Genomic DNA, 141227 nt, shown 5'->3' with positions numbered 1-141227 from the left:
TCTTTCTCTTTATCTCTAATCTCAAAAAATGCTAATGTTAGTGCGGATTCGTTGGCACGCCAATCGCGTACCTCTCTGCATTCTGTTTTGTTTGTAAACAATTTTCCTCCACATTGGCTCTTTTTTTTGGCTCAACATCAATGGCACATTACATTCACCTCTAAAGACTTGAACCACAAAATAAATGCAATGGTTGATCAAGTACAACCCTGGAACACTAGGCGGATCCACATTGGCTCTTATGAGCTGATCTTTTATTGTTGTCAAAAAAAAAAAAATACCTCCCTCTGATTACAAGTGAACAATTTGCTGCGATAAGCTAGTTTCTTTTTTCCACAATTTCGGCGGTCAAACTATATGACGACACGACCCGGGTAAAAGAAACAAGAGATATTTGGCGAAATGATACATTTTTCAAACATAATTAGGAAACACATACATTCACTATTTATAATTGGGAAAAAACAAATTCACCACTGTTCAGCTATTTCCACATCCATTTTTGCCATTAAGGATTCTACTTAATTACATCATATGCCATTGTTTCCCATTTTCTTCCTTTTCTTGATTTTTCAAATATTTGTTAATATTATTTTTTTTTAGAAAACTTTTTAAATACAAAAATCTATGTTTTTTTTCATTACAATTTAGTATGAATTTTAATTAATAATTTTCAAATAAATTATATAAATATTTTGTATCCGTACACATTTTTAAGTGTACAGATGTTTATACACCTTATTAAGTGTACAGATGTCTGTACACCTTAATAATGTGTACAGATGTAATTTTTACAAAACCATTGGAGTACATACATCTGAAAACCTAAGAATTAAAAAAATTACAAATTTTAGATCCGTATACCTAATTAAGTGTACAATGTCTGTACACATTATTATGTGTACGGATGAAATTTGTTTAATTCTTAGGGTTTCAAATGTTTGTACATATGCTTGTACTGCAATGTTTTTATACAAATTACATCTGTAAAGTTAATAATGTGTACAGACATCTGTACTCATAATAATGTGTATAGACATATGTACACATACTAAGATGTACGTATACAAAAGATTTATATAATATATTTAAAAATTATTAAATAAAATTCATATCATATTGTAAAGAAAAAAAATGTATTTTTTGTATCTAAGAAGTTTTCTAAAAATAGATTATATTAACAATTATTTGAATAATTATGATTGGAGGAAAAAAAAGTTTTATTTCTTACCTACACACATACCCATTTTTGTAATTTTCTCACCAAAACTATACCCTACCATTTCTCCCTATCTCACAAACTCTCTATTACACAATACCCTATTTTTCTAATTTTAAATAGTGAATGTATTAGTTTTTCAATTAAGTTTAAAAAATGTACTAATTTGCTAACAAACCCAAGAAACAAACCTACTATTATACCACATTTGGGCCATTGCCATTTTACCTTGAGTGATGCCATGAAGATTTTAGGAAATAATCAAATAATAGGCAAAAAATAATATCATGACTATTTTATTAAGTGGATAACGATACTATTGTCATCCTTACATATCAATATATTGTTCTCTTTACAACATCGATAATAAAACTCAGAGGCGGGAAAAAGGAGCCAAGAAAGGATAATCCGTGTAACCAACGACTGGATCTTGAGTGTAAAACGTCTTCCGATTATATTTATTCAACTTTCCATCAATCTTGAACCGCGAAACCAAATCCGGGTTTGCAATAAACAGCCTGCCATATGAAACCAAATCCGCAGCACCTTGTTGAATAGCTTGCATGCCTAGTTCCTTGTTGAATCCTCCACTAGACATAAAGGTTCCATTGTAAGCCGTTCGTAAGCTCTTCATTAGCTTAGCTTCTTCCTCATCACTGCCTTGCCTTCCAGACTCAGTTTGGCCGTATGCGTGGTAGCGAGGTTGTGTTACATGAAGGTAAGCGAGCTTCGAGCCATTAGCAACTTGTAACTTATTGAGCAAATCAACAACGGCTAGCCCGAGGGATAACGGGTCAGAATCAGTTGCGTCCATGTGGTCTATTGCCGGAGATACCCTCACGGCAACTTTACTAGCTCCTATGGCTGAAACCACACCTTCCACTACTTCTTGTAAGAATCTACAACGGTTTGCAATGGAGCCTCCGTATTGGTCAGTACGGTCATTGATCCCATCTTTCAAAAATTGATCAATGAGGTAACCATGCGCCCCGTGGATCTCAATCCCATCGAAACCAGCTCGGATCGCATTAAGAGCAGAGCGGCTATAATCCTCTACCACTTGAGGTATCTCGGAAGCTTCTAATGCTCGGGGTTTCGGGTATTTCCCGTGTGACCCATCAGGCAAAAGAACTCGCCACCTTTCGGAGATGGGTGTGTTTGTTGACGATATTGGCGACCCTCCATTAACTTGATACACTGTACAAAACCTCAAAATGTTATAATTACCCTATTCCTTAAAAAATTAGGAGTGGTTAATGACGTATGAACCTGGATGAGAAGCACGTCCAACATGCCATAACTGACAGAAGATGAAACCTCCCTTAGCGTGAACTGCTTCCACAACTTGCTTCCATGCCTTTACTTGTTCATCCGAATAGATTCCAGGCACATGTGGGAACCTAAAAAAATTATTTGTATCAGTTTTGTTCATTACAACAACATTACAAGGTTCATTCCTTGCAACATTATATATACCCGTTATTGTTTTAGGAGATACGAAGAAAACATTTGCTTTGAATATGTCCATATATAAATATAACATGATTCTTTTTATTTGCTTTTTCTTTATATGTGGCTGATAGATAAAAAAATCTCCATTCTTATCACGCCACACAACTATTGGTGGGTCCTGTCACCCACACATAAACTTGTATTGACATGACAAAATAACTCAAGAGCACACGTTTCTTTTATAGTGGAAAAAATGATAAATCACATCCTTTAAAAGTGAGACAAGCAAAAGTCACTAAAAAGAAAAAAACTTTTAAACACCATAATTCATTAGTCATATATATTAAAGATCATAGAGTTCTAATTCAAAACCAGATCCTTTAATGTAGAATCTCTAACCAAATAAACAACCTCTATTTAACAGAAGAAAACTCATATAAACACAGTAGTACTGATAATAGTTGTTTTTACGTTGTTCTTTTCTGTATATTTTAGAATTCTAATATTACTAATATGATAAAACAAAACAAATACAAAAAATAACACATATAAATAATATGCGTTGATTTAATATTATAATAATAGTCAGATTGTTTTCCAAACTACAAAATAAACTATGTTATTGAACAGTACAGGTAGTTCACGTCATCTCATAGCTACTTGAGGTCATCTCATCGCTGACGGTACATAAGTTTTGGTCTTAAAATTAAGGAATCCTAAAATTAATAAGGAAAAAGGAAAGATTGAAAAAGACGAGCTTACCCTGCAGATCCGGGAGAGACCATAGTGCCTTCGGTGATGAGAAAGCCGCCGGGGGTGGTGCGTTGAGCATAATACTCCGCCAACGCCGCATTCGGAACTCCGTTCAACGCCCTGCACCGCGTCATCGGCGCCAGAACCACTCTGAAAACGCAAACGCAATCGTGTGATGAGATTACAACAAAACACTTAAAAAAGACCATCAAATGATCAATTCAGCTGAACTCACCGATGAGAGAGATCGAATCTTCCCATCTTGTAAGAAGAGAAAAGAGTCTCGTTGGAGTTCCCTTGTGCCGCCGTCATATCTCCGCCGTTCTGGGAGAAGAAGAGATCATCAATAAGGATTACAATTTTTTTTTAAAAACAAAATCAGATCTGAGAAATCAACGGTCAACAAAAAAAAACATTGATTGGTAGTTGGATCTTCATTACACAATACGGACAAAAACACAAAACTAAAACAAAGTCTCTTAAGGAGTTTACCGTTTTGTGTTGTTTATTTGGAAATTGAAAATTTGGAGTGGATGATGGATGATGTATTGTTGTGTGTGGGACGACGTGGGAATTGCTAAATTTTATACCCAAAAAAAAAGTTGTGTGGTTGATGGATGGACCGGGGGAGGAACGTTCTACGCATCTTTTGGACCGAACCGACCATTACTTTCACGTGCTTATTTATTTTTATGATAAATTGGTCCGCGTGAGATATTTATTTGTTCCTATATTTGCTTCGTGAAATTAAAATATCAGTCCCATTGGTGGATATGTAGGGGGAAAAAATCTAAAAAATAGGCATCTACTTTTTTACAGATGTTAAGTGAGGATTATTAGTTTAAGATTTGAATTGAGTTTTGAAAATTTTAAATATTATGTAGAATCGGTTGTTATTAGATCAAGATTTTGTTTAACTCTGTTAAAGTTTAGTGTTTAATAGTTTGTGATTTGTAAAAAATCATTTAATATCTTAACAAATTTGGGTTATTAGATTCAGACTATTATAAAGTCATTAAAAGTTTTATGTTATTCAATTAAAACAAAAGAATCTAGGATTGTTAATGAGTTCAATTATTAGGTTATTGATTCATGATTTTAGACAATTTCTTTACAAAATAAAGTCATGGAAAGTATCATAAAAATACAGGGATTGTTTGGAGGACTTTCCAAAATTTTATAAAACTAATCAACAAAACTCTCTAGCAATCTTTAACAATCTTTCACTTATTCACTTTTAATGATTTTGTTGAACTCTTCAAAAAATCTTCATAAATTAGAATCCAATACCACCCGGGTCGCCGCTATAAACCAACCCATACTTATCCTGTTCTCAGCATTCCAACCCAAACTTTCGGACTCTTCATAAAACAACACAAACTTTATCTATTCTTTACATAATGACATGTACTTTTAAAAACATTAATAATCATACACCTTTAATCAAGACAAAGATTGCGGTTAATAAACCTGATTAAACCACTAAATCACGTTTTCTGTTCCATGTTTGACTTGAATCAACTAAAACTAACCATACGGCGTCATTTAGTTAGCACAAACAGATTAAAGACAATATGTGCAACAAAAATTACAAACCGATTTTGAGTAAAAATTAGGGTTCTTCGAATTTCGAAGAGTAGAGATGACGACCACTTCGTTGGTTGTATATGAGAGTGATCCAGATGATCCCTATTCCAATGGAAGTGATGAAGATTCTGATGGTCTCGAAGAAGTCTCTGAATGTGATGGAGACGATGAGGATAATGACGTCGAGAGTGGAGATAGTGGAGCCATGAATGGTAGCGATGAGTCTAGAGAGAATGGTAGCGATGAGGCTGGAGATGACGACGAAGATGGTGAAGCCATAAGGTAAGGCGACGCAAGGTAAAGCGAAAGAGAGATGAGTTTGAAGATGAAGAAGACAATGAGGAAAAAACGGAAAGGAACGAGAAGAAGAAGAAAAAAAAGGATGAAGATGAAGACGACATAGTTGAAAGGTTTGAGTTTGAAATAGAGGAATCTGAAGCAAACTGGTTTAATGAATTTAGGATTAATCGGAATACCATCCCAGAGAGTTCAGATGAAGAGGAAGATCCTGTAGTTATTAGAGATAGGAAAATTAGGATGGGAACTAATGATAAGTTAGCTATTGGAAGAACATTTTTTACTGGATTTGAGTTTAAAGAGGTTGTGTTACATCATGCTTTGAGGTCAAGAGAAAACATTAAACAAGACAGATGGGGGAAGGACAAAATCAGGTTTAGTTGTGCTCAGGATAAAGAGTGTGAATGGAAAGTCTATTGTGCATTTGATAAGGCTCAACAATTGTGGGTTTTGAAGACTAAGTGTGGATATCATAGATGCATTCCTAATGGGAAATGTAAGCTGTTTAAGAGTTCTGTGATTGGAAAGCTTTTCATGGATAAACTGAGGATGCAACTTAAGTACATGCCTCTTGATATTCGAAGGAACATTAAGGAGCAATGGAACATATTGAGTTCTATAGGACAAGTGCAGAGAGGAAGACTTCTAGTTTTGAAGTGGCTGCAAGAAGAATATGCTCAACATTTTGCTCACCTTAGAGGATATGCGGCTGAAATCATAGATTCAAATCCAAGATCCACTGTCATAGTTGATACAATCCCTAATGTTGATGTTGAGGTCATTAAAGATGTTTTTAACCGTTTTTATGTGTGTCTTGGAGCAATGAAAAAAGGTTTCTACTATTGTCGGCCTATCATTGGAATTAATGGAACTTTTTTGAAACAAGCCGTGAAAGGTTGCCTATTGACTACTATTGCTCATGATGCCAACAATCATATATACCCTATTGCATGAGCAGCTGTACAAACTGAAAATACTGATAATTGGATGTGGTTTCTGAAACTACTCAAGGATGATTTGAATCTAAAGGATGGGACAGATTATGTCATCATATCAGATCGTTCTAAAGTAAGTGTTCTTTTTAGTCTAATTGTTTAATATGTCTTGCATCATTCTTATTTGCTTATGTTTATTTTCTGTAATTTTGTAGGGAATCATAAGTTCTGTTAAGAGTGAGTTGTCGAATGCTGAGCACAGAATGTGTGTGAAACATATTGTGGATAACTTGAAGACTAGGCATGGTAATAAATACTTGCTTAAAGAACGTGTTTAGCACTTAGCTTGGAGTTACAACCATGCACAGTTTCAAGCAAACTTGAACAAGCTTAGAGCTTATGATTTGTCCTTGTATGATGATGTGATGAAGGAGGATCCAAAGAGTTGTTCAAGAGCTTATTATAGGATTGGTAGTAGTTGTGAGGATGTGGACAACAATGCAACAGAGCCTTTTAACTCCACAATTGTCAAGGCAAGAGCAAAGGCATTAGTTCCAATGTTGGAAACTATAAGAAGGCAGACAATGAGAAGAATTACAAAGAGAAATCTGAAAATAACAAAATGGAAAAAGAAGTTGTCAGAATATGCTACAAAGATTCTAGAGGGAGAGATAGAACATGCTATGCTATGTGAAATCACAAAAGGAACACATGGTCGATTTGATTTTTTTTGGATGGAAACTCACATTGTGTGAACTTATCAACAGGTAAATGGTAGTGTTCATGCTGCAAGTGGCAAATTACAGGGATTCCATGTGAACATGCTTATGCAGCAATCTTAGATGTTGATAAGGATGTTAATGATTTTGTATTCCCATTATTCAGTACTGAGATATGGAAAGAAGTGTATGATAAAGGTCTTGCTCCAGTTAGAGGTCCACGGTATTGGATGACTAAAAACTACATTTTGATAACCAAACCTCCAGATCCAGATCTTCCTCGGAGAAAGAAGGGACAGAAAAATTATTATGATCGGATTAAAAGGAAGAATGAGTCGCCCAAAAAGAAGAAGAAGAAGAAGAAGGCCCCAAAAAAGCATAAGGGAAACAAGGATGGAAAAGAAGATGGGACAATTAAACTCGGAAGGCAAGGGCGAATCATGCATTGTAGTAAGTGTGGTGAAGCTGGACACAATTCAGCTGGATGTGTTAAATTTCCAAAAGAAAAAAAGAGTAAGAAGAGTGTGACAAGTAAAAAGAGTGAGACAAGTATAGAGAGTAAGATGAATAATAAGAGTAAAAAACTTGATGAGGCTGGTCCTTCTACATTTCAAGCACCAGAGACCATCACACTCTCACAAGGACCAGAAACACTCACACAAGGAAGCACTATCTAGTTTGTCATGGCGCAGGTTTAGGAAGAAAGGGTTATGAGATGTAGTTGCAGGTTTTTGTTTGGTTTTGGGGGTTTCGTTGTAGATTTTTGTTTAGTTTCAGGTTTTTATTTGGTTTTGGGGGTTTAGTTGCAGGTTTTTGTTTGGTTTTGGAGGTTTAGTTGCAGGTTTTTGTTTGGTTTCAGGTTTTTGTTTGGTTTTGGGGGTTTAGTTGCAAGTTTCTGTTTGGTTTGAGGTTTATGTTTGGTTTTGGGGACCTAGTTGCAGGTTTTTTTTTGGTTTCAGGTTTTTGTTTGGTTTTGGGGTTGTGTTGCAGACTTGCAGGTTTTTGTTTTGTCAATTAATAACAGTTTCAGATTTATGTAGGCAGTTTCAGATTTATGTTTAGTTGGCTGGATGCTATTTTATCAGTTTAATGGTTACTTGCAATTTCAGATTTATGTTCATAGTTTTATGCCAATTAACACACGCTCATCAGTAACACATAACGTACAAAACAAAATCACATAATCGGAACAACAAAAAACATAACACCACAATCATTTCACTCTTCCCCATTGTCATAATCAACAACAAGAGGAGCTTCTCGATTAACTGAACAGTTTGACACTGAAGAATAGCTCATGATTTCTGAAATTAATATGTCAATTTTGAGAGAACACAAAATCCCCAAATCGATTTTGTTTATTATGTTTAGTCTCTAAACGACGTCGTATGGTTAGTATTGGTAGAGTCAAGTCAAACGTGGAACAATAAACACGATTTAGTGATTTAATCAGGTTTATTAATCGCAATCTTTGTCTTGATTAGAGGTGTATGATTATTAATATTTTTTAAAGTACATGTCGTTATGTAAAGAATAGAGAAAGTTTGTGTTGTTTTATGAAGAGTCCGAAAGTTTGGGTTGGAATATTGAGAACGAGATAAGTAAGGGTTGGAATATAACGATGACCCAATACTACCCACTAAATATTTTAATTTATTTATTAAAAAATACATCTTATTTAAATATATTTTATCTTGTTGGTAGACTGAAACATGAAACTTTTTTTTCTTTGAAACATGAAACTTAACAACCATTATGAAATTATTGATAGTGTGAAATTTTAATCCTACATGTGTAAACCATATTTAAATCATTACACAACAATTAGACAATTGGGTATATGTACTAGATAACACAATTTTAGAGAAAAATTAAGGAACTACCATTTGACCAAATAGTTCCCAAATTATACAGTACATTTGCCTTCATCTTCTCCATAATACCCTCTCTTTGTTTTTTAGTCCAAGGATACAACAACTCTCTTAACTCTCATTCTTGTCCATCTTCATCTCTTACTTTTTTACCACCATCACTTCCTCTCTCCTCATTCTCCAACTGCTCTTGATTCTCCACCTTCTTTATCTCTCTGATGTTATCAACAATAGTGTCAGAGACCTCGGTCTTTGAGCCATACCGTCTCACTCTCGGATCATCACCCTTGAGATCTCGGTACCAAGGGAACTTGAAACTAATCTTTCTTGTGTGTGGTGTGAATGTATGAATGAATGATGCAAAGTCAAACAAACATAAGCAATGATGATCAGATGGTATGCAAGAGGTTTCAATACTTTTATGCAGTTGTAGTATAAGAGATGTCAATTCATAAAGTGTGTGATGTGTATGCAATCAAGATGTAAACATTGATTCAAGTTAAGCCAAATATAAATGTTGTTTGAAACTAACAATCCTAATGACAGAAATGTAAATGCAGAAAGTAAAATGCTTAGAACAGAAACTGAATGCAAAAGAAACAATTGTAAACAATGATGAATCTAAATTAAACAAGAGCAATAACTAGATATGAGTAATGAAACAAAACAGTAAAGATGCAGAATGTAAACTGAAATGAAACAGAAAGTAAATAAAACAACCCAAAGGTGCCCGATTAAGCACTCGACTGTGTGTGTGGTCGAGTGGTTGGATACAAAGAACAAATGCAATATTGACAACTTAAAACAGAAACAAATGCAATAAAACAAGATAAGATGCGGTAATAAACAATCAGATAACAAAGTAGGCTTCCAGAGATGGATTCATGGGATGGTTGATAACTCTTTAATTTACATGTTTTTAGCATCCTTTTTTGTCCATATTTTGCATTGTTCATAACCTTAACTTAGCATTTTTAGGTCATTAACTGTAGGAATTCACTTTTAGACCATTTATGGTGTTGCATTTTTGCATTTGCATGTTTTGGATGAAAACAAGTGCTAAAGAGCCTAAAATGGGGGAAAACAAGGACAAACTCGAACATGTACCCGAAGGAGCCATCGAGCTGGAAGAACAAGTCCAAACCCCAACACGATCGAGGAGGATCCAAGAGCATGAAGAGCAACCCGAAGATCCACCCGAGGAGTAACCCGACTTCATCCTCGTGTACCCCATCGAGTAGACCATCAGGCAGGTCTGGGAAGCTAGGTCAAAAGGGTTTCCATATATAAACCCCCTCCTCTCCTAGCTTGAAAACGAGCATGCCGCAGACCCTCAAACCAGAGAGCGAGAGCTTCTGTGAGAGAACTGAGCGACTCAAACACTTTTCCTTTTGTTTTTACATTTTCTTTCATAATTTTTATCGTTTTTCTTAGATTTCTATCTTGTACTCTTTCTACTTTACTCTACCGTTTAATACAATGCAATTTTCATTCTTATTCGTTGTTATGTTTCTTGTTATTATGTCTGAGTAGTGTAGTAAAGTTTCTAGGGATGGGATAGATGATTTTATGTTCTTGATCGGTTAGGATGCCTTAGTTTGGTTGTAAATGTTTGATAGATTTCCTTCTAGGTTGGTGTTCTTAATGCTGTCAACAGACCGAGAGGTTGATATTAGACCTAGGGTGTTTTACCATCGAGCGGTGTAGATGAGATGCTTGAATCAGCCAATGCTAGAGGTTCACTCGCTCTGAGTAAGAGATTAGATGAGTTAGGGTTTACTGACAATAATGAATCGATCTTAATGCCTGCTTGGTCATGTTTCTCCAACGAGAGTTGGCTAGGGAAGTGATCAAGGTTGATTGTTGCTAGTGAGAGAGTGTGGTGACAAAGTTTTAGAGATTCATTGTCTAGGAAATAATTGCTTGAGGCATGTAAGGCATCTGTACTGGTCAAGAATACTTAGGATTCAATTACCCCATCCTTAGAAGCTTTCGTAATTTAATTGTTTGCATTTTCTTTCATTACTCGACCACTTACCCGATCAGGTACACGATAACCTATATCGAGTAATACCTCGAGCTGTTCATATCCTAATTGCTTACTCGATCACCCCACATGATCATGTACTCGATTGCTTGCATCGAGTGCTTAGGTCGTGTGGTTTCTTTGTTTATATTCTTGTCTTTCATTTATTCTAGGACTGTTAGATCAAAACCCTATCTGCTTGGCTTGACTTGTAACGTTCTGATCATATCCTTCCTGCTAGCAATAGACAACCATTTGGATTGATACCCTGGGTGAAAACTGAGAGGGTAGCTGAGAGAGAAGTTGAGGAAGAGGATCAACGAGCAGAGGAGGAGAACCAAGAGAGAGAGGAGGAGCAGAGAGAGAGAACACGCCAAGCCTCGCGAAGGCTAAAGCAAAATGAGGTGGAGACTCCAGAAAGACTCTTCAAGATCTTCCGGAAGATGAGCTTTGTCGGTATCCGATACCCTCACCGTGAGACCATGAAGCAGTTAGGCATCGCTAGAGATGTTGAGTTCTTGTTCGACATGTGCCACCTGGGCCAAATGATGCGATCCCACCTTGAAGCCTATGAGGAGGAGACAGTCCACTTTCTCTCGGCCTTGAAGCTGCACTACTTTGAGGACCACCCGACCCTACTACCCGATGGGGGGATCAGGTTCATCACCTTCTCCGTGAGGAACAAGGAGTACCGGCTCAGTTTCAAAGAGATGGAGACGCTGTATGGCTTCAAAGCTGGCAGTGGAGAAGGAATGGAGGTTAGCAAGAAAGAGATGAGGTCCGTATGGAGAACAATAGGAGACAAGATCCCCTACAAGTCCACAAGCTCGAAATCCGCTCAAATAAGGAGCTCCGTTTTGAGGTATTTTCACAAGTCCCTCGCATGCACTCTTTTTGCTAGAAAAGAGACTGGGAATGTGAACGATCACGAGCTTCAATTGATAGATATTGCATTGTGTGGAGTTTTGGACAATGCTAGGGATGGTACACCACTAGTTGGAGATATTGCGGATACTAGTATGTTGTTTGTACTGCTCGGTCAGTTCCTCTACCTCAAGTCATGGGCGATTAAGAGAAGAGAAGGAGGCGGAGAGATCTCCATTGGAGGACTGATTACACCGATCTTGGTGGCATGCGATGTGCCCTTGAAGGGAATTGTGCACGAACCAAGATGGCTGGATGCGGGTTACCTCGTGCTGGCGAGATTTTTGGCCCATGAGAGGCCTAATGATATGATGCTTTTCAAGTTCATCCATCCAACCGCTGGAGCCGCCCAAATGATCCTACCTAACATCATATGCACCAAGGTTTGGCTGGGAGACAACATCGATTTTGCACCACCTTTGGAGGAGCTGTACAATCCAGAGGAGGAGTCCGAAGCTGAGAAGAGAGAGGAGACCAGGCAGAGACAGGGAGATAGCTCGGAAGATTTCGATTTTGAGGAGTATGTATGCTCTCAAAAGCAACCGGTTGGAGTGAGGGAAGCCCACAAGAGGATCAGATGGTTGGAGAGGATGAACAAGTTTTTGGTGAAGAAGGTGAAAGATCTCACCGGTTCGGTGAAGACTATGGGAGGTCAGATCAAGGAGCTGCAAGACAAGGAAAGTTGTGCCTCAGCTCCTACCTCGGCACAAGCGCCAACTTGGATGGGGAGAAGCGGACCGCTAGGAGGAACTCGAGGACTACCACCTCCAGAACCTTACAGAGCATCATCATACGAGCCTCAAGTTGAGGAGAACATCACCCGACCTGAAGCATCGTGGAGAAGACATTCAGATGCTTATCCGACGCCTAACCAGATGGGATACATGATGAAGTACCCGATGCACCCATCGAGCACCCAATCGGGTGATTACTCAGGTATTTTCCCTCTGCCTTACCAGATGCCATTCACGATGCCGTACACGATGCACCCTGCGAGTGAATACACGGGTGATCATTCTGGACCTCTTCCGCCGTACCCGTCGTACTACCTGATACCCTACCCGATGAGCTACGTGATCCCACCCTCGATCAACACCTCAGATGCTGGTCCGAGTAAGTCGTCTGTGCGTATTTCCGAGCTCTCTGACGAGCAAACACCGGCACCTGCTGAAGCCGGAGACGACCCTGGCTACACGTTGGCGAGTTTGGAGGCTGCTGCAACCTCCTTCTTCACCAACCCATAAAGTACCACTTTCATCCGACCCCTATATATAACATTGCATTTAGTTTAATTCATTTTGTGTGATTCTTGGACTCTTTTTCCAACTTTTATTTACACAGAGACTGTGTAATTTAAGTTTGGGGTAGGGTCCTAGAATGTATTTATCATTGTGTTTTATTTTATTATTTTTCTTATTTCAAATTTTTGCATGCTATTTTTATCCATTTGAAGCTGCATCTATGTGTATCGAAAAACCCAAAAAAAAAAATTAAAAAAAAAAAAGAGTGTTCATGTAGTTGCATTTACATATTAGGATTGAGTCTAGTTTGTTTCATATAGGATTGTTGCATATGCATCTTAGGGGACAATGATTAAAACTACCTTGTTTAAAATCAAACCTTAGGATTGAAGCTGTAGCCCTTAGTCAAAGTTCATTGTTGCTAGATCAATCTTTGGAAAAAAATGAAAAATCTTTGCTTAGAACCTTGTGTCTTTTGAATGCTTCCTCCATTTGTTTAACATTAGAACATCTCTATATTATTGGATTTAATTTGAACTTTAATTGTCTTTCTTATGGAACTTGAATACTTGCTCATGGTAACTCTAAACTCGGGTTAGCACTCCATTTTTCCAATCTTTTTCGTTTAACCTGATTGCTTGTCCTACCCATGAACCCAAACCTTTCTTTCAAACCTTGTTGTGAATTGTTGAGTGAGGCCTTTTTTTATTATGCTATAGGTTGTGAAACCTTGAGAGTATTAAGAACGACAAAGGACTGCCTCTCGATTTAGCTAAGTTAGGATTTGAACTAGCTAATAGATTCGGTTTTGAAAGATAGGTGGTTAGTATGTTTATTTGGGGTTGGGTTATGGAATAATAATAATAATAATAATAAAAGTCTCTAAGGATAGAATCAATTAGCTCTAAGTCTCTAAGTAAAAAAAAAAAAAAAGGAAAAATCTTGCTATAGTCTCCTAGAAAGAAAGAATAATATACATTATTCTAGCAAAAAAAAAAAGAGAGAGAGTTGGAAGTTTAAAGTTTAAACCTTAGGGAGTAAAAAAAAAAAAGAGTTAAAATTAAGGATGTGGGTAGTTTAATTCTAGGGGATTTGATAAAATTAAAAAAAAAAAAAAGTGAATGAGAAAAGGGTAGAACATCAAGAGTTAAGTTTTGTATGCCCAAATTGTTCTCAATCGTAGATAGTTTTTACAACTGTCTAGCATTCCTTCTTTGAGAGAAAACCACCCAAAGAATTTGTTTGAAACCACCTTACTAAAAAGCCTTACCCTTGAAACCGATTGAGCTTGATTCACCTTCCATTTGCAAGAATTCGCCAAACACTTAATTGAATGTGAAAGAGATGTTCTCTATCTTTAGTTGGAGGTTGAACTAGATCGATGCATGGTAATAAGCATAGAAAAATATTTGTAAGTATGTTGATTGATCTTAGCACCATTAAACTATCTTTAAGGACTATAGCTTGAATTCTTCGCTTAGCATATAAAGGTTATGAGTCCCCACTTTCAAACCGCACCCTCTTACTTCCTTGCTAGAAGACTAGCAAGATTTAAGTTTGGAAGTCTGATAACTCTCTAATTTACATGTTTTTAGCATCCTTTTTTGTCCATATTTTGCATTTTTCATAACCTTAACTTATCATTTTTAGGCCATTAACTGTAAGAATTCACTTTTAGACCATTTAGGGTGTTGCATTTTTGCATTTGCATGTTTTGGATGAAAACAGGTGCTAAAGAGCCTAAAATGGGGAAAAACAAGGTCAAACTCGAACATGTACCCGAAGGAGCCATCGAGCTGGAAGAACAAGTCCGAACCCCAACACGATCGAGGAGGATCCAAGAGCATGAAGAACAACCAGAAGATCCACCCGAGGAGTAACCCGACTTCATCCTCGTGTACCTCATCGAGTAGACCATCAGGCAGGTCTAGGAAGCTAGGTCAAAAGGGTTTCCATATATAAACCCCCTCCTCTCCTAGCTCGAAAACGAGCACGCCGCAGACCCTCAAATCAGAGAGCGAGAGCTTCTGTGAGAGAACTGAGCGACTCAAACACTTTTCCTTTTGTTTTTACATTTTCTTTCATAGTTTTTATCGTTTTTCTTAGATTTCTATCTTGTACTCTTTCTACTTTACTCTAATGTTTAATATAATGCAATTTTCATTCTTATTCGTTGTTATGTTTCTTGTTATTATGTCTGAGTAGTGTAGTAAAGTTTCTATGGATGTGATAGATGATTTTGTGTTCTTGATCGGTTAGGATGCCTTAGTTTGATTGTAAATGTTTGATAGATTTCCTTCTAGGTTGGTGTTCTTAATGTTTTCAACAGACCGAGAGGTTGAGATTAGACCTAGGGTGCTTTACCACCGAGAGGTGTAGAAGAGATACTTGAATCAGCTAATGCTAGAGGTTCACTCGCTCTGAGTAAGAGATTAGATGAGTTAGGGTTTACTAACAATAATGAATCGATCTTAATGCCTGTTTGGTCATGTTTCTCCAACTAGAGTTGAGTAGGGAAAGTGATCAAGGTTGATTGTTGCTAGTGTAAGAGTGTGGTGACAAAGTTTTAGAGATTCATTGTCTAGAAAATAATTGCTTGAGGCCTGTAAGGCATCTGTACTGGTCAAGAATACTTAGGATTCAATTACCCCATCCTTAGAAGCTTTCGTAATTTAATTGTTTGCATTTTCTTTCATTACTCGACCACTTTCCCGAGCAGGTACACGATAACCTGTATCGAGTAATACCTCGAGCTGTTCATATCCTAATTGCTTACTCGATCACCGCATACGATCCTGTACTTGATTGCTTGCATCGAGTGCTTAGGTCGTGTGGTTTCTTTGTTTATATTCTTGTCTTTCATTTATTCTAGGATTGTTAGATCAAAACCCTATCTGCTTGGCTTGACTTGTAATGTTCTGATCATATCCTTCCTGCTAGCCATAGACAACCATTTGGATTGATAACCCTTTGTACTATAACTGCATAGGGAATTGATACTCTTGGTGAAAACTTGTCTATCAATGGTGTTCAAGCTGTGGCTATCTAAACTGGTTAACAAACCTCAATCAAACATGAGCTATCTCTAGACAATGATCTTAATAACTCACTAATCCACTCTCATGCGAAAAGTGATCAAGTTGAAGTAACATCCTAACCCAACTCTCATTGGTGAAACCATACTAAACATGCATTAAGAACCAGACCATTACTGGTCAAAAATCACCTTATACAACCAATCTCTTGGGATAAGCATGATAATCTCCAGTATTAGCTTTATCTAACAACCTAAACATTGGTATGATGCAAGGAATCTTAAGATCTATTCTTACCCTCTCAGATATAAGAACAGCTTAGAGCACATCTAACCCAGAAGAGATATATTATCAAACAAGCTTAACCAATCTAAACAACCACAGCCCTAAACCAGCCTAATCCATCTCCAGAATCCTAACTCACTACTCAGATGAACAGAACATGATGATGATGAACATAAACCCAGAAAATGATGAAACTAACATGATAAGATAGATGAGATGATGAACTACAACTTATTATAAAGAAACAAACTCATATTATAAATACCCAGACAGTTATGAGACTTACAAGGTATGAAAATCTGAAGAAAAATAAGAACAAAAGTAGTAATTGATGTAAACAAAAGCTAAAACCCCAAAAGGGGTAAAAACTAGATTTTTTTTTTGTGGCTACAGATATTTTTCTGACCTAAAGAGGCTTATCGGCGGCCATGGGGTACATTAGATATATATAGGACAAGATGGAAGCCCTAAAATAGCTAGCTGACAAAATAGAGAGGCGGCTCGATGTGCTCGACCACAAGTGGTCGAGTGGCTATGGTCGAGTCCTTGCTTCCTCTGTTTCTCACTGGTTAAGTCCTTCAGCAGCAAACGGTCGAGTGTCTCAGGGTGTGATGGTCGAGTGGCCTCTAAACCTTGGTTTCCAGCTTGTTTCAGCTTCTATCTACTTCACTGGTTGCACTCTACTCCTCTTAAGCTCCATTTCCATACTCCTTGAGTCCACATCACTTGTTTAAACAAGAAACAATGCAAATGCAATGCAAATCCTACTCTAATACACAAACAGACCTTAAACTACATGAAAGTGATGAAACTATCTAGCAAACCATGCAAAAGATGTAAATAAACAAATGTTAAACATGGTAAAATATATGCATATCAGAACTACTCATCCCCTCATAGGAACTAATCATCCGCTCAGAGGAACTAATCATCCATTTAGGAATACTAATCTTCTCCTCTGCTACTCTCGGGGTCGCAATCTCTCAAGCCTGCGGTGCGCCAGGCAAATTAATCATCCCCTCAGCAGATTTAATCATCTCCCCATGAGAACTAATCATCTCTCCCACGAGAACTAATCATCTCCAGATGAGCAAACAAGTCTTAACAGTTATAAGCATCATGGTTTACGTAAATCATCTCAATGTCTTACCAACCACCATATTCCCTCACTGAAATATCAACACAACCATGACCACTCTTCAGGTCAACCTCTTAACATCCCAACTACTCTGGGTGTTTACACATGCTTTATCTCTAAATGGAAAAGTTCTAATTTTTCATAAAACTTTCTTATTTCCAGAACCGCATAATCATTAGACTCCAACACAAACCAAAAATTCATAAGAACTTATCATCTTATTAAATCCTCCCCCACCAGCATTGTCAGAAAATTTGCAATATGGTAAATTGGGCCTGAGCAACCTGCTGCCACACTCACAACACCAGTTGAACAGACACCCACACTAGCCACACTTTCATACCCACTCTTAACCTGCATGAAATTCCTGCCTTGCTATTCCGAGATACTGAAACCACTCCGATAAAGTAGTTCCCAACTTAACTTCTCGAACACCGTTCTCGGATGACCTTATCCGAACAATTTCTTTCTTACTTGTCTCTTCTAGATCAAATATCTCAACAACTCCTCTGTGAATATTCTTAGCACTTAACGCATCTAAACGATCTAGACAAGTCTATAACCATTATAGAGATGATCGCACCAGGATTCCTAATCCTCACATAGGATCCGCGAGAAATGACCTCACCGGAACCCCATAATTCTGACCAGACAACCGGTGTAGAAATCGCTCTTTACAAAAACTCCTACAAGTACACCAAACCCCACTTCATCTAGTTACTAAATCGCACAACAAACCAGTCCTAGCGACCAAGTACTAAGAGAGGTGGGCTGGAATAATTGATTTCGTCCAGCCACAGAAAACATTTCCCCATGAATACTCCAATTCACAAACAACTTCTCCAGTGTCGATCGACACCTCCATCTAGTGCTTATACCCATCGCACCACCTGCGATCCAACACACATGGTGTCGATCGACACTTTCCTAGTCTCGGTCGACATTGATGCCCACGACATCTCCTCATTCAAACTTTTCACATCCAAACCTAACTCCAGCCGTTCTCCAGCTATCCAAAACCACAACAATATGCTGGTGTTGACCGACACCACCTTGATGTCGCTCGACACCCCAACCTTACCATAAAATAGTCTATGCCTGACCGCAATAAAAACAATTGACTAAATCACAAACCAACCATTCATTTTACAAACCCACCGTTCGATATGGATTTTGTAGCACCACGAAGCTCTCCACCAAATTTCAGCCAAAACGGATTTCGTTTCATCCTCCAAATGTTGCCTCAAAGTTGCCATCCTGGACTAGTCTATATTGTCTGTATGTGAGTGTTGGGTCCACCGAATCATCTGTTCTCTTCACCTCCCTAACATCGAGAGATCCCTAAATCTCTCTTCTCTTCTTTAGGGCAGGAAAAATATTGGGGAAAGGAACCCCTCACATGAAGAGAATGTTCTATTCTTATAGAGTAAGTTTAGAGTTTCTCTAAAACTGCTAAACCACATTGAATCTGAGATTAAATGAAACTGTAATCTTTAAACTGTTTGGTGTCGAGCGACATCTCCTTAGTGCCGACTGACACCCAGCTTCAAAACTGGTACTTGGTTCACGCAATTTACAAATACTCACATGGAAGTATATTTTTTTGGGTGAAAGATAAGATACTGGTTGTGGATGCTTAATGTCAATATTATAATTTGTCGAGATAAAAGAAAATTACTATGTGTTATGAAGACTATCTTTAACAAATGGTACATTGGTAAAGGGAGAAAAGTCCCGTCACCTAGATTCGAGTAGCATTGGCCACGGGGATTCGAAATTTGGGCCTAGAAAGACTTTAGGTTCACTACTAAAGAAAAGGAGAAAAAAAAAAAAGGCTATTTTTAACAAATGATAGATTGCTCGTTTATTTTATGTGCATTTAACATTTTCTTGCTTATGAAATTTTTATTTGTGTCTACTTTTTGTGTGTCTTCATTGATTTTGTAATTGTGTTAGCATTTGTTTCTTGAATTTAGATTAAAAGGATATATTGACCATTTTCGAACCTATAATTATAAACAAATTATTTGTTTAGTTGGTTATAATTTTGTTTTTGAATTGAAGTGTATTATAATTACTAAATTTTCAATTATGTCTAAATTACTCTTATCTTCCGTAAGTTAATAAAACACTTCAATTATTGCTGCACTCGATTCAAGCCATGCCTCGTGAACATGATAAGGTTTACCAGACCTATTATCGTAAGAAGAAGAAAGTTAACATTGAAGAGGAAAACAAGTCTTTCTCGTCACCTCCCAGTCAACCAAGGCTAAGGAAGAAACTCAGAACAAAGGAGAGGGTCTGACTTAAAAGAGTCAGAGTCAAAAGACTTGTTTTCCTTAAGAGGGTTCGAAGGTGAAGAGAAGTCTATTTAAGTGAGGAAGCTCACGCCTTTTTCCTTTTATGCTTTTTTGTTACTTTGTGTGGTGAACAAGCCTGCGAGCTTGAGGAGGTGATCGCTATGAGATCTACCTGAGTTTCATTGTATAACCAATATCTACTTGACAATCGTTACTTGCTTGTTCCCTGTTAAGCGATTTTTAATCTAAAAGCAATTATGGTTTTCCTTTGCCTCTATTTCTTATTTCTGGGTTTGAGTGAGTTTTTGGTTAACTTAAACCTTAACATTGGTGCGGTAAAACTGGGTTGATCTTGTGTTTTATGATGAATCGTGACGGTTCGGAGTTGTGTGAGGATGATTCTATTTGTTCCGATGAGATCCAGACACATCTGAAGTTTTTACAGGGTGGGTTTAAGCGTTTTTACAAGGTGGAAACGGAGACGAACTTGCTTCGATGGAAGAGGTGTTACGCTTAGTGGTGAAGACGTTGTCCTGTTGGGAGATTCACACCGGCAAACAAGTGGAGGACAAGAGCGCCTCTGGTTCGCCGTTTCCGGTGCCTCTTTCCAGTGCATCGATGTCCTTAGAGCCTGGGGGTCTTGGGTTACCTTTGGAAACTCGAGCGAGCTTGCTTGAGAAGATTACGATGCCGATCTTCACGGGGTCGCTCGCTTATGCTTGGATCTTTCATGTTGAGCGTTTCTTCCGTTTGGGTCGTTATGGTGATGCCGCAAAATTGGATTTGGTCTCTCTGAGTTTGGCTGGTGACGTCTTGAAATGGTTCAACTGGGAGGTGACGAGAGCGGAGTTTCAGTCCTGGGATGAGTTCAAACAGCGTCTGTTGATTCGATTTGGGGTAACAAACTTATTGCCATCCGCCAGGTTGGGATTGTGGCGGAGTATGTGACAGAGTTTCAGGATCTCTCTGCTCAATTTGCTGGCTTGGATGATACACATTTGGAGAAATTTTTTTACAATGGGCTGAAACATGAGATGAAGGAGGTTAATAAGATGAAAGAGTCTAAGGGTGTACCTAATTATATTGCGGCGGTTGAGTCTAGCTTTTTTTGTCGTATGATGCGTACCGATGGTGTCCTTGCTACATCACTGAGAAAACCAATCTCATAACTAATTCGTCGTGTGATATTTCGCTTTAAAATCTTTTGCCTTAAAAAGACCACACGACGGCTGCAAGTGCACATCTAATAGATAATAATATTTAAGGATCGATTCCACAAAGAAAGAGTTGTTGTTTGGAGAATTCGTCGGAAGAGAAGTAAGGCTAGGGCTCAATAAAATGGGGGTATTGGTTGTCACGGTCGTAGTAAGAAAATAAACGTAAATAAAAGCAAGTAAAATAAATAAGAAAAGCGTTGGGCATCAAGGAAAATCGCAGGGGATCGATGATCTATCTATCTAGGAAAGTTTAGGGTTAGTTTGTTTATCTAAGACTTGGACTATATAACACAAATGAACCATTATGTTATAGATCACAAGCTAACCGTCTAAGATCCCTATGCTCCGTTACTCAACTGTCGCAGGCAACGATGCATAGATCAAAGCACTTAAAACAGGTTCGGTTCTAATCCATGAAGTTCCATAGGTAAGTGGTATGTGCTTCCTATGACACGAAACACATCTAAGCTGGGTCAAGCACATATGCAAGTTTTTGGCGACGCACACACACTTTAGATCATAGTTAGTTCATGAGGCTAACTTAAAGCATTAAACAAAAACTTAGAATTAAAGTATAGAATAAACAGAATTTAAATCTAACAAATCTTAAAAATTGCCACCTAAACTAAGATCATCTCCCCGCTTTGATTATCCCTTTAAACCCAACTAGAAAACTACTCTAGCATGTTTAAGGAAATTTTCAAAGCAAGGTTTAATAAACACTAAAACATAAAAGAATAAATAGAGAAAAGGGTTTTAGATATTACTTCAATGATTGTAAAACAAAGTGTATGATCTTCTTCCTTTAGAAATAAAGAACAAAGCTTCACAAAGAGGAACGAGAGAGGGCTCTGGTTGTTGGCTGCTCCTCTGGTCATGATCTCTTGGCTGCTCCAATTTGTGCACACTAAACCCTAGGGCTTAGATGAGTATTTATAGGGTTTTGAAGGCTTAGGATTTTGTAAAGGTATAAATTTCTTTTCTTGATGATTGCAGGACAAGGGGCGGCGTAGGAAGGTTCTGGAACGTGGTGAAGGCTTGGACTGGGCCGCCGTGATGGTTGATGCTCAGGCCTTCAATATAAGCCCATCGGCTGGATGCTTCTCCTTACGTCGGTTTATAACATGTCTTAGTAAATCGGGCATATCTTCCTTATAAATGAACATATTGACTTGATTCCACTTCGAGGAGAAATATGACTCTTTCGGATTTCCATATACACTAAGCTCGTCAAAATGTGAGTTCTGAAAGTTCTTCAAAAGTGTCACGTAATGTAAAGCTCTGGATATGCCCTGAAACGTATTTTCCTTGTCTTTTGGTCATTTTTGCTATAAAATCTGTAAAACCTTCTTGAAACCTGAAATAATTGATAATAGACATTAAAGCCTTGAAATCATGTCAAACTCTTCCTAAATGCATACTAAAACTATAGCTAAAATAAAAAAAAAAATAATGATGTTATCAACTCCCCCAGACTTAGACTTTGTTTGTTCTCAAGCAAAAAATCAAAGTAAATCATCGAAAAGAGGTTTTGGAAATCACGGGAATTCACTTATCTTCAGGGATATTGTCTTTGCACTCTTCTTCGCCTTGACATTAGGAACTTCCATTTGTAATCGTCCATGAGAATCATCAACGCTCCTTGATCCAACAATTCTTCGGAGTTACCGGAATCTCCATTGTCATCTCTTTACATAAATTTAAGCAATAATAATAAGTGAAATCTTACCAAGGGAAGATCGATCAAATGCTTGTCGACTCTCTTCAAGCCAAGACTTTCTTCGTATGATTCCTTTCCTCTCCCTTTTCTCACTTCCCAGGAATCTATTTCTCCCTAATTTTCAAGGCTATCATTTTATTTTATTTACAGATCCCTTGCTCTTTTTCATTTTTTTTTATTGGACATGCTTCCATGAAATCCAAAGTATGCACGGGTTTACGCGACATCACTTGGCTCACTTCTTTGCTACCTATATCCTTATTCTTTTCTTCTCCTTTTTTTTTGTTTCTTTTCTATTCTTTTTTTTAAGAGTTTCGAAGGGAAGAGAGAGGGGAACATACTTTTTGAAGAAGTGCAATGTCTTGTGTGGCTTGAATGTAGAGTTCTAGTCCAATGTATACCAATTTCCAGGGCTTGATAATTAAGTTCGGTTTAGGTCCTATAAAATTTAGAGACAACGTTAGATCATCCAAATATCCATCAAATAGAGATTTGGGGATTGTTGAGTCAGCTCACAGTCTTTCCAAACTTCGGTTCTGTTGTCAAGCATAATCAAGAGTCATAAGAGTGTTAATCCAAATCAAATAAACCATTAGAATAAGATCATAATCCCCTAGTAGCTTTGACTCAATAAAAAAAATGTGACTTGATAAAAATGTCAACATTATTGATGTAAAAAGTGGAAAAATGTCTCAAGTCAACAAAATAGAAAGTAGCATTAGTATAGGATGGAACATCCTTCCCCCCAGACTTAAATCACACCGTCCTGGGTGGGAAAAAAAGAAAGAGTTGAGAATTAAAAATCATAAGGAAGAGTGTAGGGTTTAAGAACAATGTCACCTTGATGGAATGATGTTTGTCGACTCTAAACATTTTCAGGTTGCGTAAAAATCGTCTAGAGGTCGGCTGTAGAAATGAAATGTGGTGACTAACCGTTTATACTTCCTTTGGTTGCTTGGCATCCAATATGAACTAGGCTAAGATCATTCAAATTGTGTTTGATATATCTCTAAATGTATCCTCCTTGAAACAAAAACCTAAAACCATCGATAATAATGATAAAATAAAAATAACAAAAACATACCTAAATTATAGAATGGTGATGGTTGGTGGTGAGGATGGTGGTGGTTTGGAGTTGTCTTGCGGTACACGGATGAATGGTCACAGGCAATAGCAGCTGGTACGTTTATGGTATGTGGTACATAGGACATGGTATTGGCTACGAATGGTATGGCTGTTGGGGACTCTCGGCATCGATCACATGAGGATTGTGATTTATTTGTCGCCTTCGCCGTGCTTCAGTCACATTGGAGGTGGTCGGTCAGTAGGTAGTACTTGTCAATAGTCATAGTGTGTTGCCAATCCATGGACCTTTTTCTTCCTTCTCTTTTTGGCTTTTCTATTTTCTATTTTTTTGTGTTTTTTTTTTATATTTAAAAATCTGTAACTAAAATGTAAAAATATAAAAAATAAAAGAAAATAAATCCTAAAAATATAAACTTACTAGACATGGATTGCCTCCCAAGCAGCGCGCATGTTTAACATCGTTGGCTAGACGTTAGCTTGGTTTCTCAAGCAGGGTGAGGAGAGTCAGTTGTCCTTAGACAAGCTCTCTTGGATCTTTCTCTAATGTATGCATCAGGTGGTTCTCTAGCATAATCTTTTTATGAAAGGTTTAGATTCATAAAAAATGTCTTTATTGATGTTGGTGAGAGTCATTCTCCGGTTAGGCCAGTCCATGACGGCTCCAGCTGTGGCTAGGAATGCTCCTCCAAGGATAAGTGGTGTAAACCTCCCTTTCTCGGCATTGATGACTTGAAAATCGGTTGGAACATTGCAAATTCCGACTCTCACATGAATGTCTTGGACCATTCCTTCGGGAACTGTGAATGAGGAATTAGCGAGTCCTATGCGTATGTCCGAAGGTTGTAAGTGTCTCAAGCCAATCTTCGTAGCAGCATCGGTTGACATGATGTTGATACATGAACCAGAATCACATAATGCATCTTTAAATTCAACTCCATTTATAAAACAAGTGATGAGGAATCGGCTAGGGCTCTCCACGTTGTGTTGTGTATAAAATGGTCGTGGGTAGTGTAACACTTGATCATATAGCTCCGTCATCTATTTCCTTGACTCACAACTTTCAAGAAAGAACCGGTCAATGTGATAAATAGAACAAGCTTTTGCAAAAGTGGTACCATGTGGTAGTCTCCCAACTGCTCGGTTGAAATCGCCTAGATCTCTAATGCTTATCATGCGTGGGTACCAACAGTTGTTCAAGAGGGTGAGACCTCATGGTTAATGTTGAAACCGTGTTCCCTTGAATAGCTCATATTCTTCTTCATAAATCTCCCCTTCTTCAAGTTCTTGCAAAGGCTGGACTCCTTTGAAGGTTGTGATGGTGTTACAAGCGACATGGGGAATTGATTCTTTTTCTCCTTGTTGAGAGGTCTCATGTGTGTTGAGGTTGAAAGTTTCGGCCTCCATGGAACCTTGTAGCTTGTTTTCCACGAAATCCTCTTGTGTATTTGTAAAAGAAAATTTTCCTTTCTCTAAAAGGAAACATGAATGTTTTCCTTTTTCGTCAAAGGTTTTATTTTCTTATCCTTCCTCCTCGTCGGGTTGAGTTTCTTCTTCCTTGTGTCCAGCAACACGTGAGGTTAGATCCTCAATCTTAGCAGCAAGATCTTGGTTCTTCTCCTTTATTTTGGATTCAATCTCCTTAAGCATCTTGTGGCTCTCCTTTGCGAACGAGAACTCATTCGATATAAGTTTTTCAAAACTTTTTTGTTGAAAGCCGAGACCAAACATCTTCCTCTCGCCTTCATAGGCTCTGTTATCAAGCTTCTGCACACGCCTACTTGTGTCTAAATCCTTGTTGAACAAAACTCCATACTTGGACTCATGGTCCTTTGTTAAATCTAAACCTTCATTCGCCAAGTCTCTAATGTTTATAGCAATGTCTTGAGCACTCTTGAGATATCTCTCTTGTTCTTCTTCAAGACAATGGAGCTTCTTCTCCATGGCTTCAGTATCTTTAGATCTTTGCTCCTCTATGCTTCTAAATTTAAGAGTTATGTCATCCATTTTTCCCGAAAGATCAGACTCGGCTTTGTCAAGCTTCTCATGTAGCATTTTACCTCGGTAGAAAGCTTCTTGGTGTTGAAATTGTTGAAAATTGTTGTTTTCAAGAGTTTCTTCATTAGGGATCCGAAATGTCATGCAACAGTAGAAGTCTTTGAGCTCTTCTTCTCCATCTTTTTTAGTAGATGATAGATCATATGACTCATCATTCTCTATTGGCAAATCTTCATAATGGTTCTCCTTGGCATTTTCTTCAAAATAAGCATCTCCTTCATCGGTTTGGTAGTATTCTTCTCTAGTCCACTCCTTGGAATTGTTAGAATCGGTTGGATACTCATGTGAGGCTGCATGTTCTTCTTCAGCATCTGTAGGTTGAAATAATTGATCATCACTCCAATTATTGTACTCGCCGGATTTATTGAACAAGGCCTTCAATTTTCCACTCTAGGCGGTTCTCGATGGTGTAACCCATAATGATAATCTTCGTCCTATCATCATCAATATACTCCATGTTGTTTAAGAACTGATTGTTGACAACATTGATTTGTTCCTCCAAGCGTGTGACGTCCTTGGAGATAATCTCGAGTTTAGCTCCAAACTCAATACTCATCTTATCCAATTTAGCATTTAGAACTTTATCAGCCTCCTCTTGACTTGATATAAGTTCTTCCATCATCTTCATAAGCTTTTTTTCAGTGTAAAAGCTCCTTGAAGTGATTGGTTTTCGAGTATCATATAAAACATTTTCATTGACATCAACATTCATGGCATCTTGCGAATCAAGGTACTGGTCCGTTGCAAAGCATGGAACGTCCTTGTGGTACTACATGTATGAGTGGGCAGCTGGGTAGTAAGCTGGTCCTGTGAGTGTTCGGCCTTCAGATGGTCGAGTAAAAGGGTGGCGACATGGGTGCCTAAAGGTTGGTACATCGGCTGGTCGTGAGTGACCAAGTCATGGACCTTGTAGCGAGTGAACTTGTGGACCGGATGGGTCTCCGTCGAGGTTATTCCTCAAGGTCTCCTGAAACGAGTGAAAATCAAAAATAAAACTTAAAAATTAAGGTGTCCTAGACATTACTCTAGTTCCTAGACTCTTGTAAACAACAATCTCTCCCCAAAAATGGCGCCAAAAAGTTTGTGATGCATGTGATATTTTGCTTCAAAATCTTTTACCTTAAACATACCACACGACGGCTACAAGTGCACAGCTAATCGGTAGTAGTATTTGAGGATCAATCCCACAGAAAGAGAGTTGTTGTTTAGAGAATCTGTCGGAACATATGTGGCTAGGACTCAATAAAATGGGGGTTTTGGTTGTCACGGTCGTAGTAAGCAAATAAACGTAAATAAATAAGAAAAGCGTTGGGCATCAAGGAAAACCGCAGGGGATCGATGATCTATCTATCTAGGAAAGTTTAGGGTTAGTTTGTTTATCTAAGACTCGGACTATGAAACACGAATGAACCATTAACTTATAGATCACAAGCTAACCGTCTAAGATCACTATGCTCCGTTATTCAACTGTCACAGGCAACGACGCATAGATCAAAGCACTTAAAATAGGTTCAATTCTAATCCATGAAGTTTCATAGGTAAGTGGTATGTGCTTCCTATGACACGACACACATCTAAGCTAGGTCAAGCACATATGCAAGTTTTTGGCGACGCACACACACTTTAGATCATAGTTAGTACATGAGGCTAATGATATATCATGGTTTTTGTGGTTTTTAGCCATGATATAAGTATGATTTTTGAGTTTTTTTATTTGTTTTCTAGGTTATTTTTGAGTCTTTATAGGTTTAGGTACTCATTGGCACGGATGGAATACAAAAGAGCTAAAAAGGGTGATCTGGAGCATAATCAAAGCATTAAGACTGATCAACGAAGGTGGGAGACGAGTTCAAGAGTATGCATCGACCGATGCAACCAAAGCATCAATCGATGCAGTCCCTAAAAGCCAAATCGGAAGTTTTAGAAGATTTACAAAATTTGCCCAAGTTTCCCTTATTTGCAATTAAGGCCCAAAACGTGTTTTAGAGTATATTTAGGATTTTTATAGTCATTGTTAGGACGGAAGTTTGATTCTAGCAAGTTATTTTCTGCAACCTTTTTTACAGAAGAGATATTGAGAGCTTTGGAGAGATAGATCTGATTTCATCTATAGAAAGAAGATTCTTAAACTCCCTTCTTACTTCTTAATATCTATTGCTTATTATTCAGAAAAGATGTTTTGTTCTTCATTGAATAAGTCTGAGTAGTTTGCTTGTTAGGTTCAGAGTTTTTTATAGGGTTTTTTGGTTTATTAGATCTGTTATTTTTAGGGTTCATTATCTTCTGTGATCTTCATCTTAGGTTGTTCTTCATATTAATTCTTGATTGATCACCTAGAATTAATAACTTAGGAAAATAAATTGATATGAGAATATAATTGATTTTCCTGATAAAACCTTTTGATGAGCAAAATTACTTTCTGCAAAGAGATTTGATTTAGTGATTTTGTGAACAATCTAAACTTGTTTTTAAAGCTGATTTATTACCTAGAATTTTGCAAAGAGATTTGGATTTTCTGGTTTTAAATTTAGATAATATTTGCAGTGAGAACTGATTTATTTTACATAAGAGTTTAGAGTTCTAGATCTGATTTTCAATTGCTTGAACCCTATTAAATTATTGATTTAATATTCTGTAATTTCCTGAGAAATTCTCTAGGCCTACCTTTTTAGTTCCCTGAATTTACAACACTTTTTACTTCTGTTTATGCATTGTTTTTAAATTAATATTTTGATTTAGCATAATTAAAAGATTAATAAGTCTATTGTGTGATCTAGAGTCTCTGTGGATTCGACCCCTAGAGTATTACAACTACAAGGCTGTTAGTACCATTAGGGTATTACAATTTGAGCATATCAGCTAACTTAAAGCATTACGCAAATACTTAGAATTAAAGTATAGAATAAACAGAATTTAAATCTAACAAACCTTAAAAATTGTCACCTAAACTAAGATCATCTCCCTGCTTTGATTATCCCTTTAAACCCAACTAGAAAACTACTCTAGCATGTTTAAGGGGATCATCAAAGCAAGGTTTAATAAACTCATAATCATAAAAGAATAAATAAAAAAAAGGGTTTCAGATATTATTTCAATGATTGTAAAACCATGTGTAGGATCTTCTTCCTTTAAAAACAAAGAATAAAGAAAATAGAATATAAAAGATTTTGTGAACTTCAAAGCTTCAAAGAGAGGAACGAGAGAGGGCTCTGGTCGTTGGCTGCTCCTCTGGTCATGATCTCTTGGCTGCTCCAATTTGTGCACACTAAACCCTAGGGCTTAGATGAGTATTTATATGATTTTGAAGGCTTAGGGTTTTTTAAAGGTATAAACGTCTTTTCTTGATGAGTGCAGGACAAGGGGCTGCATAGGAGGGTTCTGGAACGTGGTGAAGGCTTGGACTGCGCCGCCGTGATGGTTGCTGGTCAGGCCTTCAATAAAAGCCCATCGGCTGGATGTTTTTCCTTACGTCGATTTATAACTCGTCTCGGTAAATCGGGCATATCTTCCTTATGAGTGAACGGATTGACTTGATTACATTTCGAGGAGAAATATGACTCTTTCAGCTTTTCATAGACACCAAGATCGTCAAAATGTGAGTTCTAGAAATTCTTCAAAAGTGTCTCGAACTGTAAAGCTCTAGATCTGTCCTGAAACGTATTTTCCTTATCTTCTGGTCATTTTTCCTATAAAACCTGTAAAACCTTATTGAAATCTAAAATACTTGATAATAGACATGAATGCCTTAAAATCATGTCAAACTCTTCCGAAATGCATACTAAAACTATAGCCAAAATGAGTTAAATAATGATGTTATCACTCCTCCTCCTGTGGGAGTTTCTCACTATCAGGTGGTGACTCGATCTCCAAAGTTTAGTCGAAAATAGAGACCTCACCCGCGTATTCACCATAATGATGTTGAATTGGATGCTATTCGCAGTCAAGGTTGTGTTTTAAGTGTAAAAGTAAGTACTATTGTGGCCATGTGTGTCCACAGAGGGAGTTGCGTGTTCTCACGGTGGTCAATGGTTATGAATTGGAGGTTCTCGATGAGAATATGGTGGAATGTGCGGAGGAGGCACCGGCAGAGGCAACTCTGATGGTGTGTCAACCTAACTCAGGACATTATCTTTCAATTCCTTTGTTGGTTTACACTCACCATGCACTACGAAGCTGGTTGGATTGGTGGGAAAGCACAAGGTCATTTTCATGATTGATTGTGGCGCTTCTCACAACTTTATCACTCCAACAGTGGCTGCCAAGCTCAAGTTAAAAATCACTCCTAACACGGGTTTGGATGTGTTGTTAGGCAATGGCGTCACTGTCCAAGTCACGAGTGTGTGCCCGACAAATTTCCTATTCCAGTCATCGATTAGTTGCTCGATGAGCTCCATGGTTCAACGATCTATTCTAAGTTGGATTTACGCTTTGGTTATCATCAAATCACGATGAAGCCTTAGGATATTGAGAAAACGACATTTCACACATTGGAGAGCCATTATGAGTTTCTTGTCATGCCCTTTGGTCTCACAAATGCTCCTGCCACCTTTCAGACCCTCTTGAACAAAGTGTTTAAACCCTATTTGCAGAAGTTTGTTTTGGTGTTTTTTGATGATATCCTGGTGTTCAGCAACAATATATCAACTCATGTAGAGCATTTACGGCTGGTATTGCAGTTGTTGGATGAGCACAGCCTCTTTGCTAACATGAAGAAATGTTCATTTGGGGTTCATCAGGTTGAATACCTTGGACATTTCATTTCTTCTGCAGCGGTTGCTACAGATCCAGCCAAGATAGATGCAATGCGTCTCTGGCCTTCTCCGGTGAATGTCAAGCAGCTGCGAGGGTTTTTGGGACACAAGGGTTATTATCGTTGGTTTATTCAGGGTTATGGCATTATTGTCAAGCCACTAACCGATCTACTTCGCAAGAATCAATTCTCTTGGTCTAACGAGGCTCAAAATGCATTCATACGGTTGAAGGATGCCATGATTTTCGGTCATGTGCTAGGTCTCCCTAATTTTACTAAGAAATTTACAGTGGAAACTGATGCGTCTGGCGTGGGTGTGGGAGCCGTGCTTATGCAGGAGCAGCGTCCCCTAGCCTATTTCAGTCATGGGCTATCTCCAAGGGAACAACTCAAGCCAGCTTATGAACGAGATTTAATGGCTATTGTTTGGGCAGTGTTGAAATGGAAACATTATTTCATTGGGCGTCATTTTGCAGTGCACACAGACCATCGCAGTTTGAAATATTTGTTGGAGCAGAAGGAAGTCAGCTTCGAATATCAACGGTGGTTAACCAAGTTGTTGGGTTTTGACATGGATATCATCTATAAACCATGAGTGGAGAATAAGGTTGCGGATGGGTTGTCAAGAATGCACCAGTCACTGATACTTGCTTCCTCCTCTAACGTATTTGCTTTAACAGTTCCTGGCGTGTTGCAAATGGAGGATATTTACAAGGAGATTGATTCTGATGTTACGGTACAAACCTTGCTCGCCAAGGTTACAAACCTTGCTCGCCAAGGTTACAAACCTTGCTCGCCAAGGTTTGTGCTCACCCTGAGAAGTTTGCTAACTATCTGTTGAAAGAGGGTCGCCTTTGGTATAAACACAGGCTGCTTCTTCCTAAGAATTTTGTGTTTATACCTCTCATCCTCCAAGGATGTCACGACAGTAAAGTGGGTGGTCATGGTGGTATCGTCAAGACCAAAAAACGTATTTCGGCGTTGTTTCATTGGGAGGGTCTACATCAGACTTTGCAAAAGTACGTGGCTAAATGTTTTATTTGCCAAACCCACAAAGCTTCGACACTCTCTCCCGCTGATCTTGTTCAGCCTTTTCATGTTCCTGCTCTTGTCTGGGAGGATCTTTCTCTTGACTTTGTGGAAGGGCTTCCTAAATCGGGAGGGTAGAATGCAATTCTTGTGGTGGTTGATCGTTTTAGCAAGTTTGCCCACTTCCTGGGTTTATCACATCCATTCACTGCTGCTGAGGTTGCTAAGAGGGTTACGATCCCTTGCCGAGGCTAACAAGGTCAGCTGCTTTAAGCTTATTTAGCGGCTTCTCCCAGGTAAAGGTTCTTTGTCAGTTAACTGGATCCAACGAGAACTTCTTCGCTCTGCTTCCTTCTGGTCAGTCAGTGCTACTACTAGCTATGGTAGTTGGATGTGGAAGAGACCAAGCAAAGGTTTTCTCATCAGTAGAGGTTAAAAGTGGACTGCAGACCTTCTTTTTGCATGATCATTGGTCTGTGTTGGGGCGATTATATGATGTTTTAGGCCATCGTGGGTTTATTGCTCTTTGTATTCCTTCGTCAGCTTCCGTAGCTGAAGTATTGTCTACTCACCGCAGGCGTCGTCATAGGGAAGCTTTGTTATATCATGTTGAAGATGAGCTTGACAAACTCCGTGGCCGGGAACATTTTCTCGAGGTAGATGTCGCTCTGTGGCGCCAAGTAAATACTGAGTTTCGACCTTGTTTCTCCTCTTTGGATACATGGATGCAGCTACGTCACGGTAAGCCACAGGTTACCTGGTCTAGGGCTATCTGGTTCTCCGATTTTGTCCCAAAGTTCTCGTTCATGCTCTGGCTTGCTGCAAGGAACAGACTCACAACGGGTGCTCGTATGATTGAGTAGAATAGAGGGGTAAATCCATCCTGTGGGTTTTGCCAAGCTCCACTGGAAACGCTGGAACATCTCTTCTTTGGTTGTGTTGACACTTCTTGGAATAGGTCGGCGTTAACCTGCAACCTCTTTCAGCGCCATTCTACGAATAGTTTTCACATATACTATCTCAACTCTCTGTTTCAACGTTCCAAGGGACTACATGCTATCTTCTTCGGCTCGTTTTCCAGGTTGTTGTCCACACCATCTGGTGCGAGCGGAACAAGCGGCGTCATGGAGAGCAACCACGCACTATGACTCAGCTCACTCAGGTTATAGACCGCCTAATCCGCAATATGGTCTCCTCCGTCCAGCGGCGTTGTCCTGACAAGCTAAGGGATGGGTTACATATTTGGTTCCAATCACGATAGCAACTTTCTGAACTTTCACATGTTCTAATTTTTTTCAAATATCTTTCATTACAAGGACACAACTATTGTACAAAGGTTTTTTTGATTTGAATATAATTTCACATTCATTCAAAAAACAAGTAGAAACATCCTAAGAACAATATATATCTTCCTGATTAAAAACGAAGACACTGCCTAAACTAGTCAGAAGAGAGGTTCAGACAGCAAACTTGGCTCGAAAGACCAGTGAACAAACTTATAACAGCAAGAATTTAATAAACAGTATTGAGCCCGCTAGAAATGGATGCATCTCAAAGCATAGAGGAATTTAGAGGACGATACCGATTGATGAAATTGTAGGGCTAAAAACATCATTTTTGCTTCGGAGATAAGTATGAACCTGCTCCGGTTTCCAAATCAACCAAAGCAGCTCCTAGGTCGGTACCTTAAAAAAAGTCCTTAATGCATTGGTAAAATAATATCTGCAACAAGTTACAACAACACCAAACAGAGAAAGAGTTTTGGTTCATGTAAGTTATTATTATTAATAGGTGGTAGTAAACTAGTAAATACCATAGGAGTAGAGGCTTTTGTCTTATAAACCTCTTCCTCGAAGTTTGACATTTTCATATTGACATGAATAACTTTGCCATTTAACTCCCGGGAACAGAGTAGCTAGTGTGAATGCTTTTAGTTTCCTGAGATATGTTCGAGTCGCGACTTCGTTTCGTAATTGAAGTAAAAGAAGAAAATTTTGAACAGCCCAAAAAGAGGAAATATCTCTTCTTCTCTCTTGTTGTAATAAAAGCCCAACAACTTCTGAAATTCAAAATTTAGAGGAAAACGAAACCAAACTTTTTAACATGGATCTGTCATTGAACAACAAGTATTGAAAAGGGAAGACGATTCAAGACCTGGCCTCATGTTTTCTGTCTTTCTCTCTCAGACTACTTGTAGCGTTTTTAGGTTTTGTTTTGTTCAACGTAGGGCGGGCGCTTAAGCGAATCGAACCGGATACGTATATTTATTCAGTTTTGGTTTAAATTCGAACCCTTTCTTTTAATGATCTGCTTTACAATGGTAAAAAACGTAAAAAAGATTCGATACTGTTTTAGTAAGCTCCGAGGAGATATACAGTAAATTAAAATGATTTTGGTGATTTATATAGTTTATCTTTTAAAAAATAAATATTAAAATCCCTTTTATTTTATTCTTATATAGATAAATATGAGAATTTTAGTTAAATAATTATATTTGAAGAGTTACAAAAATTCTTAAAGACAAAAAGAAATGGGAAAATACATAATACACAACTTAATAGATAATATTAATAAATTGTGATATTTCACGGAAGAATGATAACTTTTATAATAGTAAATCGAAAAATCTAAAAAAATCCAAACCGACAGTTTCTTCATCTTTTTCTTTCTTACCTAAACCCTCATTTACTAAACAAAATCATGATTTTAATTAGATATAGTACGTCTAGTTAGTTGTATTAGAGGTTAATATATTAAATTACCGAAAAGTGATAATTCTCAAAGCTATAAATCGAAATACCAAAAGTCTGATATTTGAAAGCATCGAAAAAAAATTGCTACAATCAAATCAACTCTTAATTAAAAAGGTAAAAAACAGAAAAACGAAAAATATAATCAAATAATTAATCAGTTGTGAACTATATTATAATTTTGGAGTTAACAAGATTTATTATTAGAAGAATCAAAGGAGAAGAGATGAGTATATGGATTTTAGAGAGAATCTTATAGAAATAGTAAGACTTCTCGCTACACGTTTTACTCTTCTACATAATTAAAAATGTTAATAGTGGTTTTTAACCCGATGGGTGGGACCCATAAAAAATAAGAAACCCAAAGATCTGATTTTTATGTTAAATTTTCACTGGCTTAAAATGGTTTAGGTACCCGAATTGGATAGTCTCATTCGATTTATCTTATTAGGTTATGGATACCCACGAGACTTAAAAAAAAAAAATCACATGTGATAAACGATGTCGTTTTTCTTCTTTTAGTCAACAATTAACCCTAAAACTAAAATCCCAAAGTGGCAAAATCAATTTCTCTCTGTCAGCCACCATCCTCACCGGAGCCACCATTCCGTCTTCTCTTCCTTCTCCCCAGATTTGAGATTTCAATGTTCTCAGTGCTCTCTCACAAAAGATTCTTTGTCGACCCAACCCAGATTTAGGCCCTGAATGGAAGCATATAATTTGTGGTATTGGCAAAAAAAATATGAATAACGCACACAATCACCATTCACCATTATTATTCAGTTGTTTGCGTTTTTCCATAAAGTAAAAAATGATTCATTTGCGTTTTTCCAACGAGTGTAATAACTCATGGACCGCGTTTGGTTTTTGATCCTTCAATTATGCAGCGGGTTGTTTTAAAAAACGCACCTGAATAAACAAAATATTTATTTATGTTTATTTTAACTTATGATTTGAAAATAACTAATCAACATTCTATATATCAACAAATTTCTCTGTGTTAAATTTGTTTTAATTTAAAATTTTGTTAAATGATTTCATAAATTTTTTGTTTTAAGTAAATTTGGATATTGAAGATTCAAAATAATTTTTTATTAACACAAAGAATATTATAATTTACAATTATTTTAATTATCTATATTTTTACTAGTTTATTCATATAACTATTTTAATAACTTTATTCATATAATTATTTTAATAACAACAATATCTATACATATATATAATTTTATTGTGAACCGCAGTTATTTTTTTCACCAATCAAACATTATTTTGTACCGATTATTTTGGAATAACCGCACTTGTCCCGCAAATACATTTGTCCCGCACGTACCGCAGTTGAACCGTACCGCACTAACAAATTTTTTGTCCTGCACCATTAAAACCGCGGTTACCATTCGGACCCTTAGAGATTCATTCAGTAAGAAACTGAAACTCTCTCGCCCTTTAAATCTCATTTGCTTTCTTCGCATCTTCTCTTGTGTGTGTGTGTGTGTTTTTTGTTTGGGCTTCTTCTTCACCTGTACTTTGCATCTTCTCAGTGCTCTTTTTATGTTTTTGCTTCCTTGATCTCTGATTGTTTCTCTCTGTCTCTTTCGAACAGATTTGCTCGTGAATACATCTGGTTCGATTTGCCTGTGAACCAACTAGTAGATCGATACCTTCACCGTCAAACTTGATGCCCTTGGAGAAGGAACATACGGTGTCGTTGTTTTTGTTTTTGTTTTGAATGAGAAAAATATTGTTGTTGTTTTTGTGACTTTTTTTTTGGTTTTGATATTTATATATGTTAACAAGACTCTTAAATATATTTGTATACTTTATCTATATGATATAAGATTATATATTTTTGAAATTTGTCACAGATATATTAAATAAACAAAATACATAATAGAAATTTGGTACCAAAAATCGAAAGACGCTAAAATCATAATGTAAAATGCAAAATACATCACATAAGACAAAAAAATTTGGGTACCCACGGATTTACCCATAAAACTAAAAACCCATTCGGTTTACTCACAAAACTTAAAACACATTTGGAGTTTTAGGAATTCGGGCTTTTTCTGGGTGGGTTTTTTTGGATTCAGGCCGGACTGGGTTTTTTTACTTACCACAACATCCCTATACATAACTCATATTTATAATGGGAGGAGATATAGACAAGTATAAAGAGGTTAGTGACGAGTGGTGATCAAGTATTACATGCATTGCAATAGGGGAGACACTTGTTGTTATGGATTGCATGAGGAGAAACACTTGTTGTGATGGATACTCACACTTAGTTTATAACACTCCCTCTTGAGTATTTATCACCAGTGTGAGTTACACACTGCCTCATTAAAAACCTCATCATGGAAAAGCCTAGTGGGATAAAAATCATGACAATGGAAAAAGAGTATAGTAGTGTAAACTCTCCTTCGAAAAAACTTAACAAATCTCGTAGATGCTGCATTTCAATACTATGAATATGTTTTCTGAACGTTGAAGTAGGAAGTGCCTTTGTAAATAGATCTGTTGCATTGTCACTTGAGCGGATATATTGGATATCAACTTCCTTCTTTTCTTCGAGTTCTTGAGTGTAGGAGAAAAATCTTGGAGGTATATGCTTTATTCTATCACTCTTGATGTAACCTTCTTTGATTTGGGCAACACAAGCAGCATTTTCTTCGAATAATGTTGTTGGCTCTTTCCTGGTGACTATTCCACTAGATTCTTGTATGTGGTTAGTCATTGATCTGATCCATACACATTCCCTCGACGCTTCATGAAGAGCAATTATTTCTGCATGATTTGAGGAAGTGGCGACCAAATTCTGTTTCTGTGAGCGCCACGAGATTGCAATTCCTCCAATTGTGAAAACATATCAAGTTTGGGATCGGGATTTTAAAACTAACTAGACCAACCAAAGAGTTTCTAGGATATAATAATCCCGAGTCAATCGTATTGAAGATAACGAAATATATGTTTTATCCCACTCCAATATCTACAGATAGGGGATGAGTTGTATCTTGCAAATAGATTAGTAGCAAATGCAATATCTGGTCTAGTGCAATTTGCAAGATACGTGAGTCTACCGATAGCACTCATATAAAGTACTTAAGGACCAAGTATTTTCTCGTTATTTTCACAAGGTTTGAATGGATCATTATCGACATTAAAAGATCTATTGACCATTGGAGTACTCAAAGAATTCGCTTTATCCATATTAAAGCGCTTTAAAATCTTTTTCGTATACACAAATATTCCATCTTGGAATGCTCTATTTGGAGCCCGAGACAAAATTTTGTCTTTCCAAGATCTTTCATTTCAAACTCTTCTTTCATATGAATACTTGCATCATCAATCTTCTCTTGAATTCCAGTTATATTTATATCATCAACATATACATCAATGATCACAAATCCCGATGAAGATTTTTAATAAAGATGCATGGACATATTTCACTATTAACATACCTTTTCTTTACTAGGTATTCGCTTAAGCGATTATACCACATACGTCCAGATTGTTTTAATTCGTAAAGTTATCGCTGTAATTTGATCGCACAAATTTTCTTAGACTTAGAGTCTAATGCCTCAAGAATCTTAAATCATTATGGGATTTTCATGTATACATCATTATCCAATGATCTATATAAAAATGTTGTCACTACATTCATAAGGTACATTTCTAAATTCTTAGAAGTCGTTAGACTCATTAAGTACTTGAATGTAATTGCATCTATGACTGGAGAATATATTTCTTCATAATCAACTTCAAAGTACCTGAATGAAATTGCATCCATGACTGGAGAATATATTTCTTCATAATCAACTTCAGGTCTTTGAGAAAAACCTTGTGCAACAAGTCGTGCTTTATATCGTGTGATTTCATCTTTCTCATTTTTTTTGCACAAATACATTTCTTTTATTGAGGGAGAGTAACTCAAGTTGCATAGCTTTTTTCATTTCTCCCAATCAGACTTATGTTGGCATTCTAAAACAGATCTTGGATTTGGATATCTTTTTCATAATCGGTCTTTTTAGATACAGAAAAGAGAATATTTTATTATCATCATCGATTTTATTTTTATATTATAATATTTCATTTTTGACATAGTTAATAGAAATCTCATATGTAGGTTTTCAATGATTATATATATTTTTTTGGATTAATGATTATGTAAATAGTAAAATAATATTACCAAAATTTGACCCAAAAAAACGGGAAAATTCAGTTGTCAAAAAAAAAAAAAAAAAAAGGGAAAATCCCATTAAAAATAAAAATAAAAAAATGGTTCGTGCACTTTGAGCAGAGGAGATGGTTACACACATTGCATCGGTTGGCGCGAAAATCGGCAATAAACCCTAATTTATCCCAGACCGACGCTTCTTCTTCCTCTTCCACACCTAAACCCCACACCACATAAACCCTTTTCCTCTAGAATTTGATTTCCATGACGATTCTTCGATCTCGTAAAATCCCTTCGGCCTCAGCCAAGCCACTCCCTAAAGAATCGGACATCGAGCCCTCCACTCCTTGTCGTACACAAGAGCCCGATGTTCACCGTTCGCCGGATGAGATCGCTCCCAAATCGGGTCCTACTGTTGAACCCACTCACACAACCCGGAGGCGTAGTCTTCGTCTTGCACACCAATGCGACGACGTCGGCGATGACTGTGTCACTGAGAAAGGGGTTAGTGTTTCAGTTTGTGGCGAGAGCATGCCCAATAATATAGATGTTAAGTTTTTGAGTTTGCGGTCAGGGAAGAAAGTTGCTAAGAGGGGAATTGAAGAACATGGTATTGAAACAATTGAATCTAGGAGATTTGATTTCGAAACCCAATTTGATGCATTGGAGAGTGGGGTCAGTAAACGCAAGAGGGTTTGTGTTGATTTGGTTGAAGATAATATTGTGAGAAAGGAATCAGAGAATAGTGGGATTTCTGGAGATTGTGGAGTGGTTAATGTAGATTTCAAACTGGATTCACAGTCTGGAAGAATGGTTAATGAGGAGATGGGATATACTAGTGGTAATGACTCTTTACCGGAGGATTGTGCTGAAGAAAATGAGAGCAAGAACAAAGGAAAGGCTGTATTGGAAGATTCCTCTGGATTAAATGATGTGCAGGTGATTTGTGTTGAGAGTTACGACATGCCAAGTAGCTCTATGGGTACTAGGAGAAGATATACTCGGGAGGAGAAGGGAAAGGGTATTCAGGTGGAGACTGTCTCTTCTCCAATCACGGTTGAGGTTGTCGAAGTTGTTGAAGAAGAAATGGAGATTGAGAATGAGAATCCCCCTGATGCCTCTGTACCAGAATTGTCTGCGACGACGGTTAATGCAGAACCAACGCAGAATCATAACAGTAATGAAACTGGAAACGGTTCAAGAAGTCGGCACTTTCGCGACATTGCCAGGAGAAATGCTTCCAGATTTGCTCATTTTGATGCTCGAATGGAGGAAGAAGAGGACTTGTCAGATAGAGAGGGTGAACAACAGGTCGAAGATTGGCCTGGCCCTTTCTCTACTGCCATGAAAATAATTAAGGACCGGGAAGAAAACACGACTTCGTATTTTGGTATTGGTGTCTCCAACAAAGAAAGATCTTCACCAACTATTTGGGTTCCTAGAATAAACTGTACTTCTGCCCCTCGAAAAGCTCCATCTCTGCAAGAGCTATCTTTGCAAATTCTTGTCAAGAATGCTGATGCCATCGTTTCGCTTGACTATGTTCCGGACGCACTAAGGGTTAAACTTTGTCAATCGCTATGTGATTCTAGGCGAATGGACGTACACTTTCTTGATCTTCTTGTCCGTGGATCTCCAACAGAAATTTGTGTTCCAGATTGCTCATGGCTGACCGAGGAACAATTCACTGAATGTTTTAAGAACTGTGACACCAGCAGTTTGATGGTAACTTACTCTTACAGTTTTATTTTTACTTTACTACAGCATCATATGTTGCATTTAGGTGAATGTATATATATTTTTATTCTGTCAGGACAGCATTTTCTGCATCATTTTATTCTTGTAGGTAATTGGCTTTTATTGGATATTGAACCGTACGTGAGGTTCGCTGACCGTTACTGGAAAATGATTATACTGAACGGAATGAATCATGAATTATCCTATGATAAACATCTGGTCATACTTGAGATAAAGTTCTTAGCTCGCAAGATAAGCTTTTAGGTGTACATTGTAACTAAAGTCCACATTTCCCCTTTCTGAAACAGGTTCTTCAACTCGACCAATGTGGACGTTGTATGCCAGATTATGTACTACACCTCACCTTAGCAAGGTCACCAAAACAGTTGCCAGTGCTATCTTCTTTATCCTTAAGTGGTGCATGCCGGCTCTCCGATGTGGGGCTAGAGGCACTTGTTTCTGCTGCTCCTGCGATTACATCTATTAATCTCAGCCAATGCTCTCTTCTAACATCATCTAGCATTGATATGTTATCTTATTCGTTGGGGTCAGTTTTAAGGGAATTGTATATCAACGAGTGCCAAAACATTGATATGAAGCTTATTCTACCAGCATTAAAAAAGTTCGAGAAGTTGGAAATATTGTCCCTTGCGGATCTTCCTTCAGTCAAGGGTCAGTTCTTGAAGGAGTTTGTTACTGCTAGAGGACAAACCCTGAAGCAGCTAATTTTGACCAACTCTGGGTATGCCTATTGAATTTCCTTGTTTCACCCCTTTTGATCCGGTCACTATTTTCTTATTTGACTTTGGTGCAGGAAATTATCTGATTCTTCTATTAAAATCATCTCTGAAAAATGTCCCAATTTAACCGTGCTTGACCTGGCTAACGTATGTAAGTTGACGGATTCTTCTCTGGGCTACCTTGCAAATGGCTGTCAAGCTCTGGAGAAATTGATTTTTTGTCGCAACTCTTTTAGGCAAGTCTCTATACCCATATGTATTCATGGTTACTGGAAAGTTACTATCTCATTTAAATGGTCATGCCAATATTGGTAAAACCACACAAGGTTGATCCATGATTTTCTTATTTTCCGTTATGTGTGAGAAACTTATGGTGCTACTTAGTTAAATGACTCTGCCACAATGTTGATGTGAAATCACTACACATAGTCATGTTCTTGTGAACTGTGATGGTTGTGTTGAATGTCAAAGTTAACAAACGCTTCATATGTCTCTCTATAGTGATGAAGCTGTAGCTGCATTTGTAGAAACTGCAGGCCATTGTCTGGAGGAGCTATCACTAAACAATGTTAAGAAGGTAAATGGATCTCTTTCCCACTTTGCCATCAATCCACAGAGTCATGCTCAAGTCAGACACTAACACATTTGTTTTATGTTCAGGTTGGCCACAACACGGCCCTAGCAATTGCCAAACATTCAGAAAAGTTGCAGATTTTGGATGTATCCTGGTGCCGAGATATGTCAGACGATTTATTAGGCTACATCGTCGATAACTGTTCATCTCTGAAAGTGTTGAAGGTCTTTGGATGCACTCAGGTAAAAAATTGAAAACCCAAGATCCCATCCTCCCCTTTCCAAAGAAACAGACAAACCCTGAATAAGAAACCTGTTTTATCTCTTTTGCAGGTGACGGATGTATTCGTTAAAGGTCACTCAAATCCTACGGTGAAGATCTTAGGTTTGAAGATGGTTCCCTTCTTGGGTCACCTTACAAAGAACTTTGCTGATTACTGAAAGAAACTCAATATCTCCCTCTGCTTTGTTTGGTTTTAGAGAAGAGCAGAGACAGTCTACTAAATTGTCCAAACATGTGTTTTTGGTTGATACCTAATCTAGTATTTATTAAATTGACAAGATCGAAAATCCAAGTTTACTTCTATTTTTGAGTTCGAATGAATTTAGAGGTTAAAATGTTTTGATATTGAATTAAAACAATATTGAATGCAAATCATATTGGTTTGGCTTTTGGATCAATCATTTGACTCATTCCGGTTGGTTTAGAATAAACTATTCATCTTGGGTTCTGATGAACTATGCAATTCTCCGAAGTCCATGGCGTTTTTGGTTGTTTGAGGTATGAATCCAAAACCATATACTGTATATACTTTTTCGCAAAGCACGCATATTTTGTACATGGAAACTAAAGATTGATTGATACACACACTTCACACACTTCACTATACTTTACATAACAGTCTTAAGACATTTCACTATACTTTTACATAACAAACAAATGCAATAACAAGTGAGCCAGCCATTAATCACTCTTCTGTGTCTTGATTCTTCTCTCCCATTCTCAAAAACAAAAACAATCGAGGAAAGGCAGAGAGAACCAAGATTGTTGCTTGTGTGTTATCTTGTGTACTGGAGCAAGTATGTATCATCTAATGATTCAAGTTTACCAGTTTCGACGATCTGGTCCAATAACGCAACATATGCGTCAGGTCAGGATATCAATTATCAAATTTTAGAGTAATGAATTTGAGGTTTTTACCTCGAAACCGGTCTTCTGGTATAACTCCTGAGCAACTGAATTGGTTTTATGTACATGAACATACACTTGTTCAACTCCTGCAACCAATAAAATCCACACATGGTTTTAGATCCTTGTCTACAAATGTTCAAGTTAATTTAACGGCTTCGATACAATCATTACAAGGACGGCCTTTCTCTTTTCCATCAATATTATTTACCACTCAATCTGGCTGACTCGACGGCGAAACGTAACATGTTACAAGCAATGCCCTGGCGGCGAGCTGATTTCGCAACACATAGATTAGCAATATAACCATACCTATTTGATCCTTCCCGGTTTATGCTACAGAACAATTGAGACTTGACCTTTTCCTGCACATAATGTAACTTTTTATTAGGAGTCTTTCGACACACACACACCCAAGACAAGAAATTGAATCCCAAACATTTAAAGAAAATTATACCCCAGGAAAAGTCTCTCCCTGCAAGAAAAACCGAATGCTCAAATCAAGCGTCCCAACAACACTTTTGATTACTGAACGTTTAATATTCTTCTCTTCCTTCTTTACCTGAAGAATACAATACAACAACCAACTCTCAATTTCTCAAACTCGTTCCATTCTCAGTTCTAGTTTTCACTATTAAGTGCAAACAGTAGAATAATACCGCAACAATACAGGAACATGTTTGCCCGTGCATCCCTTTACATCTTCTTTTTATAGCATTAAACTCCTGAAACGTAAGAAAAAGACAGTAATTGGGGATATCATCATTACTTTGAAGAAAGCTTCCTCCACTCCAGTTAAGGAAAGAGCTAAAAAATAAAACTGATATCAGCTTCTTCTACCTGCTCTGCAAATTTCCTTTTGTAGTTATCAATATATCTGTGTTTTTACAAAAAGATCACAACAATTAATCAGATATACCAATCATCTCCTTTCAACCTAAACTATTCAATACTACTTCCTACAGCATCATTCAGTCGCATCCTAGGCTCTAAAAGACTACTACTATCAACACTATAGCCAATACAGATCATTTCTTTGTTTGCTTAACAACTAAGATTACTCCTAACTCTGATTCTTAAAATGGCTAAGCTAACCTTTCACTGGAACGATCTTCCCAATGGCTCTCTGCACGAAGCCAAGCTGCAGTCTAACTCGAACCAAACACACAAAAATCAATATAAGAAGAAGAAGAAGAAGAAGAAGAAACCATAAACGAAACTGACTGACTCTGAGGTAAAGACCTTACCCAATACTCTTCATCAAGCATGGCCTCTCTTGCAACGAATTTACCAAATTCAAATCTATCTTCATGGCCAAACTCTGGCTCAGCAGGCTGCAAACGATCGAATCTCAAACCATCAGGTCTTAATTGATCAACTTGAGGAGGTGGTTTTGATATCTTCACAGATAGCTCTTCCTTCTTAGACGTATCAGAAGATCTCGAATTGATCGTTGTTAATTTCCAAAGAGGGATGGAAGCTCTACGAAATCTCTGCCGGAAAATTCGAGATCGACCGTGCGTGACTCGAAGCAGCTCAGTCCGATGAATCGAAATCGTCGACATCGATCGCCGCCGTACCCAGAAGCAACTTTGACCTGAGAATGTCGTTAACCCACCGGAAGAGAGAAGAAAAGAGAGTCAAAATGGATAAAAAAAAAAAAAAAAAAAAGACAGATAACGATTAAGGGCAAGATCGTCATTTTAACATGTAGACAAGTTGCCGCGTTTGTATCGAACGGTCGTAATTGTGTGGCGTGGCTAATTGGAAAGGCGTAGATTGATTTGACAATTGTCATCTTCTTTTTTCCTCCACATACACAACAGTATTAGGAAAAAACAGCTCCATAGTGAATTAGAAAAATAAACTAAAACGTTGCCGACGTCTCATTATTTGCAACTTTCAATCCATTTTCCATACATGAGGTCCAATTCTTTTGTAGGTTTTGACTGTGAACCCTATATTATTGCGGTATAAATATATCGCTGTAAAATAAATGTATTGTTAGGTTCAGTATATCGTTTTAAATAGATTAGTCAAAAATAAAATAATTTTTGTTGACTAAAATCATATCTGAAACCCACCAAACCCGCATATATTTAAACTCAATCCAATTCGTTTCGACTATATTTTAAAGAATAAACATTTAATATGAGGACAAAAACTGTAGCGTCAATTTTTTATATATATATATAAAGAATATATAGTTACTCTATAGTCTGTAGGCTGCAGTATATTAATATCATTCAACAAAGACTACGAATACAAACATACGATGTTCTATACGACTATACAGAATAACACACGAGTACGTACCAAATAATATTACAGTATATATGATCAAGGTTAAGGACTTACTCCAAAACCTAAAGCTTCGAGAACTTCAACTGGATCAAGTTCATCAATATCCCTTTCTTCAACCTTAGCCCAATCAATATACTTATCCACTGGGTCTACCTCATCCCTTGTGACCGAAGACGATAAGTTGGTTTCACGAGGAAATGTTTCTTGAGGTTGGTTCTCCCTTGATTCTTGTAATGCATTGAGCTGGGCTTCAACAACTTCAAGAGTATTGTATGGAGGATATGAATTGTACGTAGGGTGTGGAACAGGTGCTGGTATTGATGGTGGTGTCGTTGAGAAAAGAAATACATTGTTGAAAGTGTCCTGAAAAAAAAAATTTATCGTAACAATAATACGAATATGTGATTTAATTGATAACGTATATTTAAGATATGGTCATCAATATTGTTTACCTGATGAAGAGAATCAACTGTTGATGGTACCGTGGGCGATATAAAAGTTTTTTTTTTTTGGTTTAAATGTGAAGATTTCATTCCAATAGAGATTACATAGTTTATATACCGATTACAAAAAACCTATTATCACAGGAACTAGAGGCAAAAAAGAACAATTAAAATTACAAAGGATGAGAAATACGACTAAAGTAAACTTCAAGGAGAGAGGGAGAGTGCAAATCGGACCCTGGGAAAGACAGGAGGCGGTCCCGGATTGTGCGGTCGACAGAGAGGCGGAGTGTAACGGCGGAGGATTGAGACGCTGAGAAGATCCTCGCATTCCTCTCCTTCCAGAGATGGTAGACCACCGTTTGGAAGAGAAGTTTGACGATTGCAGTGGCTTTGACGGTGTGCGGCTGACTGTGAGTGAGGATCCAAGCTGAGGACGCTAGAAGAGCGGTTGGAGGACTGGGAAAGAGTTTCGCAGCGAAGAACCCCCAGAGCTCTGAGGAGAAAGGACAAGTGAAGAAAAGGTGGTCATGGGTTTCTGTACCATTCGAGCAGAGAACACAGGCAGTGGGGACACTCATTCCCCAACCTCTGAGTCTATCTCTCGTAGGCAGCCGATTTAAAAGTGTCAACCAGGTAATAAAGGAGAACCGGGGCACATTTTGTGTAAATCATACCACGTCAGCCCAAGGGACTACAGGAGAGTGGAGCCTTAGTTGTTCCCAGGTTTCTTTGGAGGAGAAGGTGGGACGGTAGTCACCTGCAGCATTACGCCAGAGGTAGGAGTCTCGGCCATTGCAATCATTTGGTGCAGGAGTTTCAGTAAGGGCAACCAATAAGGCCTGAGAGTTTTCTGATCGAGCTGCCGGTAAAGCCCAATTTCCATCTCTCGAAGCATCTAGAAGTTGCATTGCCATATGGATCATGAATGACACAACCATCATTGAGGTGAAGCTGTTGTTGCGCATCCATCCACTGTGGCTCTATAGTCATATATGGATTGATAAAACCTTGAGCCATGTTGTAAATCTGACCGTCGTTGAACTGTAGATTTCCTTGAGTTGGATACATCGATGGCTCGTACATTGAGAATGTGTTGCTTGTGTTTTGAGTAAATTCACTCAATGGAAGACAAGCCATGTTGTTAATGTGACCGTCGTTGAACTGTAGATATCCTTGAGTTGGATACATCGATGGCTGGTACATTGAAAATGTGTTGCTTGTGTTTTGATGAGTAAATTCACTCAATGAAAGACAAGCCATACCGTCGTCGTTGATATTTTGTGGAATGATGATAGACGGTTGTTGTGAATAGTTCATTGTGAATGGATTTGTTTCTCCCTCGGGAAAATGGTATGACATTAATGGTAATAACCATTGCTCTTGTGCATATGAAAATGGTTGTTGTGATATAGAAGTTGATGTCGCAACATAGTCGTTGTGTTGACTAGGTAAAGTTGGAGTCGTACTTGCCTTACAATATTGTGTCTCAAACATATTGCGTTGACTTTTTGCAAAAGCCTTTTGCATTTTTTGTGCTTTGCGTCGACATCTCTGTAAACGTCGATCGTTCTACAACATACATCAAATTTTTTAAAAAAACTTTTATCACACATGCTTACCATCACATATATATGTCTAAATTAAGGGCAATTAAAAAATAATAATAAGTTTACCTCAATAAGCCTGTAGAGTGATCCTTCGACTTCTTTTTCTTTCTTTGGTTTTGGTTTAACAGCTCCCACACATCTAGGCTTTCTACTTAATATTATATATCAATATGTTCATACTCTCGTAAGTATAATTAGGTTTTTTTTAAAAATAACATGAATAGCTTTGGAAAGAAACTCTCATATGAATACAGTTTTTTCTCTTACATTTTCACTTGTGGGCGAGATATCGATGAGTTTAATGAAGCACATGTTTTAATGTCACGAGCACTTTTAAAACCTGTAGAAGCAAGATAAAAAGATAAGACACTATTTCTTTATGTATACATTATTTGTCTGAATATATATATATATATATATATATAATTAATTAATTTAAAATATAGGAAAATAAAAAGACACATCAACAAAAATAATCCAAATTCAAAATTTAGTAATGATGAACATAAGAATTTTTTTATATGCCATAACAATTTTTTATGTGATATCGAGAAATATAAATTAAAAAGAGCGGCACAAGATAAGTTTAGTGTAATGTTATATTATAAACACTACTCTTTTTAATTATTAACTAAGTAAGGACCCACTTAAATATGAGAACATATATAGAAATAAATATAAATACTTACTTCTGATATTTAAATTCTCAATAATAATCCAAATAAAGCAAACAACATGCTCAGTGAAGTCGAGAATCTGATATGATCATGGGAAGTGGGAAGCAGCAACAACAATATAAGAAGATGCATTGCACAATCCAATTGATTCCAACGCAAAGTGTAATCTTTAGCATTCAAAAATGGATTGATTGGGTATGATTGAAGGTGTGGATATAGAGAGCATTCAAATATCCATCTTTGATGTTAAACCCAAGAGATTATTTTTAGAATACGCTATGCCATATCATCTCGATTTAAAAACTAGATTTGGTTAGACAAATTCATATATCTACCTAACTTGTATTAAAGATCCAACGATTAGACATTTCTTTACGTTTATTGCATGAACGTCCATCAAACTAGTGATTACTGAATCGTATAACTGACATGAAACTACCCACAAGTAATTGTGCTTTCAGCATCTCTGTAAAACAAAATCTTATGGATATTCTTATGTTTCGGTTGTGAACACCATAGTGCTTGTGCATTCCCATGTTTGCCTTCTGATGATATTGTCAAGATCTCGTCCTTGTTCGCGCAATGTTTGTTCTCCTCAAGCATGCCCATCACGAAGAGTACCTGAATGTAACCAAAAAAAGAAAAGTTACACTAACAATTTATTAGATCGAGTGACTAGTTTGAAAAAAACCCACATAAGACCTACACTTAAGGATTGGTTATAGATAATCTGAATGGGTGATAATGGCCTCTACTCTGTCCAGCGATGCCTCTAAACGCCCGGAGCTCATATTGAACAACGGTTCCTCAGTACCAAGGGCCCTGTTTCATTCATCAGCTAAGCATTGTGACCAAAAACAGAAGGGCAAAAGTGTTTTGTTTTGAAAAATACTGGATACATGAAGATTTGTGACTTACCCAGTAACCTCTGGGAGTACAAAATCAGCTCTCCATCCAAACCGGAGATCGATACCAGGACTAAGACCAAGCATAGTTTTGTTTCGAATCCGAGACACACCATCTCCACCCAAACATGTGGTAAGCTTCCATTTCCAACCAATTGCATTCATTTGAAAATTATGTCCAACACCAACCTGCATATGATTAGACTAACAACATATGTATCAACAGCTTCCACATAGAGACACAAGAGACGGCATACAACAACAAAAAAACCTGGAGGTTTAGGAATCTGGTCAGAGGAATCTTCTTTGATAAAACGCGAACTTCTTGGTGTAGTGGCTCAAATATAAACTTCCACTTCCTTTCTGGACATAGAGGCTTCAAAACCAGCTTTGCGTGGTAATCATTTGTAGGTTCGTTGTATAACTGGATTAAGTAGAAGAAAAAAACAGTTATGACACATCTCATGGCTGAGGGCTCAAACAACACAGAACATATGTGAGAATGCATCAATAGATGAACTATCCCTCATAAACCCAATAGCTAGCTCCATCAATCGATACTCAAACTTTACAACTTCAAACAAGCTTTGCGTTGTAATCATATATTCATATGTTGTATCAAAAAAAGAGTGAATGATGGCACATCTCATGGCTCAAACAGCACAAGAACATATGCGACAATGCAATCGATAGATGAACTACCTCCAATCTATAAACCGAGTACTTAGCTCCACACTCAAATCCATAAAGTTCCAAACTTTACAACTTCAAGACAAGCTTCGCGTGGTAAACATTCGTGGGTTCGTTATATAACAGTACAGACGCAAAAAGACATCTCATGGCTCAATCAACAGCACAGAATCAGGTCTCTTTGAATGCATATGTAAATGCATCAATAGATGTAACAAACTGAAAACTAAACTACACTCAAATCCATTATCCTTAAAGTTTCAAACTTTACAACTCCATACCCAATTTTATTGGTGAGTAAGACCAAAATTCAAAGATATGTTGAGAACCTAGACGAGAAAAGAAGAGAGAGAGAGCGAGAGAGGACCTCTAGATTGACGCCAACGCGAAGACCTTGAAGCTCTTTGCGGAACTTGACGAATAGCTCCGACGGCATTAGGTTGATTTTGTATAGGTCCTCCCATGACGGAGGCTCCTCCGGTCTCGAACTCGGTGGCTCCATACAAAATCCACCGCTCTCCACTTATCCCAACAAAACAAAAAGGATTTCTGGGGTTTTTGTTCGGAAAACACACCGGTTCGGGTCTGGTACCGCGTACCGGTACTATTTACCGGTTTAATAGGACCGGAGATTTAAAGAAGCCACTAAACCATCACCCAGTTTCTGTTACTTATAACAGAAGTGTAGATAGATAGCCACCATAACTGTATGATACACATTCTTAACAACTTGTAGTCTAATCATTTGATCCAAGATCTCATTTTTATCAATGTAACAATTTATACAAGTAAGAGCTGTTTTGCTGCTACAAATCACTTTACTTCACAACCGAAACAAAGCTACGTCCAAGGAGAAATGAACAAAGAAAAAGCCTATACAAACTTGTTTCATTACAGAGAGATTCCAACATTTTTTTAGTTACACCATCAAACTCCTGAGATATGTTAAGACCTAGCTTTTGATTTCCATTTCACAATTAAGGTTGCTCAGATGTAGTCTCATACATCTGCTTTCTACGCTCGCCTGCTACTTCCTTCTGTAGTTCTGAGTTCGACATCCGCTCCACTTCCAAAGCTCTCTCAAGCTGTGACATTTATAAACAAAAACAGATTCAGTTATCAAATTTGTCCACTACAAAATACCAAAAAGGTTGTTTCTTATGATTACATTAGCTGCCCTCATGCTCCATTCACTCAAAATTGCCCTCAGCCTTTCGTTTTCTTCAATATACTGCAACCAACACACAAACAAACTTAGAATGTTAAACAAGTCTTTAAAGATTTTTCTTACAATACCGGTTGTCTCTGCTAAACCTGATTGTTGGTACTGCTGACTCGCTGAACCTCTGCATCTCTCTCTGCTATCAAAGAACGAGCAAGCCTTAGCTCAGACTGAAGCTGATTCATCTGCAAAAAAAAAAAAAAAAAAACATTCACATTGTTAAAATTTACAAATTTGTTATAGAGTTTTTGTTTCATCATATAGAGAAAGACAGATGGGAGCTTCAAAATCAAGTATTACCTCAGCTGAAAGTGTCCTCAGCTCTTGATCTCGAGCAGCTAGAAGATGTGCCAGATCAACCTATCGAGCATTATAATACATTTAACTGTATCAATGAGGAATTAAACTATTTGATAATATAAAGGAAGCAAAAGCCAATCCTCACCTGAGGTGTGCTCCCATCATCAGATTGTTCATATTTGCTTAGTTTCTCTTGCAAACACAGAATCTTCGAAAAACACCAATAACAAAAATAAGCAACGTCGTTGAAAAATGTATTAAAACAAATGTTTGTATCTGTAGCATTCATGTACCTCCTCGCTTAGAAAATGGAGGTTTTCACGCTGATATTGTAACAAAGCCATTTGTTGATCAGAAAGCCGGCCTTCATAATACCTTTCATACCAAAACAAAGAAACAAGAAACAAATTTGTCCATTATTGACTAGCGCAAAGCATAAAATTTCTAAAAATCAGATACATCAAGGACATTCATCAATACCTCAAACCTTCCATCGAACTTGACGGCTGAAGAGGAGAATATAATGACTTCAAGACATCTGGCCGTGAATTAACGGAATTGTATTGGTGCACATAACCTGCAATCAACAGCATTTATCAATTTCAAAAAGTACTTTCGTAAAACTACTGGTCTCAAAGTGATGATAATATCAATTCAGTTCCACATTAACATATAACATTTTAGCAAATGTACAGAGGTAAAAGCTTGGTAACATTTTGGTTTATATAAAAGTATCGACGATATAGGAGAACAAGCCACTGACCGATGTATAAACCCATGAAGAAGCCAGCGCACACTGCTTCAACCAACATGATGATGCTGCAGATCATACATACATTAAAAAAAATCATGGTTGAAAATAGTTTTCCTCCACCCTATCAAGAACTGCTCTTGTTTCATAATTGGTATTATTCATAACTAAAATCTTTTAATAGTGAAAATAATTTGGGAATCTTGGTAAAATTCTTAAATAGTTTATAAGCATAGATAACACTTTTTCAAATTAATTAACATCACCCAATGCAATAAAGGTAGGTTTCACTAAGATACTCAACGTGGAAACAGTAAGCTACCAACCGTTGTAAAGAAGAAATCGAAAGAATACGGATATGGGGCTTCCATACTATCACAAGAAGCATCGCAGCAGTCCCTGGCATAATAATATCAAAGGTACTAATTAATCACGAGGCAATAACAAGTGGCCTCAAAAGAACTCGGAAACAAAGTAAGACATCAGCCAAGGAAGAAGTTTGGTTAAAATCAGATTTTCCATGTTAATCTTGATGAACTAACATGTTAAAGTGCTACTTAAAGTTTCCTTTCCTATATATAGCAACAAAAGACCTTTATTCATTTTATATTTGCTAGATCTTTGATCTCAAGTGAAAAAAAAGAATTTGTGAAGCCAAGTCTGCTGCATATGTTCATTCTCAAGAATTAACATAACTCGTAGATATCTTAGATAGTAGAGTTATTAGAGTTTTTAAAAAAGGAAAAGGAAAAAAGATAGCATACCATATGCAGCGATTGCAAACGGTAGACGTACAACATGCTTTAACTTTTGACTGAAACTGTAATAACCCTGCATGCATACAATTCTCAATATTAATCAGTCTTTTACTAAAATAAATGCCATCACTCAAACAATTCTCATAAAAATTTACCCTCTTTAACTAAATCTACTCTTTCAAACCAAAAACGTAGTCAAAGTATATGCAACACTCTCTGACGTTTCGTACCTGGAGACGTATTTTCTGGACTTGATAAACAAAATATTGTTGAAAGATACCTGGAATAGGCCACATAGAAATTAACTTAGGAATGCCAACAAAATATGGATCCGTAATAAAACTGGCAAACAAAAGGTTATAGGGCTGCAGCATATGACGAATAGAGGCCAGTGAGAGAGAGAGAGAGGGAGACAAATCGATGTTGTACTACGTGTGTTCTGTTCATATGCTTATTGACACATATAATCAATGCTAAGTTTGAAAGAGCACAATCATTCCCGTGCTCTCGATCAACAACAAAACGAGAAAAGAGATAGCATATAGAGGTTTACAATATTTAAAAAGACAAACTAATAAGAGTAGAGAATAAGCTTTTAAGATAGTCTAAGGTTTGAGCAAGACCTATGTTCTCTCTAGATAATTAAATACCATAGACTTTTGCAGTAACAGAGTTTTCAGCTCATCTAACTAACAAACTAGAGAGTCGAGTGGGCGGTGTTACATAAGGCCTAAGAAGAATGTGAAATCTATCAGATTATTGGGTTGGTTGTGGAAATGGTCTGGTCATATGTTCATCATTGTAATCAAAAAATTCAAGACCAAAATAATAAAGGAAGGAACTTGTTACTGTTCATCAGGATACAGAACCAGAACCTATCACAAACATACATGCATAAGCTTTAAACACTAGTAAAACCAAAATCTAAGAGAAATATGTTCAAAACCTGTGACAACCAAAAGCGCAACATCGCAGCAGCAGAGCAAAGAAGGTGTCAAGTACTGAACTTGGTGAAATATCCAAGGAGCTCCTACAGCTAAAATAGCATAACCTGCCTAATGTAAAAAAGCAAAAAAAAAAAAAAAAAAAAAAAAAAAAAAAAACTATCAAAGGCAACATTAAAAATGCGTGTAGCCCTATGAACTGGTAAAACCAAAAAGATCCGAGTAAACAAAACTTGCCAATAGAACTATATAGAGATAACTCCCAACAAGGCTTCTAGATTTCCTGTGACCAAACAATGGTGCTTCATGCAATATATCAAGAAACCTACCAAAGAGCACAAAATAATAATATTATGAATTTTTAGATCCACCCACAAAACTTAGAAGCACACACATTGGCAAAAGTGTAACTTTTTTTTTTTTTTAGTTTGGAAACAAAATAAAGGATGTATCTTTATACGGATTTGCATGAAAACGAAAGCTAATCACAAACCCAAATCGAAATAAAGATTTTAAAATTTTTAATTTAAAGAAGGAGAGGGAGGAATAAGCGTTTACATAGCGTTCTCTTCGTTGGTCATCGGATTAGACGAAGCACGTCTCTCCGTTGACATCTTCGAACACTGATTTTGTAATTTCTCTGATCAAACTAATTGACTCGATCTAAGATGGGAATTATGATAAACATAAAACAACAATATGAAATTTTTGATCAGAGAAGTCGAATCGAGACAAAATTTTCCGGCCGGAAACATATTTTTTAATTTGTTTTTCTGTCTGATTAACCAGAAAAAAAAAACAAAAAAAAAAAAAAAAACAATTAAAGACGAAAGACTTAGTTTCGGTTTGGTTCGGTTTTTTTCCAACATTAGATAAAGATTTTTATTCGGATCCAATTTCGGTTTGGTTTTAATGTTTTAGTTCAAATCCCGATTTGATTTTTACTTAATTTTACAGTTTTTTTTTTACCTTTTCGTACATTTTCAGGCAAGAGGCGAAAAACAGTTTCGTACATTTAAATGTACTTTTCTATATATTTAATAAATACTAATAATTTTTTAGTAATTTTAGTTAAACATTTTTTTTTTGGAAAATTCAGTGATTGAAATTTTTTACCATTTAGGTTGTTATAAAAAATTCGGTTAAATGAATTTCGGTTCGGTTTTAGTAGGTCCTAAGGTTCGGTTAATGGGTAGCCTCTACCTCTCCTAGAGGGTCCTAAAGGTTCCTCTGTACTGTTTCAGTTTCACACATTGATCTGAAAAAAAAACACAGATGAGGTTGACCAAAACAAGCCCTAGCTCTAGCTCCTCCTCCTCCTCCTCCTTCCAAATCAAACTCGCCGCCACGCCGTAATGATTCGAACAACGTTCGCAACCGCCATTGCTCATTTCCACACGCATTCTCATGGAGGAGCTCAAGCTCGTCCTCTACAGAGCAATAATAAACGGGAAGTGATGCATTGCCCTGAAGCTTGGTTAGTCAAAATCGTCTCTACTCTGTTCGTCTACAGAGTTCCAGATTCAGATCTCTGTTTCTGTTACTTGAGTAAGAATCTGAATCCGTTTATCGCCTTTGAGGTTGTGAAGAAACTGGATAATAACAATCCTCACTTAGGGTTTCGGTTTTGGGAGTTTAGTAGATTCAAATTGAACATTCGCCACTCGTTTTGGACTTATAATTTGCTCACTAGGTCGCTTTGTAAAGCCGGTATGCACGATTTAGCTGGTCAGATGTTTGAGTCTATGAAGAGCGATGGGGTTTCTCCGAACAGTCGGTTATTAGGGTTCTTGGTGGCTTCTTTTGCTGAGAAGGGTAAGCTTCATTTCGCTACTGCGTTGCTTCTTCAGTCTTATGAGGTTGAAGGATGTTTTATGGTTGTGAACAGTTTGTTGAATACGTTAGTGAAGTTGGACCGTGTGGAAGATGCGATGAAGCTCTTCGATCAACATTTGAGATTTCAGTCTTGCAATGATACTAAGACCTTTAACATTTTGATTCGAGGTTTGTGTTGCGTAGGGAAAGCAGAGAAAGCGTTAGAGCTGTTGGGTGAGATGAGGAGCAGTTTTGGTTGTTCTCCTGATATTGTTACTTATAATACTCTTATTAAGGGATTTTGCAAGAGTAATGAGCTAGCCAGAGCAAATGAGATGTTGAACGATGTTAAGTCGAGCAGTGGTTGCTCTCCGGATGTTGTTACATATACATCGATGATCTCAGGGTATTGCAAAGCCGGAAAGATGCAAGAAGCATCTCGTTTGTTAGATGACATGCTTCATTTTGGAATATACCCAACTACTATAACTTTTAATGTTCTCGTGGATGGTTATGCGAAAGCTGGTGAGATGCCTTGTGCTGAAGACATTCGTGGGAAAATGATTTCTTTTGGCTGTTTCCCAGACGTTGTGACCCTCACTTCCTTAATTGATGGATACTGTAGAGTAGGACAAGTGAACCAAGGGTTTAGACTTTGGGAAGAGATGAATGCCAAAGGAATGTTTCCTAATGAATATACCTATTCTATTCTTATCAACGCACTCTGTAAAGAGAATAGCCTGCTCAAGGCTCGTGAACTTTTGGGGCAGTTAGCTAATAAGGATGTTATCACAAAACCATTTATGTACAACCCTGTCATTGATGGGTTTTGTAAAGCTGGGAATGTCAATGAGGCAAATGTTATTGTGGAAGAGATGGAGAAGAAGAAATGCAAACCAGATAAGATCACATTTACGATTCTTATAATTGGGCATTGCATGAAAGGAAGGATGTTTGAAGCAGTCAGCATTTTCCACAAAATGGTGGCAATAGGTTGTTCACCGGATAAGATTACTGTGAATTCTTTGTTATCATGTCTTCTTAAGGCTGGAATGGCTAAGGAGGCCTATCTCCTTAACCAGATAGTACGTAAAGGCCAAAGTAATAATGTGGCACCTCTGGAGACGAAAACAGCAAATGCGACTCTGGCGGCCTGCTAGGCTTTCTATACTATACCTCTGTGCATTGGCCTTTCTACCACCAGACATTCTCTACACATGTTAAGCGTAGCTAGAAGAAGAGAAGACAAACAGACAAAAACCTCACAGTAAGCATCTTTTCACATTCCTTAGATTCACTAGATCCTAACTCTATTTTGAAGAATTGCATAAATATTACTTTGTAAAATATGTTTATATATCGCTCTTAGTTAGCCAGTTGGCATTCTGCAGGCTTCTGATGCTTGTTGTGTCAATTTTTATTTAATATCTTGTTCTAATGCCAGAGATGACAATTCAGTGTAAACTGCTGAAAGACTAACCAAAATAGCTCATCTGCAAGAACAGGGGTATTCAGTTTCTTAGAAGCTAGAAAAATACGCAGAAATAGATTTAGGATCCCTTCAGTTACTTTTTCCAGTTGTGACACCTAGATTTGACCGGGTAAAGGATGATTGAGCTTGTGAAAGATTAAAGAGATATTTGAGAAGTCTAAGTTCACATGTTTGAAATAGAAGATAATTGCTTCATCTGTAGCATGTTTTTTCTAAAGAAACTGTTGCCATGTTGAATCCTCTTCCTTACGATTTGCAGGGTAAGAACTATGAGGCTGCTCAGCATGTTTTTTGGCAATACCAGAAAAGGCTGCACTGATTCAAGTCAAAACCAGGTGAAGAAAAAGTGCCTGAACGAATGACCTCGCGAAGAAGTTCCAGTGCACAAAGCCACAAACTCAGTTCTTAGTTAGCTAACTTCCAGTACCTTAGAGGATAAGATGACTGGTTATCCGAGTTTTTTTATGGAGGGAACCAGATTGGTTTCATGACTCTTGTAAATCAGTTTGGGACTGGAAGAGAGAAATATATATATATATATATATATATATATATATATATATATGGTAATGGCTTATCTTGTCACAAAATATCCTTTTCATCAAACAAAGATGTTTTTCTGTTACGCTCAAACTCAAACACAGCTTCTTCAATTGTTTTCAAGTTCAAGAATTGTCTAAGGGTAAACTGCAGCACTAATTAGAAACTAATTACACTTTAAATAGGTTTCTCACTTGGAAATTTACAATCATAAGAGGAATAATAAGTCTATCAGTTGCTAAATAACAAACCTAGAACCACAATTTATTCTCTTAAAGAAAGATAAGAAAGCCGACTGGGATCATATGCCGTACATACTACTCATTAAAGACAAACAAGCAAGCTCACGAAATGGAATTTGTAAGTTCAGTCAACGATCAAGACCCTAATTCTTGCTTTTGAAGACCAGGCTGTCCAGTGCAACACCCATCATTCAAGCCATTGTCCCCATAGATGGTTGCACTTATTATTGCCGAGGCCAAGAAGGCTGCTGCATTCGCGACTTCATCTGCATTATTGCCATTACTAAACCGTAAGATTGATTCCAAGACAAAACAAGTTTAAAAAAAAGGCCGGCTCGAAGGAAAAGAACCAGCGGTCAGTATAAAATTGTGTTGGTTAAATTTTTATTGTTTGCTACTCCCAATGTTTGTTTTTCAAGGAACAAACGAGACTAATAAAAAAACAAAAAGAGAGCTCAGGAGTGTGGCTTATACATCTGAGAAATCAGAAGAATGCGAAGGACCCAACCAAAGCGGATACCAATTTCATCACAGCTCATGCACCAGCCGGGAATCGAACCCGGGTCTGTACCGTGGCAGGGTACTATTCTACCACTAGACCACTGGTGCTTTGATGGATGTTACTAAATTTTACATTTTAATAAAAAGAAAAAAAAATATATATACCGGGGTACCTCAAGTTCAGATTGTATGTGTTTGGATGCTAGCATCCGGTTTAAATTTAATCAATCCAAAATTACGGAATCTGACTCGTAAAAACGTAAACTGATGAAATAATTAATGAAAGTAGAAAATCTCCATATTCGCAAAAGCTCAAAACCCTTCCGTCTCTCTTCCGATTTAATATGAAAAGTTAAGAAATTCACACAAAAGAAAGAAAAGCAACGATTTTTATCACTTTTGTGAGTTAAGGTCCTATCATCATTCTCTAGTTTTACAAACCAGATCCTAACATAACAATTTTGGGTAAAATACAACTTTCTCTTTTTCTTTAGATCATTCTCTTGGGTTCGATATTTTATATATATATATATATATATATATATATATGGTGGCTCTCAACGGTTTAATCAGATTGGCCGCTATTGCGGATCTTAATCCTTTATTGTTTATATCTTAATGCTCAAAAACATATATAACCATTGGCAGAATGAATACTACAACAGTTGAGCAGAAGTTCCGAAACAGCATTGGTCTAACAAAGAAGCTAGCTAATTCCAATTAGAACTAGTTATTAGCCAATATTGTAGCAAACAATCTATTATGATCAATGCAAGATTAGCGATATGTACCGTGGCAAAGATTGTTCTTTTGAGAGATATATGAAGAGAGTGGAGAGAGATAAGAGGAGTGTGGGAGTCTTAACTGATAATTGGGTTTTGGTGACAAGCTAAGGGACATATATAGTGAAATGTGGTACGGTTACAGAAAGTGAAAGAAGAATAACAAGCAGCTATTTTTCTTCTCTACCTGGACCGGTCGTCTATCACCCACTTCTAAGTGCAAAAAAAGATGAAAGATAGAGAAACAACACAACAACACAACATGACACATTACGGCGTCGTTTTAAAAAAAAAACAAATGTAAAAATGATTATTGCTTTGCCATTTTCCATAGGCTTCTTTAATTTCTACTACATAAGTAGTACTTGCATTAATTTCTTCCTGTCTATACTAAATCAAGAAACAAAACACAATGAGAAATTAGAATCGAGAATGAGAACTCGAATTGCTTTCTTTATTTCAAATATCAACGTATGCAAATGTCAAGATAATTGAGACTGCAAAACTATCGAGTACATAGTTACGTATTAATTGGTATATCCTTCTAGTCATTAATTATAGAAAAATGATCAAATGGGATCCACTCTGTGCGACCAAGTAAAAATGTCAACTCAAACTGAAGCAAAGCGAATCTCTCAAAATATATATATAAATTATATATATAGTTCAGAAGAGACGAATAAGTCGCCGTCTTCACACAACGCGTTTGAGATCTTCCTCCTCACCTTTGTTCTCATTATTGTTTTTTCTTCTAATTATTGATATCTAAAACCGTAAAACGATGTGTTCTAGAAGCTTGACGCATTTTGTCTATCTAATCTATCTATAAATAATACATATTAATTGCATCTCTACCAAACTCTCTTTTTCATCTTTGTTTGTTGAGATGTAAATTTCTGGATTTTTTTGTTATTCTTGGTTTGGACCAAAGTATTTTGTTGACTATATATGCTGCTTGGAGAAGAAGGACAAGCAGGAGGAGTGTTAATCAATCTTCTAGAACCGTTTTATTTTAAGTTTACTCTTTCATAGTAATATTATCGTTATCAAATTGCATGACAACACTACAATTTTAGTTGTTAGCTTATTTGTTATTAATGTGAAATTGTATATGTTTACCATGCAAAACCTTAATTAACCAAATAAAAAGTTCATAAAACCCTAGATATTTTCTCAAAGTCTCTATTTGGAAGATAGTCATTGCCCACTTCTTAAAAGTGAGAAGGAACACTAAAACAAAAGATATTATATATATATATATATATATATATATAGTCTCTTTATTCATATGTTTACAATTAGAGATATAGTTTTGAAATTAAAATAATAATATAGGAATACCTAGAAGAAGAAAAAAGTGAAATAAAATCTTTAACAAAAAAAAAATTGGAAATAGGTTAAAAAGAAGAAAATTTTCACAAATTATATAACTATAATTAATTACAGTTTTTCTTTTTGTTAAAGAATAATTACTAGCTCTGAACTTTGGTTTGTTCGGTTTGAGAAAATGTCTAAGATTAACCAAACTAACCAGAATTCTCGGTTTACCAAACTAAATTTGAATTATTACCGATCGGTTAATTACATAACCGAAATCAAGCCGAACAACCAAAATCTCACTTCGGTTCAATCCGGTTAATTATCCCAGCTCAAATAATTACAGTTTGATAGGAAAGAGGAATTTTCAATCACTCCGTCTATCCCTTTCTAAAATCGAGATTTTTCTTTGTACAGTTGTTTAAAGAGTATATCTTTCCATATATAAAGATAAAAGATTGGAACCGAAAGATATTTCATGCAAATGAATATGCGATGCTTCTTTACTTCGCCATGATCAAAGATTTTTACAGAGTTTTTTGAAAAATGTTATTTTACCGAAACGGGTATCGTGATTATTACCAGAACTTGTAGTCAAATTTGACCGAAGACAGCCCTATATCTAGCTTGTAAAACTACTAGAAATGACAAAAACAAAATCGAACCACACAAACAAAACAGCTTTATTATTGTTTCTTTTGAATTTATTTACTCAAACTTCCAAATATCTAAATATTTTCCGGGGGAAAAAAATACAAAAGAAATAATTGTTTGATCTGAAACTTCTTTTTTTTGGCGTCATTGCATCAGAATCACATGTATAAATGGTCCATTGACGAAACGAAAAGATAACACGTAGTTGTTTATCGTTAGAGAAAGGCGCAAAGCTGTCATCGTCTACAATTTTGGAAGCACCCACCACTAACTTAAAAATCAACTCGTTCATTTCCTTTGAAAAATATCAAACAAAGATAAAAATAAGCGTGTGTCACAAAGAAAACTACGGTTAGAAAATATATAGCCATCACTCTAGAACGAAAGAGTAGCATTAGTAGTAGTAGGTGAATTTGAATTGAAATTAGTAATCAAAAGTCTTCGTCCTCTCTCTCTCTCTCTCTCTCTCATTCTCTCCTCGTGACCTTTAAATACCAAACCGGAGTTAATAAATATAGCATAAAAACTTTATATTATAAAATCGTCTTCTCATTTTCTTTAAAGAAGAACCCATTCATCATCTCTCCCATTCCAAACCAAAACCGAGAAGAAGAAGAAGAAAAGAAACACACAAATAAACAATGGCGGTGAAGAAGAAAGTATCATGGAGATCACTAATCGTTGGATGTCTAGGAGATCCAGAAACCCTAATGGCTTCTTCTAAAAAAACCAAAAGAAAAGATGATGTCATCAAGAAACAGAGCTCTTTCCAAAGACTATCGATTCTTGATTTGAGTAATCCAAGTTCCAACACTTTATCAGAAGATTTGTCCATTTCTTTGGCCGGATCAGATCTCCACGTGTTCACCTTAGCCGAGCTTAAAGTCATCACACAAAGCTTTTCATCGACTAATTTCCTCGGCGAAGGAGGGTTTGGTCCTGTTCATAAAGGTTTTATCGATGATAAGCTTCGTCCTGGTCTTAAAGCTCAGCCTGTAGCTGTCAAATTACTCGATCTTGAAGGTCTTCAAGGTCACCGTGAATGGCTGGTTAGTACCTTTAAATTTGCCTTAGATATTTCTCTTTTTTTTTTTTTAGTTTGATGATGATGAGTCTCTCTTAATCTTTTTTTTCAGACGGAAGTTATGTTTTTAGGACAGCTAAAGCACAAAAATCTTGTGAAATTGATTGGTTATTGTTGCGAGGAAGAACATAGGACTCTTGTTTATGAGTTCATGCCTCGTGGAAGCTTAGAGAATCAACTGTTCAGAAGTGAGTCTCTCTCTCTCTCTCTCTCTCTCTCTCTCTCTCTCTCTCTCTCTCTCTCTCTCTCTCTCTCTCTCTCTCTTTTTCTCTATGTTCTCTTAATCGTCCATTAATGATCAAATCCCGACAAGAATATGTCCTAACAGAATTTTTATATTACTCTTTTCAGGGTACTCTGCGTCACTTCCTTGGTCTACGAGGATGAAGATTGCTCATGGAGCCGCAACGGGACTTCAATTTCTACACGAAGCCAAAAACCCCGTTATCTATCGTGATTTCAAAGCCTCCAATATCTTGTTAGATTCCGTAAGTCTTCTGAACCGTTTTATTTAATTGTAATACTTATTCACTTAATAAATAAAATAAAATAAAAACTCTAACAGCTTTAATCTCAAATCTTGTTTCCAGGACTACACGGCTAAACTCTCTGACTTCGGGTTAGCCAAAGACGGACCAGAAGGAGACGACACTCACGTGTCAACACGAGTGATGGGCACACAAGGCTACGCGGCTCCTGAATACATTATGACCGGTCATTTAACAGCGAGAAGTGACATATACAGCTTCGGAGTCGTGTTGCTAGAACTTTTGACCGGACGAAGATCGGTAGACAAGAAACGATCATCGAGGGAACAGAACCTCGTGGATTGGGCTCGTCCAATGCTCAATGACCCACGTAAGCTAAGTCGAATCATGGACCCGAGACTTGAAGGTCAGTACTCAGAGACAGGAGCAAGAAAAGCAGCAACGTTGGCTTACCAATGCTTAAGCCATCGACCCAAGAACCGGCCTTGTATGAGTGCCGTCGTCTCTATACTCAATGATCTTAAGGACTATAATGATATTCCTATGGGGACATTTACTTACACGGTACCAAACACTCCGGACAAGTCAGTCTCGGACAATAAAGAAGATGAAGGTCGTGTTGGTAATAAGCCACGTAAGAGTAGTCACCATCATCATCAAAAACAAAGTAACCATCCCCGGTCGTCGCCATCGCCGACGGCTAAGTCGCCTTCTCCAACGGCCAAGTCGCCATCTCCTACTGCCAAGTCGCCGAGGAATTTAAGAGAAACCCACCGGAGAACGTTAAGAAATGGTGTGAATTCGCCGTTGCGGAGTGAGGCAGGTGGGGAACGGTACTGAGTTTTTCTAGTCTCACCTACTCTTAAAACTCTCTTTTTTTTCCTTCTTAAATCTGATGTAAATAATTTGTATTTTCGTAATGTAAAAATATATTGTTATTTTTTTTAAAGTGAAAAATATTAAGATAGTCTTTTCGTTGGACGAAAAATCGAGTTCACTTTTTGTTTTTTCAGTCTTTTTGTTTTGTTTGGATTTGGTCCAATATTTGAACATTCATTCTTTTGTTTATGAACATTTCGTCGTCTAAAGAAAAACGCGTTATTCACCGTTCGTTTTTTTCTCGTAAGGAAAGTGCTCGATCTCTTTTTAATTCTATGTACTTTCAATAATTTGGGTAAATTTACAGCTTTTACGAGTTACGACTCTAATGTGATTTATCACACAACACCAACAACATATGCATATAGCTTTTTGAAACAAGTGGGTTGAAACTCTTTACAAGTATCATAGAAATAAAAAAAAAATTAGAAAAAGAAAAATCAATGGATGTTCTTGCTTTATTGGTTTTTTTTTTTTTTTTTCTTACAAACGTTCTTGCTTTATTGGTGGTATTCAAAGTTTTGTGTCTTCTAACAACTTAGTGGATCAGTCTTAAAAAGTAAATGTAAATCAAGTCTAACACCACATTTATATTAATTATTCTACAAGTTTTGCATATATCTGAATTATTCGTATTTCCATGATCCGGTAGATGTGTGATGATATGGTTAATTTATGACCATCTTTGTTTAATAATTTTGGGAATTGTTATATGATACTAGTCACCTAGTTTGAATCATTCGGATACAGCGCTTGCGCATTTAGTTTCTTTTGTAATAGTCTAAATTAGGCGTGCATGAGTGTTTGTGTATATATTTACAAATGAGCAGACAAATATCTGCGACCAAATCGATCTTCATTGTTTGTAAGAGTCAAATTACAGATAAGCTAACGATTTGCAATTATAAAGTCTCTTAACTTTCCTGCCAGTTACCTACTAATATCCCACTATGCCCAATTGTTAATTTAAAATTACTATCCTATTATGTGAAGTCTTAGAACTACAGCTAGCTAGTGTAAAAAAATATGTTTATAACCATTATTTGTACTTGTAAAAATGAAGAATACTGATATGGTATTTCTTATTAGGATTCAATTCAGTACTGGATCAGAATATATTAGTCTTTATATATCATTTTTTGAATATGTCAGTAACAGTTTTTTTTGTGAGGATATTAATTTCCAAAATTTATAGCTAGTTTCTAAAATTTTATTTCAACTTATTATAAAGAAAATATGATTGGATTGTATTTTATTCTTTTCAAGTTATCAGAACTTTCTTAAGATCTAATATAATAAAGTAGGCTTACAGCTTATAAGAAAACTCTATCTATCTGCCACATGGCACCTCTGAATCTTTTGTTTAAATAGTTAGGCCTTGATTGGAAGAGCATATATGAAAAAGCTTTTTTAATTTTATCATTCAATCAACATTTATTAGGAGAGCATATAAGGGAGCATTTAGAAGCTACAGATACTCTCATATGCTCTCTTCCTATATGCTCTCATTTGAAGCATTTCCCAAGCATTTAGAAATAAAATTTAAATATATATTAAATTAATTTTAAATAATTAATTTATTTTGTAAAAATAGAAAATTATGATTTTATAAAAGATAAATTTATTTGTTATGAGATAATATATATGAGAAACTACTTAATGTTATTATTAAAAATAATATAATAATTTATTTAATACATTAAAATATTAATGTGGATATAACGTTTATAATATATATTTTTGTTTTATTTTAGTTTAATGTGTTATATTATATATATTTTAAAAAGTTATTGAAATTAAAAATGTAAATATAGATATAAACTTTTATAAAAAATTATAATATATATTAATTATTTGTAATTAATGTGTAACATTATAAATATATATAATTAAAAATTATTAAATTACACATTTATATATATATATATATACATAACAATTTATAAAATTGATTAAATCTAAAATATATTTTTTAAAAATCATATAGCAATGAGTGATAATTAATTTTTTTAATGAAACACATTTAAATTATATATTTTTAATTAATATCATAGATTTAATATAAATATAATATTTAATACTCCACTGCTATACCAATCAAGTAAATGTGTTATATTAATCAGAGCATACAGCTTATGCAGCTTAATGTTTATGCTGCTTAATGCTAATGCTATAGTATATGTGGTTCCAATCAAGCCCTTAATGGGCCACATAAATATTTTGACTTTCCAAAACAAAACCAACGGAATCTCACAGTTATGTCTTCTCTTCTTTCTCGTCTCTCTCTTTTCCCCACCCCTCCCCTCTTATCTGTTCAATTACCGCTAGAAACCCTAATCAATCGCATCTTCGTTTTCATGGTGTTTCGTTGACTAACAACAAAGATCTTAAATCAATATTTCGTTTGTAAAAAATTACGTTAACGTCGTTAAAAATCGTAACAATGAATATGATATGTGGGAAATTGGAAAATCGTGATAGTTCATGTATTTTTTAATTACCTATAATATAGTTTAAGTATTTTTCTGGCAAAGAAAAAAGTTCGTGTTTTTTTCTGGCAAATATCAAATAAGTCATGTATTTTTGTGGCATTTTTCCCTTTTTTTGTTTCATCTTTCTAATTTAAAAATATGAGAAACATACTCTTCTATTTTTGATTATTATCATCTAATTTAAAAATATATAAATTATTTTTATATTTAATTTGTTTGTGACATGTGACATATTGTCATGTAATTTTCTTTTAAATTTATTTTGTGGTCTCTTTTTAATATTTTCTTACCTAATTATTTTATATATTTTATATTATATATTTTTTTCTAATTTCATTTACTTTCTCCTTACTGGTCTATTTAGTGTTTATTTTCTTAAACATACAATATTTATTTTTAATTAAATCTAAAATACAACATATTTAATCATATACATTAATTCATACTTTAAATATACACTTTACTACTAAATTGTAATAGAAATTACATAAATTGTGAATTGACTATTTTGTTTTCTCCATTCACTTTCAGTTAAGTACCCTAGCAATTATAATTATAACTCCTCTAATTTAATTTTTGAGAAATGTAACTTCTATCACTTCTTATCCTATAAATAATCATTCTCACATCCTCCTCCATCATATCTGAAATCCTAAATATTTTTTTGTTCTTTTTTTTTGTTTTAAATGTTCTTGCATTGGTTGAAAACTCAATGAAGATTATATTTTTATATTATATAATATTTTCTAATTTCAGTTACTCTCTCCTTAATGGTCTATCTGGTATTTTTTTTTTAAAACATAGAATATTTATTTTTAATGAAACCTAAAATACAACATATTTAATCATATACATTAATTCATACTATAAATATACACTTTAGTACTAAATTGTAACTAAAATTACATAAACTATGAATTGACTATTTGTTTTTTCCATTCACTTTCAGTTAAATACCCTAGCAATTATAATTATAACTCCTCTAGTTTAATTTTTGAGAAATGTAACTTCCATCATTTCTTATCATATAAATAATCATTTTCACATCCTCCTCCATCATATCTCAAATCCTAAATATTTTCTTTGTTTTTTTTTGTTTTTAATGTTCTTGCATTGGTTGAAAACTCAATGAAGATAATATTGTAAGAGTTTAATAATATATATTACATTGTTCTCCATTTTATTTCTTCTTGCTTTTATGTACTTCTTTCTTTACTTTAGATGTTAGATTATTTCTTACATATTCATATATATTTATTTGATTCTTAAAAATATGTAATGTTCCAACTTCTAAGGAAAGACAAATTTGTAATATAATTATGAAATATCAAATCAATTTTTCTTAACTCTCTCTTACCTCTAAAAAAATTGTAATACATTTTTTAAGAATACTCATCATTATATTTAGTTTCTGATTAAACATATAATTACATAAAGATCATTAAGCTATATTTATTTAATTCAAATATGTACTTCAAAAGGATTTCTATATATAAAAAACAATATAATATTCTATTTTCTGTCTAGCTTTTACTACAAAGATGAAACAATTATAACTAAATCTAGCAATATAAATTAAAATGAGGGCAATATAAAAAAGAGACTTAAAAGTAAAATTAATCTTTGGGAATTGTACTTTAAAGTTTTGCTTGCACTTCATATGATTTTATAGAGAACAATATTGTTTCTCTCATTTAATACTTTAGGTTATGTGTTAGCTTATATGGACAACTTAAATTAATATTTGAATATCATAGTTAATTTTCATTTTATCATTTTTTAACCTCAAATCCTCAGAGAAACTAATGAAAATTATTATCAAATTTAAATAATAATAAAACATAGAAAATCAAGAGATATGTATGTGTGATTATATTTAAATTAGTTATATATTATGAATTTTTATGATTTTTTTAAAAATGTAAATTTCCTAAAAACATTTAGATTTAGATTTTTTTGCTTTTTATGATTATTAAATAAATTAAATTAATTAACATAATTTATTATATATATAACAATCAGTGGGATATAATCATATAACCTAGTATTGGAATATGGATGCAAAACACACAATATTTCTAGATTGTTAAAAATGTTAACTTGTTATTGATAATGGTACAAATAACGATGTAATTGGCAGGCCTTTTAGTTTAATGGGTTTGACTCTATGATGCCATGTATATATACTCTATCCGGGCTAATATCCAAAGTCCTGAATTTGTAATTGTGTGATAGGATATGTGGTTTACGTTCTTTATCCAACAATGAATGAAGAATATATGTTTTTTTAGAGGGTACTGAACTTGGTATTTTAAAAGATTTTAGAGTATTCTTAAAATTTTAAGTTATTCAATTGATGATTTTAAAAAATCTTTTAAAATCATATGTTATTCAATTTGAATTTATGTAAACTTATTTAAACTACTCTAGAATCTCTTGTTATTCAATCAATGATTTATAAATCTTACTTAAAATTTACTGTTATTCAAAATTTCACAACTTTTTTAAAAACTGATACTTTACATGATTCTATGAGACTTTTTCTGTTTCTTAGTTGAAAAATAAGTCTAATAAAATTACACCTTCTTGAATAGTTTTTAAAAGGATTTTCAGTTATTACAAGGCAATTGGAATGCCTATAGGTTTCCTCTTCTTCTCTCCTTCACACTTCCCACCAAAAACACTTCCCACTAATTCTTTGCTTTCCCGGGGAAATCAATACTCATGCTTTTGCTTCATAACCTCACCACAAGTTTGCCAATTTCTCTCAACACGCCGGACTAAACTCACCAACCCCTAAACACCGAAAAGAAGAAAAAAATTCATTAACAAAGAGTAAATGTAGGGTTAGCTTTAACCCAACGAAACAAAAAAGGGCAAGGAAGAAGGAGAAAATCTTAAAACCCTATAAGGACCAAATTGACGAAATAGAAGATACGGAGGAGACACGAAAACAAACGAATTGAAGCTAAAAAAGTTTTACTGGGAAGATAACAAAACCTAAAGAGAAACGGATCAAGAACCATAGAATGGAAGTAAGAGAAATATGAATGAACAAAGAGAAAGAAGGTGAATAATTTACAAAAAAAAATTTGTTTGTGTTGTGAAAGATTCTAAAATCATCCAAAGTTAATAACAAAATCTCGTAGAATCACATTCATTTTTTTTGTTTTTTAAATATAAAAACTTTAAAAAATAAACAAATCTCCTAAAAACTCAATCAAATCTTTCAAAACTCTAAAATATTAAAATCATACCAAATACAAGTTCAATACCCCTCTTAATATTCGAGTTGATTTCAAGAGTGTTCAAGTTAGCAAGCTGAAGTTAACATAAAAAAAAAAAAATGATTCATATTATGGAGATTGTCAAAGTTGGTGCCATTTAGTAGGAGAGATGGTCCAACAACCGCATATAAAAACAACAACAACAAAAAAAAAAAAAAAAAAAACCCTCAACCAATCAAAGTTCTTGGGATGCAAACTAGAACGTAACAATGGTTTGCATCAAAGGAACGTCGGTTACTATGGTCATCTCAAATCATTGTTTTGTTCTAGTTTATGTGTAGGTACTAGTGTGATATGTCACAATTCACAAATGTCTGTTTACAATATTGTCTTCCTAGAAACATAATCTGTGAAAAATATATAAGATTTTCTTACATGAGTTGATATCTAAAGTAAGTGTTCAAGTTAGCAAGCTGATTTTTTCAAAAAAAAAAAAAAGTTAGCAAGCTGAAGTTAAAAAGTGTATATATAGTGTTCCATGAAACAAGCCGTAAATTTCACAGTAGGGATCTTTTTTTTGATAAAGTTCACAGTAGGGATCTTCTTTACTTTTTTAATCTTTTACCACGAAAGCTTTATGGTTCTTTTTTTTGGCAACTGCATTTATACTAGAATATATAACCTGGGTTACAAAGAGACTTAGGGGAAGTCTTATACTGTACAAAGACAAAAGACTAAAAGTTAGTCGAACCCAATTAGCTTTATGGTTCTAAACATGCTTTATGGTTCTAAACATGCGTGTTAATGTCATGTCCATATTTCCATACAATGCATACATTAATAAAATGAAAAAGCCAGAAAACCATCATGTTCATGATGCGATTTAGGGCCTCAGTTAACATCCAATAATTCGAAAGAAACACAACTTTCACAAGTAAGCAAGTACGGTTGGTCAGTGGTAATATGATGAAGCCGAAGTTTTTCATTTAAAAGAAACAACTAGTACTACTGTATACTAAATGATTATCATATGTATATCTCTCGTACTTTTTTTTTTTTTTTTTTTTTTTAAAGCTGCAAAAGCAGTATAGAAATAGGCCAATATCTCTCGGACTTTATAAAACTTGGCGTGCATGGTATTCTAGCCATGCTCATATCAAATTTATCTGAGCCTGAATCATATCAAATATATTCTATTCACTATACTTTGATTCTTGTCTTGTTCTTATGTAATTCATATCTCAATTTTGTAAATAAAAACCAACAGAATTTTTATTTTTATCTTTTCTTTTTAAGTGCATATATAAAGAGAAGTTAGTGGATAGTTATATATATTGATAGAAAAATCTATTGCGTGAGACACGGAGTAGTGATGGTTGGAGAGCATATAATGGGTTGAAAGTGTAACACTACACTATTTAAGGTCACAATCATTGAATTCGACACTCTCCAGTCTGTCTTCCAATCTCTCTATCTTATATCTTCTCAATTTGATTTGATATATAGAGTAACCCACTGAAAATGTACTTTATTCACGAATATGAGACCAATTAAGTTGAATTTTGTAAATTGGTGCAGAGTGACATGCTCCACTGATACTATATACATATGCAACAACTACTTTCCCGAGATAGCTAATTTTTATGTATTTGTTGTGGGTCTGAGATTCTGATCCCGAGGGAGTATTTTATTACGATACTTTAGATTTTAGATGCCGATTCATTATTAATGCGGAACTCCTTACACAATGCTTCTTAGATCATTCCTTTTAATGTGAGGAATACCATTATCTATCATTGAATTTATTCGTTATATAAATAGATAAAAATAAAATAATTCATAACACTATAGGAGTATACACTATATAGTCTCAGAGGCACGAACTGGATTAAAAAAATCCTTTTCTCCCGAGTGTTGTTCTCTCCCTCTCTCAAACAGTAAAATCCTAGTTTTTTCAGATCTATGACTGGGAAGTCACTACGGTGGTTGGCGCTTCTCGCTGACATCGTCAGTGGCTTCTCCTTTTCGTTTGTGTTATAGTTTTTTGGTTCTGCAATTCGTTTATCTCTTGTATTTCGTTGGAGAAAAGCTTATTTTGGTGGAAATAGTAGATCTTCACGTCGAGGGTGTTTGGTTATGTCGGTGGTCAGCTGCTCCAGAGAGGGTTGTTGTTGGGTGTCCGAGATCTATAGATCTGGCGGGTGCTCTGTTCTTGTTGGAGGATCTCGAGATTTGGTTTTTGTGAATCCATGGCCATGGTCTCGTCTGTTTCTACTGTCCGGTAAGCCGGCCTTCTAACCGTTTCTTCTTTAACGTTTTGCTAGGGTTAGATGGAATCGCTTTAGTTGGTTGTTATTAGTGGTAGATTTATGGTGGTCCTTAGTAGTATTGAGCAGTTTTAGTAGCTTTCGATTGGGATGTTTCGGCTCCTTTCTAAGCAGAGGTTTCGTTTTGTTTGAATGTGATGGTAGAACCTTAAGTTTGTTGAGTTCCTTCTTCTTCTTGTTGTTCATAATGGGTGATAGTCATCTCCGTTTTCGTCGGTCTCGTCTATGTGATTGGTGTTCTATGAGAAGTTAGGCCTCGCTCCTCACGTTTTGAAGACTTCTAGTTTGACGTTCTTTGGCGTATAAACGTCGTTGTCGCTTCCGGAAGTGAGTGGTCTTGCTTGCCGTGTTATGAAGTCCCTGGTTCTTGGTTACGAGAGATCGACTCTCATCGTGCTAGGAGGTGGTTGATGTTATTCTTGAGTTGAATGTGGGCATCCTTGGTAAATCTCATCCGTTTGTGCGTTAGAAGAAGAAGTTTTTTGCTCTCTTGGTTCTATTGTTTTTGTTAAGGTTTTATGGCCAGTTGCTTTTTCTTAGATTAAGGTTGTTGTTCCCTTTCTTTTTTGTTATCAAATGCTCTGTTTTGTATGGGTTTTTTAGTTCCTTTGTTAGTTTCCGGGAAAATCTTGTTTTCCTCCGACCTTTGACTCCGGAGACATCCTTGTAGTCAGCCTGCTTAAGCCTCCCCTATTTTGGGCGTAGTATTCCACTTTGTATTCTACCTTGGTTGGAACCAAATATTTTAATAATAATAGTAGTTGACGAAAAAAAAAGATAAAAATAATTTCTTTAATCACATGTATATACTAGAATTCTGCATACATCATGGATTTATAAATAAGTGCATTATTCCGATCCAGAATTAAGGAAAAAAAAATAGCATCACTGTTCAACGTTAAAAAAACAAAAAATCATTGATTTTACATTACTCTTTTTTCTAGCTACCAATATATAGGTACTGATTGGTGAACACAAATAAAGTATTACAAGTGGTACATCTTTAAATTTTTAAAAGTTAATGCAGCAGATAAATTGTATGTAGTTCATTTTTTTTTTTTGTCTTTTTGTAGTAAATGCAGGAAAAATATATGCAGATCTGGTCTACAACTTTTTTTGATGCTGTTCATTCTTGATTTGCATTTAAACAGTCAAATATTTGATCTATTTTTATTCTGCTTGATCTGCTTAAACCACTTAATCTGTTTTGCCTGATATGCTTTTCCATTCAAAGCCTAAGATTATGTGATCTGACTTGTGACAAAATATTGGAATCCAAAAAAAAGAAGTGAAGGGAACATTTTGTAAGCATTTTAAGGTGAAATTTTGAAGAGAAGCGTAAAATAACCATTTCTATAGATTTAAATTAGTTAAATCGATAATGAAGATCTCAAATCCGACTATAGTAAATGAAGGAAATGCTTAAAGTCTTAAACAACATATTTAGTATTGATGATGACGATTTAATGTCATCTTATATATATTGTGAAATGAAAGAGTTTACGGTTTACATGATCCAAATTTCAATACCGAGTTATTGGGTCTTCAAGTCAAATTCCCTAGTCAGAAAACTTTGATCTTGACGTGGTTGTGTAGATTAGCCCATACATGCGTGGGAGATAATGTGTCTGCCTAAGGTCAACGCTTATAAGGGTGGTGTCTAGCTCACCTCACCTATACATGCCTCTGAATATAAATATATGATGTGTGAGCACAAAATGTATATTGGCTTGGGCAATTTAATTAGGTCTACGAACCACGTAGGTTGGATGATGAAGGTGGTGGAGAATTAGAGACAACTGAGTCAGAGAAAGAGATGGGTTGTCGAAGTGAAAAGAGAGGAAATATCATGGTTTTTGTTAATCAACAAAGGTAATGACACGTAATAGTCTTTGTTGGCAACTAAGCAACATATCTAGTGATACATAAATAGTATAATAAGACTTAGCGTGCAAGTCAGATTAAGTCAATTAATCTTTACTAATGCACATGCATACTCATTCACAAGTCCACACATGGCTATTTTAAAGCTAAAACTTTAGCTAATTATACTTAAATAGTTATAGAAATAAATGCAAGTCCGTATGCACATGAAAATTATTGAAATAAATTCATAACGTGCATGTAACAGAGATAATACACACTTTCATAATTTTACGAAATTTACGGTGACAATACTATGTTTGAAAAGGATTTTTTTTAGAATTTCAGGATATATAGATTCAGATCTCTAAAAAGCTGTTTAATTTTTGGATCGGCTATACTTGCCGGATCAGTAATAATTTCAAATATTAATATAAAATTAGAATTACCTCAAATAAATTTGATATATATCAAAAATAAAATAAAAATAAAACATGTCATATGAAATTTTCAACTAAATTATCATATATATATTTTTTTTAATTACCAAGGTCGTTTAAGAAAATTAAATGTTTTCAAAATTAGATACCAACAAATATTTTGGAAAATTAGATTTGTCTACATTTATTTTAAGAAAATTATATTTGTAAGTGATTCCAAATCGAAACTAAATATCATAATTTAAAGTTAAAATATAGATCCAGTTATAAAAAATTGAATTATTGTCATATTTGGATCAAATTAAATTTTATCTTGTAACGGAGATCTAAAATCCTTTATATTTTGCTCATCTATCATGTTACCCCATTATGTTTGAAGAAAATAGAACCCTCATCTCCACACATTTTAATCTGATCTCTCTTTATGGTTTCTCTTGAGTCGTTCTTCACGTAAAAATTGAATAAAACAGTAATGGTATGGAGTAATGATGCATTGTTGCTTAGAAATACTTTACATGAAACAAGGTAAAAAAAATTCACATATTTGCGGCGGATAATTTTGTTACATACAACAAATATTCCTGGATCTTAAAATTACGATGCAATGTAATGATATTACAAATAATAGATGTACCAATTACCAATTGTTAACTTCCAACTTTTTCGGTTTTAGAGTCTTTTTTAGAAAACAATATAGATTGTCAACATGGTTTTTTGTAACAATATATGATTATGTTCTTGTCAAAACCTTTATATGGAGACAGAGAACTCTCTCGGTCAGCTACACAGTTCATTGATTAGCAAGTAATCAGGCATGCCACTTTATCTCTATCCTGGATAAAGCCAAATATTTCATTCAGAGAGAGACTGAGAGAAACAGATGTTGCTTCTCAATGGATAACTAAGTTTTCATCATTTTAACAAGTATTTTACCACACGACAAATTTGCATTCTAAAAGATCTGTCAAAAAAGTATTGAAAGTATAGAAAATAAATAAATTACAACAAAACACATGAAGAACACATTTTTCAATGTGCATTACTAAAGGTAACATTACCTTTCGACCACCGACCTTCAAGTAATAAATACATAAATCCCATATATAATAAAATGGAAGTGCACAACATTGTTTTGTAGATTATATAATTTTAATAAGTTAATTACAAATAGTTTATATATTAATAATAGATTAATTAGTTACAAATAAGTTATACCAAAAATTTTAAAGAGAATATTCTAAAGAATCATGTCATCTAAATTACTATATTAATTTTCTTTATTAAATTATTCATCAAATAAAATCTTTTGATATCTAACTTAACATATTAATTTATTAATTATCATTATACTTCACCTCTCATTTTATATATGAGTCTATTTTGTGAATCAAATAAATTATCATATTATTTATTATAATTAAAAAATAGTTTTATTTCCGGATATACCATAAGTTAAATTTTTAAAAACAAATATAAATTATTCAATCTATAACATATTCAAGATTTAGTAATATTATTCTTTAAAAATAATATCTATTGAATTAAAATTTTTACTTAGTAACGGGTCAAAATTTGAATATTTAAATTCAATTTCATATTTTTTGGTTGAATTTAATAATTTTATATAATATAATAAACTTTCAATAATTTATTTTGAAATATTTTTAATATATTGAAACTTGATATAAAAGTTAGAAACTATAAACACTCTAAATTTGATTTGTTATAGCAATGTCAATAATATATCACTATAATATGAAAGAATTTCAAAAAACCAAGTATATTAAAACAAAAAAATATAATAATATATTAAATTACTCCTAATATAATAACTCGCTTTTTAAAAACCAAATTTACAAAATTATGTCTTATAATGACATTCAAGTCATGATGTAGAATATACATTGTTGAAATAACTTCACATATATAACCTAATACAACATATTAAATTTTTATTTTAAAATATAAAATATACAAAATTTTGTATAAAATAAAATTTGTCCAGTGTTATAGCACGGATACTTATCTAAAATCATTAACAATATAAAACTTATAAAATAAGTGTCTTTTTTCAAGTCATCATATTTAGCATATAATTTTATTGCATAATGTTTTATCCAAAAAAACTTTTAAAAACAATCACATAAATTCTATTTTATATAAAAATTATAATATAAATAAAATGAATTTCAAGAGCACGTGTAATTTAGTTAGTGTGTAAATTGAGCACAAACACCACATTGAATACCATTATACTAGTGTGCATCACTATACCACATACGTCGAATTTATTTGCACATTTTAACTTACTAATATAAGACCTCATATGCTTTACCATGTCAAACATGTCAACAACATAACTCGTTTATGTTTTTATCGCTAGCAAGTTTGATTTGAGAACTCAATAATCTGGTATTTGTGTAAGAGATGGTTTAATATAGGACCTTCTTGTAATTATATGTAACTTAATTACTCATGTAAACCTACTATATATATTGTAAAGTGTTATGTCTAATAAGATCATGTATTCAGTTGTATATGGTATTAGAGCATTTCGATACCTAAACCCTAAATTTTTTTTTTCTGGCCGCCTCTTCCCTTCTTCTCTTTTTTCTCTCCGCTTCTGATTATGTCTGATACAAGCTCACCGACCACAACTTCTGAGACTATTGTTGTCTCCTCCTCCCCTGTTCTGTTGAACGTCAATATGTCGAATGTGACAAAACTCACTCCGACAAACTTTTTCATGTGGAGTCGTCAAGTCCTTGCACTTCTTAATGGCTATGATCTGTCTGCTTATGTTGATGGATCTGGATCTGTTCCCCCTAGACGAGTACCACCAATGGTGTTGTTACTCCTAATCCCGACTACAATCTTTGGAAGCGTCAAGATTGGTTGATCTACAACGCTCTGCTTAGTGCAATTTCCCTCTCAAGATTGGTTGATCTACATCTGGACCACCTTGTCCACCACTTATGCTAATCCGAGCCATGGCCATGTCCAACAACTTTGGGTGCAACTAAAACGTTGGACGAAGGGGATGAAGTCCATTAATGACTATTATCAAGGTTTTACAACTCGATTTGATCAACTAGCTCACCTAGGGAAACCGGTTGAGCATGAGTCTCAAATTGAGCTCATCCTTGAAAGTCTCCCTGATGACTACAAGACTGTGGTCGACCAGATCGAGGAACGTGATCGCATCCCTTCCTTGACCGAGGTGTATGAGAAGCTGCTGAACTTTGAGTCTAAACTAGCGACCAAGGCTGCGACTCCTCCTCTCTTGCCGGTGACAGCGAACGTTTCTTCCTATCGCGGTAACAATAACAACTCTCGCAATCATGGTCATTCCCACACCCGCAACAACAACGGCGGTAACAACAACTAGAACCACCAACAGTCTCAGCCCAATCGCTCCCAGTACACTCCGCGTCCGTACCAAGGCAAGTGCCAAATCTGTGGTGTTCACGGCCACAGTGCGCGTCACTGCTCATAGCTCCAACTTCAATCTCTACCTCCTGGTCTGACCAACTCTTTGGTCTCATCTTATCCGCCATGGCAACCATGCGCTCATATGCTAACGACACAACCTTACAATGCGAGTAACTGGATTATGGACAGTGGTGCTACACACCATCTTACGTTCGACTTGAACAATCTCGCATTGCAACAACCCTATACGGGTGGTGAAGAGGTCATCATTGCCAATGGTACAGGTTTGAAGATCACGAACACTGGTTCTGCTTTACTCCCAACTCCATCTCATTCTCTTCTTTTGAAAGATGTGTTATGTGTTCCAGATGTTCGCAAAAACCTTATCTTTGTTTATCGGTTGTGTAATAATAATGGTGTGACGGTTACTTTCTGTCCTACTTCATTTCATGTGAGATATCTCAGCACGGGGATCCGGTTGCTGCAAGGCAAGACTAGGAATGAGATGTATAAGTGACCGGTCACATTGCCGTTTGTGACGTCTCTATTTGCTTCACCTTCTCCAAAAATGGACATCACCTCTCGGCACTTGAGACTTGGCCATCCTTTCTTTTCTATTTAACAAACACTTATTCATAAATTTTCCTTACCTGTTTCTCAATCTTTACACAAACATTTATCTTGTTCTGGCTGTTCCATTAATAAAAGTCACAAACTTCCATTTTATTCAAACACAATCACCTCCCATCATCCTCTTGAGTATTTATACACAGATGTTTGGACTTCTCCTATTGTTTCTGTTGATAACTATAAGTACTACTTAGTTATTGTTGACCATTATACTAGATACACCTGGGTATATCCTCTCAAACTCAAGTCTCAGGTCCGTGAGGTGTTTGTTGCGTTCACGACGTTGGTGGAAAACAAATTTAAATGCAAAATTGGCACACTCTATTCTGACAAGGTGGGGAGTTCATTGCGCTGCGATTGTTTCTCACTACACGTGGTATTACACACCTCACCACGCCGCCTCACACTCTAGAGCACAATGGCATCTCCAAACGGAAACATCGTCATGTCGTTGAGACTGGCCTCATCCTGCTGACCACTGCGTCTATGCCCCTAAGTTACTAGACTTATCCATTCGGGGTTGCGGTCTATCTTATCAATCGCATGGTGACATTGGTTTTGTCCAATGAGTCTCCGTATGTGAAGTTGTTTGGACAGCCTCCAAATTATCACAAGCTCCGCATCTTTGGTTGTATGTGTTACCCATGGATACGCCCGTACACAGCTCACAAACTTTCTGCACGTTCTGTCCTGTGTGTGTTCTTAGGGTATTCACTCAGCCAAAGTGCGTATCTTTGCTTGGATAGGCAATCTGGTCGCATATACACATCTCGACATGTTCGTTTTGAGAAAGACCAGTATCCCTTCGCAGCTCCTACTCTGGTACGGGTGTCCTCCTCTTCCCCGGAACCTGTTCTGGACACTACTCCCACCGTTGTTCCTCTTGTGCCAACGCCACTCGTGTCATCTCTTCCGTCGTCGCCACCCCAGAGCTCGGAACCTCACCCCACCGTACCAACTTTGCCTCTGCTCCAACCGGCATCGCCTCTACTCCAACCGGCATCGCCTCCTCTCTCACCAACGCGAGTCTCCTCCACACACTCGTCTCCAACGACTTCAGCCTCACACTCCATGGACGTCAACACGAGCCCAGGCCCCTCTTCCTCCTCACCTACAACACTAGACCCATCACCACTATCAAGTCCAACCATACCTACACTTTCACCATCTCCAAATCCGACACCGTCGCCAACTCTCCCTCCGTCACCAGGTCCGATACCTGCACCTACACCGGCACCTCCTCCATCACCGCACCCCGTCCCTATTCCTCCACCACCACCAAATAACCATCTTATGCAAACCCGAGCCAAAAATAATATCACTAAACCTAACACCAAATACTCCCTCACCGCTACCTCTACACCCTTACGTCCTAGTATTCCTAAAACCGTTGCTAAAGCGTTGCGGGATCCAAATTGGAGACAAGCAATGTGTGATGAGATCAATCCCAGACGCGGAATGGTACTTCAGAGCTGGTCCCTCCACACGCGTCGCAAAATGTAATCGGTTGTAAGTGGTTCTTTACCCTCAAATGTAAACCTACTGGTGAGCTTGACAGGTATAAAGCGAGTCTTGTTGCGAAGGGGTTTAAACAACAATATGATCATGATTACACCGAGACATTCAGCCCGGTAATCAATTCCACCAATGTACGTGCGGTACTCCATGTTGTTGTTTCTATAGGCTGGAGTCTTCGACAAATCGATGTGAACAATGCCTTCTTGCAATGGTCACTTAATGATGAAGTTTATGTTGCGCAACCTCTTGGCTTCGTTGATCATGATCGTCCGCATTATGTTTGCCGCCTACACAAAGCTTTATACGGTCTCAAGCAAGCTCCTCGTGCGTGGTATCAGGAACTTCGATCGTATCTCCTCCAACTTGGGTTTAAGAACTTGGTAGCGGATACTTCTTTGTTTACGCAACATCAGAATGGTGATACTATCCACGTGTTGGTTTATGTTGATGATATGTTGATCACGGGCAACAATGATACTCTTCTCACTCAGTTTATTGCTCACCTAGAGGCTTGGTTCTCTCTTAAAGATCTTGGTGAGATGAGCTATTTCCTCGGGTTAGAGGCCACACGCACATCCAAGGGTCTTCATCTCATGCAGAAAAGTATATCGTTGATCTTCTCACTAAAACCAACATGTTGAACTCCAGACCGGTTTCCATTCTAATGGTACCTACTCCTCCGCTGACTCTAATGTCCGGAACACCTCTAGAGAAGCCAAGTGAGTATTGGGCGGTGATCGGCAGCTTTCAGTATCTTTCATTCACAAGACCGGACATCGCTTACGCAGTAAACTGCCTGTCACAATTCATGCACAGTCTGACGGACCTTCATTGGCAGGCGGCGAAACGAATACTCCACTATCTCGCTGGCACACCGTCTCATGGAATCTTTCTCCGAGCTGATTCCCCGACCATCTTACATGCCTACTTTGATGCGGACTAGTCTCGTTACCTAGACAACTGTATATCGACGAATTCTTATATCCTCTACCTCAATGGAAACCCTATCTCCTGGTCCTCCAAGAAACAACAGAGCGTTGCTCGCTCTTCCACCGAAGCAGAGTACCGCGCCGTGGCTAACACCGCCTCTGAACTGAGCTGGGTGTGTACTCTTCTGACAGAACTCGGCATCACTCTATCCTCGCCTCCGGTTATTTACTGTGATAATGTCGGCGCAACCTATCTATCAGCTAATCATGTGTTTTCACTCCCGCATGAAACATGGTGCCATCGACTTTCATTTTGTGCGTGAGTATGTCCAGAATGGTGCTCTCCGGGTATCACATGTCTTCACTCACGACCAGCTCGCTGATGTGCTGACCAAACCTCTGCCTTATCTGCACTTTCTGGACTTCATGAGCAAGATTGGAGTAGCTCCAGCTCCTCCATCTTGAGGGGGCGTGTAAGAGAGGGTTTAATATAGGACCTCCTTGTAATTATATGTAACTTAATTACTCATGTAAACCTATTGTATATTGTAAAGTGTTATGTCTAACATTGTGCATTCAGTTGTATAATTTGAACTTAACATGTCAAGCCTCAACTTAAGTCGAGTAAAATCATTTACAAAAGCTCCCATGTCAAAGAGTAAGTAAAAGGATCCCGAATATTCAAAGCCTACACTTAAAAGATGATTATACAGTTTAATTAAACCATATGATCTTAACACTTTTAAATTATATCACCATATGATCTTAACACTTTTGATTTAACATGTCGTCGATCTTAACTCATTTCATCATGTGACTTGTGAATTCTTATTTTTTTCTTCCTCTAACTAAAAGTAAAATATTACAAAATTTTTGTTTCAACTTTTCATCAATCAAAGCTGTGAGGTAAAAAGTATATGATTAATATCAAATCAATATGGTAAGTTAAAGGTAAAATATTACTTATTAATTTTGATTGGTTATTAAATATTTTTGAAATATATTAAAACATTTTTGGTTTTACAAAGTAATTCAACTGCAGAGATTAGTATTTGAGGCCTTTAACTCTTAATGACTATTGATTATTGACTTTTTCCTTAAACATCTATATTCCTAATGAAAATTTGATAGAGTGTTTTTATAAAAAAGAATAAGTTTTATTATCTACTTCCGTAATATTAATAAAAGAATTATTGTTGATTTTTTTAATTAAATTATATTTTTTTGAAGATAGGCAAAATTGTAAAAAAGTAATTGAATAGTTTTATTTATTTTTAGTTGTAGTAGTAGTAGTAGTTGCTATCCTTAAATGATCTTAATTCTCAAAAGACAGTCCAACAACTTAATTAGTTACCCTTAAAAGATGTTAATTCTCAACAACATTTCATCAAACTATACAAACAAATTCTCAAACCCAATATAAAAGAAAATGTTTCCCGTGTAAAAAAATTCCAAAATTCTTGTGGAGAGAAACAAAATCTATGGTTATTAAATGTTAAACCTATTAAAAAAAAAATTAATAAGAAGAAGAAGAAAAATTGAAAAAGATACAAAAAGAACGTTGAAAAAGAAAAAGAACAAAAGAAGGAACGTGGAAAAAGAAAAAGAATGGGCCAACACAGCCAATGAAGTTAGCGCTGGACACGTGACGGATACAATTGGGCGTCCAATTCGAGTAAATTGAACTTAAGTTTTAACTTTAACTCTATAATATATTTATAAAATAATAATAAATAATAATAATATGAAATATTAAAAGGTATTTACGGATCGGGTAACAAAACGGGTAAAAGAACGGGTAACGGGATGGATATTGAAAACTAAACTAATACTCTATATTTGTTCTTTATTCATAAATAATATAATTATAATACCCTTTACTTGATCCTAAAATTGTGGATATCCTTTTTTCAGGACGGGTATGAACTGAGTAACGAGTTGAATACGGATAACGAGTATTAGTTTCCAGGCTGAAATGAAGTAGTCTCTATCGTGTCTCCAGCTGTGTGTTCCCACACTCTTTTCAAAACTCCCCCACCGACGATGGCATTCCCGTTATTTCTATCCTAACGGTCACACGTCCCTTTCGTGCCCAACCCTTTTTCTTTTTTTCTCTCTCTCTTTATCTTCTTCTTCTTCTTATTATTATTATTATTCCTAATTCTCTCACTCTCTCTTCTCTGCTTCTATCATTCACAGTCATGGCCTCTTCCTCCATCACCATCATCACCACCTTCCTCTTCCTCTTCCTCCTCCACCACGCTTCCGCTAAAAAAACATACATCGTCCGAGTCAAACACTCCGATAAACCAGACTCATTCCAAACTCACCACGATTGGTACACTTCCCAACTCCAATCGGAATCATCTCTCCTCTACACTTACACAACCTCTTTCCATGGCTACTCCGCTTACCTCGACTCCGACGAAGCCGATTCTCTCCTCCGCGACTCCGATTCGGTCCTCGACGTCTTCGAAGATCCAGTCTACACGCTGCACACCACTCGCACACCTGAATTCCTCGGTCTCAATTCCGAATTCGGTGTTTACACTGGCCAAGATCTCGGCTCGGCTTCCAACGGTGTCATTATCGGAGTTTTGGATACCGGTGTTTGGCCTGAATCTAAAAGTTTCGATGATACTGATATGCCTGAGATTCCTTCTAAATGGAAAGGCGAATGTGAATCTGGTTCCGATTTCGATTCCAAATTGTGTAACAAGAAGCTAATCGGAGCTAGAAGCTTCTCCAAAGGCTTTCAGATGGCTTCAGGAGGAGGTGGTTTCTCTAGTAAACGTGAATCTGTTTCTCCTCGCGATGTCGACGGACACGGAACTCACACTTCAACTACCGCCGCTGGATCCGCAGTTAGAAACGCTAGCTTCCTCGGTTACGCCGCCGGTACGGCTAGAGGTATGGCGACTCGTGCTCGTGTTGCTACTTATAAGGTTTGTTGGAGTACTGGTTGTTTTGGATCTGATATCCTCGCTGCTATGGATCGAGCTATACTTGATGGTGTCGATGTGCTTTCGTTATCTCTTGGTGGTGGTTCCGCTCCGTATTATCGCGATACCATTGCGATTGGATCGTTTTCGGCTATGGAGAAAGGTGTTTTTGTGTCTTGCTCAGCTGGTAACAGTGGTCCGACTAGAGCTTCGGTTGCTAATGTTGCGCCTTGGGTTATGACTGTTGGTGCTGGAACGTTAGATAGAGATTTTCCGGCTTTTGCGAATCTAGGTAACGGGAAGAGACTTACCGGCGTTTCGCTTTATAGTGGTGTAGGAATGGGAACGAAGCCTCTTGAATTGGTTTATAATCAAGGGAATAGTAGTTCTAGTAATCTTTGTTTACCTGGTTCGCTTGATTCGACTCTAGTTCGTGGTAAGATCGTTGTTTGTGATAGAGGTGTGAATGCTAGAGTTGAGAAAGGAGCTATGGTGAGAGATGCTGGTGGTTTAGGGATGATAATAGCGAATACTGCGGCTAGTGGGGAGGAGCTTGTGGCGGATAGTCATTTGCTTCCGGCGATTGCTGTAGGGAAGAAGACTGGTGATTTACTTAGGGAGTATGTTAAGTCAGATTCTAATCCAACTGCTCTTCTTGTTTTTAAAGGAACGGTTCTTGATGTTAAGCCGTCCCCTGTGGTTGCTGCTTTTAGCTCGAGAGGTCCAAATACTGTTACTCCTGAGATCTTGAAACCTGATGTTATTGGTCCTGGAGTTAACATCTTGGCTGGTTGGTCTGATGCTATTGGTCCTACTGGTCTTGAGAAGGACTCGAGGAGGACTCAGTTCAACATCATGTCAGGTATTATTACTTACGCTTCACAGGTTAATGATACTCAATTTTGAAACATGGTTTTGGTTGCATATTCGAATTAGTGATTATCTATGGTCATGAAAGCTTGGGAAATTGGTTTGAACTGACATGAAAAGGGTCTGATTCTTGGGGAGTTTTAATTTTCACCCTTTAACAACATTAGTATTACCTTTGGTCTGATTCTTGAAAACTTGATATGATTACATATTCAATCATTGGAGTTTGGATTTGTTTTGTTTGACATGAAACGTGTCTGATTTTTGTTAGGTACGTCAATGTCATGCCCACACATCAGTGGTTTAGCTGGTCTTTTGAAAGCAGCTCACCCTGAGTGGAGTCCAAGTGCTATCAAATCAGCCCTCATGACCACAGCTTACGTTCTTGACAACACCAACTCCCCACTCCATGATGCTGCAGACAACAGCCTCTCTAACCCACATGCTCACGGCTCGGGACATGTAGATCCCCTAAAGGCTCTCTCACCGGGTCTTGTCTACGACATCTCAACCGAGGAATACATTAGGTTCTTGTGCTCTCTAGAGTACACAGTAGATCACATTGTTGCGATAGTGAAACGACCAAGCGTCAACTGCTCAAAGAAGTTCTCAGATCCTGGTCAGCTCAACTACCCAAGTTTCTCGGTTTTGTTTGGAGGTAAAAGAGTAGTGCGGTACACTAGGGAAGTAACAAATGTTGGTGCAGCAAGCTCGGTTTACAAAGTGATGGTTAATGGGGCTCCTAGTGTTGGGGTCTCGGTTAAACCATTAAAGCTTGCGTTTAAAAGCGTGGGAGAGAAGAAGAGGTACACAGTCACGTTTGTTAGCAAGAAGGGAGTGAGTATGACGAACAAAGCTGAGTTTGGATCCATCACTTGGATCAATCCGCAGCACGAAGTAAGAAGTCCCGTTGCATTCTCTTGGAACCGGTTTTGAAACAAAATAACGAAACACAAATCTAACATCCCTAGTGATGTTTTTTATTTTAAGTTAATTTCCTCTTGGGATGATTTCGGTATCTAGATGATTGGGTTTAGGCTAAACAAAAACCCATCCAGAGCCGTAATGATAATCATCACGTAGTGGGAAGTGTTCATGTTTGGTTTTTGAGTCATTGAGTGTGTAGGTGAAGAAGGCATCCCAAAAAAAAAGTTCGGGATGGTAGAAGAAAATGTTGTCAGGAAAAGAATGTTGATGTCATTTGTGTTGCTTCAAGTTTTCCATTTAACTATTTTACTGATGAAATTGTCTTTTTAAAAAATTAATAAGCAACAAGAAAACGACGTCGTAATGTGTGAAATCACTCAAGAGTCTAGACAAAGAGCTGGAGGACATGACATGCCCTCAATACAAAATCACGTGAAGCTAACAAGTACTGATGACATATTATGAGTCTCTTGCAACATCCATGTTTACGGAGAAGTTTTAAAATATGCATCAACTTGGCATAAGCTAATACAACTAAAAGACAATAGATTTGACGCAATTGGGTATAATTGTTCAGCAACTGGATATAAACAACAATCAAAGAGTAGTGTGTTTCATGAGTAATCATCTTATTTGTTTCCTCTTCGGATGCTAATAAAAGAAAAACAATGAAAGTTACTTCAAGTAATAGGTTTTTTTTTTCAAGTCATATATATTGGCATCCACATTTATAAGAACATAATATTAGTAATTAGAAGCACGTACGTATATACACTCATATATAATCTCTTAAGTAAAGAAATAGGTAAAAAAAATTATAATGTTTAAATTACACTCATGGGTAATTATTTTGTGGCTAAAACAATGAGAGCATTTTCTTACTATGAAAGTAAGCTAATTATTTGGAAACGGGTAAGAGAGAATAAACGAAGATGAAAAAGGGTAATTTGACTTGCACACAACTATCCTCCGCCTTCACAAGTAATCAATCTCCCACACGGATACGTATGTTACTAAACATTTCACATTTTCCACATGGAATATTTTGTTTTATTCCCCTATAGTACCAATGAACTGCAAACTTTTAGATTTGGAATTTTTGTGTCACAAGAAACTCGATGATTTTTGATTATCCCACACGGTTTGGTTTAACAAATTATTGCATCATGTATATACTTATTAATATTTTAATATTGTGTATATATTGTATTGAGACTAAATACCAAAAAGAAATAGAAAAAAGGTTGAGACGTGGTGCTTAAAAATGTTAAAAGTCAAAACGTAAGTCGCCGAACATTTGAAATAACTGAAAAATGTAGTGGACCATTTCTTCTTCTTTCTTGCTTTCTTTAGAGTCAAGAAACTAAAAAAGAAAAAGTGACCCATACGGCCATACGAATATTTATATATAAGAATAACACAAGAGTTTAGCTTGTTAGTAGAAAGAAAATGAAAGCAGTGGTGAGCAAGTTGCATTGTTCCTCGATGGAGGAGGTGATGGTTGTGAGACGGCGGCCACACGTGGTTAACGGTGGTGGCTTCGTGGTCACAGATTGCAAAGAGAAGATCGTTTTCAAGATCGACGGTTGTGGAGTTCTTGGCATCAAAGGAGAGTTAGTTCTCAGAGATGGTGATGGCAACGATTTGCTTCTCATCCACAAAAAGGTACCTTTTTGTTTTTATCCCAACTATCTCATCCTTGTTCTAACATTCATACCCCAAAAAAGTAAATTATCATCGATTTTCCAAATTTGTATATTAATTTTCAAAATTTTCCCGTGAAAACATAAGTTTATACTTACCTCCATTTCAAAATATAGAATATTTTAACTAAAATCATGCATATGTGTTTACTTTTAAAAATTTCAACTAAGAAGAAGCAATACTGCATAATATAAAATATTAAATTAATGTAAAAGTTGCATAAAAACTTAAAAACATTTTATTTTATAAAACAAAAAATCTTTTCTAAAACATCTTATATTATGAAAAAGATGGAGTATTTCTCTAAATATTAGAAAACAATTCTAAAATGATATTTTAATTAGCTTTTGGAAAAAAGTGACATAGTGGTGAAGTAGCTATCTAAACAACGACAAATTAATAAATGATTTACTTTATACGTTAAAGATCTTAAGATAGATGAACGTAATGCGTCAAGATAAAGCAACCCCTTTAAAATAAATCTATCTTTCTTTAGAGGAGAAATAATTATTATGATTGGTTTATAGAATAATATGTGTGTTGATTGGTGTAGGGAGGAGTGGTGCAGGCTTTGAGCATTCATAACAAGTGGAGAGGTTATAGTTACGACTACCAAGGAAGTACTAAACCGATTTTCACATTAAGGGATCCCAAACACTCTTGCTTCTCCATAATCGGTTCAATCCGCATCTCCGTCCAACCGGGGAATTGCTACTTTGATGTAAGAGGATATTTCCCGGATAGGGATTGTAGCATCATTGATTCCACGGGAAATGTCATTGCTCAGATAAAAGAATGGGTTGGGAGCAGAGATATATATAAGGTGGTGACAAAACCAAGTGTCGATAAAGCTTTTGTTTTTGGAGTAATTGCGGTTCTTGACTATATCTATGGTGAATCTACAAGTTGTTGATCCGCTCTTCACTATATCATCTGCACATTTCGGTTCGCTAGACTCAGCCTGAGTATGTTGTTCCTTGTAAAGTTCAGAGACTCGTGTTGTTTATGTAGTAATATAATTAGTTTAATTTAACTATGTAATGGTTTTTTATGTTAAATATATATATGTGAGCAAAACTTACTCTTGGTTGTTTTGCTCCTTTTAATTTTTTAGATAAGTATGTACAATGTGTTTCTATCTTTATAACTATGTTAGAGTGAAAAGGAAAAGAAGATATTAAAGAAAATATAACAAGCTAGAGTTTAAAACAGATGCCAATGGACAACTCTGATCTGCTTCTTCCCAATGATGAAAGGTGCTGTCGCAAACCATCGTCGCATCAAGTTCTTTAATCACGGTTTTGAGATGTAATCAAGAGAGGTGATCCTTTTTTGGATAGTCTGTAAATGGGAGAACTACCGATTTGTATTAATCAAAGTAATAGAACAATGGTTTTTTTAAACTCTTTTTTTATTAATAGAAAATCTGTTCACAAGTTTGTTATAAATAATTTATTAGTCTCTCAAAACTCTCTATTTATAAGATACACAACAAATCTTAGAAACTTTCAAGAAACCTCAAGCCCTCTTTTTAAATTCTTAGCTCTTCTTCTTCTAAAGCTAAAACATAATGACTATGTTATATATTTCTTGTTTGTGCTAAAGCTTACAACAACTTTTGTACCCTATTTATGAAACTAAACATATGTTATATAACAAGCAAATCCCCTATTCTATCTCTGATAGGATTCAAATAATTTCATTTTTCTTTGTGGATTAGGAAATTCTCCTCTTTCTTCATGTTTCTTTTTTATTTGTAAATAGGAAACTCTTCAGTCTTTTAGAAGCACCATGTGCCTTCTAAACCTTTGCGAAGTATCATGCTTCTGGATCCTTCCAGTTCCATGTTGTCAACCGACATAGCTAACTCGTTACCCTGGTCTTGAACTAGTGCTTTGTCCATTTGAAGTAGTACATCCACTCGTTCAAATGTTGCATCTTCATAGTCTTTTAGGTTGGTAGAAAAAGCAATTGGAGGCTTGTCAAAGGTTACCCTTTTGCTGGACCGGTTAGTCTTTTGTCGAGAGGACACTCTCTCTATCTCTTGGGTTGTTATAATCCTTTATCCTTTTACTTTGTAGTAATAGCTATTTCGTTTGTTGTTTCTTTGTCTAGGTTCTAAAGTTAGTTATGCAAACAACATATGGTGATTCTCTATATTTTTTACCTATGTAAGTTGTAAGGCTCTTGTTAGGCTCTCCCTAGAGAAGATTTTCACAATGAAATGTGGGTTTAGATTGGTAGAAAAAAATGAGAGAGAATCTGTGACAATCCGTCCCGTGACCCTACTAGCCCACCACTAGCTTGTCCCCATGGACCCCGAGCTGGCTCTGCAGGGCATCGATCCTAACCCCTCATCGTGGAAAGAAAATCACATCCAAATCCACCAGTAGGTTATTGGTGCGTCAGGTGTTCCTCGAACCATGGTCCCCAACCTTTAACAACCTTCCCACAGAACAAACTGTCACCAATTGATTGGATGTCCACGGTGAGGGGTTAGGATCGATGCCCTGCAGGGCCAGCTCAGGGTCCATGGGGGCAAGCTAGCGGTGGGCTAGTGGGGTCACGGGACGGGTTGTCACATAAAAATTGCAGATCAATTGGTGACAGCTTGTCCTGTGAAAAGGTTGTTAAAGGGTGGGGACTAGAGTTCGAGGAGCGCCTGGCGCACCAATAACCTACTGGTGGATTTGGATGTGATTTCCTTTCCACGGTGAGGGGTTAGGATCGATGCCCTGCAGGGCCAGCTTGGGGTCCATGGGAGCAAGCTAGCGGTGGGATCACGGGACGGCTTGTCACAAAATCAAGTGGGTTCTTACCAAAAAAACCTCACGGATACTTATTACTATCAACAAGAACTCAACAGCTCCGACTTGTTCTGTCAAGATCACAAGTGAATTGGATCAGAAGTGGAGTCGAGTAACAGTGAAGAAAGAAGATGAAGAGATTGCTCCAAGGACTGGAGTGATTAAAACGATAATGGGCTCTACCTCGCACCGGCCCGTTACCATCAAGCCCACAACTATTCAAGCTTGTCCAACCTTCCAACGTCTACCTCCACATGCACAAATGGACGAAAACACAGTCAACAAAGCAAAGACCACAATTGACCGTACGGAGCCAATATAACTGAAGAATATATTTGAGTGTCTTAGACTCATGTGATGAGTGAGCTGTCCTATGGCAGCAAAAACCTAATATTGTAATGTTTATATAAGGACAAGTGATGTAACCTAATCAATCTAAGGAAATAAAGAGTAAAATTTTCTTTACCTAAAGAGCCGATGAGCTCATTCTTTAATTACTTATTAGAAATTCTATAACTAATTGTTATATTTTAAGTATAATAGTTTTATATTCAATATCTAAAATTTAAATTTTATTTATAAATTATATTAAAAATAAATATTTATTGTTAAGTGATCATCATAAATTTATAATCGGTGAAGATGCTTTGGTACCGATGATTGAATGAGAATCCCTCGAAGTCGTGGCCAACTTCCCCGTATAACCTATTTTATATTATTTTTTAATTTATCTAGAAATTTGTTAATAAGAATCAGATTTGGGTAGTTACTGGTAAAAAATATTTATGTTAATATCATTAAAGATAAGTTGAGTATAAGGACACTTATCTTAATTCTAATTAATTCATTTTGACTATATATTTGGTCAAAGAGTATCATCATTTCTTTACATTTCTGCTTGGAATATTGTGTACATTTGTGGTATCCTACTTATATCTTGAAAAATAGAAAATTCAAGTTTAAGGGTAAATGGGTAATTTTTGAATGTGAAGGTGAATGCTAGTCCTCTTGAATTTTTCTTTAATATATTATATTATTTATTGAATTCTCTATAAGTTTGTTAATAAGGATAAAAATTGAATATCTTGAATGACTACAATAATAATAATTCAAAAAAGAATTATAATTGATATGATTTATAATTTTATTAAATAAAGTAATTATTTTAATGCTAGGAAAATAAAGATAAATCGTCCATGTAATTCCTCATATATGAGGAGATTCTCACATGTAAAACATCAGTGAAATCAATATCTCTTTTCTTTCTCTTAAAAAGATTAACAACATACATAATTTTTTTTTTAGTAAATGGAAAAATAATTGTGTTTCTTACACATTAAAGGTACGGTTCACTACTTATGAGCCGTTCCAAACACTGCCTAAATGGAAGTTAATTAAGGAATTTGATGATGTGCTTCATGAAGACTCGTACATTAGATAGTGGACGAATAAATTTATTTACATAAAGGCTTGCATAAAATGATGAAATGTGTCAAATTTAGATATATTTTATTCATATAGTTTTGAGAGTGCACATTAAATTATAAGTTAATTAGTTATTAGGAGGACTAGACATGGGAGAATGTAGAGATTTCAAATGGTGTTTGCAACAACAATAATCAATACCAGCAAATTGCCTACAATATCCTTCTTTCCATTTTCCACCCAAAGATTGACATGATGCATTGCATTTCGATGCGCCTATCCACCTCTCCTCTAGCATACATGTTTTATCAACCAGAGGACATGTTTGGCCTATTTGATGTATAAACATATACATTAGTAATATTTTTCATTAATTTAATAATCTAAATAATATATAAATAGGGAATTTAAACACCTTTTGTAAGTAATGAATTTGAAGATTTACCAAGTGAAAAAATGTCGAATTTTGAAAAAAAAACAAAAAAAAATATAAACATTGACAAATAAATGTGTTTACCTGAAATCATGGGCATAAGGATGAGAGCAGAAATCATGAACGACGAGTGTAATAGAAGAGATGACAAATTTATGACTGCCATTAGTTTTGTTTCTAGAGGATACCAACAAGTCTCAAGGAGAATAATATCTGCATAATAAAAATTGTAAACAATGTAAAAAGAAGTTCAGGATATACCATTTTACCACCAAAAAAAACTTATAAATTGCTCAAAAATGTTTTCCTGGATCGATAAAAACTTGTTTTCCTCTTCAGAAAAAAAGTAAGATTTATTTTTACGAAATTATACCTATTTTGATTTTATTTACGTTTTAGCTTTTTAATATTTGGGTAGAGGAATTGAGAATTGTGTGTTTTGGTTTTGTGTGTGTGTGTATATATATATACTTTAGATGTGTGTACACATAAATATACATTATATCTAAGATCTTCTATAGAAGAATATGTAATGAGTTTCCATTACAAATATATATTTTTTAGTATTATTTGGTTATTTTGACTATATATTTGGTCAAAGGGTGTCATCATTTCTTTATATTTATGCTTAAAGTATTGTTTACATTTATGGTGTCTTGCTTATATCTAAAAAAATCAATATTAAATTTATATTATATATATATGGATTTCATAAACACATGTAAATGGAAAATTAATACTCATGCATAATGCATTTTTCAATGATAGAGCTTCTTTTACTTTTATATTTAGGGTGTGAATGGAAGCACATTCAAGTCCGTATTTAAAGATTTTTTTTTAAAAAATGCTTTAAGTCACCATTCGTATACATCTTCAATAATTTGCGTTTTGGGGAAAAGTAAAACAAAACCTACTTTGTGTTTTTGAAGAGAAGAAATTAACAAGTGGACCGCTTTTTGTGTCCAGCAACCATTTATCTAGTGGTTTTCAAATAACGCACAACTGAACAAGATGTATAAAACTTTAATTTATTTTAGCTATTTATTTTAAAAGAGAATAATAATCAGTTATATTTAACAATAATCTATGTTAAATGTATTTTCAATTAAATTTTAAAACTTCTGTTAATTAAATTACTAAAAAAAATAATTCAACATTTCTTCAAAATTTATACAATAATCACTTTAAATATGAAAAACAGATTTTAGAAGAAAAAATTATATCATCAAAATGTATAATATCTGTTTTAACTAGATTTAAAATGTTGAAAAAGAAATTCGAATTTTCAATAGAATGAATTTATTTTTAAAACAATGTATTTCTTCACTATTTTAATTAACAAAAATTTACATAATTAATTTAAAATAATTTGGTTTTTAAAGTTTATAAATAATATACAAAATTACTATTTCATTAACAATAAAGAAAATAATTTAATTTATAATATATTTACTTATAATGTCTATTTATAATATATAATTATAATAGTTATTTATAAAATAATATGAAATCCGCACCGCAAATAGTTTTTCACCAATCAAACATTATTTTGTACCGCTTAATTTTACAGTAACCGCACTTGTCCCGCAAATATATTTCTCCCGCACGTACCACAGTTCAACCCTACCGCACTATAAAACCGCTTGTCCCGCACAACCAAATCCGTCGTTACCTGATGTTCATATATTTTACCCTGTTTTCCCTTAATATATTCACATCTTTTGCATCTTTTGCTATCTATTTTGACCATTATTGCATAGCTTTAGGACTGTTCTTGCATTAGAGTTTAGTTGCATTGCATTTGCATCTTTTCATGCATAAACAGGTGATTTTGGAGCTTAAGGAGCATGGAAGCAATGCTGAGGAGAAGTAAAGCAATCATGAGGAGAAAGCAAGAGAGCTAAGGCTGAAGAACCAAGGTCCGGAGTCCAACTCGACTGCCCACTTGACCAGACACTCGACCGTGTGCTGAGAGGGACTCGACCGTGTGCTGAGAGGGACTCGACTGAGTGGGAGGAGCACAAGAGGAGCCAACTCGACCGGTCACTCGACCGAGCACCAGGTCGAGTTGGTCGAGCCGTCTGGCTATTTTGTCTTTTAGCGTTTTTAGGGCTTCCACTACTTTTTCTATATAAGGGCTTGTACCTGCAGCTACCAAAGAGCCCAGCTTTTTAGAGAGTCAAAAACTTAGTTTTTACCTTTTTGGGAATTATTCCTTTTGCACTTTTATTTTCTTAAGATCTTGTACTTCTTTTAAAAGGAGAAAAAAGACTAAATTCTTCAATATTGTTGGTTTCATAACTTTTAGAATATTGAGAATTTGAGTTTGATTCTTTCTTCAATATTGTAGATATTTGCTTTATCTATCTAATCATGCAAGTTTCATCATTTTCTGGGTTTATGATTTTGATGTTCATCATGTATGCTTGTGAGTAGTTGCTTAGGATATTGAGGATGTGTTAGGCTGGTTGTGTTTGAGGTTTGTTTGATTTGGTCAAGCTTGATTGTTGTAGATCTCTTCTAGGCTAGATGTTCTTAATGCTGATCCTATATCTCAGAGGGTAGGATCTGATTTCAAGCATCTTAGCATCACACCAATGTCTAAGAAGCATAGATAAGACTAGATCTAGAGACTATCATTAGGCTTGCTAAGAGATTAGAAGTCTTGTTTGATTTTTGACATATTGCTTAATGCTTGCTTGTGTAGATTCTTTACTTTGTGAGAACAAGTCTAGAGATGCATGAGTTGGATTGTTTCTTGCCATGAGAGTGGATTAAACATGTCTTAGAAATATATGTCTAGAGATTAGTTCAAGTTGTTTGAGATTTGTTGACCAAGTTAGATGACCTCAATCATTAGTCCAGCCCATGAATCCCTCCTCAAGACCTTTCTTGTTTATTGATTTCTTAGCTTAAATCTTGTTGTTTGATCGTTGTTTGATTCGTTTTGGTATTGCTCTGTTTTTCTTGTGTTGCTCTGTTTTGCATATTTGTCCAGCTCGACCCTGCACTCGATCTACACTCGATCGGGTGCTTGCTCGAGTTCCAACCCAGAACTTGTGTTTATGATTTGTGTTTGTCCTGTTTCATTCTAGTTGCATTTCTGTTGCATTCATTTAGTATCCTGTTCATTACTTACATTGCATTAGTTCAATACTTGCATTTCCATAGTTTCTATTTCTGTTTTAGCTTCATAATTGTCATAATCATTCTGTTCCATTTGCATTTAGCTCCTAGTTCTTGTAGTTTTACTTTCTGCACTTTCCATTTCATCATAGGATTGTTAGTAATATTAATTTAGAGATACTTAATATTATATGAATTTTTTGCAGCAATTTAGAATAGGAAATATCCTTGTAACCAAAAAGATCTAATCAGTAAAACTTATAACGCAAAATCGCAAATACAGTCACATATATTGCCGTCGTTAGAGCAAAATACAGAACATGAATTACAAGTATACAACACATGATAAAATCATTTATTTACTACATGATCAAAAATTAATTAATTAATAAAACCTATATTATATTTCAGTGAAAAATCTTTGGAGGATTTTCAAAAATACCATTTTTCCATGTCACTTTTCAAAAATACCCTTTCATGGTGTCTATTTTCAAAAATACCCCTTTTTAATATATAAAATGACTAAATTCTAAACCTTAAACCCCAAATACTAAATCATAATCCCTAAAAACTATATCCTAAATGTAAAAATGAGAACCCAAACCTTAAAAAAAAAAATCTAAAAATTAGTTTAACATATTGTATTTGTGTAAAAGAGGGCAACCATGAAAATGTTTTAAAAAAAAGGATATTTTTGAAAAGAAATATCTGAAAAAAGGCATTTCTAACAAATTCTCTAGCACTAGGAAGCACATAAAAATTTGCATACTAACAGATCAACAAAGAAACTGATGGATATTTTATAATATACGTATTCGTTTGTAATGTAGCCTAAGTCCACATATTAGAATAGTAATGTAAATAGGTGTTATCTATTTAATATAGCTGTCAATTGGGCGCGCCGTCCATGGACATACCCATGTCCATATACATATGGGCTGACCATGGTCAGACCAAAAAATAAATGGTCTATTTGGGCATTTGACCATTTTTGTCCATTGACCATATGGGCTTAACCAAATGGACAATGGGTTGCCCACTTACAAAAATGAGAAATTCCATTTACAACTAAATAATTTTAAATTATTATATTTTACATTTATAAATTTTTGGCGGGAAAACACAATTTTACGATTTTGGCGGGAAAACGTAATTTTACGGTTTTGGCGGGAAAACACAGTTTTACGGTTTTGGCGGAAAAACACAATTTTACAGTTTTGGTGGAAAAACGTAATTTTACGGTTTTGGCGGAAAAACATAATTTTACGGTTTTGGCGAGAAAACGTAATTTTACGGTTTTGGCGGGAAAACACAGTTTTACGGTTTTGGCAAAAAATGTGGATTCTCTAATTTTGGTTTTGAGGAGAAATTGTAATTACGTAATTTTCCACCAAACTCATAATTTTAGAAGAGAAATAACAAAAAAAAATTAGATTTTATCAAAGAAACAACAAAATAAAATTCAGATTTTATAAAAGAAAATAACAAAAATAATACTCAGATTTTATAAGTGAATAAAAACAAAAATAAATTCAAATTTTATAAAAGAAAATAACAAAAATAAAACTTAGATTTTATAAGTGAATAGCAAAAAAGAATAACAAAAATAAAATTCAGATTTTATAAGTGAATGACAATAAAAAAAAATAGGTTGTCCATGGTCATGACCATTTGGAAATGGTCTTAATGGACATGAACACTTTGTGAACCATTGTCCATTTGGGACTGTCTAACTTTGGCCCATGCAAAAGAATGTCCAGATGGACTCGCCCAAATGGTCCATGGACTGACCATTTGACAGCTCTACTATTTAACCATGTTTGATTGAAATTTAACGCTGACCAGTAATGCCGTAACAGTCGTAACGGCTGTTAAGTTCCAGGTTAGAATCTACCAACGATTTAAAGATAACATTTCATTTGGCACCAATTTAATATTTCGAGTATTTTTATTCCAACCAATAAATATTTAGATGTTAAATATTCGAATAACAATTAGTTGGGTCTTTTTTTGAAAAATTTCCCTATTTTATATTAAATTTTCTTTGGGTGCTTTCCAGCTTTTCAAATGTGGTCTCTATCATAGATACCGATTATCCAAAACGTAATTTCATTCTCTTCGGTAGTTGAAATTTTAGATCACCTTTTATACAGAGCGAAGGAATCTGCATGTGCAACTGATGTGGTTCTTAAGACTATCTCCAATAGTTAGATCCAATTTACGGGATCCAACTATATTTATAATTGAAACAATGCGAATCTCAAAAGTTAGACACTTATGAATGTTCATTATATTTTGACAAAGTCCAATGGTGTATGAGTAAAAAGAAAGAAGAATACTTGACACACACTCTAAACAAAACTTATCAAGATTTTCACTGTATCGCCAATAGAGAGGCAAATATCATAAAGAGTTTCTGAGACTATCTTCCAAAACTTGTATCACTGTATGAGTAGTAGTTGCGCCTGCAATGAAGCGCCACCCAAAATTCATTCCCTCCTGTGAGATTTCTCATCAAATTCAAACATTTCTTCACTCTCTCCTGTTAAAGAAGGACAATGATCCATTGATCAAATTCTGATGAAATGTGTGTTCTTGAAACAGCAAAGGTTCCGCTAATATATTAGATGAGTTTACCTGTTTTACATATATGAGATTTAGACATTGAGTTTTCGTCATCAATGCATTATGTTTCTCCTGAAATGGAAACAGACACTGCCGCTGCTTCAGATATCTCAGAAGTTCTGAAGTCTAAGATATCAACTGCGGCATTCAATTAATATAAACAAAAACGTATTAAGCCTTCCCCTTTAAACAGAGCAAGCTAGTTCCAAACAAGGAAATAATATTATAGCTTGCTTTCGTTTCAATAATGGTGGTGTTCAAGATGAACCTTGACGATCTATAAATCAAATCCTTTCTGAGACGTGATTGCTGGTCTTGTCGACGAAATAATCAATGAAGGAGAACAGAGTTAGAGCTTGCAATCTCCAATTCAATGTGTTGAGTACCAAAACGTCCATCCTTTTTAAATTGTTTTGGCCTCAAACACAAACTTAGGATCTCCCACCTGCTCATAAAAAAACCATTAGGAACATTTTCAAGATTAGTTCCACTAAACCGCTATTTTTCGATTGTTCTCAAGACTGAGCAGCTATATATTAACGAATAAAAAATGTGTGCTGAACCTGTAAATCAACATTCAACAGTTAGAAGAATAAAGCTATTAAAGAATATCTCCACATTCATCCAGTGGACTTTCCACAGTAGACAATATAAGAGGAGCCAACCTTGAGAAGTGATTGATTCTAGAAGATCAAAAAGATAACACCAACTAGGATCATCCAACCAAAGCTAAGCCATCGACTCACTCGATTGTCATTTGTCAAGTCGATGGATCTTGGGTAAGCTGCCTCGAGTTTTCTAGGTGGTACTGCTTAAAATTTAGTTTGAAGCATTCATCTAGGGTTGAGGAGCTGGCGCTAGATTCTTTCTTTATCCGCTTACATGTAGAGTTTGAATCCGAGCAATGTTATATCATATTTATCTATCTTTATTCTTTAACCAATGCCGTTTTGAGATAGATTGTAAGATTTAACTCTTTTTTTTTTTTTTTTATTGTAAGAGGGTTTGACCTTATATGGAAAAATAGAGTTTCGTGTCGGCACATGCATTGTTACAATGTGGAAGACAATTCAAAAATAAAAAGGGGAAGAAAAGAGTCTTAATAACATATAAAATCTTCTACCTTCGCAGCAAAGGGAATCCAAGAAGTTGAAATCATGATGTATAACAAAAGAGTTCAGTTTATTAGTAAAAGAAAGGGAATACAAGATTATAGAGAATGTAGAAAAATAAAATTCTGACAAAGATGATGATGACTCAATAATACAAAAATCGCTATCCAAATAAACCACAACATTTCTTTGATCGACATAGACACCTCTTCTTCTGCCGAACTCCTGGAGATGCTCCATAATCATATCTTAACTCTGTTAATGGAGGTATATGCTTCATTGCGAAAAATCCAATGTACATACACCATAAACCATTTTGTTCACGAGCAATCGGCTGCCAGAAAACGTTGGGTGAACAACTATGGTTCATAAATCGAGCCACATTTCCTGACTTCTTTGCACTAATCACCAATGATAAATTAACACGAATCGCCTCAGAGACTTTATTTGAAGCATCCTCACCAACAAGCTCAGGTTCATAATTCCACTTAAACGAGTTATAAACCCTTGAAGTATCGAATACATAATCATCCTCTTCTTCACCTTTTGCTATGATCCTGTCACCAGCAAATTCGCAAATGAAGCTTCCTGCTCGAATAGGATCCCATGACCTTAAACCCCAGCCACAATACATTGTCTTAAACACTTCGAAACTGAAGTTCAACCCGGTCTGAATCACTTTATTTTTGCATTTATCAGAACAAGCACACGACCCACCACATTCGAAAACCATGGGTCCACGAGTTACTAAAGCCTTGTCAACGTACGGTAAGCCGCCTACATTTCTCTGAACACATGCACAATTACCACTTCTCGAAGCGCATGACCCCTGTCGACAAGTGCAACGATCAACCATCGGTTGAATATTGACAACTGCACGTTTGAGTGATGTCACATAAGTAAACAAGGCAGGACCATTCTTCTCCTCATCAACTTCATTCACCACAGATACCTTTAGATTCTCAGCTCCATTAGAGAGATCTTCAAGAATAAGACCTGGTCTTGTAGTCAAACCATTCTTCCATTGTTGTACTGATTTCCAAATACCAAAAGCAGGTTTTTGATCAGGTTGCCTCACCAATTTGAATTTGAACACCTTGAACCCATTTTGACCTTTCTCTTCCCACATACTTGTAATGAAATATATTCCATCATATATGTAAATCTTACCATTTGTCCTTTTTTCATCCTTCACACCTCTTATCACTCTCACGGCACTTAACTTCCAAAGAGCTGCCTCTAGTGGGATATTCAACCCCTCAAGCTTTTGGTCTGATGGCTGATGATCATGAAACTTGGTTGTACCACCAAACCCTGTAAATATTAATGACTCGGGATCTTCAGTTTTATCAGCATTTTCCCCTGAAGAGACTACACTTACAGCAATTGGTGTATTCTCTCCGCTGCCTTCGACTCCTATAAACTCAACTCCAACAGGGGCTGAATGGAGCCCGACCAAACCCATTTCACCCCAGATGAAAAAGATGTCTCCTACATCAACTCCGGGAACGGAACCGAATCGCTTTTTTGTGTTTGTACACAGTTTGAGTCTCTTACAAGTACTTATGGCTGTTGCAACCTCACCATGCACATTCTCAGTTTGGCTCAAACGCCTCCTTGTTGCGTCGAAGCGCATCATCAAACTAGTCACTAGCGCACGGTTTCCCGTCTCTTGATCCTTCTCACTGATTCCACCTAGAAAGTATGGAATTGATTCGTTACGTCTACCACTCATCTTCAACCTTTTTTTGTCGAGATTTGTCAACTCACAGGTCGACCACGTCCTCTTTCAATCTGAGCAAAATTAGGACATGCATCAACAACATAAATTTGAATGGTAAGATTTCATACTAGAATATGGTAATAAGCCTCGTGAACATTATTAATAAACGACGCGAGAAACTAGATTACATATCTAACTTTTTGACAGGAATAGATTAATCTTTAAATATCGTAAATCAGTGAAGATCTAATCAAAGCAAATACACACATATACAAACATAATAAATATGTATTCAAACATAAACACGAGTAAAATATTGAAAATATATATATATATATATATATATATATATATATATATTGATACATCACTCACATTTTGAAGAAACAAGAGGCTGGGGAGAAATGCTGATGAGAGAATATATGAAAACAAATGTTTGAAACAAGTGAATGTAATTATTTTCTTTTCAGTGCGAAGAAAATGACAGAGTATATGAACTCATATTTAAAGAGTTTTGCAAGGGCTCTATTTTTTGATGGAAAATAAAGGCCGTTAGATCAAGTTTGAAAGATCTATACCGTCCAAGTTTCAAACATTAAAAACCTGTAGATATGTTTCCTATCTTAGTCCTTATGTCACTATCTTTTAATAAATGTATATCCAATGTATTCTATTTTGATAGTCAATATTAACATTAATTAAGATATTTTCCATCATTGGATTATTAATTTATTTTGCTTAGTCTTATATTACCTGTTTATCATTGGATTTAATAAAAGTTAGCATAAAATAATTTATTTTCTATATTTGAAAAATATTTCTTATTATTTTTTTTCCTCTTGATTTTTGTAAGAAGTTAAAATAATATTTAATAAATCTAGTCTTTAACACATATTTTTTAAAAAATATCTAGTCAAATTTTGATGAACCTAAATTCCCCTATTTTATTTGAGAAAACATGCATGCGAAAGCCCATATGAACATTTTCTAGTTTCTTATCATACATGTAAATTCAAGGGGTAATTGGAGAATTGGACAGTTTTTAAAACTTTATTTGGTGTATAGAAGATAGAACTAGGCCTGGGCATAAAATCCGAATCCGAAAATCCGAACTGAATCTGAACCAAAAAAATCGGATAAAAACCGAACCGATATTGAAGAAATAACCGATCGGTTTTTGTTTTCATTATTTTTGGATATTGGATTAAATCCGATCCGAACCGATATCCAATAGATATCCGAATATAACCGATAATATAAGAAACAACTTTATAAAGATAGATGTATACATAACTATATACGATATACATAAATCGTAGATATAGATATACACACCTAACTATATACAATATGCACGAATCATAGATATACTCCTATATCTACGTTATTGTTTACTTTGGTTTTTATTTTTTATTATTAACACGGTCTTATATCTCACTTTGGATATTAGTATGTCACACTTTTATGTATTGGTATAATTTTATGTTAGTTTGAACTTTAAACTTGTTATTTGTTTTATTTTTATTTTTTCACATACTCGGTTAGTATAGTTTTTTGGATACAATCGTATTAAAAAATATCCGAATAAAACCTTATCCAATAAATTTGGTTTAATTTTGGTTATCAACAATATATCCGAACCGATCCGAAATTTGAATTATCTGAACCGAAACTGATCCGAATTTTTTAAATATCCTAATGGATGCTGGAGTCAATATCCAAAAAATCTGAAATCCGAAATATCCGAACCGAATCCGATCCGATATCCGAACACAGAACCATTCACTATTTATATTAGGAGAATAGAAATCTTTACTTTTTTTTTTCCTTTTTCCCTTAAATTACAATTTTGTCATCAAAAAAATTATTACAATATGATTTTAATTTTAAAAACTTTTTTGAGAATTAATGAGAACAATTTTGTTAGATTTTGTAAATCTATAACCAAAATCCTATCTCTTATACGTACTCTCTTTTTAGTGTCGGTACCTCCAGACTTGTTTTCGTATTTTTTTTGGCATGCACAGTACTTTTTGATGTCCAACAATTATTCCAAGTACTAGGCCTAGCACGTAATACTTGTTCACATAACAGTACACTCGCTATTTATCATATTAACACTTTTTTTTGCATAATATGAGTCCTCCGTTTAGTGTATAGTACTATAGTGTATCCCCTATATAATAAAACGGAAGTACACGATATTTTTTTCTAGATTATATAATAGATATATTTATGATTTTTTGGTTATAAACTTATGATATAGGTGTATCATAATATACGGGTTAGTCTGATTTTTGGTAAGTAAAGATAGTATGGATTTAGTTAATTATAGTAACATATAAATCAATTATAGGTAACATTTAAAAGATAAGAAAATCTCTCAACCTAATTAAAAAAAAATATGTGATTCTTCTTTCACATTTATTTTATTTTATATTTAAATTATTTTAATTTTTTATCTAATATATTTAGTTAATAAAATTTATGATTTTTTCTGCATATGATATAATTTAAATTTTTAAAACAGACATATATTGCTCAACTGATGAATAAAAAAAATATACAAAATGCCTACATCACCTAAGAAAATTAGGCTAAGATTCAAAGTCATATTAATAAAAAAGAGACCAAAATGATTTTGAATACGAATGAGCAGAAACCTTGATTTATCAGACATTGAAATTAAAAAAATTTATGCATTTTATTATGGTTCTTTATTTTAAAGAATTTCAATTTTTAATAACTTTAAAAATTCAAATGTATATATTTTTTAAAATTTTAAAGATTATTAATATTTCAATTATTTAAACATTTATCTTTTTAAAAAATGTTTAAGATATGAATAATATTTAAACTTTATAAGAAGTTCAAATATTATAAGTATTTAAATTTCTAAAATAATAAAATTTCTTCAAACATTTTCAATTTTAATAATATATACAAATTAAAATATCATATGACGGGTTATATGGGAGGACATGTTTGAGTTGATATTAATAGAAAATTAAAATGTCATTAATTCAGTGCTACACGGATAAAATATCATCTCATTAATTTGTGAACTTTTTAAAAACTTTAAAGATTATTAATATTTCAATTATTAAAATATTAATTTTTTTATAACTGTTTATGATATTAATAATATTTAAACTTTATAAGAAGTTCAAATATTATAAGTAGTTCAATTTCTAAAAAAAAAATAAACTTTATCAAAACATTTTAAATTTTAAAAATATATTTAGATTTTTATGAAGTTTTTCTGCGGTGTACAACGAATTAAAATATCACACGACGGGTTATATGGTAATAGAAACTTAAAATGTCATTAATTCGGTGCTACATGGATAAAATATCATCTCATTATTTTGTTAACAATATGAATATTAGATTAATAGACGTATCTAATTAAATCAATTAATTAATATTGTAACAAAATAATTAATATGCGGTATAGTGTAGGTTAAGTCATATAATTAATAATCAAAATACAATATATAATTTTAAAAAACTAAACAAATCAAATAAAATTAACAAACAGAAATTAATATTTTTATCAAATAACTTAAACTGCCGTGTACCGCGAGTCAAAATCTAGATCTACTAGAATAGATCTTACAAAATAGATGTTATTTTCATAAATTATATTCAACATATGATTTCATGGCATAATGTTTAAGAAAAAAAATTAAAACAAATAAAACAATAATATATATATATATAACATTTTAAATAAAAATTATAAAATAAATGTTAACCAGTACTCTAGTAGTACGGTCCAATTCTAGTAGTACGTATTAAAGATAAAGACACAAGACAAGGAGTACGTATACACTTATACACTTAACGAAGTAATAGGGGTTCGTTAACATGTAATACTTGTGCACATGGGGTGAGTATACCTGATCTCATATTCGTACTCTAATTCTCGTGTTCGGACCCACTGGTTTATGTTTGATAACTACATTTTTAATTTATTTCTTTTTGTTTATCAGAACTACTAAATTTAAAATATAGAATAAAACCTTTGGTTTTAATTATCTTTACATAATAATGAAAATAAGATACTAGATTTTTAAAAAAACAATTCTAAATAATTCACTCGGCATTTAGTCATTTACTATTAATAATTTTCTTATATAATATACTAGGTTTGAAACTTCACGTACGTGCAGGGTTATTTTTAATATTTTCATGTAAACTTCTACTCTACTCGACCTGCATAAATGATATACAGAGCTGTGCCTACGTGATGCAAAAAGAAACTCTCGCCTACGGCCAAAATTTTTGGCAAAATTATAGATGATAATATACTTCTAATCATTGTAATTAACTTAGCTACAATCTCACCTTTTATATTGAAACAACATGGTATTTTTAATTTTGGATAACATAATACTTAATGAAGTCTTTTAAATTAAAAACTGATCAAACCAAAAATCAAACATTGAAATTACATATTGTTATCCCTAATATATTCACATTCTTAGATTAATAGTAATGTTGCCACTTTTTATACCAAAGAAGGGATAAGACATGATGTTTCAAAAAAAAAAATCTTATTGTTGATTTTCCTCCTTTATCTATGTGTGAAATTAATTGTTAGTTTAGAAACAATTGTTTTATATGCATTGTAGAAGAAAAAAATCAACACTGCCTCCGGCCTGCATATCTCTAGGCACGGCTCTGATGATATATATAAGAAAAAATTAAGATATAATTTAGATACGTGATATTACGTCTATATTATTCTAAATGTAATCTAAATATTTCTAACTATTTGTTTAAGGATGTTAAATCAAATTTGGATTCGGTTTCAGTTTCATTTACTTCACGTATTTAACCTAGATGTATATATTTTAGAATGAGATACTCATCTTGTTCTGTATATGTTACACTAAATATATTGAAATTGAATTTAACTGAAACCGTCTTGTTAAATATATGGGACCACTAAATGTTGTTACTATTGAGATAATCGTCTTGTTCTGTAGATTAGATACTCGTCTTGTTTTGAATTTAACCATAACCAGTAGTTAATAAACCGTAATCGTACCCGTGTTTATGCCTACTTATCCATACCCATTCCGTTGCATATCATAGAATTTCCAGATGACCTAAATATAATTATCAAGCGATCAAACCCATCTAATATGTCTGATTGCAACGTTTAAATTTTCTTTTTGACCAGAAAAAACTCATTCCTCGTAATTCACATGAGTAAATAGTCCGCATATGTTCTGCTTGAATTCTTGTTCCCAAATTCTCGTCTTGTATTTTGCCATACATGAATATACCCACACAAAATTCTCATAACATGATTATTATTAAACTAATTTGAACAATTTCCTAAAATATAATAAATCTGTTGTTTAATCTTCTTCTTAATATGTAAATTGGGTCATTTTGGCAACATGGATATTTGATATGATTTTTTTAAAACTCTTAAGTGTATTCCCCAGTTAATAGTATAGATTTCCTTCAATTATTGAATGAAATATTTATTAGTTATACTAATGACAATTTAATGTAAATCCCCTATAGATTTAATGATCTTCGATTATTTCACCATTAGAGCTTTATAAAATTATTAGAAAGGTAACATTATTTATATTTTTGAAGATATGATTTTAAATATTTTTTTTTACATCTCATAATATAGTTATATTATTATATTACAATACATAATAAAATTCATTTAATTTTGAAAATATGTAGGAGATGATATTTATCAATTTTTGAATAATATTTACCAATTTATAGGAGCAAAATATTGTGTATATAAATAAATTGAATATCAGTGGCAGTTGACAAAAGAAATATATGTAGCAGTGACAGTTTTATGTAATTTTATGGAATACTAAGGGTGAACGATAAATTGGATATGAAGCTCTCTGGCGACGACACGTCAGTTTTTTCTCCAAAATATTTCTCTTTTAATATATAGGGGATATATAACATATATTGTCTAGTGTTGCAATAGTATTGTCGACAATATTCTGATCTTTTATCTTTAAAAGAGTTCATTCAATATTCATAATTTTAAAAGTTCTAACGTCAATGTCGATCGTTGAGCTAATTATAGAGAACATTTAAACATATCGATATCCTACATTAAATCCGAATATACAAAGTTTTATGAACAGTTTTAGTGGGATGTCGCTACAATGATGTTGTCCAAATGCATCATCTGCCATAATAGAATTTCCGACTGAGTCAAGAATGCTTAAATGATGAAACGTTTAAACCCCATAATGAATATCTATTCACTAATCCAAGTTACATATTTTTGTAAAATCTCATATGTTATTTGCATACGTTAATTTCTCAAAGCAATATCACGATTGCATCCTTCATTGTTTACGAGAACATATTAAGATAATTAGATTTCGATGATGACTAGTTTTGTGTTCAGCGCTAACAGACCTTATTTCATATGGCGTTTGTCATAGGACCAAGTGACTGCAGATGACGTTTCCCTTGTTGATTATTTCTTATTTTCAGACAATTTTTACCAGTGGTACTTCAGTAGTTCAAACATTACAAAGTAATTTGCTTTAATGCAAGTGTACAGAGAGGGGAACATCCACAAATCGCAATGCCGACTCTTTACTTCAACCAGATGAGTTTCCTGTCATCTTCTGCGCAAAGCTGCTTATGTCAAATGCATTATTGCTATTCTTAGTTATGACCCCCTGCAGACAGGACACGTTGAGGATTGAGATGAGTATAAAAATCTTCCGGTTTTGTTCAAACCTCAGAATAAACTTAGAACAAGTAAGCTTTGGAAAACGAACCTTCTCGGTTATGATTCCCGCAATCAGCTCTGCTGGAGTCACATCAAAAGCTGGGTTCCAAACCGAGATCCCTGGTGCTGCAATGCGTTCACCAAGTCCTCCATGTGTGTGCAGCAACTCCTTCGGAGATCTTTCTTCTATCACGATTTCTTTTCCAGACGAAAGTGAGAGATCAACTGAGGTAAGAGGTGCAGCGACGTAAAATGGGATCCCGTGATGTTTTGCGCACAGGGCAAGACTGTAAGTCCCAATCTTGTTAGCAGTATCACCTGAAATATATGAATTGAATTGGTTTAAAAGTGAAGTGATTCATACAAAAGGAATCAGACTCGGTAGAGCAAAATGGATTATCTAAGGTGTTCGAGTGTACCATTTGAAGCCACGCGATCTGCTCCAACGATGACACCATCCACACGACCATCTTTCATCAGTGCAGCTGCAGCTGAGTCTGCAATGAGAGTTGCAGGGATTTTCTCATGCACCAACTCAAACGCTGTAAGCCTCGATCCCTGTCAATTGTCATTTTTAGTAATTCAAAAGACTTTCCAACAACAGTTCAACAGAGATATGAAAAACCATATAAAGCAATGGATCCAGGGGAGTATCTACTATAGATTAAGGTATTAAAGTACATGATACAAATGTCAAACTACAGGTACTTATCTTCCCAAACAACTTATGATATTCTAGATTTCTACGGATTCTTATTCTTAAAAGGCTCTTTCGATGACCATTAGTATTCAAAAAGAAAGAGCATCAGCTAATGAGTTTTACTTGATTAAATGGACGAGTTTCTGTGCAGTATCCCCTTTCTAAGATTCCTTGAGTGTGGAGTGCGCGAATGACCCCGAGCGCAGTTCCATATCCAGCAGTAGCAAGGCTACATAGAAAAGGAAATTCTTAGTTACTATCTGACTGACACAAATCGATTTGGTTGAAACTGCAGGCTTATATGTAGTAAGTAACATGCTATTACTCAACTTGAGTTAGTTTTTCAAAACATAGATATACATGTCTGTGTATCTATGCAATTCAGAATCTATCTAAATCCGTACCTGCCAGTGTTGCAATGGGTCAGAATAGAAAGCTTGTCAGGATTCTTGGCTTGTTGCCTCAACAAGCTTGCACCAAAGGTTCCTATTGCTTTGTTCGAAGCGACATCATCCTCAAGCATATCCTCAGCAGCTTTAATATATGCCTGAAGAACAACAAGCACATCGAATGAACTAAACTTACAAAAGCAAAAAAAGGCTCACTCTTTGTGCATAAAAACTTGGTGTTACGGACTGTTACCTTGAAAATAGAGTTGGTTTCAGTCGAAATAGCCAAAGCATTTGCTATAACTTTTTTAAGTTTCAATGCAGCATCTGCAAGATTAACTGCTGTTGGCCGGCTAAAGAAGCATACAGAGAGCAAATAATTTAGCAATCAAACAAACAAGCACCAAGATACTAAAAAATTGGTCTAATGATCCATTCCAAATTCAGTACCTTGAAACTAAATAATCCAACTTCTTCTCAAGAAACGCAACAGCATCTGCAGATGATCCATCAAAACCATTAAAGTTAAAGACTTCCACAGCCAAAGCAAGTGCTGCAGCAATGGCTATAGCGGGAGCACCACGTACAACCATTTCCTGTATAGCACTCCTGTTAAAAACCATCAAATTTACTAACTTTTTTCTGCAGAATTCTCTCAGAGAATCTAAATCAAAAAGGTAAAGACTTTAACCATCCATCTGAAGCATCACGGATCTCTAAGTAAGTTGTCTCCAAAGGAAGCTTCCTCTGTTATCAATTTAGACGAAATTGAAATACGTTTTCAACAAACAGATTGGGAAAAAGTAGAAAATTCGAAAACTTTATAGTAAGTGAAAGGGGTATAGAGAACCTGGTCAAGCAACTGGAGAGAGCCAGGCTTGTAGCAGATAGCTTTGAGGGTCGTGTCTCCTTCACCAGACATGGATGGAACTGTGGAGACTCCTTTTTGCAGTTCGTTCACAGATTGGTTTAGAGAAAGACAGAACAAAAAGGAATACAATAGTGGCGTAAGTGAGAATCAGGTGCCTACAGTATACCAAGCCGGCGTGAAGCACACTAATCGACGTCGTTTTCTCTGGAAATACTGTATAATTTTTTTAGTCATTTAGGGCGTGAAACGAACCGGTTTAAACAAATCCATGTCTAAAAATTTGGCTCGAATTGATTTATTTAAGAAATTAATTAAAAGGAAACAAACCCGTAATTGAAATTCTTATTTATAACTTTCTAAATATTTTAGTAACTGAATATTATTTTGTGGAAAGCTTATCAAAAACATGTTTTTTGTGAAAATTATTAAAATCTGTTAATTTAAGTATTTAACAATAAACAATTTTTTGTGTTACTCTTTCTTAACCAATTATAAAATTATGTTAATTTAACCACAGCAAAAACAAAGTAATAAGGTAAACACACAAAACTAGAGCCCAATCCACACCTAGAACTTGTAGTATTTAATCTTTACACTCGTGGCAAACAAATAGATCATTTTGTTTTAGTTGTATTTTAATTTTTTGATAATTATTCCTCCTATTAATCGTAAACACACTTATCAAACTAACATTAGTTTTGTAAAAAATTACAATCAAATGTCATTGGTTTTATGACCAATTTTTTAATTTCTCCTAGCGATACAATTGTCACTAAACAGTTTGTCACAAACGGATAAACAGGCGGATCGTAATTACCCGGTTATATGTTTAATCTCATTCGTTCGTTTTTAACTTATTTTTAAATCGTGACCGTTCATTTGAACGAACTTAGCCGAAGATTTCTGGATATATATCCATTATATTATAGAAAAGAGGTTTAATCTTGTAAAGCCCATATGGTTACAGAATATATCAATATTCATTATGGAAAACAGATTCAATCTTGCAAGGTCCATATGGTTACAGAATATACCAATATCCAAAATTCTGCAAACCATAAAATTCATAATACTCCAAAATATATATATTTTCCATATACTGTTAAACAGAATGATGATTTGATTGGTATCATAATCAAATCTTCATAAAATCAATCTTTTAAAATGTGTCTATACTGTATATAAATTATTTGAAAATCTATGAAAACAAATATAAAAAATTAAAATCTGTCAGTCGTAACGTTTGATAGAAGTACGTGAAAGGTCTCTTTGTAGGTTCATAAACAACTAGAACACTCCTTTCAGTTTCCTATCACCAAAACAACCTTACTTCAAATCTCTCAAAAAACAAAAAGTTGTTTCGTCAACACCAATGGCAACCACAAGAGTTTCTGATTTACGTCCAGGAATGACTGATTGGAGGATACACACAAAGGTGTTGAGTACTTGGTTTACCCATGACTTCTTCGAGAAAAGTGTGATGATCTTGGCTGATGATAAGGTAAAAAACTAAACTTGGATATGTTTTATACAGAGTTTATAGCCAATTAATCATTTCGTTTACTGATTTAACAAAATCTCTGAGACAATTTTTAAATTGGATATGCAAGGGTGACACTATTGAAGCAACTATTATCCACACTCCAAAAATGAAAAAAAAATCCAAGATATATCAACGACAGAGAATGGTACTGGATTTCTAATTTTAAGGTCATCAATCCAACACTCACAGAGAGAAACACACCACATCGTTACCAGATCAAAACTTTGGAGGATACAGAAATGATCATACTCGCAGATTTAAGTTCGAAAAATTTCTTTCGTTTCAAAGACTTTGAAGACGTAAAAAACAGAAGATCCACTGACGGCTTATCTTTTGGTTAGTCTTTTTAACTTACCAATTTGTTGGAATCGTTTTAGTTTTACAAATATTTATTATTTTGTTTATTGCAACATAGATGTATTTGGATGTATAATTGATGTGAAGCATAAAAGAATCTATGATAGTGCCAATGTCGAAACTGGGATAGCCGACGGTTATGATGAAGTAGTCTTCACTCTCTTGAATGGCAGGTAATAAATTCTGTGAAAACTTTTGAGTAGTTGTATTATGAGTATCAAGTGTTCATTTCCAAATTAAGTTCATCAATTACTATCATATATAGTCTCAAGTGTTCCCTTTCGAGATAGTTAGATAAAAATCATAATAATGTTGTTTTTACTAAAAATATAGGAATGAAACTCTCAAGTGTTGTGCAAAAAGAGATTATGCGGAATATTTCATGTATTATTGGAATAAAAAGGATGTCATCTTACATACAAATCCGATCTAGTGTTTTGTGTTTTACGATTCTGGAATGTTGGTGTTAGTGAAGGTATGTTTCTGCAGCTAAAGCATCTACAACCACAAGTTACAGTCGTTACCAATCGGGCCTGAATTTGGATTTAAATAGGATACCAATCAGTTGTAAATCAGCTTTAAACGTGGAGGTGTTAGTGTGAGTACAATTATGAACGTATTTTTTTTACAGCTTTTGCTTATAACAAAATAAAAATTCTAGAATGAGGATGAAGATAATTAAAAAGCTATTTGCCCTATGTTTGCTCTAGGTTTGGGGGATTATTAAGGATTTTGCCTCTCTTCACTCTAATTATTTTAAATCTGCCATTTTCTTCAAATATTTTAGATTTGCCACTTTTAATCACTTCAAATTTATACATTTGTGATATTTTTTTGTGCTAAAAAGCATACTTTATAACAAATATTAAAACCTACAAAAATTGAAACAAAATAAAACCCAAACATAATGTGTAGAATTTTGTTAAAAAATCTTGAAAAATGGCAAATCCATAAAATTTTATCCAAAGTGGCAAAATCTACAAATGCCCCTAAGAAAAGTGGTTTGGGCTTACAATTGCCAGTTTTTTTTTGCTTCAGTTTCATAAAACATAGAGATTTGATTTGTTCAATTTTTATTTCCTTTTCTTTTTCTTTCTTTCACATGATCTTTTGTGATTGTTTTAATTTTTCTTTATAACTATATAAATAAATTTATTTGGCATAATTTTATTGGATGGGTGAGTTGTGCTTTATAGGATCATCCTCGTCCACGATATCTTAAATATTTTTCTATTTTTATGTTGTTATATAGATTGAAAATCAATGAAAATATCATTTTAAGAATTTGATCTAACGAAGTTTCAATTTTTTGTAACGCCTTGTTATACTTACTTCTTCATACTTATGAATGAAAAACAATTTAAGTTTTGATGACTATAAAATAAAATTTTCAATTAAAAAAAGAAAGAAAACAGTTCTAATCATTGCACAACAAGAGAGTTAAGTTGAAAATATCCATCTCCATTATCTATTTTTTGATGGTGAATTCTTTTCTAACATATTCATGCATTTTTTTATTTTGCGATATTTAATGGTATAATTTATTTGCAATACATTTATAAAAAAAGGTCTTACTTCTTTCTGATCCCAAATAAAGTTTTGTAATTCATTTTAATATATGACATTATCTTTAGTTTTTATGATCTAATAGATTATTATATAAAAATTGTTATAATGTTTATTTTATTTAAAATTTGAGGGCTAAGTGTTTTTCAAAAACAAAAAGAAATTGGTTAGAAAATATTGGTCCTTAGATTAATAAAAAAAAAACATAAAATCAGATGTTTCCTGAAAGTTAAAGTTAGTTAGAATATAAAATTAGAATGAAACCTAGCAGTAGCTCAACTTAAATGATGTGAAATGTAGAAGAAAAAAAACTTATGGATTTGCTGTTTTTATAAATCTAAAAACACAATTTTAGAATAATGTTTGGGTTTTATTGGTTTCATTTTTTCTTAGAATTTAGTATTTGTTATCAAATATGTATTTTAGTAAAAAAATTGTATTAAGACACACTTTCGAAAAGTCAAAAATGACAAATCCACAAAAATCGAGTGGAAATAACATAATCATTAAAAATTTGAGTGAGAAAATAGCGAAATCCATAAAAATCCCTATCATTTCCTTCCCCATCTCTATTTTAATCAAAGTTTGTAAATGGGAGGGATTTTTTCCTTTATTTTAAAATAATCAAATAAAAAAAAACCAATTACGACTTGGCGATGGGAGGGCTTATCAATTATCACAATCATTTGTATCATCTATTATTGGGCTTTTAAATCTAACGAAACTATTGACGGACTAAAAAAAAAAGGAAGAAAAATATTCTAAAATAGCACTAAAACAAGTTTTATGGACAACTATATCACACATTCCATAAATTTCAAAAAATAGCATTATTTAACACATCAAAATATTTAAAATTAATTTTAAAGTTTTTTTTTTTAGGTTTGAGTTCTCAATTTCAAATTTAGGGTATAGTTTTGAGGGGTAGGGTTTAGTATTTTGAATTTAGGATTTAATTTTGAAAGAATAATTAGTGCTATTTTTGGAATTTTAGACATGTTATGCTATTTTTTGAAATATTTATTTGAATGCTATTTTTGAGAATCTCCCAAAAACGAAACCCCTCACCAAAACGTTGTCGTTTCCTTTTCTTCCCTTGATTCCAGCCCTCATCGTCCTTCTTGTCAAGCGAGCTCTCATCGTCGACCTGTATCTCCACTCCCCTCACTCTCTATCGTTTCGTCCGTCGGTTTTTGCTCTAGAGGAGAAGAAAGGTTAATTTCTGTTTATCAAAATCTTTCAGTTTCGTTTCAATTCCGTTGATTTTGTTGTTTCACCGATCCAATCCTATAACCCCTAATTCCTTTTCTTTGGTCAAGTTTTTATTCCAAAAAAAGCTATACTGACTGAAAAAGTGCGGTCGAATCCATTTTGAATTTGATAAATCTGCATAGATTGAACCATACTTGTACTGCAAAAGAAACTTTGCAATTGTTAAGTGATAGAGTAATTATATTCTAAATTTATAAGAATATCGATCATAACCTGTCCCATAATAAATTTATTAAAGTTTATTAATTATAATATTTTAGACCTTCTATAAAATTTTATTAACTATATATAAAATAACAAATTCAGAGTAAAATAGGTAACATAAGATTAACTTCATACTAAATCGATAATTTATTATTCCATTTGTATATAAAAGAAATCTAAAATATAGACATTAAAAGATAGTTAACTTCATACCTAAAATGCATGGCCACGAATATAAATTCATGAGCATGTAATCTTTGCTTCTTTCCATTAGATTCGCGAGCATAATCAATTAGTGATTAGTTTTTCTAAAACTAATTAAACTTGAAGAAGAATGTTATAGAAATTAAATAACTTTTTTCAAATTAGATGTCTTTGAATAATGATGTAACTACAACTATATTATATTTTTAATAATGTAGAAAATTCTATATATTGAAGACAGGAAATCTGGAGGAATTTATTTTAAAATTAAAACTTTGAAATAATTAAATAGGATTGGTTGGAGCAAATATAGAGTTTCCTATAATATTGGAATGAAAAAAAAATTGTTTAGTTTTGCAGAAAATTAGGTTGGGAGGTGGAGATAATTTAGGAACATGAGTCAAGATTTCTGGATGGATAGGAGGATATACTCGATTCACATATCTTATTTTTGCATATTTAGATTTTATCTTTTATTTTTTTTAAATATGTTTTAATGATAATAACATTAGTTGTAAATACTTTCAAACTCCAAGACTACTTTGATAAGATTGCTGTAAAAATGTTAATATAGACATTAATTTTGTAGAAAATTACATGAAAATGTCATTAGAAACATGCTTAGTCAAACTTTTGTTTTTTTTTGTTTTTTTTTTTTCTTACTAAAGATTATTGAGAATTATTATTAGGCGTGGGCGTTCAGTTTACTCGGGTTATTCGGTTTATTTGGTTTTTCAAAATTTCAGTTTTCAAAATTTTACCAAATTAACCCGAAATAAAATTTGGTTCGGGTTATTCGGTAATCGGTTTATTCGGGTCAGTTATCTGCTCTAAAATGTTTTCTGAACTAAACCAATTTGTTTTCTATTTCGGTTTATTTTAACCGAATTAGAATAAATATACAGAATATAGGCAAAAAATGAATCTGAAAGATCTAATAACAAGCCTAATTACAATTTCAAAACTAAGCCCATTACCAAAATCCCATCGGCTTAGCATGGCAGGAAACAAATCCCATCCAATCGCGAGGTACAAAACAAATCCCATCCAATCGCCAGGTACGAAACAAATATCATGTTCGTCCAATTACCAGGTACAAACCAATCCCAGGTCCGCCCATCAAGAGGCACGAAACAAATCCCATGTTCGTGTCCCCACACACCATCTCATTTCATATCACTACACATCAATCATCAAGTTAAACACCTACTCATTATTTTATGCATCATATTGTACCATGTCATCATACATTATTATCATACCTCTAATTATCACATCATCACACAATATCAAAAAATAGACATAACCAATCAAAACATAGTTTCCAAGCCTATACAAGCAATTTATGAAGAACATGCTTAGAAAGTAACCATTGTGTTTCGGCAATTACCACCCTCACCTTTGCCGCTTAAATGCTGAAAGTCAATTCTCCTTTTCCTCCTAATCTCAGACCCAAGATTCATGAACACTCCTACAAAGCTGCAGCTCCATTCAACCTCGTTTGCCAACCAAACATTAAACTGTCACCATTACTCTATACAAACGAGCTTCAGAAACACATGGGTAAAACCACAACTTACCGTTAAAATCACGATCCCACCGTTGAATATTTAGGTTGTAGTACCGTGAAGCTCTCCAAAAAATCTCAGCTCGATCAGATAAGTTTTGGACCACCAAACGCTGTTCCAAGGAGACAACCTCAAATCTAATTTCTAGAGTTTCTGGTTTGGGCAGCTCCAGTAATTTCTTGCGCCGGAAGCAACCCACATAACTTCTTGGATATAACTCAGATCGGACTTCCGTCAGTTGTTACGATCTCATGGCTTGATGTTGATCACGCCGATGCTTCAATATTGCTAAACCGATGTTACATGTGGCGCCGACGAGCCTCCAAAGACGCCTCTCCAAACTGCTCTTAATTATTTCCTTCTTACTCTTTCTTGTTCTTCTCTTCTCTACCTTTGATTTACTCTGACTTTGCTCCTCCAACACCATCGAAACTTGCCACAGTCACAGTAATGTTATTAGATCCGTCAACTCCGCGACGTCTCCTTATCTCTCTCTCTACTCCTCACGGCACCATCGTTTCTTCTTCTTTCTCTCTTCTCTTTCCCGATCTCTCTTGCTCTTTCTTACTCTCTTGCAGCATAGGTCTTAGGGTTTTGGTGGGCGTTCCCTTTGACGGCACGTGACGAATACATCGGTTATATGCTATGCTTTTAAGTTGCACCTACCAAGTATGCTATACGCCGGTGCTTCTATATTGCTAAACTGTTGATATATTCTTTGTAAATCACGGTCGGTTATCAATTTATTATTTACAGGAAAGCATCTTTTTCTCTCTCTTTATCTCTCTCTCCTTCTCCAGAAACCAAACCTATCAATTATCAAATTCGAAACACCATAGAAACTCATAACCTTGTCAACTGGTCGAAGCTCCCCTATCAATATCCTCAGATCTCTGTTTGAACTTTTGAGTTTTGTGGATTTCCATTGAGCGAAGATGGTTTGTACCAACTGGTATTCTGTTTCGAAACAAACAGTTCCCCGGGAAAGCGGATCTCCATGGCTAATGCTTTTTACTGAAGACAGTACTGATTGCGTGTTGTAAAAGTTATGGTTTACAGGAGAGCAGCTGGGAGAAAGTGTACTTCAGGGAGTCGATTCCTGGCAAGCTGCGGTAAATGGTTCCTGATACTAGATTCTCGATCCAAATTATATATTATAGATGTGTTTAGTACTGGGAATATAATTGATCTTCCTCCATTAGAGTCGCTTCTATCAAACGACTCTACTCTGAAACGTATGGAAGATAGAGATAGAGAGTTTGAATGGGAATTAACTAGTGGCTCTATTTACTCATTATACGCTGATGAAATTAGGGGACGTTGATATGTTACGGTTTTGACTCACTTTGACCCTGTTTATTTGATAGTTTTGTAGTTGTTTGAGTCCTTTTCAGGTTATAATAAGAGGCTAGGAAGCTAAAAGCAAGGATTGGAACAGCAGGAGCAATCAGAGCAGAAAGGAGTTGAATTGGAGCAGAAAAGCTGATTTTAGACCCAGGAGCACATGCTCCCGATTTCCGAGCCCATGCTCCCAACTCTACGGATTCATGACGACACGTGGCAAGCATCTAGGCGCCGATTCCCTGCCTAATTCCCCTTATTTTAGGCGATCCTTTGTGAGAGAAAGAGGGAGGAGATCGATTTTTAATAGGGAGATTTGATTTGGATTCTTTCCTTATTTTTCTCTACTTGTATGCTATTTAACCTAGGGTTTTTAGGAGAAAAATATACTCTTTTCTTTTGGGTTTTTGAGCGACGTTTTGTGGGGGAGGAAGAGCGGCTACCTTGTTTATCATTCTCTGAACCCTTTTTATTTTTATGCTATTGAATTTCTCATCTATGTTGGCTATTCAATTCTCTATGTCTGAGTAGTTTTCTTTGCTAGATTAGGGGTTTCAAAAGGGGTTTCATGGGTTAGCAACAGAACACAAATAGGGCTTTATATAATCGATTGTCTTCACTATTGTTAGACTTAATGCTTAGGTTGATTTGATCACCCAATCTATGATTCTAGGTTTATCTATTCATCAAAAGTGTAATAGGTTGCTAGAAAAGACATTAGTGGGCAAATTATCCTAGACCTGCGAAAGTTGATGTGTAGGTGATTTGTGAACTTATCATTCCTGTTCTTTAATGCTTGTCTGCGATTCTGGGCTCAAACGACAGTTTAGGGTTTATGGACCGCCGAGCATGTGCTCCGGATGTCTGAGCACGTGCTCCGCGTTTCCGCACAGAATCGACCAGATAGAGTTATTGATGCCACGACAGTGGATCAGTTTATATTTATGTTTGAGTTCTAGACTGGTACTTAATTTATGCCCTGAATAGTTGTTTGGTTGTTATCTCTGAAATTCCCGAGAATCACCCCTGATCTAGTGTTTTGTTTATTGCCTTTCTATACCGTTTTTAATCGCTTAATTGTTACCAAAAACCAACTTTGAATTGTCTTAGCTTGAAATTGAACCAATAGAACCATAGAGTAAAACTTGGTCTTCGTGGGATTCGACCCCTAAGTACTACTTCTTTGCTGTGCACTTGCAGTAGGAAAATAGGGTTTAAAACTCTGTGTATCAAGTTTTTGGCGCCGTTGCCGGGGACCAAAATTTTGCCTTTGGTTTTCGGCGAAATTACTAGACTAAGACCTTACTGATTTGTCTTTCTGCTTCTTCTTTGCGTGTGTTTCAGGTGCATGTCAAGAAGATCTACAAGAAGAAACAACACCGAAGAACTAGTTGCTTTGTCAGCCGCAGAGCTCTCTTTGGCAGAAAGAACAAACCGCAAGAACAGAAAGTTTCAATCCGTCAACATGGGTGACAACAGAAACAATGAGGATATGGCTGCCGAGTTGCAGCAACTTCGACAACAGTTGGGGCAGTTGCTCCGTGCTCAACACGAAAGAGCCGCGCCGCCGCAACCGTCCATTGGGGACAAGGACAACCCGCATGTGTCCTACACCAACCGAGCTTCGATTGTTCCTCCCACCATCCCGAACCAAGATTTTGAGATCAAGCCACAGATGATCTCTCTAGTGAAGTAGCACCTATTTCACGGTCTCCCAGCTGAGATTCCGATGGACCACATCGAGAATTTTGAGGAGATATGTAGCACCACTGGTTCAAATGGGATACCGCCTGGCTTTCTGAAGTGCAAGCTCTTTCCCTTCTCTCTTGCGGATAGAGCTTCACGTTGGCTGAAGTCATTGCCACCTGGGTCTCTGACATCATGGGAACAGTGTAGGTCTGCGTTTCTGGACCATTTCTACACCAAGGCTAAGACCGCTGCCCTCAGGAACAAGATTTCATCGTTCCAACAGCACACTGGAGAAGCCTTCTGCGAGGCTTGGGAGAGGTACAAAGAGTACCGTAGAGAGTGTCCGCACCATGGATTCAGTGATGAACAGATCCTGGGCATTTTCTATGATGGAGTTAACTGGGACTACAGAAACGTTCTCAACTCGGCCAGCAATGGGGATTTTATGACAAAGTCTAAGGAAGGAGCATATCAGTTGATTGAGAACCTAGCTGCAAGCTCCAGCAACAAGGCCCCTGAGTATGACAGGTCCGTGAAGGTCAACAGTGTCGATACGCAAAAGATTGATGAGTTCACAGCCAAGGTGAACCTTCTTCTGAAGGGGAGCCAGAAAACTGTCCATTTTGTCGATGAGACCAGAGACATGCCGCTAGCTCAGGAGATTTGTGATGGAGAGGATGAAACAAAGGAGGTTAATTATGTGAGTGGGCAAGGTTTTGTGCAGAACAGGGGTTTCAACCCGAACTACAGAAGCCATCCGAATTTGTCCTACAGAAGCACCAACGTGGAGAACCCTCAGGATCAGGTGTATCCGCAGCAAGGAGCTCAGAATCAGATGGGTTATCAGAAAACCTTCTCAAACAACTTCCAATGCAAACAGTTTGTGCCCACTCAAAACCGTTTCCAAGGGGGGAACCAGCAGGCATATACAAGTGCTCAGCAAGCACTGCCTTACACCAACCAGCAGTTGGGACCTTCATCTGCTAGCAGCTCTCAGGATGAGCTGAAAAACATGATGCAACAACTCTTGGTGAATCAACAAAAAACTTCAGTGGAAATCAACGCTAAGGTCGATACCATGTACAATGACCTTAATGGGAAGTATGAGGCAGTGATGTCACATGTGAAGAAGCTTGATGTTCAGGTTGCACAGACTGCTGAAGCCGTGAAAAGAACTCCTGGGACTCTGCCCGGAAAAGGGGAAGCAAACCCGCGGAATGAGTATGTCTATGCGATTGAGCTAAGGGGAGAAAAGAAGTTACCCCCTAGAGAAGCACCATCCGCTAGGATTGACAAGGGCAAGGGTATTGCTGAAGAATACCTTCCTCAACATGCTGCTGAGACTCCACCGTTGAGTCAAAAAGAAGCCGAAGCATCCAGCGTGCACGTGCTCCCGACTCCCGATCAAACCGTTCCAACTAAGGTACCTCCTGCACGCGTGTACATCCCTAGGGTTCCTTACCCTGTTCCTCCTAAGAAATCTCGCAAGGATTTGGAGGATGCAAAGTGCAAGGAGATGTTGAGAGAATTGACGGTAAAACTACCCCTAGCTGAAGCTGTTCAGATGATACCTGCTTTGAAGAGATATGTGAAAGGGTTGGTTTCTGGGAGAGTGTCAGAGGAAGAGAACGTGATGATGGTTTCAAGAGAGTGCAGTGCTGTGCTGCAAAACAAAGTGCTAAAGAAGAGAGATGATCCAGGGCGATTTGTCTTATCCGTGAGAATCGGTAAAACGATTTTTGCAAACTCCCTCTGTGATCTAGGTTCTAGTGTGAACCTTATGCCATATTCAGTGGCTAAAAGGCTGGGATACACGAAGTTCAAGTCTACACGGATTTCGTTAGTATTCGCGGATAGATCCACCAAGCGCCCCATAGGAGTGTTGGAGGATTTACATGTCCAGATAGGGGACACGCTTATACCAGCAGACTTTGTGGTTCTGGAACTTGAAGAAGAACCATGTGACCCCCTGATCTTAGGTAGATCATTCTTATGCACAGCTGGTGCGATTATAGATGTGCAAGGGGGAGCGATCGATCTCCAGCTGGGGGATATGATTGCAAGGTTTGAGATGAATAAGCTGCTCAAGAAACCTATGATAGATGGTCAGACTTTCGTGGTTGATGATGGTTCAGAGGTTGCACATGAGGTTACCGATGAAGTTCTCACTCTCGACCCGTTGGAGGTTGCCTTGACAAAGGCAGAAGGAATGTTGGAAGAAGATGCGGAGCACATGCTCGCAGGACGCGAGCAACCCGATGCACATGCTCGGCAAACTGAGAAAAAAAGAAAAAAAGATGCGGAGCACATGCTCGCAGGACGCGAGCAACCCGATGCACATGCTCGGCAAACTAAAAACAAAAGAAGAAAAAGAGAAGAGCGATTGGGCCAGGTAAGTTTAAAGAATTTCAGGCCCATGCCCACCAGGCCCATACCGATTTCAGTGATTTTTGAGACTAGATTGCTTTATTATCCACCACGTCGGAGGCGCCGCCTTGCCCGTTCGGAGAGCGAGAGCCCAGACAATTCCGACGCCTGATCACGGTTACACACACCATCATTGTTCTATCCGCCTTATTTTCTTTTCATTTTTGTTGCTATCTTTATTTTTCTTCTTGTCTAGGTCTCTCTTTGGCTTATTTTCACACCGGAGACGGTGTGAAGTAAGTCCGGGGGAGGGTCACCTATGACCCTTGTTTTCTTCATTTTTCTTTTTATTGAGTCAGTTTGTCATGTGAGTCGAACCAAAACTTGTGGGAATTAGGACCGAAATCTGTGATGTTTTTAACCATTTGTGAGTTTGACCGTTTCCTAGTGACCATTGTTGCAGAACTAAGAGTACAGAGACGAGCTAATACCTCTTCACATTCAGACCCTTCTCCTGGCCAGAAAAGCTTCATCCCATTAAGGTTTCACCGGAAAGACTTAGACTCTACTTTATTGGAACCTAACCGGATTTAAATTCTTCTCGTTTTGGGCATTAGGATAGGGAACGTGTCACATATTCAGGACTTCTTATTCATTTTGCCAATCTTGCTGATCCTGAATAGCTAGCTCATTTTAAGTTAGTACCCACCCCGAGCCTAACCTCCTTTCAAACCACTTGCACTTGTATTTTTGTTTTCTCATTCTGTGCAGCTATGTGCAAAACGGTCGGGGAGAGCAGGACTGACACAATCTCTAACTCGCTCTTGCTGGAGAACCAAAGAGGAAAAAGCCGGACGGACAGAGCACGTGCTCCAACCCAGCGAGCACCTGCTCCGAAATTATATAAATCCGAGTCCGCGAGTTGTTTTGAGCAGAGAGAGAGCCTAGGATACGGTCCGCATGCTCCTGGGGCAATATCAGAAGAAGATCCCCCATCATCCTTCATATGTCTCATCAAAAAAAAAAAAAAAAAAAAACGTTTAAGGATGATGGAAAGGGACCAGAGCTAGTGTTACACACCCCCGAGCATGCGTTGTAACCTGAGGAGAAAAGAGAGGCTGAGTTTGGGAAGATAAGAAGAGGAGAGCGATTAGAGGTTGTGGACATCAATGAGTCCACTCTCCCTTACCATTTTGTGCGATATCCTGCATCTTTTTCGAAGTAATGGTAACCCCTAAACACTCTATAGCTCCACCATTAAAACAGCCTTTTATCTACCAAGCCTCGATTTCACTAGCTTAATGCCCTTAATGAGAAGCTCACGCCAATTTTAATTGAATGTAAAGAGTCTTTGTCTGGAAAGTGATCTTTTTCTGGGTTTGATTGCCAATTATGGTTCTGGTTTTGGAGATGTTTGCTGGAGAAGTTTTTGGTATAGCTTGTTCTAATACATGTGGTCTGCAGGTCATGGTCTACTCACGGTTTCTGAGATTTTTGCGAGTTCCCACCTTGGCTCTCTTGGCGCTTGGTTTGAGTTTGTTTGAGGACAAACAAAGATCTAAGTCCGGGGGAGTTGATATGTTACGGTTTTGACTCACTTTGACCCTGTTTATTTGATAGTTTTGTAGTTGTTTGAGTCCTTTTCAGGTTATAATAAGAGGCTAGGAAGCTAAAAGCAAGGATTGGAACAACAGGAGCAATCGGAGCAGAAAAGAGTTGAATTGGAGCAGAAAAGCTGATTTTAGACCCAGGAGCACATGCTCCCGATTTCCGAGCCCATGCTCCCAACTCTACGGATTCATGACGACACGTGGCAAGCATCTAGGCGCCGATTCCCTGCCTAATTCCCCTTATTTTAGGCGATCCTTTGTGAGAGAAAGAGGGAGGAGATCGATTTTTAATAGGGAGATTTGATTTGGATTCTTTCCTTATTTTTCTCTACTTGTATGCTATTTAACCTAGGGTTTTTAGGAGAAAAATATACTCTTTTCTTTTGGGTTTTTGAGCGACGTTTTGTGGGGGAGGAAGAGCGGCTACCTTGTTTATCATTCTCTGAACCCTTTTTATTTTTATGCTATTGAATTTCTCATCTATGTTGGCTATTCAATTCTCTATGTCTGAGTAGTTTTCTTTGCTAGATTAGGGGTTTCAAAAGGGGTTTCATGGGTTAGCAACAGAACACAAATAGGGCTTTATATAATCGATTGTCTTCACTATTGTTAGACTTAATGCTTAGGTTGATTTGATCACCCAATCTATGATTCTAGGTTTATCTATTCATCAAAAGTGTAATAGGTTGCTAGAAAAGACATTAGTGGGCAAATTATCCTAGACCTGCGAAAGTTGATGTGTAGGTGATTTGTGAACTTATCATTCCTGTTCTTTAATGCTTGTCTGCGATTCTGGGCTCAAACGACAGTTTAGGGTTTATGGACCGCCGAGCATGTGCTCCGGATGTCTGAGCACGTGCTCCGCGTTTCCGCACAGAATCGACCAGATAGAGTTATTGATGCCACGACAGTGGATCAGTTTATATTTATGTTTGAGTTCTAGACTGGTACTTAATTTATGCCCTGAATAGTTGTTTGGTTGCTATCTCTGAAATTCCCGAGAATCACCCCTGATCTAGTGTTTTGTTTATTGCCTTTCTATACCGTTTTTAATCGCTTAATTGTTACCAAAAACCAACTTTGAATTGTCTTAGCTTGAAATTGAACCAATAGAACCATAGAGTAAAACTTGGTCTTCGTGGGATTCGACCCCTAAGTACTACTTCTTTGCTGTGCACTTGCAGTAGGAAAATAGGGTTTAAAACTCTGTGTATCAGACGTCTGTGGGTAGACGAGAAGACGCAAGAGTTAGCTTTAGTGTGGTTCTTTGACGCTCCTGTTTGTTTTTTACGGTTTTACAAGAAAGGGAATGCTCATTACGATCTCATTCGGATTAGCTATGGTATCCCCAGGATGTTAACTGGCCTACTACGTCTGGTTCTTCAGGGTTACATGTAAGAATTACAAACAGATGAGTATGAGAAGAATAGAGAATGGTATAGAATGATCAAGAGAGAAAGAGAGAAAGAGAGAGAGCGTCTAGGTTAGAATAGAGGAGAAGGAGAGATTCTCATTCCTTGAGTACCATTGACCTAGTTACATTTTATATATATGTATACAAGAAGATCAAATAAGGAAAGTCCTAACTCTATACAAAACGACATCATATGACATATAGACAAGTATTGGCGTGTTCATCTTAATACTCCCCCTCAAGCTTAACCATGTGAGTAACAGTTGAGCTTGGAACTATGAACACCCACCTCATTGAAAAAACCTTAGTGTATAAAACCCATTTGGAACAAAAACACACTAAGGGAAAAAGAGTATGGGTCAGTATTTTAGGGTCTTCGTTTGTGGCCGAGTGAGGTTCATGAGCCCGAGTTTGGAGTGTATATACTCACAAGCTTTTGAACTTGCCACTTTGGTGAAGATGTCTGCCAATTGTTCTGAACTCTCGGTGTGGCATGGTAAGATCACTCCAAGTTGAACTTTCTCCCTGACTTTATGACAGTCCACCTCTATGTGCTTGGTCCTTTCATGAAATACTGAGTTGGTTGCAATGTGGATGGCCGCTTCATTGTCACAGTGCATTGTGATCGGTTGTGAAGTGTTGACGCCTAGATCCTTCAAGAGTGCTTTGAGCCACATTAGTTCGGTTGTGAGCTTCCTCATTGCCCTGTATTCAGATTCCGCACTTGTGAGAGAGACCACCTTTTGCTTTTTACTCTTCCAAGTGACAAGGTTGCCTCCCACAAATGTACAATAACCCGTTGTTGAACGTCTATCTTCATGATCTCCCGCATAATCTGCATCACAGTATCCTACAAGCTCTGTATTTTTGTTGCATCCCATCCAAATGCCTTGTCCAGGGGCTCCTTTGAGGTACTTGAGTATGCGGCTTACCATCTCCCAATGATGTATTGTTGGCTTTTGCATATGTTGGCTTACCTGGTTCACAGAAAAGCATATATCAGGTCGAGTTATGGTGAGATAAATGAGCTTATCTACCAACCGTCGATACTGTTTTACATCTTCGAATAGAGCTTCATCGAACTCCCCCTTACGGTTTGACTTGTAGTTTTCTTTGAGTGGTGTTTCAACCGGTCTTGATCCGAGTTTACCTACATCTTTCAAAAGATCAAGTGTGTACTTTCTTTGTGATAAAAAGAGTCCTTCTTCAGAACAACATACTTCTATCCCAAGAAAGTACTTTAGTTCTCCAAGATCTTTAATATCAAATACAGATTTAAGGTACTGTTTGGTATCCTGAATGCCTACCTTGTCATTCCCAGAGATGATAATATCATCAACATATATGAGAATAACTATAATACCTCTTTGGCTTGGATATGTGAACAATGTGTGATCAGCCTCTGATCTTCTAAAGCCTTTATCAATAAGTGTTAAGCTTAGTTTGTGATACCAAGCCCTTGGTGATTGTTTTAAACCGTAGATGGCTTTCCTGAGTTTGAACACCTTTCCAGGTCTGATAGTGTCTTCAAGGCCCGGTGGTGGTCTCATGTACACATCATCCTCGAGTTCTCCTTGTAGAAACGCATTCTTCACATCCATCTGCCACAAATCCCAAGAGAGGTTAACAGCTAGTGAAAGAACTACTCTTACCATGTGTAGTTTGTCTACTGGTGAGAATGTCTCAAGGTAGTCTTCCCCATAGGTTTGAGTGAATCCTCTAGCTACAAGCCTGGATTTATATCTTTCTATCCCCCCCCATCACTCTTGTACTTGATAGTGAATATCCATCGAGATGTTACGGCTTTCTTCCCCTTTGACAAATCTGCTTCATCCCATGTATGATTCTTGACCATTGCATTAGTCTCATCTCCGACCGCATCACGCCAAACTTTATGTTCTTTAGCTTCCTCATAACTTTGTGGAATCCAATGCTGATCAATTTGAGTGAGAAACACTTGATGCTCAACAGGAAAATGTGCTAGAGTGCATAGAACTTGTATAGGGTGAGCAACCGCCTGACTATTGTAGAAGATGCGGGGATTTTTCTAGTTCTTAGGAGCAGACTTGAGTCTTTCACTTCGGCGGAGGAGAATTACTTCAGTAGCCTTAGTAGCCTCATCCTCTGTAGCCTCAACCTCTGTAGCCTCAACCTGAGTCGGGTGTTCTTCGACATGATCTTCTTCCTCTAATGTAGGTTCTTCTCCCCTAGAAGCAATATCATCCTCCTCGGATACACGTTCTTCACCTAGAGAGTTCAGTTCATCTTCAGCTTTATCATAATCATCTGCTTCTTGACTATGAGGACTATCAGTTTCATCCAGAGAAGAACAAAGTTGATGTTGATTATTCGCAACTCCGAGCCTTTCAAGAAGAATGCGGAGATTGTCTGCTCTATCTGATGAAGAGTAGGGAAGATCTTTCAAGTCCTCCAAATTACTTGTATCATAGAATCCCTTAGATTCTAAGAACTTGACATCCCTTGAGACCAGAACCCTCCTAGCTTCAGGTTCATAACACTTATATCCCTTTTGAGTAGTCGAGTAGCCAATAAACATGCTCTTGACACTCTTAGCTTCAAGCTTGTCACGCTGCTCACCTGGTTTTAAGACATAACACACACATCCAAATACACGTAAGTGATTGATAGACGATTTAATTTTGTTAAGTACTTTAAATGGAGAGATATCACTCAGTATTTTTGTTGGAGTTCGGTTGATCAGGTAGCATGCTGTTACAACAGCATCTCCCTAGAACTTCTTTGGTACATTTGTGTGGAACATCATAGATCGAGCAACCTCCATAAGATGTATATTCTTCCTTTCAGCTACGCCATTTTGTTGGGGTGTATAAGAACAACTTGTTTGGTGAACAATCCCATGTTTGACCAAATGTTGTTTGAACGCATGACTTGTATACTCCCCACCATTATCTGATCTCAAAATTTTAATCTTGGCATTATAATGGTTAGTCACATAGTTTTGAAAGTTTAGAAAAGAATCAAGAACTCTATCCTTAGAAGGAAGCAAGGTTAGCCAAGTATATTTTGATTTTTCATCAATGAAAGTAACAAAATATTTCTGATTTTCACGAGATAAGCAAGGGGAAGTCCAAACATCATAATGAATTAAGTCAAAACAATGCTCATATATAGTTGAAGACTTAGGAAAAACAGTTTTGCAATGTTTACCAAGAATGCAAGCTTCACAATCATTATTCTTAAATGAAATACTAGGCAACAAAAGTTCCAAAGCACGAAAATGGGGATGACCAAGTCTAGCATGCCACACTGAACTATTAGCCTTATCAATTATTGACTTAAAACACGAAGAAAGGGAAGTAGATAGGTTTGAATCCTCAAGCACATAAAGATCATCTTTAGTGGTTCCTTTGCCAATCAATCTACTTGTTTTAATATCCTGAAAATAAACATCATTAGGGCCAAATATTGCATAACAATTAAGATCATTAGTCGCCCTTTTAACTAATAAAAAGTTAGAGGTGAAGCTAGGCAGATAAAAAGCTTTAGAGGTTCTATCAAACAAGTTTAAGTTCCCTATTCCTTCAATAGGTACTTTATCTCCATTTGCTATGATCACATTTCCTAAAGCCGGTTTTATATCTTTAATTAGCTTAGAATCACTAATCATATGGTGAGAGGCTCCAAAATCAACAATAAGAGGTTTCATAGCATTGAGAGTAAGATAGGCGTTACCAGAAGACTCCTTTAAAGCCTTGATAAGTGCATCGAGATCAGATTTTCTCACCAACTCCGAGGAGGCTGCTAACGCTGATTTGTTTCCTTCAGTGATTTGAGGAACCATCGGGGCTTGTGCTTCACCATATCCACTCGCTTGATTTTCTCTTGGATTAGTTCCTCTCGGGCGAAGATGTGGATGGAGAGCCCAACATTTCTCCTTAAGATGTCCAGGCTTCTTGCAATGATCACATATGAACCAGTTCTTTCCATCATTTCTATAGTAGCCCTTGTTTGCAACAGCGACCTCTCCTTTGTTGGCTGTGATAAGATCGCCTTTTGCTCCAAACAGACCAATGGAACCATGCTCCTTTTGAATTAGATTGCACACATCATCAAGACTTGGAAGCTTGTCCGAACGAAGAATATGCTTGATGAGATCATTGTATGATGAATTCAATGCCAAGAGAAAATCAAACACCTTGTCTTGTTCACGACGTTCATTTAAAACCACTGGATCCACCGAGTTAGGCCTTAACATTTCCAACTCTGCCCAAAGTGTTTAGTAAACTCCATGTCTTCCTGGTTGAGATTGTTGATTTCTCTCTTTACCTCAAACACACGACTCAGATTGGAGACATTACCAAACACATTCTGTAGGGTATCCCAAAGATCCTTAGCTGTCTCACAATATGAGTAAGACTCAAGAATCGTAGCATCCAAGGAATTTTGGATGAAGGCTAAAACACTTTGGTTCTCTTGGAACCACTTGTCGTTGTCACACGCAACGATCTCCTTTCCTTCTTTTTTGGTCGTCGTCTCCTTCACAGCTTCATTGCTCTCAATGTGCTTCCAGAGCCCGCGACCGCACAGTGCTGTCTTTGTGGTTCTTGCCCATAGCAAATAGTTTCCACCTTTGAGTGTAACAGGGATGATTAGGGTTTTGCTGAGATCCATGGTGAGATCTGGTGCGGAAGATAAAGATTTGAGAATAAACACAATAGGAACGTTACTGCTCTGATACCATGTAAGAATTACAAACAGATGAGTATGAGAAGAATAGAGAATGGTATATAATGATCAAGAGAGAAAGAAAGAAAGAGAGAAAGAGAGAGAGAGCGGCTAGGTTAGAATAGAGGAGAAGGAGAGATTCTCATTCCTTGAATATCATTGACCTAGTTACATTCTATATATATGTATACAAGAAGATCAAATAAGGAAATTCCTAACTCTATACAAAACGACATCATATGACATATAGACAAGTATTGGCGTGTTCATCTGAATATTACCGTCTATACATTTTAACAATGCGTCATTTCGTTCGAGTCATAGATTTTCTAGGCAGCAAGGTTTCGAAGAACTCACGAGGAGTGACACTTACCCATCCCCAACGTTTGCTCCTCTTGGATACGATTGTTATTTTAGCATCGTTGTTACTACAGCAGGAGAGGTTTTGTTGGTCACAAGCACAACCTCTGAAAGTAGCGAAAGGGCCTTCCGCATCTACAAGATGGATCCTAACGCTGACCCAGATGACCACATGCCTGATCTTCTTGACGTAGATTCTCTTGGTGATGAAGCCCTGCTTCTCGACTTGGGTATCACTGTGCCTGCTAACAATACCCTTGGTATCAAACAAAACTCCATCTATTTCACTCATCATAACCTTATATGTTCCAAGACCAACTGGAAGAAAGTCACCCATGTCCTTCCCCCTAATGAGGTGGACATCTGTGTGTTCAATCTTTCAACCAAGACCCTCGAGCCCTTCCCTGCTCCCTCCAACATGGGTCTCAAGCATGATCGATGGATTTTCTTTATCTGAAAGAACGTCTGAAAAGAGGAATGCGTTCTCCGTCTCATTATAAAGTAAGTTAAGAACATGCTTTTTTAACCAATTTATAAGTAGAATTTTCAGGCCCAGATTTTTGGTTATCTTGTCAATTAATACATAGAATTTTCCTTCAAGTCTTAGTATAAGATATTGTTTCTTGCTCTGAATTCTGCTTGAAGAGAACAAAACATGGCAGAGTACATAGAAATGCAGATGCTCTCAACATGTTAGGTTAGGCAGCTTCATCAAAGTTCTTTGTTTCCTTCTTATGATTCAAAATATATTCTATCAAATACATGCTAGGGTAACTCCCAACCCTATCAAATACATGTTAGGGTAACTCCCAACCTCCTATCAAATACTGGTTCGGCAGCCACCTTGGTCCCTAATTTACCTAACATAATCATATATACAAATATGCAGTACCCACATCTTCATCTTACCAGCCAAATTCATGGATATTTGGTAGGTGCAACTTGAAAGCATAGCATATTTAATAATTGTTAATACAGAACAAACAAATATTACTAAAGTAGAAGATTCAAAAACAGAACGAAAATGCGAAGTCGAACATATACCCAAACTTAACTTTTGAAAGAGAATAATGGTCAAGGGAAAATGGTACAGATAATGTTGTGGAAGTTTGTTTTGCATACCTTATTCATAGGTCCAATACAAACGTATCAAGCTGGTATTCTCATCTTCATAATGAATATGTTCTATTGTGGTTTTTAAAGCCTTTTCTCTCAAATTTGCACCAGGCCATCGCATTAGAACAGACACAGCAATCTTATGAAGTGATGCACAAGTGGGTGTGGAGCCTCCTTCGATAAAAATGTAACTGTCAGCCTAAAAGTAGTTAGCCCCTAGCATCTAACCAATATGTGTAAGGAATCATACTGAGTAAAGTTAGTTCAGCTAAACAGGATCTCATTATAAACTACAAAGAAAACCATATCCATCATTTTAAATGCACACGCAGTTAAAACATTTAATAAGTGTGTTTTGAACAAGCGTGAAAGTAGAGAAGTTTACAAACTAGATTACAATTACAAAAAAAATTCTGAGATTTACTTCACTTGAGTTGTCCATCATTGATGGTATTCCATTTCATAAAGTCTGAGATATTGCCTTATGAAGCTCCTTACCAATATAACTAAATCTGAAGCCCAATAATATAGTGGAACCTATACAAGCATAAAGAATACAAAACAGATACATACATGGTGGCAACACCTTTGGGTTGTCATTCTGCATATTATTGAATAGTCATTGAACCAAGAATTGATTATGAGAGGCACTTCCTTTGTATAAGTAGTCAGTCGACCAACAAAGGAAGACTGAGAAAATAATGACCTTAAACAGTATCTGAGAAAGTTGAGAGCAGATGAAATTGTAATTCAGCATATATTTATGAGCACCTGGATGGATTGGCAGGAAATACGGAAGAAGCCATATCTCAGGAGGAAATGGGTTATGTCCAGACCATTTAAAAACTCCAAGTACCTTTCTTTACAGACACAGAATTAGCAGATCCAAGTAAAAAGATGAGCCAAGTTATGGAGCGTGCAATCTATAATCAGAGTTCGTTTTCGTCAAGTTTTCAGCAAATTTTGCAAAAGAAAGCTTAGTGAACGAAACTAAAGAACTAACCAGTCCTGGGAGAAGAAACATAGGCCACAATAATCTCTTGGCCAGTGGCCGTCGTGCACCTGTGTTGTTAGATAGAAATCTAGACCCCTCTTTAACATGTCTAACACCATCTTCTCTGTAACATCATCACTATATTCGACTTGATGCCGCAACCCTTACCGGCAGAACCTCTTTAACATATCTTCCACTATTTAACTTTGCCATATTTACTTCCATACAAGAATGTACGAAAACGTTTTCTTCCAGTGTCATTTTTAGCTAACAAGTGGCATATATCAAAGGATTAAGTGTCAATACAATAATTTAGGTGATAAAGATTTTCATTGGCACTGACTCAGTCCCAATCTTAATGATAAGACATCTTTTAATCTTATTGTAATAGCAACCAAATCCAAAAGACTACGAAAAAATGACTAACACTTCAGAATTCTTTTTCAATTTTCATTGAACACGTAACATGGCAGACGCATTTTCCATTTTAACATATTAGCAATCAAAATCACAAGCATATCTATGTCAAAATTTGGACCATACAAAATAATCTTTGGTTCAAGCGTGTCAGAATCATCATTGCAGTAGATGAAACACCATCACAGAGATGCAGTTATGGGCATTAAACTTTTTTTTTTTAAATAAAAAAACTATGAATAACTCAGTATTAAATCAAACACCATCTCTGCTAGTGATTATCATCTTTACATAATATATTAGGGAGAATATAATGACCATGGAGTTGATCCAAAAAAATAAAACTTTCATATCTTCCTCTGCTGAAGCCTTAATCATCTAAATTATGAGAATCAATAAACTAAAGGAATCATTCTTCACAAATCACAAATACCTCTAAGAATGTAAAGTTGTGGACTGTATACATAGATTAAGTCAGAAGCAGTCTTGTCTGCAAGGATCATGTAACAACGGCCTCAAGTCTTGTGAATCTAACTCATTTTCGAATCTTTTGTGAACATCTTGGAGAAACTTCAGAACATTCGCCAATGATCCGTTGTCTGAGCTCTCGTCTATCTTCTTTTCTGCGTAAGACTTGGACTTTGTATTATCATCACCGTCTCTGAAATATACGTACTTGGTGATCTGCAACAAGCTGCTCTTGCCATGAGGCCAAACATCAATTGTATCATCCACAATTACGACTCTTTGCTTATCAGCCACAACAAGATCGAGTGTCTTCTCTTTAGGACTTTCTTTACTGGTAATGACTCGATCTCCAAAGTAAACTTTATCCGGATCAATCAAGTTCAACACGGTCTGGGGCGTAAGTGGATAAACCCATAGTGTAAACATGCATTGTGAAAAGCTTGTTTGCCTCCAAAAGAAAGCCAGGAACAAAAGGTCGAAGTTTAATGATGTATTCATTGGAATGGCCTTTGTTGAATCTCCAAAGATCAAGCCTTGAATCAGCTGGTTCGAGTAGATACTTCTCATCATGTCCCATACTGTCAAAAATTGTATGTCCCATAACCGGTCTTTTTAAATTATTATTAGAAAATGCTTATTTAAAAAATTTGGGTAAGAAATTCTCAAAAAATCACATTCATTTAGGGTGTTTTGTTGAAAATATTAAGTGATTTTGTTACGTGTCTATTTCTAAACGAATCAAAATATTTTTCACAGTTTGCATAGAGGTGTTACATCCAAATATCATACTTCAAATTTGGTTTTAGGTGGATTATTACACGTATATAACTTACATGTATCTATTTGGAACAGGAAACACCATAATCCAACTAAAACCAAATTGAAATATGATATTCCTTGCTTCCAACAAGAGAATTCCTTGCATCCTTGACATTGACTGTAACATCCGCGAACTGAAATCTCGATTTATAGGGTGCATCGATCGATGCACTATATGCGTTGGTGGATGCAAGGTCGGTTTTGTGCAGTTTGACTTAAGCTAAACGCTGCGTTATTAGGCTAGGAAACCCTTAAGTCGTGTTTAAAAGGGAGTTTGTCGTGTTTAGGCTAGTTTTGGCCACTTTTGAGAGAAAATAAGAGAGAAGAGAAGTTCTTCACAGTTCTTCAGCTTTTGGGTGAGTTTCTGGGAGATCCTTAGCCGTTCTTGGGAGATCTGTAGCTGGGATCGTTTTAGGAGCTTCCTAGGAGCGTAGATCTTCCTGTTTGAGGTTCAGAATCTTCTTGGCAAAGGTAAGTGCATGACCATGACTTATCTAAGCTGGAGATTTCTCTGATCTGTTTGTTTTATGTGTTTATTGGCTTGTTAGTACGTTTTTGGGTCGCTAAAGGCTTTGGGAAGCTTTTTGTGGCTTTGATTTGGTGTTTTGGTGGTTTAGGGACAGAGATCCGGCGAGAAGCTTCGGTGCTCGGCAGGTGCGTCGGTCGATGCACTTTGTGCGTTGGTCGATTCAATGCGAGGATGGTGCGGATTGACCTAGGAGCATCGATCGATGCCATGTGGAGGCATCGGTCGATGCAATTAGGGATTTCGTGCAATGTCGAGCATGCGTCGGTAGATTCAGTGTGTGTGTCGGTCGATGCAAGTTTACCTTGCGTCGGTCGATGCAACCTCAGTTGGTGTCGGTCAATGCATGGGTTGGCTTCGGTCGATGCAGAGTCTTGGTTTGTTATTGTTTGGTTATTGATTGTTGATTGAAGGTTAGAGATGTCTCTATTGCTTGTGTGTATAGCCCAGTAGATGAGAGGATTGCCTTAGAGAGTGTTTATTAATTATTCATGCATCTCAATTTGTGTTTGTGGTGCAGATAAAGCAAAGTGTGATCGTGGAATCCTGGCAATGAAGAGGAGGATGTTCTAGTAACTTGATTGGTTGTTGGATGGCTTCTGTTAGGTTGCTAGAGGTGAGTCCTAGAATGTTGTTTAGGATTGCTGGTTATGTGATTCATGTTGTTTGGATTATTGATTTAATTGTTATGAATTATTATTGGTATTGATTATTTCCGTTGTTGGTTGTTTGTGGTTAGGGGACTAGTGGGTATGAGACCACTAGCTTAGATTATTATTATTATTATTATTATTATTATTATTATTATTATTATTATTATTATTATTATTATTATTATTATTATTATTATTATTATTATGATTATTATTATTATTATTATTATTATTATTATTATTGTCACTATTAAATTTACTTACTTGAAAAAAAAAAAGTTCGGATCGTTTCAGTTTGGTATCAAAGCCTTTACGGTTCTAAGTTTGGGTTCACTAGGTTTCTTTTATTGATGTTGGGATTGCATGCTTTGGTTTATTATGTGAGTTAGTCAATTGTGTGTAGCATGGAGTCCTAGAACATCCTCTTCGAGCCTATAGTGTGATTCCACGGTGAGTTATGTTTTGCGTTCTATTGTATTGAATTATTTGCTTAGCCTTCTGTTCATGGTAGTGTAGATGGTTAGAGGTGGTGTTGTTGCTAGTCGAGGATGCGGATGTGGTCGTGGTCGTGGTAGGGGCAGCGTCCCAGCAGTTAGTGAGTATTTGAGCAGAGTGGGTCATCTGAGGGTGTCAGCGAGTTGAAGGGCTTCCAGGAAGAGTCCACGAGTGTGGTCAGGGAACCTGATAGGACGGTAGGCGCTGATGGAGTCGGTGTGGGCAGTGTCGGTGCTTGGGTGGCCAGGAATGCTAGGGTTCCGGGTGTGGGATTCCCAGCAGGTGGAGCCCCTGGAGGAGGCGTTGATCTTCCGGGCTTGTTGAGACAGTTGTTGGAGCGGATACCGGGAGTGGTACCGGCTCAGGCACAGGTTGTACCGCCAGTATCAGCGGTGGTGCAGCAGCCAGTGGTTTCGGATGTAGGAGTTCATTCTCGTTATGTTAGTATGCTGAGAGATATGAACTATATTGGTACTGAGCGGTTTTCGAGAGGTATTGATCCTACTGTTGTTGATGCGTGGAGGACGAGAGTGGAACATAACTTCCACTGATGTATGGGGGTTCGACGATGGAGTCTCAGATCAGGAGGTTTTTGAGGGCCCTTCGTGATGATTTGAGGGTTCAATGTAGATGGCGGAGTTATGCTATGCGTGTAGAGCTGGTTGAGACTGCAGCAGAGATTGAGGAGGACATCCGGGGACAGTCAATGACAGTTAGTCCAGCAGTTCAGCCTAGGAAGGCTCAGCATTCTGGAGGTTCTGGCAAGGGCGGCAAGCATGTGCAGGTAACCAAGAGAAAGTGGGAGGCTACGCAGAGGCCGAGTGGTGCAGGATGCTTCGGGTGTGGGAGCATGGATCACAAGGTTGCTAGTTGTCCCCATATGAGTGCTCTAACGGCAGCGGTTCGTGTATGCTTTCATTGCAGGGAGCATGGGCACATCAAGCCCAAGTGTCCTAAGTTGCAACATATGGCAGTGGCAGCGGTGTAGCATGTAGTGCAGCCGGAAGTGCAGCAGGTGGCACGGATTGAGCAAGCGCCACGGGTGTACACGACTGTAGAGATTGGTGGAACCAGTGCCAGGACGATCACAAGTATATTTTCTGGTATCATGTCTTTGTGAATTTTAGTAGGTTCAGATTTTATGTTATATGTGATAAAGTGTTAGGTTCTCAACACATGAGGTTTGTGTAGGGACCTTGTCTGTGGGCAGGTTTAAGTCTCATGTTATGTTTGATTCTAGAGCTACTCATAGCTTCATTACTCCGGAGTGCGCAGAGAGTGCTGATATCAGAGGAGATCCCGGGGAGCGAGCGAGAGTTGTCAGAGTTGTGGGAGGCAAGTTTTTGAGAGTTATTGGTCGGACGAGGGGTGTTGATATTCAGATTGCTAGGGATTCGTAGCCAGCCGATTTGCTTATCAGTGTAGTGGAGTTGTATGATGTTATCCTTGGGATGGATTTGTTGCATCGTCATAAGGTTCATCTTGATTGCTACCGGGGTAGAGTGGAGTTTGAGCATCTAGGAGGGAAGTTTTGACGGATTTAGACCGACTTCGGGGAGTCTCGTGATCTCGGCCGTGCAGGCTGGGAAGATGATCGAGAAGGGCCGAGAGGCTTATTTGGTTACTATATTGATGCCAGAGTCAGTTGGGGCAGTCCACGGTTAGCGGTATTTAGGTTGTTGAGGAGTTTGAGGATGTGTTCCAGTCGTTGCAGGAGTTACCACCATCTCGGTCTGATCATTCCACGATTGAACTGGAACCGGGGATGACACCATTATCGAAGGCTCCTTACAGGATGACTCCAACAGAGATGGCAGAGCTGAAGAATCAGTTGGAGGATTTATTGAACAAGGGATTCATTCGTCATAGATCACTGTGGGGAGCGCTAGTGTTATTCGTTAAGAAGAAGGACTGGAGTTTCTGCTTGTATATTAATTATAGGGGTCTGAACCGGGTCACTATGAAGAACAAGTTTCCTCTTCCCAGGATTGATGAGTTGTTGGTTCAGTTGAGAGGTGCTACTTGGTTCTCCAAGATAGATCTAACGTTGGATTATCATCAGAATCCGATAGATAAGGCGGATGTGAGGAAGACTGCATTCAGGACGAGGTATGGGCATTATGAGTTTGTGGTGATGCCGTTTGGGTTGACTAACGCGCCAGCAGCTTTTATGAGATTGATGAACAGCGTGTTTCAGGAGTTTCTGGACGTGTTTGTCATCATTTTCATCGACGACATCCTGGTTTATTCTAAGAGTCCTGAGGAGCATGCAGTGCATTTGAGGGCAGTTCTGGAGAAGGTGCGGGAGCAGAAGTTGTTTGTTAAGTTGAGCAAGTGTAGTTTCTGCCTGCGTGAGATGGGTTTTCTGGGTCACATTGTTTCTGCAGAGGGGGTTTCTGTAGATCCGGAGAAGATTCAGGCCATCAGGGATTGGTCTAGACCGCAGAATACCACAAAGTTTAGGAGTTTCCTTGGATTGGCAGGTTATTACAGGAGGTTTATGCAGGGCTTTGCAAGCCTAAAAGAGATGTTGACTATTAAGCCAGTGTTGGCATTGCGAGAGCAGGGAGAACCCTATGTGGGTTACACTGATGCATCCAGAGTTGGTTTGGGGTGGGTGTTGATGCACCATGGGAAGGGGATTGCCTACGCTTCGCGGCAGTTGCGGAAGCACGAGGACAACTATCCTACTCATGACTTGGAGATGGCTGATGTACTTTTTGCCCTGAAGATTTGGAGATCTTATCTTAATGGTGCAAAGGTACAGGTGTTTACAGATCACTGAGCCTAAGCTGAATTTGAGGAAAAGGCGGTGGATGGAGCTGGTGGCGGATTATGATTTGGAGATAACCTACCACCCTGGTGAGGCTAACTTGGTTGCAGATGCCCTGAGTCGGAAGCGGACGGCTTCGGTTCAGGAGCAGGATATGGAGTCTCTGGTAGGAGAGATCAGTGCGTTGAGTTTGTGTGCTGTTTCGCATGAGCCGTTGGGTTTAGTAGCGACCGATAGAGCAGATCTTTTAAGCAGAGTGCAATTGGCTCAGGAGAAAGACTTGGGGCTGGTGAATGCCTCTATGGATGTGGATTCAGAGTATCATTTCTCGGCTAATGGTACTATTTTGGTGCAAGGGCGGATTTGTGTGCCTAAGGATGAGGAGTAGAGGCAGGAGATCCTGATAGAGGCTCATGCGAGCATGTTTTCTATTCATCCAGGAGCGACTAAAATGTACCGTGATCTCAAGAGGTACTATCATAGGGTCGGGATGAAGAAAAGTGTAGCTAGTTGGGTCGCGAGGTGCGATGTGTGTCAGCTAGTGAAGGCTGAGCATCAGGTCCCAGGTAGGTTACTGAAGAGTCTTCCCATTCCAGAGTGGAAGTGGGATATAATTACTATGGACTTCATGGTGGGTTTGCTAATGTCTCGGACTTTTGATGCTATTTGGGTCATTGTGGACCGGTTGACTAAGTCGACACATTTTCTGGCCATTAAGAAGACTGATGGAGCAGATGTCTTGGCTAAGAAATATGTGAAGGAGATAGTCAGGTTGCATGGGGTGCCAGCGAGCATTGTGTCTGATAGGGATTTCAAGTTTCCTTCGGTGTTCTGAAGAGTGTTTCAGGCATAGATAGGCACTAAAGTGCATATGAGTACAACTTACCATCCCCATACAGATGCGCAGTCAGAGAGGACGATCCAGACGTTGGAGGATTTGCTGACGATGTGTGTGTTGGATTGGGGTGGCCATTGGGCAGATCACTTGAGCTTGGTAGAGTTTGGTTACAATAACAGTTATCAGGCGAGTATTAGGATGGCCCCTTATGAGGCGTTGTATGGGAGGCGATGTCGTACACTGCTATGTTGTACTCAGGTGGGGGAGAGGAGCATGTACGGGTCGAGTTTTGTTCAGAAGACCTCATAAAATATTCGGGTTCTCAAGTTGAATATGAAGGAAGCTCAGGATCGTCAAACGAGTTATGCCGATAAGAGGACGAGAGATCTTGAGTTTCAGGGGGGAGATAGAGTGTACCTCAAGATGACCATCTTACAGGGTCCGAACAGGCCATTGACAGAGACTAAGTTGAGTCCGAAGTATATGGGTCCGTTTAGAGTGATTGAGCGGGTAGGACCGGTAGCATATAGGCTAGAGTTGCCTAAGGTTATGCTTGCGTTCCACAAGGTTTTCCATGTGTCTATGTTGCGGAAGTGTCTCTGTGAGGATGATCAATTGTTGGCTAAGATTCCTGAGAATCTTCAGCCTAACATGACTTTGGAGACGAGACCAGTGAGGGTTCTTGAGAGGAGGATCAAGGGACTTCAGAAGAAGAAGATTCCATTGATGAGAATCCTATGGGACAATGATGGTGTTGAGGAGAAGACTTGGGAGCCAGAGGCGAGGATAAAGGCAAGGTTCAAGAAGTGGTATGAGAAGCAGGTCGCGACTTGAACTTGTCTAGCCTGGTCCCAGTTGTAGTCCATGGCTGGAGCGGGAATGGAGTATTTCAGCCCATCTCTCTTGTTACTTGGTCGCTTAGGGGTGGTTGGTTGTGCGACTAAGTAACGAGATGAGGTGGTGTTCGGGATAAAAAATTCCGCGAGGTAGTGGTCCAAGAAGGAAAGTTACATGAATTAGAAGTTGTTAAAAGAATAAAGTTTCTAAGTGGAAAGTTTTATGGGAGTTAGAATTTGTCCATTTTTGGTGGTTGTGAGCCTTGGAGGGGCTTGAGTGGCCTTCGTGGCAGACTGTTGAGTCATTGTGTGCCCGTGTGTGGCAGTCTTTCGAGACATTGTGTGGCTTTTGTGGCGGATTGTTTAGCCTTTGTGTGGCTTTTGTGGCAGGCTGTTTAGCCAATTGTGTGGCCTTTGTGGCGGGCTGTTTAGCCAATTGTGTGGCTTTTGTGGCGGGCTGTTTAGCCAATGTTGCCTAATTAGGCGGTCCTTCGGGATATATGGTCTTCTTGACAGTCCTTCGGGACAAGTGGTCTTCGTGACGGTCCTTCGGGATGTATGATCTTTGTGACGGTCCTTCGGGAAAAGTGGTCTTTGTGACGGTCCTTCGGGACAAGTGGTCTTTGTGACGGTTCTGTTTACGATATTGTTTGGCCTTGGTGGCGGTCTTGCTTAGGAAATTTGTTTGGCCTTTGTGGCGGTCTTGTTTAGGACATTTGTTTGGCCTTTGTGGCGGTCCTGTTTAGGACATTTATTGGCCTTTGTGGCGGCCCTTGTGGCATCCTTGTGTGGTCATGAGGTATTCCAGTGAGGGAATATGTGGTTGGTAGGACATTGTGTTGTTTTACGCGAGCCACAGGAAGGAAACCTCGATAGGGATAGGGCTCATACGTGTTCAGAATTGTTTGCTCGCGACTCTTGGGGGACTCTAGTTCTCCTAGTACTGTCATATTCTGAGACTTGGTGGTTTGAGAGTATGGTTGGTATATCGACTTCGGATGACGATCTGGGGGCGCGTTGTAGGGTGGCAACCGAGAGACTAATATTGAACTTCCTTTATATATTATGGCATGCGGGCTTAGGCCCGATGAGGAGCCAATATTATGGCATGTAGGTTTCGGCCTGATGAGGAACCAATATAAACTCAAGGTCCAGACCTATGAGTAAAGGATAGTCCAAAAGTCAAGAGCAAATAATGGTTGGAACGTGAGTTTATCGCCTAAAGGTGACTTTCGTAGATCGGTCGGAGGAGTGCAGGCCGTGGAGACAGTTGCACAGGAATCCTTGGCTGATGATTGTTTGAGATTCGAGGACGAATCTATGTTGGTGGAGGAGAATTATAACATCAGCGAGCCGGAATCCCGGTTTATGGGGTGCATTGATCGATGCACTATATGCGTCGGTCGATGAAAGGTCAGTTTTGTGCGGTTTGACTTAAGCTAAACTCTGCATTTTTGGGCTAGGAAACCCTAAAGTCGTGTTTAAAAGGGAGTTTTTTCGTGTTTAGGCGAGTTTTTGGCCGCTTTTTAGAGAAAAGAAGAGAGAAGAGAAGTTGTTCACAGTTCTTAAGCTTTTGGGTGAGTTTTTGGGAGATCCTTAGCCGTTCATGGGAGATCTGTAGCTGGGATCCTTGTAGGAGCTTCCTAGGAGCGTAGATCTTCCTGTTTGAGGTTCAGAATCTTCTTGGCAAAGGTAAATGCATGACCATGGCTTATCTAAGCTGGAGATTTCTCTGATCTGCTTGTTTTATGTGTTTAGTGGCTTGTAAGTACATTGTTGGGTTGCTAGAGGCTCTGGGAAGCTTTTTGTGGCTTTGGTTTGTGTGTTTTGGTGGTTTAGGGACGGAGATCCGGCAAGAAGCTTCGGGGAAAAACGGTGCTCGACATGTGCGTCGGTTGATGCACTTTGTGCGTTGGTAGATGCAATGTGAGGACGACGCGGATTGACCTAGGAGCATCGGTCGATGCCATGTGGAGGCGTCGGTCGATGCAATTAGGAATTTCGTGCAATGTCGAGCAAGCGTCGGTCGATGCAGTTTGTGTGTCGGTCGATGCAAGTTTACTTTGTGTCGGTCGATGCAACCTCAGTTGGTGTCGGTCGTTGCATGAGTTAGCGTCGGTCGATGCAGAGTCCTGGTTTGTTATTGTTTGGTTATTGATTGTTGGTTGATGGTTAGAGATGTGTCTATTGCTTGTGTGTATAGACCAATGGATGGGAGGATAGCCTTACTAAGTGTTTATTAAATACTCATGCATCTCAATTTGTGTTTGTGGTGCAGGTAAAGGCAAAGTGTGATCGTGAAATCCATGCAATGAAGAGGAGGATGTTCTAGTGACTCGATTGGTTGTTGTTTGGCTTTTGTTAGGTTGCTAGAGTTGAGTCCTAGAATGTTGTTTAGGATTGTTGGTTATGTGATTCATATTGTTTGGATTATTGATTTAATTGTTATGAATTATTATTGATATTGGTTATTTCCGCTGTTGGTTGTTTGTGGTTAGGGGGCTAGTAGATATGAGATCACTCGCTTAGATTATTATTATTATTATTATTATTATTATTATTATTATTATTATTATTATTATTATTATTATTATTATTATTATTATCACTATTATATTTACTGATTAAAA

General features: G+C 36.3%; 13 protein-coding genes, 2 long non-coding RNA genes, 3 other non-coding genes and 4 pseudogenes across 24 annotated transcripts in view; 9 read left to right on the top strand and 13 right to left on the bottom strand.

The window, feature by feature from the left end:
* Window positions 1-788, top strand: part of LOC147920648 (uncharacterized) — a 1529-nt gene extending 741 nt beyond the window's left edge. The window contains exons 1-2 of the mRNA XM_087501170.1: window positions 1-36; window positions 783-788. The exon at window positions 1-36 is cut by the window's left edge and continues 741 nt beyond it. Coding sequence (XP_087357296.1) covers window positions 1-36; window positions 783-788 — 42 coding nt within the window. The remainder of the gene's footprint in view (window positions 37-782) is intronic.
* Window positions 789-1485: 697 nt separating this feature from the next.
* Window positions 1486-4399, bottom strand: LOC104766577 (12-oxophytodienoate reductase 3). The gene is made up of 5 exons (XM_010490490.2): window positions 3917-4399; window positions 3660-3748; window positions 3434-3574; window positions 2489-2619; window positions 1486-2416 (listed from the first exon to the last, which is right to left on the bottom strand). The coding sequence occupies exons 2-5, from the start codon at window positions 3734-3736 to the stop codon at window positions 1593-1595; spliced, it is 1173 nt and encodes a 390-aa protein (XP_010488792.1). The 5' UTR covers window positions 3737-3748; window positions 3917-4399; the 3' UTR covers window positions 1486-1592.
* A 667-nt stretch (window positions 4400-5066) lies between these two features.
* LOC147920647 (uncharacterized) lies at window positions 5067-7639 on the top strand (annotated as a pseudogene).
* A 31027-nt stretch (window positions 7640-38666) lies between these two features.
* LOC104766576 (uncharacterized) lies at window positions 38667-42183 on the top strand. Its single transcript, XM_087501872.1, has 6 exons — window positions 38667-40288; window positions 40609-41042; window positions 41115-41276; window positions 41542-41617; window positions 41701-41856; window positions 41947-42183. The coding sequence occupies exons 1-6, from the start codon at window positions 38828-38830 to the stop codon at window positions 42052-42054; spliced, it is 2397 nt and encodes a 798-aa protein (XP_087357998.1). The 5' UTR covers window positions 38667-38827; the 3' UTR covers window positions 42055-42183.
* Window positions 42184-42445: 262 nt separating this feature from the next.
* LOC104766575 (GCN5-related N-acetyltransferase 6, chloroplastic) lies at window positions 42446-44650 on the bottom strand. 3 transcript variants are annotated; one of them, XR_002036788.2, is made up of 8 exons: window positions 44050-44481; window positions 43898-43950; window positions 43643-43679; window positions 43462-43527; window positions 43260-43364; window positions 43115-43167; window positions 42815-42891; window positions 42446-42735 (listed from the first exon to the last, which is right to left on the bottom strand). XR_002036788.2 is itself a non-coding variant. In XM_010490487.3 (8 exons), exons 1-8 carry the CDS (start codon window positions 44365-44367, stop codon window positions 42673-42675), a joined length of 873 nt encoding a protein of 290 aa, XP_010488789.2. In that variant the 5' UTR covers window positions 44368-44650; the 3' UTR covers window positions 42446-42672. The 3 variants fall into 3 exon arrangements, 2 of the variants coding, with proteins under 2 accessions (XP_010488789.2, XP_087357997.1); XM_010490487.3 differs by having other exon boundaries at window positions 43014-43167; window positions 44050-44650; XM_087501871.1 differs by lacking the exons at window positions 43643-43679; window positions 43898-43950 and having other exon boundaries at window positions 43014-43167; window positions 44050-44474.
* A 424-nt stretch (window positions 44651-45074) lies between these two features.
* LOC109130851 (uncharacterized) lies at window positions 45075-48445 on the bottom strand. The gene is made up of 7 exons (XM_087501169.1): window positions 48280-48445; window positions 47427-47499; window positions 47226-47307; window positions 46818-47121; window positions 46451-46712; window positions 45559-45601; window positions 45075-45469 (listed from the first exon to the last, which is right to left on the bottom strand). Exons 1-7 carry the CDS (start codon window positions 48443-48445, stop codon window positions 45149-45151), a joined length of 1251 nt encoding a protein of 416 aa, XP_087357295.1. The 3' UTR covers window positions 45075-45148.
* On the bottom strand, window positions 45723-46445 carry LOC147920646 (uncharacterized; annotated as a pseudogene).
* Window positions 48197-49976, bottom strand: LOC104766572 (uncharacterized). Its single transcript, XM_010490486.2, has 5 exons — window positions 49799-49976; window positions 49013-49165; window positions 48755-48930; window positions 48543-48658; window positions 48197-48457 (listed from the first exon to the last, which is right to left on the bottom strand). The coding sequence occupies exons 1-4, from the start codon at window positions 49931-49933 to the stop codon at window positions 48556-48558; spliced, it is 567 nt and encodes a 188-aa protein (XP_010488788.1). The 5' UTR covers window positions 49934-49976; the 3' UTR covers window positions 48197-48457; window positions 48543-48555.
* Window positions 49977-50175: 199 nt separating this feature from the next.
* On the bottom strand, window positions 50176-54249 carry LOC104767914 (protein FIP1). 4 transcript variants are annotated; one of them, XM_087503168.1, is made up of 14 exons: window positions 53965-54249; window positions 53644-53731; window positions 53409-53513; window positions 52693-52742; window positions 52469-52535; window positions 52031-52103; window positions 51717-51772; window positions 51434-51530; window positions 51247-51328; window positions 51099-51161; window positions 50954-51013; window positions 50746-50838; window positions 50600-50662; window positions 50176-50516 (listed from the first exon to the last, which is right to left on the bottom strand). In XM_087503168.1, the coding sequence occupies exons 6-14, from the start codon at window positions 52090-52092 to the stop codon at window positions 50409-50411; spliced, it is 684 nt and encodes a 227-aa protein (XP_087359294.1). In that variant the 5' UTR covers window positions 52093-52103; window positions 52469-52535; window positions 52693-52742; window positions 53409-53513; window positions 53644-53731; window positions 53965-54249; the 3' UTR covers window positions 50176-50408. The 4 variants fall into 4 exon arrangements, with proteins under 4 accessions (XP_087359294.1, XP_087359292.1, XP_087359293.1 ...); XM_087503166.1 differs by having other exon boundaries at window positions 53409-53517; window positions 53965-54220; XM_087503167.1 differs by having other exon boundaries at window positions 53640-53731; window positions 53965-54189.
* A 395-nt stretch (window positions 54250-54644) lies between these two features.
* LOC104766571 (uncharacterized) lies at window positions 54645-57352 on the top strand. The gene is made up of 2 exons (XM_087500630.1): window positions 54645-56488; window positions 56973-57352. Exon 1 carries the CDS (start codon window positions 54762-54764, stop codon window positions 56379-56381), a length of 1620 nt encoding a protein of 539 aa, XP_087356756.1. The 5' UTR covers window positions 54645-54761; the 3' UTR covers window positions 56382-56488; window positions 56973-57352.
* Window positions 57353-57946: 594 nt separating this feature from the next.
* On the bottom strand, window positions 57947-58032 carry LOC147920645 (small nucleolar RNA snoR114). The gene has a single exon (XR_015591997.1). It is a non-coding gene; the product is annotated as a small nucleolar RNA snoR114 (small nucleolar RNA).
* Window position 58033: 1 nt separating this feature from the next.
* Window positions 58034-58104, bottom strand: TRNAG-GCC (transfer RNA glycine (anticodon GCC)). Its single transcript has one exon. It is a non-coding gene; the product is annotated as a tRNA-Gly (tRNA).
* A 3031-nt stretch (window positions 58105-61135) lies between these two features.
* LOC104766570 (serine/threonine-protein kinase RIPK) lies at window positions 61136-63309 on the top strand. The gene is made up of 4 exons (XM_010490482.3): window positions 61136-61798; window positions 61886-62021; window positions 62185-62321; window positions 62424-63309. The coding sequence occupies exons 1-4, from the start codon at window positions 61391-61393 to the stop codon at window positions 63159-63161; spliced, it is 1419 nt and encodes a 472-aa protein (XP_010488784.1). The 5' UTR covers window positions 61136-61390; the 3' UTR covers window positions 63162-63309.
* Window positions 63310-70665: 7356 nt separating this feature from the next.
* LOC147920644 (uncharacterized) lies at window positions 70666-72036 on the top strand. 2 transcript variants are annotated; one of them, XR_015591682.1, is made up of 2 exons: window positions 70666-71200; window positions 71445-72036. It is a non-coding gene; the product is annotated as an uncharacterized LOC147920644 (long non-coding RNA). The 2 variants fall into 2 exon arrangements; XR_015591681.1 differs by having other exon boundaries at window positions 71391-72036.
* Window positions 72037-81988: 9952 nt separating this feature from the next.
* Window positions 81989-85115, top strand: LOC104766569 (subtilisin-like protease SBT1.8). The gene is made up of 2 exons (XM_010490481.2): window positions 81989-83862; window positions 84142-85115. Exons 1-2 carry the CDS (start codon window positions 82260-82262, stop codon window positions 84804-84806), a joined length of 2268 nt encoding a protein of 755 aa, XP_010488783.1. The 5' UTR covers window positions 81989-82259; the 3' UTR covers window positions 84807-85115.
* A 911-nt stretch (window positions 85116-86026) lies between these two features.
* LOC104766568 (protein LURP-one-related 6) lies at window positions 86027-87614 on the top strand. The gene is made up of 2 exons (XM_010490480.3): window positions 86027-86462; window positions 87055-87614. Exons 1-2 carry the CDS (start codon window positions 86247-86249, stop codon window positions 87412-87414), a joined length of 576 nt encoding a protein of 191 aa, XP_010488782.1. The 5' UTR covers window positions 86027-86246; the 3' UTR covers window positions 87415-87614.
* Window positions 87615-90798: 3184 nt separating this feature from the next.
* LOC147920643 (uncharacterized) lies at window positions 90799-91632 on the bottom strand. Its single transcript, XR_015590455.1, has 3 exons — window positions 91540-91632; window positions 91251-91379; window positions 90799-91063 (listed from the first exon to the last, which is right to left on the bottom strand). It is a non-coding gene; the product is annotated as an uncharacterized LOC147920643 (long non-coding RNA).
* A 6448-nt stretch (window positions 91633-98080) lies between these two features.
* On the bottom strand, window positions 98081-100226 carry LOC104766566 (putative inactive histone-lysine N-methyltransferase family member SUVH10). Its single transcript, XM_087503172.1, has 2 exons — window positions 100128-100226; window positions 98081-99823 (listed from the first exon to the last, which is right to left on the bottom strand). The coding sequence occupies exon 2, from the start codon at window positions 99762-99764 to the stop codon at window positions 98193-98195; it is 1572 nt and encodes a 523-aa protein (XP_087359298.1). The 5' UTR covers window positions 99765-99823; window positions 100128-100226; the 3' UTR covers window positions 98081-98192.
* Window positions 100227-106215: 5989 nt separating this feature from the next.
* LOC104766565 (methylthioribose-1-phosphate isomerase-like) lies at window positions 106216-108728 on the bottom strand. Its single transcript, XM_010490477.2, has 9 exons — window positions 108440-108728; window positions 108281-108336; window positions 108040-108198; window positions 107843-107942; window positions 107605-107747; window positions 107324-107429; window positions 106920-107058; window positions 106550-106818; window positions 106216-106447 (listed from the first exon to the last, which is right to left on the bottom strand). Exons 1-9 carry the CDS (start codon window positions 108509-108511, stop codon window positions 106367-106369), a joined length of 1125 nt encoding a protein of 374 aa, XP_010488779.1. The 5' UTR covers window positions 108512-108728; the 3' UTR covers window positions 106216-106366.
* Window positions 108729-115926: 7198 nt separating this feature from the next.
* LOC147920641 (F-box protein At2g14500 pseudogene) lies at window positions 115927-129119 on the top strand (annotated as a pseudogene).
* Window positions 118455-118561, bottom strand: LOC147920642 (small nucleolar RNA R71). The gene has a single exon (XR_015591909.1). It is a non-coding gene; the product is annotated as a small nucleolar RNA R71 (small nucleolar RNA).
* Window positions 129120-131475: 2356 nt separating the features above from the next.
* LOC104767912 (RNA polymerase II C-terminal domain phosphatase-like 5 pseudogene) lies at window positions 131476-132234 on the bottom strand (annotated as a pseudogene).
* Between the last annotated feature and the right edge of the window lie 8993 nt (window positions 132235-141227).

Source organism: Camelina sativa, chromosome 19 (genome assembly GCF_030686135.1).
Source record: "Camelina sativa cultivar CO46 ecotype springtype chromosome 19, ASM3068613v1".
In the NCBI taxonomy this organism is placed as follows: Eukaryota; Viridiplantae; Streptophyta; class Magnoliopsida; order Brassicales; family Brassicaceae; genus Camelina; species Camelina sativa.
Note: the sequence above shows the minus strand (reverse complement) of the source record. Positions and strands in the feature narration are given on the sequence as shown.

Excerpts from the sequence above, each read along its gene's own strand:
- LOC104766577 (XM_010490490.2), bottom strand. The coding sequence starts at position 3,736 with ATGACGGCGGCACAAGGGAACTCCAACGAGACTCTTTTCTCTTCTTAC. Across the intron at positions 2,620-3,433 it reads GTCTCTCCCGGATCTGCAGG|GTTCCCACATGTGCCTGGAA; the intron begins GTAAGCTCGTCT and ends TAATTTTTTTAG. Across the intron at positions 2,417-2,488 it reads TGGACGTGCTTCTCATCCAG|TGTATCAAGTTAATGGAGGG; the intron begins GTTCATACGTCA and ends GGTTTTGTACAG.
- LOC104766576 (XM_087501872.1), top strand. The coding sequence starts at position 38,828 with ATGACGATTCTTCGATCTCGTAAAATCCCTTCGGCCTCAGCCAAGCCA. Across the intron at positions 41,277-41,541 it reads TTTTGTCGCAACTCTTTTAG|TGATGAAGCTGTAGCTGCAT; the intron begins GCAAGTCTCTAT and ends GTCTCTCTATAG. Across the intron at positions 41,618-41,700 it reads CACTAAACAATGTTAAGAAG|GTTGGCCACAACACGGCCCT; the intron begins GTAAATGGATCT and ends TTTTATGTTCAG.
- LOC104766575 (XM_010490487.3), bottom strand. The coding sequence starts at position 44,367 with ATGTCGACGATTTCGATTCATCGGACTGAGCTGCTTCGAGTCACGCAC. Across the intron at positions 43,528-43,642 it reads AAAGGAAATTTGCAGAGCAG|GAGTTTAATGCTATAAAAAG; the intron begins GTAGAAGAAGCT and ends CTTACGTTTCAG. Across the intron at positions 43,168-43,259 it reads AGGGAGAGACTTTTCCTGGG|GAAAAGGTCAAGTCTCAATT; the intron begins GTATAATTTTCT and ends CATTATGTGCAG.
- LOC109130851 (XM_087501169.1), bottom strand. The coding sequence starts at position 48,445 with ATGGGCATGCTTGAGGAGAACAAACATTGCGCGAACAAGGACGAGATC. Across the intron at positions 47,500-48,279 it reads TGCTGAAAGCACAATTACTT|GTTTTAAAAGTGCTCGTGAC; the intron begins GTGGGTAGTTTC and ends TTGCTTCTACAG. Across the intron at positions 46,713-46,817 it reads TCCACAAAATATCAACGACG|TCAACGACGGTCACATTAAC; the intron begins ACGGTATGGCTT and ends GATATCTACAGT.
- LOC104766572 (XM_010490486.2), bottom strand. The coding sequence starts at position 49,933 with ATGGAGCCACCGAGTTCGAGACCGGAGGAGCCTCCGTCATGGGAGGAC. Across the intron at positions 49,166-49,798 it reads GCGTTGGCGTCAATCTAGAG|TTATACAACGAACCTACAAA; the intron begins GTCCTCTCTCGC and ends TACTTAATCCAG. Across the intron at positions 48,659-48,754 it reads GTACTCCCAGAGGTTACTGG|GGCCCTTGGTACTGAGGAAC; the intron begins GTAAGTCACAAA and ends TGAATGAAACAG.
- LOC104767914 (XM_087503166.1), bottom strand. The coding sequence starts at position 54,020 with ATGTCAACGGAGAGACGTGCTTCGTCTAATCCGATGACCAACGAAGAG. Across the intron at positions 52,536-52,692 it reads TCCAGAAAATACGTCTCCAG|GGTTATTACAGTTTCAGTCA; the intron begins GTACGAAACGTC and ends GTATGCATGCAG. Across the intron at positions 51,329-51,433 it reads AGTTCGATGGAAGGTTTGAG|GTATTATGAAGGCCGGCTTT; the intron begins GTATTGATGAAT and ends TTGGTATGAAAG.
- LOC104766571 (XM_087500630.1), top strand. The coding sequence starts at position 54,762 with ATGATTCGAACAACGTTCGCAACCGCCATTGCTCATTTCCACACGCAT.
- LOC104766570 (XM_010490482.3), top strand. The coding sequence starts at position 61,391 with ATGGCGGTGAAGAAGAAAGTATCATGGAGATCACTAATCGTTGGATGT. Across the intron at positions 61,799-61,885 it reads AAGGTCACCGTGAATGGCTG|ACGGAAGTTATGTTTTTAGG; the intron begins GTTAGTACCTTT and ends CTTTTTTTTCAG. Across the intron at positions 62,322-62,423 it reads CCAATATCTTGTTAGATTCC|GACTACACGGCTAAACTCTC; the intron begins GTAAGTCTTCTG and ends TCTTGTTTCCAG.
- LOC104766569 (XM_010490481.2), top strand. The coding sequence starts at position 82,260 with ATGGCCTCTTCCTCCATCACCATCATCACCACCTTCCTCTTCCTCTTC. Across the intron at positions 83,863-84,141 it reads TCAGTTCAACATCATGTCAG|GTACGTCAATGTCATGCCCA; the intron begins GTATTATTACTT and ends GATTTTTGTTAG.
- LOC104766568 (XM_010490480.3), top strand. The coding sequence starts at position 86,247 with ATGAAAGCAGTGGTGAGCAAGTTGCATTGTTCCTCGATGGAGGAGGTG. Across the intron at positions 86,463-87,054 it reads TGCTTCTCATCCACAAAAAG|GGAGGAGTGGTGCAGGCTTT; the intron begins GTACCTTTTTGT and ends TGATTGGTGTAG.
- LOC104766566 (XM_087503172.1), bottom strand. The coding sequence starts at position 99,764 with ATGAGTGGTAGACGTAACGAATCAATTCCATACTTTCTAGGTGGAATC.
- LOC104766565 (XM_010490477.2), bottom strand. The coding sequence starts at position 108,511 with ATGTCTGGTGAAGGAGACACGACCCTCAAAGCTATCTGCTACAAGCCT. Across the intron at positions 108,337-108,439 it reads CTCTCCAGTTGCTTGACCAG|AGGAAGCTTCCTTTGGAGAC; the intron begins GTTCTCTATACC and ends AATTGATAACAG. Across the intron at positions 107,943-108,039 it reads TTGGATTATTTAGTTTCAAG|CCGGCCAACAGCAGTTAATC; the intron begins GTACTGAATTTG and ends ATGCTTCTTTAG.